This window comes from Musca domestica, unplaced genomic scaffold, assembly GCF_030504385.1.
Source record: "Musca domestica strain aabys unplaced genomic scaffold, Musca_domestica.polishedcontigs.V.1.1 176, whole genome shotgun sequence".
Taxonomy (NCBI): domain Eukaryota; kingdom Metazoa; phylum Arthropoda; class Insecta; order Diptera; family Muscidae; genus Musca; species Musca domestica.
In genome coordinates, this window is record NW_026712234.1 from 291,647 (window position 1) to 435,825 (window position 144,179).

The window sequence follows — 144,179 nt, forward strand, 5'->3', positions numbered from 1 at the left end:
CTTTACATAGTACACACTTCCAAAATCACCGCCATATCTCAACTTCAGATATTAAAAGAGACCTCTTCATCAAATTTAAGGATTACAACTCTAACCATACACCCAATACCAATTTTAGTATTTTTCGTACAAAAGTAGGACGCATTTCCAAACCACTGCCAAATCTCGACACACAAATACCATCCGTAGTCTAAATTTCAAATTTGAGAATTATGTCTCCACCCATGTACCCAATACTAAATGTAGTACCATTCAGTACTTTTTCGTACAAATATAGTACACATTTCCGAAACCACCTGCATATGGGTAGGCTTAACATGAACATGTTCAACAAATGCTAAATAGTACCAAATATAGTACAATTTAGTACTTTTCGTGCACTAGTAGTACACATTTCCAGAACCTTCACATTATCATGGACCTAATACCAACAGGGACCCCAAAACAACATTTCCAATTTTCAAATGTTTCACCCTAAACTAAACTTTTTTAAATTTAGTACCATTTAGTACAGTTCGCACACTTAGTACAGATTTCCAAAACCATCTTCATATATCAAACTTACTTTCCAACCTTGACTCGCAACCTAATTTGCAATTTTTTACCTCTATCCGTTCACATAACACCAAATGGTACCATTTTCGAAATTTATTATTATTTTGGAACTTTTCGTGACCTTCAAATTCGAAGTTCCAAAAACTTTTTGGTACCTCTATCCTGCGTTACAACTAAGACCGTAATATCAAATTTGAGGATTCCGAGCCATGTAGGTCCACGTCTTCGTATAGCACCCACATAACGATACCCCCGATATTGGGTATTTTAATGATTTTGATGTCATTATTTAACGGAATTGTTTCAAATTTCGCATTTGAAGTTCGTAATGAATACTACAGCTTATGACAGAAAATAATCTGTGCAGGTCCACGTCTTCGTATAGAAGCCATATAACGGGTGATGATTTTAGCGATATTATTCACCAGAATTTTTTTTTATAATTTGGTTTTTAAAGTTCTTAATGTATACCACAACCTATGCCAGAAAATTGTCTGTGCAGGTCCACGTTTTATAACCCACATGGTACCTCCTTATATTCGGTATTTTGATGATTTTAGCTACATTATATACAGATTTTTTTTTCAAGTTTCGCATTTGAATATTGTGATAACCTATGACAAAAATTGCCTATGCAGGTCCACGACGCCGTATAGACCCTAATATACGGCTACATTCGGAATTTTTAACGGATTTTATATTTTGAAAATTGCCAAATTTGTACAAAATGGTGGAGAGTATTCAAAGTTCGGCCCGTCCGAATTTACAGGTCGTTTTCTTGTCATATATAAAACTTATTTTCCAACATTGATTGTCATACCAAATTTATATTTTTAGTTCTGACCATTCACGTGATACGAAATGGTACCAAATATTGTACATTTTACACACCCACGGTAATCCCAACTCTAACTCTTTTGGTTCAGCCAAATCTAAATTTACCCAAATTTAGTACAATTTAGTACACATAAGTACGATTTTCCATAACTACTAACATCATACAATACAATAGAAATCTTATTTCCAAATTTCAGGATTCCAGCTCCATTGTTTCCCCCAAAACTTAAATTGTACCAAATTTAATACATTTTAGTACAAATTTTTAAAACTTTCTATCTTTCTTTAAAACTTCCAATCATACAATGTAATAGTAATCTAATTTCCAAATCCCTGTATTCCAACGCTATTGATTTACCCTAATTGAAATCACAATCCAACAATCCGCCAGTAATGTTAATTTCAAATTTGAGAATTCTAATGATATTGGTTATTTTAAAACATAAATTGTACGAAATTAAGTACCATTTAGTACACAGGAGTACCAATTTCCAAAACATCCTATGTACACCAATTCTAAAATGCAATATTATTTTTCTTTCCAAATTTCAGCGTTACATCTCTATTGGCTCACCCAAATCGAGATTCTACCAAATTTAGTACCATTTATTACTTTTCGCCCACACAAGTAAAAATTTCGAAAACAACATCCATTTCCCAATCCTATTCTCTGTCAGTAATTTTCGTTTCTAATTTCAGGATTCCAGCTACATCCATTTCTCCAAATTTGACTTGTCCCAAATTTAGTACCGTTAGGTACCTTTCGTATACATGTGTACACACTTCTAAAACTACCTCCTTACATTGACCCTACAGCTTCACCTTGATTCCATTCCAAATCTCAAGTTTTTAGCTCTAGCTGTTCACATGGTACGAATTGGTAACACATTTTAGTAGTTTTCGTACACTAATAGTTCAAATTTCCAAAAACCCTTTGGTACATCGATCATACACTCTGTCAGTCACCCACATTCCAAATTTAAGAGTTCTAGCTCTACCGCTTCCTCAACTACAAAGGGTACCATACTTTTCGTACCGCTCTAGTACGAATTTCTAAGCGTGGCACTGGATCTAAGCCTAGTCCTCAGCCGAAATTTTTTTTGTTACGATAAAGTAAATGTATTAACATCCCATTCCCCCACTGTGTCGCCTCGAGTTATTTCTACCTTTTATACAATTGTTGGAGTTTAAAAATGCTATGTTAAAAATAAAATTTAGTTTGAATGAAGAACGACTTACTGCAGATGCAGCATAATTTATTAAATGTACAAATTCGGTACTCAAACCCTCCAACATACACCCATACATGCATAGACTCCCATGTTTGTGCTCTGGTTCGCTTAAAATACAACCAAACGCCGCCAAAGGCTGTAGTTTTTAGTTTTAGGAAAGGTAATGCTGGCAGCAATGTTTCAGCAAAATATTCATTCATATATTCTAGCGGAACAGCAGGACCCCAAAAACGAAGAGAAGGTGGCAATATTTGCTAACTTTTATTTCTCTGAATATTTGGCTCAGGGCCAGGACCATAGGCTGGCTTACAAAACACTGCTGCTGATGATGATGACGAAGAACAACTGGAAGTCGTATGAATTTGTGATTATTTTTAGTTTGTGTGTGTACGTGTCTTTGTGTGAGAGTGTTTGTGTGTGTGTGAGTGTCATTTGCTGTGAATGATGACAAGAGAATGACAAAATTTGTCATACAACCGAAAATTGGAAATGCCAAAAAGAGAAAGTAAGGGAAATAGTTTCCCTCTTCCCACTCCCCTCTTCTGAACTTTTTAATCGATTTAAGAGTTCACAGAAGATTTTGTTGGCTATTTTCTTTTTATCTAATCAGATTTGGGGGAGAGATTTAGCTTTTTTTGCTTAAAGAGATTTAAATTCAAATTAGGAACACTTTTGGAATGACCTTGAAATGAATAGTCTTTTTGCTGTGGTTATTGCTTCTCTTTTAAAGGGAAATTGGGATATTCATTAGTGAACAATGATTAGCAGGATTAGTTTTTAATTACCATCAAAATAAGAAAGAGTGGAAAAATGCTCTTGAATTAAATTCTTTAATTAGTAAAGCTGAAAAGAAATTAAAGTCGAAGATTAGAAAAAATTATTGGTGGGAGCTTCCTATACATTATATGGAGTTTAGAGAAAGAATCTGGCTTCTGGCGGTCTAGGTCTTGGAGGCTTTCCTTTGGAAGAAATTCTTACTAAGGTCTTAAAAATTGGAAGATCTTCATTGGGACTCTTACAGATAGAAGACCTTCTACGATATCTAAAGATATAAAATCTGAAGAAAGTAAGCTAGAGAAAAGAGAACCATAGGTGTTCTTCTATGAATAGAAGTCCATAATGAGGTTTTCTAAAGACAAAAATCATTCTGTAGATATAGAGAGAATTTATTCGGACACTGTTCGCTGAGAGAATATCTTTTGGAAGTTTTAGGGAAGGTTTTATTTTATTTACTTCACATGAGGGGGATGTATCAGAAGAAGTAAATTGCACTTAATGAGATTTATAATAAATTCAAAATTTTAACCTTCTGGGGGAGGTTATGAACAGTATCTGGTTCCGTAAGCATGTTCGGTGCCCGAAAATACTCTCAATTACAATCATGGGGATTATGTCCGGTTTTTGTTGGTTATAACTCCCATAATAAAGTGGAAATATTTTCGGACATAATTTCCAAGAAGATAACTAGGCTTATGTTGGGTTAAGGGGCTATGACCTGTAATTTTTATCAGAAGTAGGTAAGGGCATTATGTATTTTCGTATTTGTTTGTAACATAAAGAAGAAAGCGAACATCATAAAATTTCTTTCTGAGTCGATTTATGCAAGTCAGTCTGTAAGTCCGTCTGTCCATGTATTTTTGTGAACATAATGCAGCTCGCAATTATTATCCAATTGAAATGAAATTTTCTAAACAATATTTATTTGGCCCAAGTACGAACTCTATTGAAATTGGTGACAATCAGTTCAAATTTAGATAAAACTCAAACTTATATCCTCAACCAAACTCGGGTTAATTGTCAGTCCAAATCGGTTCAGATATAGCTATAGCTGCCTTATATATGTTTTATTTGATTTGGGGGTTTTAATGCACTCCACAACGATAATCTTTGGTACCAGATATCAGATACAGTTCAGAAATAAGCTCCTATAATTTTTCAAGATTGCTTCAGATTCTGATATAGCTTTTATATATATCTTTATACCAATTTATGTTTGTTTTGCACCAAATGGCTAATATCAGCTCAATTCGGTCTGGAAGCAAGTGCATCAAATTTGGTGAAAATAGATTTAGATATAGCTATAGCATCCATATATATGTTTTTATGAGCTTCATCGATATTCAAAATTTTGACCCTTTGTAGGGGCGATACCAGAAGGAGTGGACCAATGTATCCCATCTTCACAGCAGATCTTGTGTTAGTAGAGATATTGTGATGTGTGTAATTTGAAGATAATCGACACTTACTTCACATTTTATAACAGTTAAAATTTTTCAAAATTTTGACCCTTTGTAAGGGATGTTCTTGATGGAGTAAACCTATATTGTGGGAAAGTTGCAACAAAATTGGATTATCCTTTCTCCTTCTGTGCTAGCCATATGGCTTAGGGTATAAAAATATAGAATCTGTACAGATACCCTACAACACCGCAATATGTTAGATGCCCCTTTATGTCAAATTCCATTTTGAAATTATGTAATAGCATTTTGAGCAGGGACATTTGCCCAATATTTACGCACTCCGTTGTGTTGTTAGAAGTTGTGGTCCATTTTACAGCTAAATACAACCCAGTGGTCATCAAAATGCTAGACTTCTTCCCTGTCTTTAACTCTCTTCCCAGGCGTGTCGATTGGCTTCAATTGTGTGATCAGGAAATTTTTTCTGTTTTTGGTTTATTTGAACCTCTAAACATTTCATGATCATCTCCAAAAGCAAGGGACCCTTCTGTGTCTCGAAATTTATACTCATCTATATGATTTGTTTGTCTACGATATTTGGCTATATTCGTCAACGAAAGCATAAAAAGCAGAACCTTGCCTTTTGTGTATTTCGGATATCGCCTGTGGTATTTTTTCATACAAAAGTGCTTGTCCATCCTACTCGCTCCCCTAAACTCTAACTTCATGCGAGTTTTCGTGTCCTTTGGTTTCTATTTGAGACAATTATAAAGGCTGCAAAATCAGGAACAATTTTAGTTGTTCGTTCATTTCAACCCCTAAATATATTGCGGACATCTTTGAAAGCAATAGTTCTAGCCCTTCTGAGCCTAACCTTACCCTTGTGAAAATTTTCGTGAGGTTCGGACGATAATTGCAATCTGTATAAAATAACCCCAACATGTGTTGTAAGGTGAAAAACTATTACAAAATATACACTTCAATATTTTAAGTCAAATTGAAATTGATGCGATCAAAAATATGAAAAAATAAAAATATGTCAAAAAATGCTACAAAATCTATATTAACAGCATTATTGGCATATTTTATTATTTTAGATTTTATACTTTAATGCCAAGAAGGCATTCTGAGTTGACAAATTTGTCAAAATCGGTCCAGCCGTTCTTGAAATATAAGCATTCTAGCTTACATCCCCTTTCTCTGTGTATATATATTGTAGATATTTCGCTTAATATATCCGATATATTTACTATCGCCATCTACGTAACGGTCAGATTTGACCTGTTCGTCTAAGAGCAATATGATTCTATTCTGGCTCTAGTCCCACCTCCATTCTAAATTTCGTGAAGATCGGGCCATAATTGCGACCTTTAGAGTGATTACAAATTAACATGGACAGACGGACATACATAGCTAGATCGACTCAACTCGGCGAGATAGGAAGACCCACAGGTACTTTCCTATGTGGGAAACCAATTTTTTTGAGGTGTTACATAATTATTGGCCCAATCAAACTTATAATGCCCCCATCACATAGTGTTGTAGGGTATAAATACCTTCAAGATGTTTTTTGTAGATAAAGGGCAATTAGGAAAGATTGAATGCAAAATCAAAGAAATTATAAATTAATATTGACGACAATTGGGTATCAGAAATTCGTGGAAGTAGCTGTGAAGAGAATCAAGATAGTCAATGTCTTGTCACGACATAGGAGCGTATGATTTGTATTTTGGGAACTGATATTATGCATACGCAACAGGGGTCCTTGTTTCAATGGTAATAGGTACAAATACGAGTGTGGTTTTCCGCAAAATGTTGCTCTTTTGTAAAAACAAGAAAATGCTGAAAAAAGTTAATTTCAAAAGAAATCAAGGTAAGTGATGGGCAATAAATGCAAATAAAAATAAAATTGATGCTAATATTAGCAGGGATGTACATATAACCTCTACCAGAAGATTATAATTAAAAAAGTTTAAGTTTAAATGATATATTTCGAATCTACGGTTAATAATTAGGGTTATTTAAACATGACGATATAACTCGAAAGTTTAAAAAATTGTTATTACAAAACTTAAAAATGTGAAATCAACTGTTACCACCAGCTTTTAAACTTTTTTTAATTTTCACGAATTTCTCCGACTTACGTTATGGAGTTAATATTATGGCTTTGGGGGCTAAAATAACAAATCAGATGAATATTACATTTTGGAATTATAGCTATATCTGAGCCAATTTTTACCAAATTTGCCATACTTACCAATATTATACATCGGTGCACAATAAAAGACAAATCGGATGAACATATATATGGGAACTATATCCAAATTTAATCCGATTATCTCAAATTTAACTAGAGTAAAACAAATGACTTGCGTAAAATTTTATCTAAATCGGATTATAAATGTGACCTGTATTTTTTTCTCAAAAATACATGGACGTCCGTCTGTCTATATGTTTTTGTGAATAAATCGTATTAGAATATGATTCTAAATAGATCATCAAAAATAACTATGGATCTATATCGCTTCCTTCTTCATGTTACAAACAAATACACACAGATATAATGTCCAGACCAGTGGTGCAGGATTTCAAAACCTCTATCTGTAAATAAAAGTTTTCTTTTAAGAGATCTTCTGTAAATAGTGACTTCAATACTAAATTTCAGGAAACCATCTCTATGCCAACATCCTACTGCACATTTTGTGACACTTTGCACTTTTCCTACGTTCATAGTACGTATTTCCAAAACCAACTCCATATCTTAACCACAGACATCAATAGTGATACCAAATTTAGTACTATTTAGTACTGTTCGTATAACTATAGTACGCATTTCCGAGCCGCCTCCTTATCTCAAGTCCGCACACAAACAGAATTTTAAAATTCGGGATTTCATTTCTACCCCTTCACCCAATATCGAATTTAGTACCACTTAGTACTTTTCAAACAATTATGGCACACATTTCCAATATCACCTCCTTCTCCTAAGTACAAACACCAAGTGTTACATCCATATAACATTTGAGGTTTTAGCTCTCTCCCTTCATCCAACACCAATTTAGTAACATTTAGTGGTATTCGTACAGTTAAAGTATACATTTCCAAAATCAGCTCCTTCTCTCAACCTCAGATACATACAGTGTTGCGAACTTCAAATTGTAGAGTTTTATTTTTCCCCTTCTGCCGAGACCAAATATAGTAATATCTAATATTTTCGGTACAATTAAAGTACATATTTCCAAAACAAGCTCTACAACATCTACAATGAATTTCAGGATTTTAGTCCTATTCCTTAACCCAATACCAAATTTACTACTTTTTATATAACTATAGCATGCATTTCCAAAACCACCTTCATATCTCAATCCCAAATATAAAGAGAGAGCTTCATACAAAATTTAAGAATACCAGCCCTATCACTTCACCCAAATTTAGTACAATTTCGTACTTTTCGAATAATTAAGGTGCACATTTCCGAAACCACCTTCATATCTCAATTTCAGATATTAACCGATACATCAATATCAAATGTGATGATTTCAATTCTATCCATACACCCAATAACAAATTTAGTACCATTTAGTACTTTTCGTTCAATTCTAGGACACATTTCCTAACCATCTGTCACCATTAACCAAATTGTTTCAATTTTAGTACCATTTAGTACAGTTATCATTTAGTTACATATTTTCGAAACCAGCGTCGTATATCAAACTTACTTTCTAAATATGATTCTCGTACCAAATGTTTAGCTATATCTGTTTACATAATACCCAATGGTCCTATTACCACTTTTCGTAACCTTAAATTTCATATCCTCCATATCTCAATCGTACTCTCCCCCAATAATGTTAATTAAAAAATTTCAGAATTCAAGCTTAATCCGTTGCTCTAATTTCGAATTGTACCAAAATTAGTACCGTTTTGTACTTTTCGTATACATGGGAATACACTACCAAAAACTACTTCCTTACATCGATTCTACTTCTCAATCTTGATTCGCATTCCAAATTTCAAGTTTTATGTTCTAACCGTTCAAATGATACGAAATGACACCAAATATAGTACATTTTAGTAATTTTCGTACACTTATAGTACGAATTTTTTCTAAAACTGTTTGGTACATCCATCAAATACTTTATCAGTGACCCTCATCCCAAATTTAAGAGTTCTAGTTGTCCTTATTCGTCCAATGCGAAGGAGCCATATTTAGAAACTTTTAGTAATTTTCGTGCCGTTCTAGTATGAAGTTCCTAAAACCCAGCCCTTTCCGACCCTTCGGACCAATTTCAATTATTTTATGTATATTATTCATATTCCTATTTAGCGGCCCTGGCTTTACGCTCCTTTCCCCATGTGAAATTGTTTTAATTACAGTGAAGTAATTGTAAGTCCCCCCTCCCCCTATCCCCATTCCGCACTATCTTGTAATCGCCTCAATTTAATTTTTATTTGATGCTTTGTCAAGATTACATTACAAAACTAAAATAATTCTCTTAAGTAGGAACGTTTACAGAATGGGGATAAATTTACAGAATTAAAAACGGTTGTAATGCTAATCTCTAGGGGAGCAAAAGGGGTGGGGTACTATTGTATTTGAACGCATTTTCTTCGAGAAAACACAGATTGTCAGGCTCTTTTCCTTTGACAATGTAAATAAATTAAATGACAACTATCGCCGCTTTTTGCATTTTTCTAAATGCAGCTAGCCTCTCTCTCTCTCTCTCTCTCTCAAAAAACGGAAAACAACAACAAAATGAGTCCCCCTTGCAATCTGTTGGGATTCCCAGGGAAAAAATTAAACTTAAAAGTGCACACACACACGCACACATACACAAGAAAAACAACACAGATGTTAATGTTCAGATGTTGCAATTTCTGCAATATTTGATGTACACAAGTTGTACTGGCTGCCACATAAAGGGAATGGGTGGCGAGAGAGAGGGGTCTCCTGTGCAACTGTGCGGCATGTTTATTTTGATTTATAACTTTTCCCTTTAGTTTTCTTAGTTTGATTTGAAAAGTGAAGCCTTTAACTTATTTACAGTGGCCTAGGCGAGGAGAGTAGGCAAAATGATGACGAAGTTGGGTGATGCTGCTGCCAGAGTTGATGACTTTGTTAATACATTTCCTCTCCCCCCATCACCTCCCTTTTTGCATTCCTCTACTTCTTAAAGGGTTTCTTCGAAACCAGTCAGTCAACTGGCAATGGACAAGTTTTCGTCTTTTTGACATATTGTCGCAGTTTGTTAAAGTAATTAAATCACTTTGTTTCACTGTGTGAGTGAGGGAGTCTATATGAGTGTGTGTGTGTGAGTGATTTTTCGTAGATTTATGAGTAACACTTTTTTTTCCCCGTATTTTTATGAAATCGTATGCTAGGTTGGCTTTGATGTAATTTTGGGAAGCCACGGCAAAATTGAGAGAGAGAGAGAGCAACGAAAACTGAATTACATGACTTTAACTAAACAAAAGTTAAATTAAACTTTGTCATATGTTTTTGGAAGGTAGGTATGAACGCCGATGCTGATGCTGGCGCATATTGCATACGGAGGCTGGTTATTGCAGCTGCCATGGATGCCATTGCTTTTCACTTTTCTTGTCTATGCAACGACATGACATTCACTAATACATGTCGACTGTGTGTATAGGCAGCTGCAGTGGTAATACATGTGACATTGTATGGATGTCGAAGTTGTATGAAATCGGCGACAGATGGAATGGCGCTATAGCATTGAGAAATGTATCAACTAGACCTTTTCCAAAAAATCTATTATTGTTAGGAAATTTTGAAGTAATTTCATAAGCTGTATTAAACCATATATTTTTCGGTTTATACCAAGTAGGCTTTGAATTTCGAATTAAAAAAAAAATCCTAAAATTTCTAACAAAATAGATATTGAAAATTTGAGATATTTGGGAAATCGATATATCCTAAGTCAAAATAATCCAACAAATCCTTGAAATTTATATCCTAATAAAGAATCATCGACGCTTTAATTTTGAACGATTCTACAAGAATTTTGAATTTAGACTGCAAACAAACGGATTTAACAATACAAATACGAAATAGAATTGTTGATATTTGAATGAAACCAGAGGCAACAAGAGGAATTATGGCAATCCCTTTAACAATCCCTTTTTGATTCAAATTTAGCAGCATATAATTTATGAATCACACATCACGGATTTATATGGTGAGTCGAAAATAATTCACATTATTTGTTTTATTAATTCTAGATAATACCACAAATATTAAGATTTCATACACCGATTTCGTATTAGATGAAAAAAGTTATATCGATAATTTTGACTTACCTTTGATAATGCATTTTTAGCGCTCGACCTAGCTCGGTGTGCGTCCATCTGTCAAGCTTGTTGACCAGTGCGTGCGAAAACTCTCGAGAGAGTTCGGTGTGCCTCCGACCGTCGGTCTGGTTGGCTGGTGCGCACGAAAACTCACAAAGGAGTTGTTAAATTTCATTTAAACTGGTCTACTGGCAAATATACTAGACAGGTTACGTTCGTAAATGGGCCATGTCGGTCCACGTTTTCGTATAACTCCTATATAACGCTACCTCTCGATATTCAGTATTTTGATAATATTGGTACCATTATTCAACGGAATTGTGTTAAATGTCGTATTGCAAGATCTTAATGGGTACTGCAACCGATGACAAAAAATTACTTGTGCAGGTAAACGTCCTAATATAGCCCGCATATAGCGTACCACCCAATACCCAACGGTATTTTTATACCCTCAGCCATATGGCTACAGAGGGTATATATCATTTGATACGGCCAAAACGTGCCTAGTCGAAATAACGGTTTTAAACCCTAGGTCTCTTTGGACCAAATCCGTTTCAGAGCATTTGGAATCGGTCTAGCTATGTCCGTCCGTCTGTCTGGCTGGTGCGCACAATAAGTCTCGAAGGGAGCATTCAATTCGATCGTAATATTTTTGTTAAACTTAGATCGAGTACGGAGATGGGCAATATCGGTCCAATCTTTTTAAATAATCGAACATTGGCTGAGGGTATACATCTGTCGGCAAAACCGACCGATACTTTTTACTTGTTTTTATGAAAGACACTATAGACCGGAATTGCTTCAAGTTTCGTATATAAAGACCCTAATGAGTAACACAATCTATGACAGAAAAATGTCTATGCAGGTCCATGTTTTTGTACAGCCAAATTATTACGGTACCTTTCTTTATTCGGCATTTTGATGATGTTAACGGAATTGTCTCAAATTTCGTATTTAATGGGTCCCATACAACGGTTTTCATGTAAGCGCTATTTTTCGACGGATTTTTCAAATATTAGAAAATATTCTGCTTCCGTTTCACCTGATTTTCAAACAATCAATATACCTAATGTTAGCTATTTTGATGATTTTCGTGGGGGATAGCGAAATGTGAACCAATGTCATACATTTTAAATAACAAAAGACCTATGTGTATTAAAGGGGTTATTCGTGAGATATAAATGTTTCCATGTTGTCTTTCCATACGACAATTAAAGCGGAATTGTCTGCACAGACCTTTAACATAGCATGACAAATAGTCTAAAGGTGTTAAATCGCACAATCGCGGCGGTCAATTGATAGGGCCTAGATGAGAAAAAATGTTCTTTAAACTCGCCTTTCAATAAGTCCATTGCTACGCTTGTTGAGTATCACAGCCTTGTTCAAACCACATGTCATGCAAGTCTTACATTGTGGGCAAAAAGGTTGGATACCATACTACGGTATATGATTTTCATACTTGCTCTAAAGCGTGACCAAAATCTGGGATCTGGGACAAATTTGAAGAAAATCGGAAAGTGATTTAACGGAATACGAGAGTTATTATTATACCCCCACCATTCTATGGAGGGTATCTTAACTTTGTAACTCCTCGAAATATTACAATTTTGTGTATTTCAGACAAAATACAAGAAATCAGCTGACGAGCCATTTTTCGGCCACTGTGACACGGCTTCGATCCAAACCAGTTCTGCTAATCTTGCTGTTTTTTTTTTTTTTCGTCGTGTTTACTTGCCAAAGAGGTCAGCTGAAAATGTGCACCTGATGATGGTGTGGGCCGCCATAACAGCCGTTGGCCGCTCTCCGCTCGTATAAATTGACCGTGACATCAGCATAAATGCCGAATGTTATAGCGAAAATATTGTAGAGGGTGCATTAAAGCCTTGGGCACACAAACATTTTGGCCGCAGACCTTGGACATTCCAACAGGACTCAGCACCATCGCACACAGCACGCGCCACCTAGGAATGGTTACAAAATGAGGTTCCTCGAGGTCCGTTCATATCCAGCCCACAATGGTCACCAAAATCTCCGGATACCAATCCGTTGGACTATTGTGTCGGGAGTATTTTGGAAAGCAAGGTTGGCACTAAAAATGCTAAAGTGTCGATCACCACAAGCAAGCGCTTTGCCGGGAATGGGCCAAAATATCACAGAGCAACATTGCGGCAGCCTGTGACGGTTTCATTAGCCAAAAGTGCCAAAGGTGACCAATTCAAACAAATCCAAACTTATTCTAAAATTTGATGCTATTTCCGACATTTTTTACTTTCATTCAAAAAAATTTAGAAAAAAAAATTAAAAAAAATATGGCGTTTGATTTTTTTGCAGTTTTTTTTTATCTCAGCATGTATACTTACAGAGTTATACAAAGCCAATTTTGGGGTGAAAACTTCAACTTCTTTAAGAGTTGTGCTCCAGCCAGATAATACCTTTAGTATTGCCTGAAATAACTCACTCTTGATTTGATTACAACTACTTCAATGTACTCGTTTGAGTGTTCCACTAGAAGTGTTAGAGGACAGCTTTAAAAGGTAATTACGGAATCTTCCTTAAATTAATACAAACTCGTTTTTAAGACGATATAATTATAAGGTGAATCTTGATTCGTTGCACACACCAAATTGTCAATAACGCCAACAGCTGATGTCAATGCCAACATACGTATGCACATACAGCACATGCCTTACATCGTTTCATTTAGAGATGCATTTCAGCTATGTGAATATTATGCGAGTGTGTGTGTCTGTATATGTAAATGTTCATGTTATAATTCTACGTTCAGTTAGAATATCCTAAAATTATGAGACATTCTTTAACAACAGCAGACAAGTTTCTCTCATATTCCATCCGTGCGCTGTCTAACAAACATGTTTATATGTATGTGTGTATGTAAAGATACGAAATGGCAGGGAGGTCATTTTAAGTTTTGGACAGGAAGTGAAATTTTATTTGGTGTTCTAGATTTTTAGGAAAAAATAATCCAAAGACACTAGGCTTCCGATAAATGTAATGACAATAAGGGAGATTCATTAAATGATTTTAAATCAGAATTTTGTTCCCGACTACAAAAATTATGTTAATCTCTGTCTAGCCCTTAAACGGAATAAAGGGGATAGTAAAAAATCTTTCTCTAAAATTTCCCATATTCCACTTATGTGGAGCCACCTGTATTTGCATTCACCTCTGCTCGCTATAGTTTCTCTCTAGTATTTGGATCACTAGGTTTGTATGCAAACTTTTGCTGACTCACTTCACATAGACCTGCATATGTATGTGTATATGCACGTTTGTCTGCAAGAATGTCCATCTGTGTCGCCAAGCATCCAAAGCAATTCCGAACATAGTTCTAAATTTTACATTCATTCCACTTCGTAGATGATTTTCGGATATTATACTCCATGGCATTCGAACACGTAAATCATTGTTGACTTTATGGAATATTCATATGCAAATATCTACAAAGGTATTAGTCGGGATCAACTAATGGTGCTGCCGGACAAGTATTACTGGGACTTAGTACGGGCCGTTACGAAAAATGAGAAGAAGAAGACAGAGATAAAGTTGGAGTGGGAGAAAAAAGTTGTTAATGATTTGTTGCAGTTGGGAGTATTAGAAGAGTTAAATGGTTAGATGTGGTTGCAGGTATTGTGGGTAATAATCTGTTACGGTAACGAAACTGAAACATTTGGGGTACTAAATATCAGAATAATTCTTCTTGAATCCGGGGATAATATATAAAAACAAGTAACAAAATCTGTAAAATCGGCCGGGCCGAACTTTGAATACCCCACACCACTTGGAACGAATTGGGTAATTCTAAAAAACAATAAAATCCCTTAAATATTTTGTTACAATCTTAGAAATACCGAATGTAGCTGTTATATTAGGGTCAATACTACGACATGGACCTGCATAGGTAACATTTGTCATAAGCCATTACAATATTCAAATGCGAAACTTAAAAAAAATCGTTGAATAATGTAGCTAATGTCATCAAAATACCGAATATCGGGAGGTACCGTTATACGGGGGCCATACGAAGACGTGGACCTGCGCAGACAATTTTCTGTCTTAGGCTGTAGTATCCATCACGAACTTCAAATACTAAATTCGAGACAATTCCGGTGAATAATGTCGCTAAAATCATCAAAATACCGAATATCGGGAGTGGGGGCTATACGAAGACTTGGACCTGCACAGATAATATCCTGTCATTGGCTGAAGCACCCCTCACGAACATCAAATAACAAATTTGAAGGAATTCTGATTAATAATGTCGCTAAAATCATCAAAATACCGAATATCGGGAGGTACCGTTATATTTGGGGCTATACCAAAACGTGGCCCATTTTCTGTCTTAGGCTGTAGTATCCATTACGAACTTCAAATTCCAAATTTAAAACAATTCCGGTGAATAATGTGGCTAAAATCATCAAAATACCGAATGTCGGGAGGTACCGTTGTATGGGGGCTATACGTAGACGTGGACTTGTACAGACAATTTTCTGTCTTAGGATGTAGTATCCATTTCGAACATCAAATACCAAATTTGAAACAATTCCGGTGAATAATAGGCCTACATGGCCCATTTTCAATATCAAAAGTTCTGCAAACATAGTACAAATTTGGGAAAAATTTTATCAATCTACTTCAATTCGCTCGGAAGTTAGAGTGATTTCCAAAGATGGATAGACGGATAGACGGGCGGACATTGCTAAATCGACATAGAATTTTATGCTGATCAAGAATATATATACTTTGTGGAATCTAAAATGTATATTTCGAGGTGTTACAAATGGAATGACAAATTTAATATACCCTCCATAATATGGTGGAGGGTATTAAAAAAATTAACAAATTCTGATCTGTAAAGTCCAGGACTAGTTTCAGTCATATTTCATCTCAAGTGGCCACTAACGTCCCTTTGTACCTGTTCGAACCTGTAAAGAAAATGAGCTAATGATATGTCCTTGGATAAATAATGGGTTAGTAGGTTGATTTGTAAGTAATTAGAACTGCCAAAATTTGTACCGATTTGAAAAATTTCTTGTGGATCGAGTTTCTATTCAATGAGAAAACAAATTGCTAAATTATACCCAATTCTGATGATAATCAAATAAGGCATTTGAGTTTATAATGTGTCCACCAAGGTCCCTTGGTCTCTTTAAAATGAGTTTTCTTTACCCCTACATTTAGTTCCACTCTGTCGCACTGTGTCATTTATCATTTCCAATGATTTCATATCAATATTAACACAAGTACCTACTAGAGTTTCATTAGTTGCAGTTATTCGAATACGTGTTATAATGTTACATCCAATAACGCATACGTTACTTATGTACACTCACACACACACATTTACATTATCTCATACAGCTGCATATGTATGTTAGCTAATAAACACAGAAGGTAATTAGAAATCTTGACTCGAGGCTAATTTATCCGAAAAATTCCAAGAACACGATTTAGAATATTTGCAACATTCGAGAGACGGACAGACAGATACTTGATGTATGTAAGAACGTGATTAAACTAATAAAATTTATTAACCAGAGAGAGAGAATGAGGGAGAGAATCTAATCCTATTGAACAAGCACAAACAGAAATTAGGATTTGCTATTGTTCAGTTAATGCCAAAGATTAGTTCCAATTTGTTTGCGGCAGTTAGGGTCAATTATAAACAATTAATGATTATTATGTTTTATATATTTTAATATTCAGAGGAGAAGGATTTATTCAGAGAGGATTATCTCTTTAATGTGTTTTCTTTTTTTTTTGAAAAAGTCTCTGGGTAACGTCCCTAGGCAAATTAATAGGTCTTTACTTCTCTTAACTACTTCTAACCCTTCGAAGCAGAATCTGTTGACAACACGCAGAACATCCCTACAACAAACTGACTTGCAGTATAGTGAATACATTCTAATTCAGAGCCCTTAACTAGAACTTTAACTGACTGACTGACTGAGAATCAATGCCCAGACGGAACGTCTGAAGCAGGACTTTTGAAGTTTGGTACGCGGGCCAGTCTTTGAGAGTAGGTCTGTGATAAGCCTGGGTTTTTGGATATTCGTACCACACGGATACGAAAAGTACTAAAGTTTACAAAAAATTTTATACTGGCTAGACGGAATAAGCAAAAAATTTGAATGGAATGAGGGACACAGATGGGGTTTCTGTAAATTCGAACTTTAGGGTTACGAAAAGTTCTAAAATGGTACTAAACTTCTAAAATGGTATTATTTGTAAATGAATAGTGCTAAAAAGGTACAAAAATTTACTAATTTTTACATTTGAAAGGAGAGTCTCAGCTGGAGCGCAGGATAGATGAACCAACGTTTTTTTTTTGGAAATTCGAACTTTAAGGTTGCGAAAAGTTCTGAAATGGCACTAAACTTCTAAAATGGTACCATTTGGTGTTATATGAATGGGTAGAGCTATAAACTTGGCATTTGTTATTAAAAATCAAGATTGGAAAGTGAGTTTGATGTTTGAAGGTGTTTGATGATGTATGAAGGTGGTTTTGGAAACGTGTACTAAGTATGCGAACTCTACCAAATGTTACTAAGTTTGGAACAGTTTGGTTTAGCGATGAAGCTGGAATTTTGAAATTTTTTGGATAAAGATAAGATTCGGAATTTTGACATTTAGATTTGGTGAGGTTTGGAAATGCGTCCTATATTTGTACTGAAGGTATTAAGTGGTACTAAGTTTGGTACATACAGGGCGAGATAAAAAAAACTGCAACAAAGTCGAACGCAAAATTGATATAGAATTTTATGCTGATCAAGAATATATATACCTTGTGGGGTCTAAAATGTAAATTTCGAAGTGTTACAAATGGAATGACAAACTTAATATACCCTCCATACTATGATGCAGGGTATAAAAAATCAACAAATTGTGATCTGTAAAGTCCAGGACTAGTTTCAGTCATATTTCATCTCAAGAGGCCACTAACGTCCCTTTGAACCTGTTCGTGGTACTAAGTTTGGTACATTCAGGGTGACATAAAAAAACTGCAACAAAGTCAAACGCCAAAATTTTTTTTAATTTTATTGAATGAAAGCAAAAAATGTCGGAAATAGCATCAAGTTTTAGAATAAGTTTAGATTTGTTCGAATTGGTCAACTTTGGCACGAATTATGGCCTTCAAACAGCCAATGCAACCGTCACACGCTGCCCGAATGTTGCTCTGCGGTATTTTAGCCCATTCCCGGGGAAGCGCTTGCTTGAGGTTATCGACACTTTGGTATTTTTTAGTGCCAACCTTGCTTTCCAAAATACTCCAGACACAATAGTCCAACGGATTGGTATCCGGAGATTTTGGTAGCCATTGTGGGCTGGAAATGAAGGGAGGAACCTCATTTTATAACCATTCTTGGGTGGCGCGTGTTGAGTGCGATGTTGCTGAGTCCTGTTGGAATGTCCAAGGCCTGCGGCCAAAATGTTTGCTTGCCCAAGGCTTTAATACACCCTCCGGAATATTTTTTGTTCCGATAATATTCGGCATTTATTCTGATGCCACGGTCAATTAATACGAGCGGAGAGAGGCAATCAGCTTTTATGGTGGCCCACACCATCACCATGGCCGGCGCTTGAGTTCTGGTGGTCAACCGAAGGTGCACATTTTCAGCTGACCTCTTTGGCAAGTAAACACGATCATTTTGTTTGTTTACAAACTGCTGGACAACGAATGTTTTCTCATCGGACAAAACCCGAATTCTGTAGTTCACCACATTCGACCAAGCGAAGCAACTCTTTAGCTCTTTTGAGTTTATTTTCTTTCTGTGGCGGTGTAAGTTCTTGCACTTTTAGGAATTTCAATGGCTTTACCCCGACCTCATTTTTCAATATTTGCCGAATGTAATATTGCGATATGTTCAGCTCACGAGCCATTTTTCGGCAACTGCGACGCGGATTTCGATCAAGTCGTTTCTTTACTTTTCGAACCATTTCTGCAGATGTTGCTGTTTTTTCCGTCCACTTCCTTGACGTCGGGCTACGCTACAAGTATCACGATAACGAGCGATGGTACCAGACACAAAAGATTTTTTCACATTTAAATGCTGGAGTGCTCTAGCGATAGCCACTTTTGGTTTTCCAGCCAAATATAAAGAATTCACACTATCACGCTTGAATTTCATCACGAATAACTTTTGTTCTGAAAAATTCTCACCAAAATGCTTTTGTACGCTTTTAAACAATATAATGAGCTGCCACTGGAATAATTTTAACAGCTGTCAGACGAGTGGCTTAGAAATGACAGCAGTCTGAAGTTGTTTGCAGTTTTTTCATCTCACCCTGTAGAGTAGGAACATTGCTAATTCAACGAAAATTCATTTAAAATCAAAAAAAAAAAAAATAGTTTAAATTACAATTGCAATAACAGTGCCCTACAAAATCGTTCATCCTAATTTCTATAAAAGGAGCAGTGATAATTAAATTATGGTTTTCGTTTCGGTAAATTTTACAAATCCCAAATGTGACAATTGGTATAGGTTATTCATGCAGTATTGCCACACTCACACAGATATGTATAATAATTACTAAGAAATATTTAAATTAAGCCTTTAAATAAAAATTCTCGTCCCAATTACGATTCACAAACACATAAGTGTACATCTATACAGATTTGGTAAATTGGTTGGCATAAACGTAAAACTGAAAATGGTTTCTAGCAATGGTCGTCTAAAAATTTTTATTGCCGTTGAAGATTGGCAATTGGATTCTAGTTTTATGGAATATGTAGTAAAACTATATTTAATTAATTTATTTAATTAAGGATATGTCGATTGGATTTTGTAGACAATCAGTTTTTGTCATACGTTTCATTGTAATCGAAGAATTTTTATATCTACGCACACATTCCCAAGTGTGTATATCGGTATATACACATACACCGTTGAAGTGATTATGAAATCCTAGTAAAGAAGAAAACAAAGCCTAAATCCGATTAAAAGCATTTGAACATTACACTGTGCGACAAATTTATATTTTTTCAATAATTATGAAAATCCAACAGATTATGAAAGTAGAGCTAAAAATCGCATATCGACGTTTTGAAAGTTTACATCAAAAAGTACCTTAAAAAAGGAGAAAGTTCAGATTAAGATTCCTCGGAATCTGTGCATTTTAGGATGTCTTCGACAATATTGCAGATAAAAATACGAGGATTGTCGACGTTTTCATATAGCGTCCATTTAACGGTATCTCCCAATATTTGGTATTTTGATGATTTTACCTATATTTTGTACCGAAATTGTTTCAATTTTCGTCTAGGTCTTCGTATAGGCCCCATATAACGACACCTCCTAATATTCGGTATTTTGATAATTTTAGCGGCATTATTCACCGGAATTGTTTCAAATTTCGTATTTGAATTTGAAGAACCTGGTCTTCGTATAACCTCATAGTGTTTAATTTGAGGGGTAGTTTCTACAGAATTTCGTTGAAATTTTTAATATTCCTTTCAAATGGTGAGGGTATTAAAAGTTCGGCCGTGCCTAGCATAGGTGTCTTTTTACCTTTTTTACCTCTACTTTCATAATCTGCTGGATTTTCCGCGTAGTGATTGCTAAAATTGAATTTTGTCGCACAGTAATATCGGACGTCTGCCTTTGGTACTCTTACTTTTCAACATTGAGACCTAAAGTAATGTAGATGCAAACATAGCAGTAGGTATATTCTTATATGTATCTGATTTTAGGCAAATGGAGTACCCGATGTATTTCTAAGTTCGTACTTTTTCGAATTTGAAACCAATCTCTACATTTCAACCTCAGGTACCAACAGCGACCCAATATCAAATTTCAAGATTTCAACTTTTTAATTTCCGCCATTACCAAATTCAATACCATTTAGTACAATATCCAAAATCAGCACCCGCGCTCAACCACAGATACGAAGAGTGACATCCATATCAACTATCGGAATTCCAGCACTATCCCTTCACTCAATACCAAATTTAGTACTATTTAGCACTTTTCGTATAAATATAGTACACATTTTCAGAACAGACTCCATATTTCAATTTCAGATACTAACAGAGATCTCAATATCAAATTTGAGGATTACAGCCCTATCCCTTCACCCAATACCCAGTTTAATACCATTTAGTACTTTTCGTACAAATATACGACACATTTCCAAACTACCACCAAATCTCAAACTATGATACCATCTGTACTCTAAATACCAATTTCAGAATTTTATCTATATTTCTTTACCCAATACAAAAAATACCATAGTACCAATTAACACTTTTCGTACAATTATGGTACTAATTTCCCAAAAATATGTCCCATATGTCCAGGCTGAACCTGAACAGCGATCCTAATACAAAATTTCAGATTTCAAGCACTACCAAATTGTACTAAATATAGTACTATTTAGTACTTTTCTAGCACTTGTAGTACACATTTCCAAAACTGCTACTTTATCACAAAAAAACCACCAATAGGGACACCCAATACAAAATATAGTACCATCAGTACTTTTCGTATAATGTCCAGGCTATACATAAACAACGTTCCTAACACCAAATTTCAGATTTCAAGCATTATCTGTTCACCCAAAAACAAATTGTACGAAAAATAGTACTACTTAGTACATTTCATGCACTTGTAGTACCCATTTCCAAAAACCACCACTTTATCAGAAACCAACATCCAACAATACAAATTTAGTACCATTTGGAACAGTTCGCACATTTAGTATATTTCAAAAACACCTCGATGGCTGGATTCTTATACCAAGTGCCTATTTTTTATCCGTTCACATATCAAATGGAACCATAAACTTGGAGTTCGAATGTCCAAAATCCCTTTGGCACATCTATCCTCCACTTTATTAGAGACTGTCATTCGAAATATCAGAAATCTAGCTCAAGTTTTTAGCTCTATCCGTTCGCAAATGGTACCATTTTAGACGTTTAGTAGCAATTTAGAATATTTCGTAAACTTTAAGTTCGAATTTCCAAAAACCCTTTGGTACATCTATCCTTCACTCCATGAGTGATTCTCATTCCGAATTTCCGAATTTTAGGTTATTACGATTGTCCAATACAAAGTATCCAAATTTTAGTACATATTAGTATTTTCGTACCTTTTTAGTATGAAATTCAAAAACCGAGCCTTATCATAGGCCAACTTACCAAGACTGGTCCCCACGCAAAATTTCAAGATTCCAAATTCAGCCTTTTTTGTATGGGTGTTGATTCTCAGTCAGTCAGTTATTGTACTACAATCATGAGGCAGAGAGTTGAGATTCCCTGGGACTCCCCAAAAACTTGCGATGCAAGAAAAAGTGATCTGATCAGATTTTGTAACCGAGTTATCGCCTTACTTGTGAACTCCCCAAGACGAGCACAAGCTAATATAGTAGAGAATGCACGACTTATATCCCATTGACCATTAACATAGGTGAAACCCATGGAATCCAGGTTCCTGTTTTCCTCATACAGAGGAGAAGTATAGAGCACATGTAGTCAGTGAGGAAGAGATATAGTCGACCGAAATATTTACATTTTCATACAATTATGGATTGTGAGTCGTGGGCAAAATTTCTGGTTGAGAGAAATATTTACATATAACAATTGTCAAGAAACGTTGGCTTGTTTCGTAAGTTATTGCAGATACAAGTATTGGAAATTATGAGCCTTTGCGGCGGAGGTCAAAAAAGGGAAGAAAGGGAAGAAAAAATAATTTTATGTGTGAGATATTAAGAGAGTTGGATGCTTATTTAGCTTTTTCGCTTTCGAGTTAGCTCGATTTTCGCATCTGAGTTAGCTCTGATGCAAATATTTGGATTTGCAAAATTGGAGCAAATTCTGGTTGTCCTTCCTCTTTCTGTGCAATAAAATTTTGTTTTGAAAATGTTGACCTTTAGTGGGCCCAGAAGGAGTGAACCGATATTGTCCATCTCTTAACTCGATCTAAGTTTAATAATAGTATATATTAAGTTTGGACCAAATCGGATATTCGCTTCGAGAGTTATCGTGCGCATCAACCAGACAGACTGACAGACGGACGGACATAGTAGATCTACTCCAAATGTCCTGAAACGGATTTGGTCCACAGAGACCTAGGGTCTAAAACCGTTATTTCGATGAGGCACGTTTTAGTCGTTTAGTCGTATTAAGCCATATGGTTGTGGGTATAACTATATTTACGTGTTTTCCATTAGCGAGTGTTTCAATTATCCAACTTACTTCTATTAACAAGTGTTCATATTTACCCCTAAGTTCACATGTCTAGGATGACCCATTTGATTTCGGCGCCTTTATTTCTAGATAAAGGTAGAGGTTCTATGGGAATCCATATTTACCCTTACCTCCAAGGTGCTATCATGGCCACTTTGGTGTAACTCCAAGTTACCTGTATGAATATTTTCATTTGGGCGCCATATATTCTTAAAAATATTTGTTAAATCTCCTCAAGTAGTGTATGACCAAAATATTTCCAAATTTCCAATTTAATTCCCCTACCATGGCATCCACGATTCCTACCAGTTACCTTTCACGTTATTCAATACAAAACATTTCAACACTCAATTTATTTAATATTGTTAACGAAAAAAAAGAAACAGGAACAGGAACAACAACGATATCAAACGAAGAACTCACAAACGATGGTAAGACAACCATTGAGAGCAATTGTTTGTAATTATAGATTTTTTAATTGAGTTCCGAAACGACTATCTTCCCGGCTTCTGCTTCGGCATCATGTGGCACAAAAAAATGAATGGACACTGAACGAAACATGAATGGCATGAATGCAATGCGTTTTTGTTCGTTCGATTTGTCATTGCAGTCGTTGACATTGCCGTCGTCGTTCTCGTTGTCAATATGTCTGACTAAGTGTGGAATGTTTGCATAGTTCTCGGCATGCGAATGCATTTGAGTGCCTTGCCTACCACAATGCCTTGTATGGCACAAGGCATTCCGAATGCCTGGCTGACGGGACTTTCCTTTGACTTTCATGGCAGAGATTCAAGTGCATGTCATCAAAGTACTTGTGTGGGTATGTGTGTGTGTGTGGAGAGCTGGGGCTTTGAAATTCTGTGCGTAGAGGAAACCAAGAGAAGGAAAAAAACACAGAAAACACAAAACTATTCAATAGAGTGCGAACAAGTTGAGAATGTTGTAGTTAAGATTGAATACAACTGGCAAAGCAAACAGAGAGAAAATTAAGGAAAATATAAATAACGAAGTGGGGAAACACTTAGACAATTGTTTAAATAAATCAATGAAATAAAAGGTTTTTATACCCTCAGCTATATGGCTCGAGAGGGGTGTATATTATTTGAATAAAAATCAGAAACATAAACGCCTATCATTTGATACGACCAATATGTGCCTCATTGAAATAACAGTTTTAGACCATAGGTTTCTTTTGACCAAATCCGGTTTAGGATATTTGGACACGATCTAGCGATGTCCGTCTATCTGGCTGCCTAGTATGCATGACGACTCTCGAAAGGAGTATCCGATTTGGTCCAAACTTGATACATCATAATATTAGTATCAAACATAGATCGAATTCGGAGCTTTGGTCCACTCCTTCTGGTACCTCCCCCACAAAGGGTCAAAATTTTGAATTACCAAAACTATTAAAAAATCCGAAATAGGCAACCGGTTCTCTTCATATTCCACACATCCCATTATTTCTACTAAAACAAGATATGCTGTAAAGATGGGACATATCGGTCCACTCCCTCTGGAACCTCACGCACAAAAGTCAAAAATTTGAATATCAACGAAGCTCATAAATTTAACATCCGATTCCATTCAGACTTGGCATATATCTATTTTTCTATCAAAACAAGATCTGTTATAATGATGGTAGAGATCGGACTGATCCTGTAGTAACTTTTCCACAAAATAGCAAATATTGGTCCACTCCTTCTAGTACCTCCCCACAAATGGCCAAAGAAAAGTAAAACGCGAAATTAACATCCGAATCCATTGAGACTTGTCAAATCTCAATATTTCCATCAACACAAAATCTCATAAAAAATGGTAGAGATCGGACCATTTCATCTGGTACCTTCCCACATAGGGTTCTAGATTTTGAAAAACAAAACACTCGAAGAAAGCGAACTAAGCATCCAAGTTACTTCAAATTTCACACAGACAAACATTTTTGCTAACACAAGATCTCTTGTATATCTGCGAGCTCTTCTGGTACCTCTCCCACAAATGTTCCCAATTCTCAGCAAACAGAGGCAGATTTTTTTCTATAGAGAAAAAAATCCTTATGATTTTTTTCTATAGAGAAAAAATCCTTATGACTTTTTCTATAGAGAAAAAAATCCTTATGATTTTTTTTCTATAGAGAAAAAAAATCCTCAGATAACTGAGGCTGATTTTTTTCTATAGAGAAAAAAATCCTCAGAGAACTGAGGCTGATTTTTTTCTATAGAGAAAAAAATCCTCAGAGAACTGAGGCTGATTTTTTTCCATAGAGAAAAAAATCCTCAGAGAACTGAGGCTGATTTTTTTTCCATAGAGAAAAAAATCCTCAGAGAACTGAGGCTGATTGTTTTCTATAGAGAAAAAAATCCTCAGAGAACTGAGTCTGATTGTTTTCTATAGAGAAAAAAACCCTCAGAGAACTGAGGCTGATTGTTTTCTATAGAGAAAAAAACTCTCAGAGAACTGAGGCTGATTGTTTTCTATAGAGAAAAAAATCCTCAGAGAACTGAGGCTGATTGTTTTCTATAGAGAAAAAAATCCTCAGAGAACTGAGGCTGATTGTTTTCTATAGAGAAAAAAATCCTCAGAGAACTGAGGCTGATTGTTTTCTATAGAGAAAAAAATCCTCAGAGAACTGAGGCTGATTGTTTTCTATAGAGAAAAAAATCCTCAGAGAACTGAGGCTGATTTTTTTCTATAGAGAAAAAAATCCTCAGAGAACTGAGGCTGATTTTTTTCTATAGAGAAAAAAATCCTCAGAGAACTGAGGCTGATTTTTTTCTATAGAGAAAAAAATCCTCAGAGAACTGGGGCTGATTTTTTTCTATAGAGAAAAAAATCCTCACAGAACTGAGGCTGATTTTTTTCTATAGTCTGGAGTAAAGTTGATATATATATCTGTGAACCCCTTCTGATACCTCACCCACAAAGGGTCACATTTTTCTATAGAGAAAAAAAACCTCAGAGAACTGAGACTGATTTTTTTCTATAGTCTGTAGTAAAGTTGATATATATATATATATATATCTGTGAACCCCTTCTGATGCCTCACCCACAAAGGGTCACATTTTTCAATACTTTTATCTGTCATAACTTGCGAAACAAGTAGGCGATTCTTTGGAACTTGCTATTTCTAAATATTTCTCACAACCAGAAACCTGGGATGAAATGAACAATATTGGCCTATTTCTTCGGAACCTACTCCATAGAGCTTCAACAATTTGAATAATCATAACAGAACTCAAAGTATATTTAATTAATCGAACATTGTGTGAGGATATACATCTGTTGATTGATACTTTTTAATTTTTTTTTTTTTTTAATTTATGAACAAAACTCCAAGAAGTTTTAGGTCTTTTTTCCCCTTGTTCCTACATTCACCAAACATTCTGCAAGAAATTTTCCCACCTGTCGTAGATACATTTCACACAAATATTAACGGTAATTATTCCTCCGATATCATCCGGTTGCCAGGCAACACGTTCTGCAATGTGTGTGTACATTTTGAAACCTGCTCCTACCATTTTGTGGTCCATCTTTAGAGTACCAACGGCAACACCAACAATTGAAACCAAGTTCCGAATATCAATTGAAATTGATAGAAGATAAGTCAATAAATTACACAGATGTATACTTGGCTCATACATGATGTACCATATTACACGCACGCTCCACACACATTCATTACAGATGCATTGCTCTCCACAACATAGAACACAGATACCAACACACACTCACTCACACACACAGATAAATTTACGACTTCGTAAGCCACATAAAAATTTGTAAAGGCCAATTGATAATTGGAAGGAAGAAGAACCATTCAAGTGCTTACTGTAACAAATCCTTTAACAAAGTGTTTAATTGTGTTTATGTGAGCGAACGTGCGAGTGAGAGAGTGTGTGTGTGTATGCGTGCGTGAGTGAGAAACAAACTGAGCGAAAGTGGATTAAAGCATGTCCAATTGATAAAGTGTTGTTGGGGGTAATTACCCCATGTACGCTGTGAACGTGTTTGGCAAAATAAATCTTTAAGTATTTTTTTCGGATTGGTTTATTGGTTTGTGTTGGCCAGTAGGTCAATTGAAGAAGTGAACTTCGTAATGGCCTGACTTTTTGTTTGTTTTTGAATTATTAGATTTTTGGGGGCAAACTGGCATCTTGTGGGAATACCTTAAGTAGTTTTATTGGGGAAAAGCTAAGTTTGTACTGGGAGAGATAAAACAAAAAAACTGCAACAAAGTCAAACGCCATAATTTTTACAATTTTTTTAGATTTAATTGATTGAAAGCAAAAATCGTCGGAAATAGCATCAAATTTTAGAATAAGTTTAGATTTGTTCGCATTGGCACGAATTATGGCCTTCAAACGGCCAATGAAACCGTCACACGCTGCCCAAATGTTGCTATTGGTCCATTCCCAGTAAAGCGCTTGCTTGAGGTGATCGACACTTTGGTATTTTTAGTGCCAACCTTGCTTTCCGAAATACTCCAGACACAATAGGCCAACAAATTGGTATCCGGAGATTTTGGTGGTCAATGTGCGCTGGAAATGGAACAACATTTTTTAACCATTCTTGGGTGCTGAGTGCTATTGGAATGTCCAAGGTCTGCGGCTAAAATGTTTGCGTGCCCAAGGCTTTAATACACCCTCCAGAATATTTTCGCGATAATATTCGACATTTATAATATTCGAATAATACCAGCGGAGAGCGACCATGTGCTGTTATGGCGGCCCACACCATCACCATGGTTCGCGCTTGAGTTCTGGTGGCAAACCGAAGGTGTACATTTTCAACTGACCTCCTTGGGAAGCAAACACGATCGTTTTGTTTGTTTACAAACTGCTGGACAACGAATGTTTTCTCATCGTAGAAAACCAAATTCGGCAGTTCACCACTTTCGGCCAAGCGAAGCAACTCTTTAGCTCCTTTGAGTCTATTTTCTTTCTGTTGCGGTGTAAGCTCTTGCACGTTTTGGAGTTTTAATGGCTTCATCCCTAGTTCATTTTTCAATATTTGCCGAATGGAAAATTGCGATATTTTCAGTTCAAGAGCCATTTTTCGGCCACTGCGACGGGTTTCAATCAAGTTTCGAACCATTTCTGCTGATATTGCTGTTTTCTTTCGTCCACTTCCTTGAAGTCGGGCTACGCTACCAGTATAACGGTAACAAGCGATATTACGAGACACAAAAGATTTATTCACATTTAAATGCTGGATTGCTTTAACGATAGCCACTTGTGGTTTTCCAACCAAATATAAAGAAATGACACTATTACGCTTGAATTCCATCGCGAATAACTTTTTTTCTGGAAAATTCTCACCAAAAGCTTTTGTGCGCTTGGAAACAATATAATGAGCTGTCACTGGAATAATTTTCACAGCTGTCGGACGAGTGGCTTAGAAATGACAACAGTCTGAAGTTGGTTGCAGTTTTTTTCATTTCACCCTCTAAGTGTACTTTTTGACAAATCATGTCAAAGACCGGTCCTTATTATACCCTCAGCCTCAAAGCTAGAAATGGTATGTATCCTTTTATACAGCCAAATTTTGACTCACTGAATTAACTGTGTAGCATTTAGAGTCGAGCTGCGGTATCTGCTAACATAGATCGAGTTCGGAGATGGACTCTATGGTTCCTTCCAAACAAAAGGTCAAAGAAAATAATTTACCGTATATATAGTGTCATACAATTTTGCGCCAACATAGGATATCCTAATAATTGTATCAGTGCAAGGTCATTATCGGCCCACTCCTTCTGGTATCTCCCCACAACGGGACAAACCAAACAAAGTGTTTAACACCTCGAAATATTATTCCTAGACTCATGATGTTATGTATCCATCTTTCAAGCTCGCAGAACTGAGTAGGTCCGTCTCTCCATGTTAATGGTACGATTCTCTCGAAATTTTGTATAGAGTTATGGTTAGAAGTCTATTGTTTTTGTTGAAGATGATATCAAAGTATTTATTAAGTGATTTTGTAGTCGCTCTATAGATCACAATTACATACCGATAGAAGTGCAATTTTACGTAGGGTTCGAGTTTAAAACAGGCAAAAGCCTGTTGTTTTGGATGGTCATCGGATACTTTTTAGAGGGTGAAATAGACCATAGTTATTTTGTGAAATCTTCCAAAAGTTTCCACTTAATCGCGAATATTTTTAATACTGGCCATTTTGAATACCGACAAGACCCTACCAAGTCTAAATGTAATCGGATATTTAAAATCTTGACCCTTTGTGGGGGTGGTACCGGGTACCACGTTAGGTTAATAGCAATATTGTGATGTGTTCAATATTACATCACATATTATAAGAGTTATAATTATTCAAAATTTTGACACTTTGTGGGGGAAGTACTTGATTGTGTATACCAATATTGTCGATTGTCACACCTGAGCTGGCACTGATGAAAATATTAGGAATTGCAAAGTTGGAGCAACATCGGATAAAGTTTTTTTTTTTGAAAATTTCGACCTTTTGTGGGGGATGTACCAGAAGGAGTGGAGCGATATTGTCCACCTCCGAACTCGATTTAAGTTTGATAATAATATAACAATGTACCAAGTTTGGACCAACGCGGATGCTCTCTTCGATAAATATCGTGCGCACTAACTAGCCAGCCAGACAGAGGGAAGGGCAACCCTAGGTCGATTCCAAATCTCCTGAAAGGGATTTGGTTTAATAAGACCTAGAGTCTCAGACCGTTACATCGATGAAGCACGTTTTGGCCTTATCAAATGGTATATACATTTTACCATATGTCGACGAAGGGTATAAAAACCCACCACTTCATATGCTTTACCTCGTATTTCTTTATAAGCCCTTGAAGAGTTATGTTTCTCGGCAGATCTTGCATCCCCGAGCTTCGTCAAGCCCTTGCAGAAAGCGTATCTCTGTGTGCCGTAGGAGAGGTGACATATTTCGACACACCTTTCAAGAGTCCATATCTATTGAGCCCCACGGACATATAGCCTTTAGGAACACAATTTACGGATCTGTTTTTCCTATGCCCTCTTGTTTTTCAAGCGCTTTTCCAAGCCCTTGGGTTTTCGTCAAGCCCTTGCAGAATCCGTATCTCTGTGTGCCGCAGGAGAGTAAACATATTACGACACACCTTTCAAGAGTCCATATATGTTGAGCGCCACGGATATATAAGCTTTAGGAACATAATTGACGGGTGTGTTGCTCCTATGCCCTCATCTCTTGTTTTTCAAGCGCTTTTTCAAGCCCTTGGGTTTTACGGTTAGTAACGACTTATGAACCTCCTTGAAACGTCTGTGGGTCTTAGATTACCGTGCTTTGTCAACCCCATGACATGTTTGTGCCTCCTGGACCTCTCACACTAATTCCATAGATCAAGATCTGCCGAGAAACATAATATCCACCAGTAACAGAGTCAGATACATGAGGCTTGACGAAGATAGAGCCTTTGAATTTTGGAATATCGCCCTGACTTCCGCGAGGTGACCCACCAGCAAGGCGATTTCTATTGAAATTAATCATAAAAATTAGTTTCAAGTGACCATATATGTTGAGTACCACGGATATATCGCCACTATTGACGGGTCTGTTTTTCCTATGCCCTCATTTCTTGTTTTTCAAGCCCGTTTCCAAGCCCTTGGATTATACGGCTAGTAACGCTTTATGAACCTCCCTGAAACCTCTGTATATCTTAGATTACCGTGCTTTGTCAATCTCATGAGATGTCTGTGCCTCCAGGACCTCTCACTCTAATTCCATAGATCAAGATGCAAGATCTGCCCAGAAAAATAATGTCGACCAGTAACAGAGTCAGATGCATGAGGCTTGAAAAAGATAGAGCATTTGACCTTTGGAATATCGTCCTGACTTCCGCCATGTGACCCACCAGCAAGGCGTTTTCTATTGAAAATCCTCATAATAATTAATTGCTCTGAGAACAATAAGTTTTCAAATACATCTTTATTGAACTATAGACTTGATACATTTTAATTTGTTCATTACTGAGAACGGTAAGTGTTCTCTAGAATTGAATTATTTCCAATTTAATTCATCCCAGCCAATTAACTTTGTGATGTCATTCCAGCCATGACTATCTACAATATTATCGACATCATTAAAATTTCAAAAAACAACCATTTGAAATTTACAAGTCTTCCTTTGCACAAAGAAGATCCGAAAACTTCCATTTCCCTGTAACAGGTTATTTATGCCATGTTCTGTAACATTTTCAAAGCCATTCTTTCAGCACAGCTAACGTGGGGAATAAATTCAATAGCAAATGTTGAATTTAATTTGTTTTTAAATATTCTGTCAAACTACGAAAGGATGCTCATATTTATTCATGTAAATGCAGGAGTTGTTGTTGTCGCTTTTTTGTTTGTTTGCAATGCATACTGGCAAGATCCGCAAGTACTGTGTGTACCAAAAAAATACACACAAGAAAAAAACAAAAAATAACATTCTCCTTGAACCCAATACCACCGCACAAATACATATACAAACACGTATTGTCTAACAATGTTATTCACCATAACCTATATCGTTTGTGTTTCTCTCCTCAACCCCCTCCCGGCACAGAAACAACGTCATGGCAAATACTGGAATAAGCATTCTTGCATCAGCTTGAAAAACGCAACGACAGTCGTTGCAACAGCATCATCATTCGTGTTGTCTGATATATTCAAGGATATTATAAAGTGTAAGGGGTGCCAGTTTGTGTATGTGTGTGTGTTGCTGTGCATGTGTGTCTGCGTCGATGACTTGTCGCTGTTGCCACTGGCGATGCTCCTTTGAGTGTGTGTTTTCGGGAACATCATGGAATAATTTGCGAGTGTACGTTTACTGATGATGGCATCCGTGAATAAAACCGGATGAGTATGAATGCCAAGCTTACATTGTTGCGTGAGACGAGGGGAGGGCGGATTTCAAAACACAGGCAAAAAAAAACAACGACTGAACGTATGTTTATTGAGGTGTCGTATGTTGTGTTCATCTGTTGCAAGTTAATATTCGTTTTAAGGATATCTATTGTTGTCACACATAAAGAAATTCGGTCTAGTGGGGGAGCTCTTCTCCCCTAGTTCAGGCCTCAGAGAAAAAATGTCGGGCCTCAGTACACCTGAGGAATTTTTTCGCATAGAAAAAAATCTCGGGCCTCAGTACTCCTGAGGCATTTTTTTCGCATAGAAAAAAATCTCGGGCCTCAGTACACCTGAGGCATTTTTTCGCATAGAAAAAAATCTCGGGCCTCAGTACACCTGAGGCATTTTTTTCGCATAGAAAAAAATCTCGGGCCTCAGTACACCTGAGGCATTTTTTTCGCATAGAAAAAAATCTCGGGCCTCAGTACACCTGAGGCATTTTTTTCGCATAGAAAAAAATCTCGGGCCTCAGTACACCTGAGGCATTTTTTTCGCATAGAAAAAAATCTCGGGCCTCAGTACCTGAGGCATTTTTTTCGCATAGAAAAAAATCTCGGGCCTCAGTACACCTGAGGCATTTTTTTCGCATAGAAAAAAATCATGGGCCTCAGTACACCTGAGGCTTTTTTTTCGCATAGAAAAAAATCTCGGGCCTCAGTACACCTGAGGCATTTTTTTCGTATTGAAAAAAATCTCGGGCCTCAGTACACCTGAGGCATTTTTTTCGTATAGAAAAAAATCTCGGGCCTCAGTACACCTGAGGCATTTTTTTCGTATAGAAAAAAATCTCGGGCCTCAGTACACCTGAGGCATTTTTTTCGTATAGAAAAAAATCTCGGGCCTCAGTACACCTGAGGCATTTTTTTCGTATAGAAAAAAATCTCGGGCCTCAGTACACCTGAGGCATTTTTTTTCGTATAGAAAAAAATCTCGGACCTCAGTACACCTAAGGCATTTTTTCGCATAGAAAAAAAATCTCGGGCCTCAGTACACCTGAGGCATTTTTTTCGCATAGAAAAAAAATCTCGGGCCTCAGTACACCTGAGGCATTTTTTTCGCATAGCAAAAAAATCTCGGGCATCAGTTCCGCTGAGGCATTTTTTTCGCATAGCATAAAAATTTCAGGCCTCAGTTCCGCTGAGGCATTTTTTCGCATAGCAAAAATATCTCGAGCCTCAATTCCGCTGAGGCATTTTTTTCGCATAGCAAAAAAATCTCGGGCCTCAGTTCCCCTGAGGCATTTTTCTCGCATAGAAAATAATCTCGGGCATCAGTTCCGCTGAGGCATTTTTTTCGCATAGAAAAAAATCTCGGGCCTCAGTTCCGCTGAGACATTTTTTTCACATAGAAAGAAATCTCGGGCCTCAGTTCCCCTGAGGCATTTTTTTTCACATAGAAAGAAATCTCGGGCCTCAGTTCCGCTGAGGCATTTTTTTCACATAGAAAGAAATCTCGGGCCTCAGTTCCGCTGAGGCATTTTTTTCACATAGAAAAAAATCTCGGGCCTCAGTTCCGCTGAGGCATTTTTTTCACATAGAAAAAAATCTCGGGCCTCAGTTCCGCTGAGGCATTTTTTTCACATAGAAAAAAATCTCGGGCCTCAGTTCCGCTGAGGCATTTTTTTCGCATAGAAAAAAATCTCGGGCCTCAGTTCCACTGAAGCATTTTTTTCGCATAGAAAAAAATCTCGGGCCTCAGTTCCGCTGAGGCATTTTTTTCGCATAGAAAAAAATCTCGGGCCTCAGTTCCGCTGAGGCATTTTTTTCGTATAGAAAAAAATCTCGGGCCTCAGTACCCCTGAGGCATTTTTTTCGTATACAAAAAAATCTCGGGCCTCAGTACCCCTGAGGCATTTTTTTCGTATAGAAAAAAATCTCGGGCCTCAGTACCCCTGAGGCATTTTTTTCGTATAGAAAAAAATCTCGGGCCTCAGTACCCCTGAGGCATTTTTTTCGTATAGAAAAAAATCTCGGGCCTCAGTACCCCTGAGGCATTTTTTTCGTATAGAAAAAAATCTCGGGCCTCAGTACCCCTGAGGCATTTTTTTCGTATAGAAAAAAATCTCGGGCCTCAGTACCCCTGAGGCATTTTTTTCGTATAGAAAAAAATCTCGGGCCTCAGTACCCCTGAGGCATTTTTTTCGTATAGAAAAAAATCTCGGGCCTCAGTACCCCTGAGGCATTTTTTTCGTATAGAAAAAAATCTCGGGCCTCAGTACCCCTGAGGCATTTTTTCGTATAGAAAAAAATTTCGGGCCTCAGTACCCCTGAGGCATTTTTTTCGTATAGAAAAAAATGTCGGTCCTCAGTACCACTGAGGCATTTTTTTTCGTATAGAAAAAAAATCTCGGGCCTGAGTACCCCTGAGGCATTTTTTTCGTATAGAAAAAAATATCGGGCCTCAGTCCCCCGGAGGCATTTTTTTCGTATAGAAAAAAATCTCGGGCCTCAGTCCCCCGGAGGCATTTTTTTCGTATAGAAAAAAATCTCGGGATTTAGTACCCCTTAGGCATTTTTTTTCGTATAGAAAAAAACCTCGGGATTCAGTACCCCTTAGGCAAATTTTTTTTTGTATAGAAAAAAACCTCGGGCCCCAGTTAAAGATTATCTGCCTCAGAGGCATTTTTCTATAAAAAAAAAAAACTGTGCTCTGTTCCTCTGTGTACTTCCCGTCATTCCCGACTTATATTTGCCATTTTTTGTTATTTTGTCAAATAGACACTGTCGAAACGTGTATTCCACTTCAGCGACTACAAACATGCTGGAGATCAATGCGATGGGAACAACAAAAGCCACGTTAATATCGTATTTTGGCAACGATGCTTCCAGGATTGATGTCACCACCGGCTGTAAAGAGCACCGGTATTTGTTATTCGCCAGTGGCAGAGCACAACGAAAAAAAGGTGTAAGAAAATGCAAAACAATGATAAAAAAGGAAATAGTCTGCCAGGCGAATTGAGGGTCATTATTACGGATTTTATGATTTATTCGGAAATTCGTATTAGTATTTTAAGATTTAAGAAACTTAACAAGGATGGAGAAAGTTTCCGATAGAGCAGGTATTGAATACGGCAAATACCAGCTGTTATACTCAGTATATTCGTATATCTAGGTACTTGAAAAAATTTAAAAAGAAGAAACAATCTTGGTAATGCCAATAAATTCTGGTTTCACTTCATAAAGAGGAACTTAACTCAAAGGCTTTAACAACTAAAACAAATAAAAAAGCCGTAAGTTCGACCGGGTCGAACTTTGAATACCCTCCACAAATTGGTACAAATTTAACAGTTTTCAAAAAAATAAAATCCGTTAAAAATTCTGTTAAAATCTTAAAAATACCGAGTGTAGTATTCATTACGAAATTCAAATGTGCAATTTGAAAAATTCCGGTAAATAATGTGGCTAAAATCATAAAAATACCGAATATTGGGGGAGGGTTACTGTTATATGGGGGATATACGAAGACATGGACCTGCACAGACAATTTTCTGTCATAGGCTGTAGTATCCAGTACGAACTTCAAATACTAAATTTGAAATAGTTGCGGTAAATAATGTCTCTAAATTCATCAAAATACCGAATATCGGGGGGTACCGTTATATGGGGGTTATACGAAGACGTGGACCTACATGGCTCATTCGCTGTCTTAGGATGTAGTATTTATTACGAACTTCAAATACCAAAATTGAAACTATTCCGGTAAAGAATGTCGCTAAAATCATCAAAACACCAAATATCGGAGGTACAGTTATATGGGGCCATGCGAAGACGTGGACCTACATGCCCATTTTCTGTTTTATTACGAATTTTAAATATTAATTTTGAAACAATTCCGGTAAATAATGTCGCTAAAATCATCGAAATATTTCATAATTTTGAACAAGCGGGCATCTATATCACCATTTATCGTTCATGTTTAAAAACAGGAAATTTTGAACTATTCTATATTTCATAAAAATGTACAGGTCTTTTTTCATTACACCCCATCGAATTACCACTGTAAGACTACCCTATCTTATTGCCACAAAAACTTTTCCCAGAATTATTTTCGATGCTCTTTATCCACATTTCATTCTTTTATTCTTTCTATCGCATTTTTCACATCTCATTTCGATTACCACACACACATTCACCATAGTTTTAAGTTCTTCTGTCGGTTTTTATGCAGAATTTCATATTTTGCATCAGCAACCAACCACTTTTCATCATCACTTTCAAACGGGTCGAGTATTTAAAAGTATTAAAAGGAGCACTGCAAAAATATCCAAACAAATTGGTATGGATTCTCTCTCACTGCTCTATCCTCTCACAGACAACAAATTTCACAACAAAAACTCAATTGGATAGCAGAGTATTTTATCCATTTTACCGCGTAAACAAAATACACAATAGATGGATTGAAGCAATATTCCATGTAAGCTTAGTGGCAAAAACAAAAAAAAAAAAAAAAGCTCTCTGTATGGTGCACAGTCAGATTGTAGAGATATCCTAGGTAGTTAGTGTTGTTCTCCAAAACAATACCAAGACTGAATTTACATAAAACAACCATAAATATATGTATGTTTTGATGAATTTTTGGAAAAACTCTAGGTAAAGTCAAGATAGGGTTGAAATATTCAAAATATTCTGAAGAAGAAGATCAATTAATCAGAGGTTCTCATTCCTGGGACCTAATAAGATTTTTACCAAGGAAATTGCAGTTGATTGAAGATAAACTTTATGATAACTACGAGGATCAGTGGAACTGAGGCAAGATTTTTTTGCTATACAAAAAAAAAAAAAAAAAAACATGTCTCTAAGGCCAGTTTTTTTTTTGCTATTCGAAAAAAATGCCTCAGTGAAACTGAGGCCAGCTTTTTTGCTATTTTTTCCATAAAACAAAAATCCTCAGTGGAACAGAGGTCAGATTTTTTTCTATAGGACAAAAAAATGCTTCAAGATAACTAAGGCCCTAGATTTTTTCTATACGAAAAGAAATGCCTCAGCGAAACAGGGATGATTATGTATTACGGTCACATCAGTATTTATAGGTCAAATCAATTGCTGATAAGTGCGGTCCACACTTTTCCACTTACATTTTCCTTTAATTCTTGCATTTTAAAAATCTGTATATTATAGAGAATCGACTACCAGACGAAACGGCTGAAGCTTGAAAATTTGCACGAGGGTCAGTCTTGGTGCGTGAGCGTGTGATAAGGCTGGGTTTTCTGAAAATTCGGACTATTAAAAGTGCAAAAAAATATACTAAAATTTTAAAAGTTTTTATTCAGCGAACTGAATGAGCTAGAATTAGGAATGAGAGTACCTGTTGGTGTTCAGAATAGATGTATCAAAGGGTATTTGGAAAGTCGAACAAGTAAAAAAGCTGTAAGTTCTGCCGGGCCGTACTTTGAATACATTTGGAACGAATTTGGCAATTCTCAAAAACAATAAAATCCGTTAAAAATCCTAATATCCGTTAAAAATCCTAATAAAATCATCAAAATACCTAATATCGGGAGGTGTTGTTATATGGGGGCTATACGAAGACGAGGACTTGCACAGACAATTTTCTATCTTAGGATGTACTTCCCATTACGATCTTCAAATACTAAATTTGAAACGATTACATGACCCATTTTCAATACAAAAAGTCTTGCAGACAGTATCCACTACGAACTTCAAATACCAAATTTTAAACAATGTCGCTAAAATAGTCAAAATACCGTTATATGGGGGTAATGAGAAGACGTGGACCTGCACAGGCAAGTTTCTGTCTTAGTCTGTAGTATCAACTTCAAATACAAATTTGAAACAATTCCTCTGAATAATGTCGCTAAAATCATCAAAATACCAAAAATAGGGAGGTACCGTTATATTCCAAAACGTAGGTCTACATTTTCAATATAAAAAGTCCTGCAGACATAACATAAATTTGAGTAAAATTGTATCAATCTACTTCAATTTGTTCGGAAGCTAGAGTGATTCCCACAGACGGACGGACATCGCTAAATCGACATAGAATTTTATGCTGATCAGGAATATATATACTTTGTAGGGTCTAAAATGTATATTTCGGAGGGTTACAAACGGAATGGCAAACTTAATATACCCTCCATAGTACCCTTACGTATTATGTGAACGGATAGAGCATAAAACTTGAAATTTGGTATGGGATCAAGGTTGGAAAGTAAGTTTCATATTTTAAAGGTGGAAATGTGTACTGAGTCAAAAACTGTACTAAATGGTACTAAAATTGGAATAGTTTCGTTTAGACTAAATGGATGAAGCTGGAGTTTTAAAATCTTGTATTGGGGGCTTGTTTGTGATAAAGAGGTGTGTACAAAATACTTTGTACATACTTTTGAGTGCGATTGAGGCGCTGGGAAAATGTAGCAATAAAAAATAAATGTTCTAAAATTAAATATTTCCCAGCCGCCGTAAAATATCACATGTGAAGAATTTGGTGATCTTGTGCGCTGACGCATACGATAATGTGAGAGATAATAAAGGTTATGACCCACACGCACATATATCGATGCGCTCAGTAGATGCACAAGACCACTTGAATGAGATGTGAAACAGCCCTGCAATGTTCTCCATTCAATATTAGAATAGATAAGAACAATTGTGTGGCTGCGTCTAGGTTAAGTTGGATTAGTTTCAGTAGTACGTAAGGAACATATTTTAGAAATAAAATCAGAATTGAATCAACAACCAAACCATTCGGTTGGTTTTCTTTTCTCACTTACAAGGTGGTTTTGGAAATGTTTACAACAACTGCACGAAAAGTACTAAAGAGTACGATATTCCGTTATATTCTGGTATTGGGTAAACAAATAGTGCTTGAAATCTGAAATTCGGTATTAGGGTCTCTGTTCAAATTTAGCCTGGATATAAGGAGGAGATTTTTAAAATGTGTACTATAATTCTGTGAAAAGTACTGAATAGTACAATATTTGGTATTGGGTGAAAGGATATAGATAAAAATGTAGAAACTTGATATTTAGATCACTGATGACATCTGTTCTTGAGATTCTGCGGTGGTTTGGAAATGCGAAAACTGTTAAATGTTCAGTTCATCTGAAACAGTAACATATTATATTGCGTGAATGTTGGGGTCTAGGATTGAGATGTGCAACTGTTTTTCAAGTGAGTACTAAAATTATATGAAAAGGTAGTAAATTTGGTATTAGGTGCGAGGATAGGACTGGAATACTCTAATTTTATGAGGTCTCTGTTGGTATTGAGATAAATTTGGTATTGGGTAAAGCCGGAATTCTGAAATTTGATATGTATGCCGTTCTTGGTGTCTGTGGTTGAAAAAGGACCTAGTTTTCGAATGACGTAGTATAATGACATAAATATGGAAATAATTTTGGTGATGGGGAAAATTAAAAAACTGAAATTTGATATTAATGTCTCTCTTGGAATCTGGAATTGAGATATGCCGGCCTTTCTTGGAAATGTGTTCTAAAATTATTTGAAAAGTACTAAATTTAAATTCAACTGGAAACATGTAATTTGTTATTTAGGTCACCGATGGTATCTGGTGGTGGTTTTACTAATTTTGTATTATTGTTTGTGCCTAGAATGTTACTAAATGTGGAATTGGGTGAAGGAATAGAGCTGAAATTCTGAAATATGATATATAGAGTTTATATATGGAAACGTTGAAATGTTTTGGACAGAAAACTTTAATGTGGATCTATTTTGCAATGGTCTTACTAATATCCTTCTGGGTAAAATTAAAAATGAGAGATTTTGAATATTTTTAGGTGTAGTCTCAATATAAGAGATCTCAATATCAAATTTGGGAATTACAGCTCTTTTCATTCACACGATACCAAATTTTGTATAATAGTTTAGCACGTTTCGAACACCTACAGTACGCATTTCCAAACCCACCTCCAAATCTCAACCTTTCTATTTTATCTCTACCCCTTCATCCAATACCATAGTACCATTCATTATTTTTCGTACAATTATAGAACATATTTCCGAAACCACCTCCATATGTTCAGGCTACAAATGGACGGCGACTCTAATACTAAATTTCAGATTTCTAGCACTATATGTTTACCCATTACCAAATTGTACAAAACCAGCACCATTTACTACTTTTCGTGTTCTTGTAGTACCGATTTCCAAAACCACCTCTTTGCCATTTAGAACAGTTCCCATACTTAGTACACATTTCCAGAACCACTTTCATGTTAAGACATTTTCGTATCCTTATATTTTGAATTTCCTTTGATACATCTATTCTTCACTCCACCAGTGACTCTCATTTCAAATTTCAGAATTCTGGCTCATCCTGTTTGTCCAGTATGAAGTATTAAATTTGTAGTACATTGTTTTGTTCCCTTTTAGTACGAATATCCATAATCCCAGCATTATTACACGCCTACTCACCAAAACTGACCCTCGTGAAAAATTTCAAGATTCTGCCTTCAGCCGTTTCTTCTGGGTGTTGATTCTCGGTCAGTCAGTCAGTTATTTAACTACTCTTTTATTTATGTCAAATAATTTTGTTGAATATTTTGACTTGCTACGATCCCGTTTCAAGAGAATGTTTAACCTTGTTTGAGAAAAGAATAAAAACGACCCCTTTGGTAAGTGTTCGACTAAACTAAACATAGTATTGTTATAATTAATACTGCCGCAGTCAATTTATACCTGAAATGTAAGGATATCAAACAATCTTAAACCGAAAATATCAAATAAATGTGTAAGAGGTTAGAATTGCCCCGCTGTTTAGTTTATTTTGTATACTTTCAAACCCCGAAAAAACCGTCTTTTATCACCAGCTTTACTAACATATTCTATTAAGGTTTCCTGGAATTATATCTTGGTATACCCTCAGCCATATGACCATGTCTCATTGAAATAAGGGTGTAAGACCCTAGGTTCCTTTGGACCAAATCCGTTTCAGGATAATTGAAGTCGATCTAGCGCTGTCTGTCTATCTGTGTGGCAGGCTGGTGGGATCGATAACTCTTGAAGGGGATATCCGATTTGGTCCAACCCTGGTATAGGTGTAGGTGCACTCCTTCTGATACCTCACCCACAAAAAGTAAAAATGTTTACAGAAAATCATTTCTCGTGTAAAACCAGAACGGATTATCCAATTTGTTAAATTTTTGCAAATCCCAATATTTGCATCGTGCTAGGTCAGCTGCGAAAATGGACAATATCAACCCATTCCGTCATAACCCTTATAAAATGTGATGTTAGAGTCCGATTGTCTTCAAATTACACACTTCACAATATTCTTATTAACCCAAAGTCTGGTGTGTAGATGTGATATATCAGTTCACTTCTTTTGGTACCTCCCCCGACAAAGGTTAAATTTTTGAATATCCGCGAAGCTCATAAATCGCAAAAGTAATATCCGATTCCATTCAGACTTGGCACATCTTAATATTTCTATCAAAGCTATATACGTTATAAATATGGTAGAGATCGGATCATTCGTTCCGGTAATACGATCATAAAATTCGAAATAAGCATATGGGTACCTTCCCCATAAATGGTCAAAGTGTTGAATAAGTAATACAATTATAAATTCCGAAATAAGCATCCGGTTCTCATCACATTTCACACATCCAATTATTTCTACTAACACAAGATCTGCCGTGAAGATGGGATATATCGGTTCACCTCTTCTGGCACATCCCCCATAAAGGGTGAAAAATTTGAATATCCATAAAGCTCATAAAATGTGAAAATAACATCCGATTCCATTCGGACTTGGTACATCTCAATATTTCCATAAAGATGGTATGTATCGGATCATTTGTTATGGTACCTCCACCACAAAGGGTTCAAAATTTTAAAAAACAAAACTCTCAAAGAGTGCGAAATTAGCATCCACCTCTCTTCAAATTTCCAACATACAAACAAGATCTGTTATGAAGATGATATATATCTGCGAACCCCTTCTGGTACCTCAGCTACAAAGGGTCAATACTTTTATCTGCCATAATTTTCAAAAGAAGTAGTTAATTCTTTACCAGAAACCCGAGATAGATTTTATGGTTTCGCAATAAAAATGGATATAAATGTTAGATATTATTGTAATTTCGCTTATACCAATATTTTTATGTGTATTAGATGAAGTATGAAATTGGAACACTTCGGTCGACTATATCTGGTATCTCACGCACATTTTAACATTTTCTAAAAATGATCACATATTTCATATAATCCAAATCCTAAAAAAGTATGACATAAATATTGCGACGTGCCAGTCAATATTTATGTCATACCTATTTAGGTCCGATACGAAATGGACAATATTGGCCCATTCCTTCGGAACCTACCACATAGAGGGTCAACAATTTGAATGTTTTTTAATTACTTTAATTCTCAACCCTTTTAAAAATGGAAGATGCCTATATTTTTATTTAAAGATTTATTTTTTATTATCTCTCAAAGCATAAAACAATATAAGAAATGTTTATGCCGTCCATTAAATTTCTGTCTGTTTTTCGCAGTTTTCTCCTCTTTCTTCATATTTTACAAACAAAAAAAAACCTTCTCTGCCAAGTTATTTCATTTAAGCCAACATACGAAAAGAAGCCCATAAATACTGGCCAAAATGCGAAACCCATACTAACTGACAGACTGATAATTATTTTCAATTACATAAAGATGCTTTTCTATTTGCCTTTGGATCCTCTGTGTGTATGTATGTGTGTGTGCGTAATTATGTGCCAGAAAAAAGAAACAACCGACCATGAATGTGGAGAGTCATTCATCCATGGACCATAGAGAGAACATTTGGACATAATGCCAACATTATCATGTCTGGTGGCTATTTATCATTAAATCTGTTTTATTTTTACGACGCATCAACAGAGGCAAAAAAACAATAGCAACAACGGCAGCAGCAGCAACAACAACGAGTTGCAAGTAAACCATAACCAGCTGTAATAACAATAACAGCAGGACGTTGATATTTGCTTTTATCATGTCCTGTTTGAACAAAAAACAAAAAAAGGAGATCCCCATGGGCAATTGGCTGATATGAGGTTGCTTGTAAAATATATTTGTTGTTGTTGTTGCTGTTGTATGTCTGTTGCTGTATTTTAGCGGTCACAGCCTAGTGTGAGATGACTTTGGCATTTCCGATTTTGCCATATCAGGCTAATTAATAAATAAATGCCCATAAGAAACTGTGGCAGAGGCTTATTTGAACAATCAGAATTACGGTCACTGCTGTGGCTGCGCTCCTGCCACTCCTGCTGTTGATGATGATGAGCGTTGCAGGAAGAGGCTGGTATTTGACCATAAATTTACCACTAACCCACAGATGCGTATGTGTGCGGGTGTAAATGAATGTTGATTAAAGTTGTTTATGGGGATAATGGGTAATTGTATTAAAGTGGTTTTGTAGGAAATGCAAGGATCTATTAAAGCAAGGGCTTGTAGATTTTCTGATGCTGCAAGAATTGGTTAATTAGGATGCTTTTTATACCCTCCACCGCAGAATGGGATTGTCATTCCGTTTGTTATACCTCGAAATATAGATTTTAGACCCTGAAAAGCATATATGTTCATGATCAGGAAAAAATTGTATGTCGATTTAACCATGTCGCTCCGTCTGTGGAAATCGCTCTAGCTTCCGTAGCTTGATACAATTTTACTCATATATGTTTTTGTCTTTTGTTACTGAAAATGGACTCTGTAAGTCCACGTAAATGAATCTGCGTATATTCTGTATTTTGATATTAGCGACATTGGAATTGTCTCAAGTTTCGTAATGAAAGTTCGTAATGGGTTCTACAGCATGTGACCGAAAATTGCATATGCAGGCCTATATTTTGGTATGCCCCCATATACCTGTACCTCCAGATATTTGGTATTTTTATGATTTTAGCGACTTTACTCTGTGGAATTATTTCAAATTTGGTATCTGAAGTTGCTAATGGGTACAGACGACAGAAAATTGTCTATTCAGGTCCAGTCCTTGGTATAGCCCTCAAACATCGGTACCTATATTCGGTATTTTGCTGATTTCAGCGACATTATTCACTGGATTTAAAGTTTCAAACTATTACATCCTGCGATAGAAAATTGCCTATGCAGGTCCACGTCTTCGTATAACCCCCATATAACGATACCTCCCTATATTCGATATTTTGACGACATTATTTAAAGGAAATGTTTCAAATTTCCTATTTGCGCTACATAATGGATACTACAGTCTATGACGGAAAATTGCGTAGACAGGTCAGGTTTTCGTTAGCCCCCATATGACTGTACCTCCAAATATTCGGTATTTAGCTGATTTCAGCGACATTATTCACAAGATTTGAAGTTTCTGACTATCCTGCGATAGAAAATTGCTTATGCAAGTCAAAGTCTTTGTATAGCCGCCATAAGCGGTTTCGTATTTGAATATTGTAATGGCCTATAGTATTCTTTATTCTTAAGATTTAGACGGTATTGTTAGCGGATTTTTTTTATGAAATATTAAAATATTTTTTTGGATATTCAAAGTTTGGCTAGGCCAAACTTACTGATTTTTTACTTGTTTTAAATATAAAGTTTGGGAATAATTCATCAATGGCTATTTTGCCAAAATTTTGACAACTTTATGGGAGTACCAGAAAAAATAGGGACGGACGATTTAATTTATTCAAAACGAGTAAGAAAATGCTATAGTCGTGCGGGGCCAACCATGTGATACCCTTCAACACTACAATATATTAAAAGCCCCTTTATGTCCAAATCCGTTTTGCGGGGCCGACCATGTGATACCCTACAACACTACAATATATTAAAAGGCCCTTTATGTCCAAATACATTTTGAAAGATTTCGCTTTTCGAATTATGTACCGGAGCACTGCCCAGATATTACCCTTAGCATTTTGAACAGGGACATTTTCCTTATATTTACGCACTCCGTCGTGCTGTTAGTTGTTGTGGTCCATTTTACAGCTAAATATAATCCAATGGTCATCCAAAGTGCTAGAATTCTTCCGTGTCCTTAAATCTCGTCTAAGGGGTGTCGATTGGCTTCAATTTTGAGATCAGGGCATTTTTTTTGTTTTTGGTCCATTTTAACCCTAAATATATTGCGGACAATAGGCCTAGCCCTTCTGAGCCTAACCCTACCCTTGTGAAAATTTTCGTGAGGATCGGATCTGTATATAATAAACCCGACCTGTGTTGTAAGGTGAAAAGATTTTACAAAATATACACTTCAATATTATAAGTCAAATTGAAAAAATCGCATGCGATAAAAAATATGAAAAAAATAAAAAAAAAAAATCACAAAATACTACAAAATCTATATTAACTTCATTATTGGCCTCTTTTTATGCGATTTTTTTAGATTTTATTACTTTATGCCAAGAGGTCGTTCTGAATTGACAAAATTTGTTAAAATCGGTCCAGCCATTCTTGAGATATAAGCATTCTAGCTAAAACCCCTTTTTGTATGTATACATTGTATATATTTCGCTACATATATCCTGTTCGTCTACTTGTGATTTCGCCGGAATTAAAAATATTAGCGGTTTAATGGAAAATTTAACTTTTATTTAACACAAACGTTGTGGCCTATTTCACCCACTAAATATTACCCGATGACCATCAAAATTGGAAGGCTTCTGTCAAGCCCTATGCTCTAGCCCCATGCTAAATTCCGCGTCGATTGGTCTATAATTGTAGAGCAACTGCAAAATCAGTTTTTGGTCCATTTCAACCCCTAAATATTATGCGATCATCTCCAAAAGCAATAGGCTTCTCTTCCGGCCCTAACCCCACCTTCATTCTAAATTTCGTGAAGATCGGGCCATAATTGCGACCTGTAGAGTGATTACAAATTAACATGGAAAGACGGACAGATGGACATACATAGCTAGATCGACTCAGCTCGGTGAGATAGGAAGATCCATATATACTTTCCCATATGGGAAACCAATATTTCGAGGGGTTACATAATTTGTGGCCCAATCAAACTCATAATACCCCCCAACACATAGTGTTGTAGGGTATAAAAAGTAAATAAAGAAGGCACTTGTATCGGCATTTTGAAAGTTTACATCACAAAGTAACCTAAATAGAGGGACAAATTTCCCCCTATGTCAAATTGTTTGAAATTATCTGAATCAAATTCCTAGGAATTCTTGTATTTTAACTGATTTTTTGTTGTTGTTTTGGAGTTGACTCCTGGGTTGGGGTATGAAAAATGTGACTAATGTAAAATAATGTAAAAAAAGAGGAGAACTTTGTTGAATGAGAAAAGTCCAAAATTTTGGCAAATTATATTCTTTATTCGACCATCGATTTCAGAAAATCCAACCGTTCACCAGATATTTGGATTACATTCACCACAGTTTTTATACCCTACAACACTATGTGTTGGGGGTATTATAAGTTTGATTGGGCTAAAAATTATGTAACACCTCGAAGTATTGGTTTTCCACATAGGAAAGTATGTATGGATCTTCCTATCTCGCCGAGCTGAGTCGATCTAACTATGTATGTCCGTCCGTCCGTCTGTCCATGTTAATTTGTAATCAAGCTACAGGTCGGAATTATGAACCGATCCTCACGAAATTGAAAATGAAGGTGGGGTTAGGGTCAGAATAGAACCCTATTGTTTTTGGAGATAATCGCACGAATTTAGGGGTTGAAATGGACCAAAAACAGAAAATTTTCCTGATTTTGCAGTTGCTCTATAGGCTACAATTATGAAACAATCGACGCGAAAATATACATGAAGTTAAAGTTCGGGACTGGGCAGAAACCTACCAATTTTAGCGGCCATCGGACAATAATTAGCGGGTAAAATAGACCCTAACATTTATGTTAGAAAATAGGAAAATTCCCACTAAACCGCGAATATTTGTAATCCCAGCCAAATTAAAAATACATTAAAAGATCACTTCTGACCATTAAAGTGATGTTAATAGCCAATAAATCTGATGTATAGAAAAATATGTACAATATATATGTAAAAAAAAATATCTCATTTATTCTGCTTATAAATCAAGAACCGCTGTGCCAATTTTTCACAACTCCCATCAATTCAGAATGGTCTCTTGCCAGAAAAGGATAAAATCTAAGAAAATCGCGGGATAATATACCAATAAAAAGTTATATCTTTTGTTTCATTTTTTTCCATTTTTGTCATATTTTTTTATCGCATGCGATTTTTGTAATTTGACTTACAATTTTGAATTTTAAATTTTCGAAATTTTTACACCTCCCAACACTACATTTTGAGGGTATTATATGTATGTCGCAATTATCGTCCGATCCTCACGAAATTTTGCATGGGGGTACGGTCGGAATTGAAGCCTATTTTTCTTAAGATGTGCATTCAGAGGTTTAAAAGGTTAAAAAAATTAATTTTTTCTAATTTTGTAGTCGTTCTGTAGGCCACAATTGAATACTAATCGACACGATATTTCGCATCAGAAGAGAGTTGAGGACAAGGAAGAGGTCTAGCATTTTGGATGACCATTGGATTATATTTAGCTGTAAAATGGACCACAACTTTCGTGTGCAATTGTTTTGAATACTTCACAACACTACGGAGTGCGTAAATGTTGGCCAAATTCTCCGGGTCAAAAACTAAGGGTAACCATCTGGGCAGGGCTCTTTGGCCTTATTTCAAAAACGAAATCTTCCAAAATGGGTTTGGATATAAGGGGACTTCGAACATATTGTTGTGTTGTAGGGTACCCCGCACGACTATAGCCTTAGCTTACTTGTTTTATTTGATTTTGTTCAAAGTTTGAAAATCCTAATATTTGTATCTGTGCTGGGTCAGGACAATACCTCCCTCACAAAGGTGCTAAAATTTTGAAAAATCTCCACGTTTATAAAATGTGAATAAGAGTCCCATTGTCTTGCAATTTCGCATATACCAATATTTCTACAAACGCAAAATCTAGAAAGAAGAACGAATAAAACGGGTAACTTTTCCTGGTGCGTCCCCTACTGGTCAAATTTTTGAATAACCATGGAGCTTATAAAATGCAAAATGATAAACCGATTCCTTTCAAACACGGCACATTCCAAAATTTCTATCTACACAAGATCTGGTATGAAGATGGGATATAACGGTCCTCTACTTCTGGTACCTCACCCACAAAGGGCCACAGTTTGCAAAATTTATATCTCTCAACTTGAGATATAAGTCACAGTTGGTATATCTAAATATTTCTCACAATCAGAGATCTGATGTGAATATAGAATTTATCATTCTACGCCTTGTCGTGCCTCCCTTACAAAAAGGTTAAATTTTTGATTAGCAATTCTCAAAAAAAAAAAAAAATTATTTCATTCTCTTCCTTTGAACATCCGAATATTTTTATTAGTATCAGGCGGAAAATAATACGCAAGACAAAATATATACACACCTATAGAGCAACCAATTCATATTCTTCACGAAGGGAACTATTAGTTTTCTTGGGAGGCCTTTCGGTAGGCACACATTGTGGACAGCCTATCAATCTTCCAATCTCAGACGATATGTTATTCTCTAAAAATCCACATTTATCATCCACATCAAGAACCTTCTAAGAGGCCCATTTATCTTCTATTACAAGTCCAATTTATAAAATTCCTATAAATTTCATTCACAAACATCAATATCGGTTGCAGCCATTTCTTATTTCTTCAACCCAGCCAACATTCTCTCTCTCTCTCTTCCTCTCACCCGCAGTGTTGAAAAATGACCTGTTAACAATCGTGACATTTATGGCCGTTTGACAATGTATGAGTGAGTGTGTGTGCATCTGTATCAGACAACAAAGTGAAATGTGACAAAATAAAGTTACAACACGTTTCCCATTTGAATATGACGTTGACGATGTTTGAAACCCGGTGAGAGAGAGAGACCTATCTACCTATCTACCATTTACTGAACTTTGGTGTGAAAAAAGTGCTATTGAGTAGTTGAACAGAACTCCAGACTCAAGCGAACCGAACAGAAGTGAGGTGAGGTGTAGAGTGAATTGGAACACCTTTGCTTGGCTTGTCATATCGTATTTTTGTTATCCTATGGATGCCAAGTTGTTTGTCCTGCTACCGCTGTTGTTGTTGCTGCTGTTGTTGTTCATGATAATGGTTATGGTGATGGCGAATATGAGTGTTACCAGTTTATCCTTTGTCGCTGTCATCGTTCACGTTTCAGAATTGTTGTCTCATCCACTTCGTTTTAAACAAAACAACAACAACAACTGAAGAAGAAGGAGGAGCCCTCAGGTTTTCATCGAACCTGCTGCTGCAAAAGCGTTATGGTGTCGTAAACTTAAGGTCTTTAAGTGTCAACGTGGCGTTAATAAAAAGGATAAAATGAAGGCGAACGAAAAGATTGAAAGACACCGCAGGACATCGTTTCATAGAAAAGTGTGTGCACTAAAAGCCATTCAAATAGGTCTACAATGGCAATAACAAAAGCCCAGTCCACGATAGGATGCCAGGTAGGTAGGTAGGTAGGAAGGTAGCTGTGGAGCCAAAGACACGACATGACACGACACGACAATAGAGAGCAATGCCAAATTTGATAAACTTAAGAAGGCCATAAAGAAAAGCCCCTTTTGAAAAGACTTTCGAGAAATATTGTTGACTGATGATATTTACAGGCAACGGAATTTATTAAACGCTCGACTAGATTAAGGAGCGGTGTGATGAATTAATGTCTCCCGCCCTGCGGTTGGCATGTGAAAGGGACATTCCAGCCAAAAGTTTATTAAAGTTTTACATTTTGATAATTTGGATTTGGATTCGAGAATTGGCCGGTCATTAGACGGTGGGAAAATGTAATTAAATTTACATAATTAGCCGTCATCATGACATTGGTGTGACCCAACCCTTTTGTGTACTATTGGTGAAATTTCAATGAAATATAGTTTATGTAAGCGGTATTCAATGGCGTGATTTATAGTTGGGGAAAATTCTAATAAAATGTTAATTTTCTAAAAGTCTCCACCATAAAAAAATTGTCAAAAGTCCTATCAAAGCTGATTTTGTCATTAGAAGTCCTCTAACGCTTTTTTATACCATCCACCTTAAAAAGGTGGGTATATTAATTTTGTCATTCCGTTTGTAACATCCATAAATATTCGTCACAGATAACATAAAGTTTATATATTCAGGATCAGGATAAAATTCATAAAATTCCGTCTGTCTGTCTGTCCGTCTGTCTGTCTGTTGAAATTACGATACAGCCCACATTATTTGACGTAGAGCTTCAAAACTTGACAGAATAATTTATATCATGTCTAGGATGGTTGACATCGAAAATGAGATATATCGGTCAAAGTTTTGGTATAGTCGCCATATAACGGTACCTCTCGATATTCGGTATTTCGATGACTTTAGAGACATTATTCACCGCAATTGTTTCAAATTTGGTATTTAAAGTTCGTAAAGGATACTACAGCCTTAGACATAAAATTGTCATTGGAGGTCCACGTCTTCATATAGCCCTCATATAACGGTACCTCCCGATATTCGGTATTTTGATGATTTAAGCGACATTATTCATCGGAATTGTTTTAAATTTGGTATTTGAAGTTCGCAATGGATACTACAACCTATGACAGAAAATTGTCTGTGCAGGTCCACGTCTTCGTATAGCCTCCATATAACGGTACCTCCCGATATTCGGTATTTTGATGATTTTAGGTACAATACCCACTGAAATTGTTTGAGATGTCGTGTTTGAAGTTCGTAATGGATGTTACAGTCTCTGACAGAAAATTGTCTAAGCTGGTCCAGGTCTTCGCACAGCTCCGATATAGCGGTACTTCCATATGTACGTAATTTTGGTGATTTTAGCTCCATTATTCACCGTTTATTTCAAGTTTCGAATTTGAATATGGTAAAGGCTTAAAAACAATGCCTCTGTAGGTCCACGTCGTATAGACCTCAATATAACAGCTATATTCTGGAATTTTAAAATTTTAAGATTTTTTTTTAGGATTTTATTTTTTGAAAAATAATTTTCAAATAATATTCAAGGTTCGGCCTGGCCGAACTTACATCTTTTTTACTTGTGTATCTATAAGAACAGATCATGTGTCTTATGTGGGACTTCTATATATAGAAGATATTTAGATGGTACGGTATGACGATCATGGCCTACCAAAATTGTATATACCAATATATTTTAAATACGAATAAAATAAATTCAAGAATTTCAACAAGTAAAAAGCAGTAAGATCGGCGGGGCCGAACTTAAAAAACGCGATACTGTTAAAAATCATAAAAATACTGAAATACTCCATTGCAGTTTCCATAAGGAACTTCAAATACAAAATTTGAATCAATTGCGGTTAATAATGTCACTAAAGTGATCGAAATACCGAATATAGCGAGGTACCGTTATATTGGGTCTATGCGAACACTTGGACCTGCGCAGTTTTCTGTCATAGGCTGTAGAACCCATTACAAACTTAATATACGAAATTTGAAACAATTCCGGTGAATAATGTCGCTAAAATCATAAAAATACCGATTACCGGGGGTAACCGTTATATTGGTAGATGTGGACCTCCACATTCAAATTTCTATTATAGCTTGCAGTACCCATTAGCTCTATAATAATCGAAATACCGAATATAGGAAGGTACCGAAAACCTGAACCTGCATAGACAATTTTCCGACACAGGCTTTAGTACCTTCATAACTTCATATACGAAATTTGAAACAATTCCGGTGAATAATGTCGCTAAAATCATAAAAAAATACTGAATTTAGGATGGAACCGTAATATGGAGGCTTTACGATGACGTGGACCTGCACAGCCAAATTTCTGCTATAGTTTTTTTTTTAACAAAAAAATTACATGGCCTACCAATGCGTGGACATGCCTGGTACAGATGACCATGTCAAATTCAGTACTTCTTTTGCTATTAGAGGGAATTGAACCTACATACATCCTGTGATAACGTATCCTCTTTTAAATTGTTGTGTGGTTTTATGACTGATACAAAATGACTAATATAATAATATACAAAATGACTAATATATACCCCCTACCATTTGATACGGCCAAAACGTGTCTCATCAAAATAATGGTTTTAGACCACAGGTCACTTCGGACCAAATCCGTTTCAGGACATTTGGAGTCGATCTAGCGATGTCCGTCCGTCCGTCCGTCCGTCTGTCTGGCTGGCCGGTGCTCACGATAACTCTCGAAGGTAGTATCCGATTTGGTCCAAACTTGGTGCATCGTAATATTATTAGAACGAGTTCAGAGATAGGCAATATCGGACCACTACTTCTGGTAACCCACAAAATATCAACAATTTCAAAAAAAAAAAAAAAAAAAAAAAAAATATTTACTGCGTAGAAAGAGAAAGGATAATCCGATTTTGTTCCAACTTTGCAAATCCCAATATTTGCATCAATGCTAGGTCAGGTGCGAAAATGGACAATATCGGCCCCTCCATCAAGTAAATCTCCCACAATGTATGAAAATTTCGAATAACTATAACTATTATAAAAAGTTATGTAAGTGTCCGATTGACTTCAATTTACACATATCAAAGTATTTTTAGTAACGCGAGGTCCGGTGTGAAGATAGAATATATCGGTCCACTCCTTCTGGTACCTCCCTCACATAGGGTCAAAAATTTTAATATTCACGAAGCTCATAAAACGCGAAATCAACATCCGATTTCATTAAGACTTGGCACATCTCAATATAACACAAGATTTTTTAATGATATGGAGATAGAGATCGCACTATTCCCTCTGTTACCTCCTAGGAAGGTCAAAGTTTCGAAAAACCATAATAATTATTATATCCAAAAAAGCAACCGGCTCTCTTCATATTTCGCACATCCTATTATTTTTACTAACACAATATCTGCTGTAAAGATGGGACATATCGGTCCACTCCTTCTGGTACCTCCTTCACATAGGGTAAAAATTTTTAATATTCTTGAAGCTCATAGAAATAGAAAACAACATCCTTTTTCATTCAGACTTGACACATCCCAATATTTCTTTTAACACAAGATTTTTTAAAAATATGGTAGAGATCGGACCATTCCCTCTGTTACTCTCCAAGAAGGTCAAAGTTTTGAGAAACCGTGATGATTATTATATCCGAAATAAGCATCCGGCTCTCTTTATATTGCCACATCCCATTATTTTTACTAACACAATATCTTCTGTGAAGATGAGACACATCGGTCCACTCCTTCTGGTACCTCCCCCACAAAGGATCAAAATTTTGAATATTCATGAAGCTAGTAAAACGCGAAATTAACATCCGATTCCATTCAGACTTGGTACATCTCAATAGTTCCATCAACACAAGTTCTATCATAAAGTCGTTAGAGATCGGGCCTATTCTTCTGGTATCTCCCCTACAGGGTTCAAGATTATGATGAACAAATCGCTCAAAGAAAGCGAAATATGCATCCAACTCTCTCCAAGTTTCACGCACACAACGATTTTTGCTAACACAAGACTGGGGTGAGGATATGTATCTGCGAACCCCCTCTGGTGCCTCACCCACAAAGGGTAATAATCTTCAATACATTTATCTGTCATAACATGCGAAACAAGTCAGTGATTTTGCTACATCTAAATATTTCTCTTAACCATAAACCTGAGATTAATATGGATTTTATGATTTCGCAAAAAATTGGATATAAATGTTCGATTTTCTTGTTATTTTGCCCATATAAATATTTTGATCTGTATTAGCTGAAGTATGAAAATGAAACACTTCGGTTGACTATATCTGGTATCTCACGCACATTTTAAAAATTTCGAAAACTTATCACATATCTCATATAAAGTGAAGGAAGTAACCAATATTGTCCAAGCCTGGCAAGTCGCAATATTTATATCACATTTATATAGGTCCTTCGAGATCTACACCATAGAGAGTAAATAATTTGAATAATCAGAACAGAAGTGAAAATGTATTTAAATAATCGAACACTGGCTGAGAGTATATACAGGGTGAGATAAAAAACTGCAAAAAATTCAAACGCAATAATTTTTACATTTTTTTTTTAAATTATATTAAATGAAAACAAAAAATGTTGGAAAATGCATCAAATTTTAGAATAAGTTTAGATTTGTTCGAATTGGTCACATTTGGCACGAATTATGGCCTTCAAACGGCCAATGAATCCGACACAAGCTACCCGGATATTGCTCTGCGGTATTTTGGCCCTTTCCCGGCGAAGCGCTTGCTTGAGGTAATCGCCACTTGGGTATTTTTTTTCCAACCTTGCTTTCGAAAATACTCCAGACACAATAGTCCAACGGTTTGGTATCCGGAGATTTTGGTAGCCATTGTGCACTGGAAATGAAGTGAAGAACCTCTTTTTGTAACAATTCTTGGTTGGCGCGTGCTTAGTGCGATGGTGCTGAGTCCTGTTGCAATGTCCAAGGTCTGCGGCCAAAATGTTAGCATGCCCAATGCTTTAATACAGCCTCCAGAATATTTTCGCGATAATATTCGTCATTTGTTCTGATGGCACGGTCCATTAATTCGAGCGGCCATCACCATGGCAGGCGCTTGAGTTCTGCTGGTCAACCGAAGGTGCACATTTTCAGCTGACCTCTTTGGCAAGTAAACCCGATCACTTTGTTTGTTTACAAACTGCTGGACAACGAATGTTTCAGAGAAAACCAAATTCGACAGTTCACCACTTTCAACCTAGCGAAGCAACTCCTTAGCTCTTTTGAGTCTATTTTCTTTCTGTTGCGGTGTAAGTTCTTGCACTTTTTCGAATTTCAACGGCTTTACCCCGAGCTCATTTTTAAATATTTGCCGAATGGAAATATGTTCAGCCCACGAGCCTGTTTTCGGACACTGCGAGGCGGGTTTCGATCAAGACGCTTCTTTACTTTTTACCAGCTGGACTTGAGGCTTGTTGTGGACCTAATTGCGGGACACTGCAACGTAAAGGCCATGGTTTTGAAAAGGGGTGAGGGCGGGAGAGACGATATTGCAGGCTTACTTACTCTGCCACTGCCCAACTCTTATAGGAGCGAGACAGAGCCAGCAGTTATTCTTCAGTTACCCAGACGACTAAAATGGCTAAAGAAGATACGTTAACACACCGTGGACACAAACCTACTAATTTCTCTATTCTTCTATCCTTTAACCTAACCTACTTTTTACCATTTTTACCATTTCACGCTACCAGTATCACGGTAATGATCGATGTTACGAGACACAAAAGATTTATTAACATTTAAATGCTGGAGTGCACTAACGATAGCCACTTGTGGTTTTCCAGCCAAGTACAAAGAAATCACACTATCCTGCTTTAATTCCATCACGAATAACTATTTTTCTGGAATATTCTCACCAAAATGCTTTTGTACACTTGTAAATAATATAATGAGCTGCCACTGGAATAATTTTAAGAGCTGTCGGACGAGTGGCTTAGAAGTGACAGCAGTCTGAAGTTGCTTGCCGTTTTTTTCATCTCACCCTGTATCTGTCGGCAAAACCGGTCGATACTTTTTCGTTTGCTTGATTAAAATTTCCTAAAACAAACCCATTTCCATATAAAACGACTCATATGTTAACCACAAGATGATTAACATTTTTGTTGTTTTTCGTCGTTTTTCTGAGATACTTTAGCGAAAGAACAAGAAAAAAATGCGAACGAGACACATGGAAACTGTGGGTTGATAATTACGGTTCATTTTTTATTTTTTCAATTTGAATACCATCATATTTTCTCAAACAATGTTTGCGAAGCCACTGACGCTGAGAGGTTGTTTTTCCCACCCATATTTTTCTTTTCTGTTTCGGGAGGAGAGAACAATGACAAATTGGGTAATTTAAAAGGCAATGAGATATCATCTTGATTAATTCAGTTCTGTGAATATTGAAGCGGCGGAGACTTAAAAATGAGTTAAAGCTACGAAAATGTTAATAAACAAAGGAAAATAATACGACGTTGTTTAAACATGTGATGGCCTTTCTGGCGAGAATGAGAATTGAAGAGAAACCGACATTGTTTTGAAGCAAAAAACAAGTAGACAAATTTTAAAGATTTTACAAAATCGATAGGTATTTAAGGTGAAAATGTGATTTCTGTATTCCAGCCACACATATTTATAAACATTATCCTTTAAAGCGTAATTTTATTTTTCATTTAACAGCAACAAAAAACAAAATCATTTCACCCGTACAATAATTCTAACAAAGTTTCATTTGTAACAACAGCCGGCGGCCGTAGTAGCCTCTATACCATATGTGGACAATGAAAATGCAGAAGGGTTTGTGCACCAGTTACGCACTTTTCGCCCTTATTGTGTGTGTGTGTGTGTTAACACGCTCGAGAGAAAAATACGAAATAGAAAAACATTTGAAGTGTACATTAAATCCCTTTAAGCTTGGCCTTAAGAGCTATTATAAAATTACAAACCATTACTTGTGTTGTCCTTAGAAACAAATGAAACTTGATTGAGGGAGAAAAAGGGTGGGGGTATGAAAAGTGAGGGCAAAAATTTGAAGGAAACAAACTTCTGAAATTCTGCGTGGCCTTTCAAATTCTTCAAATCAACCGAGAAACTCATTGTCCTTTAGATCCCTCTGGCTTCTTCACATTTATGGAGTCTCTCTAACACTAACGCTTGTCATTAGCAATTCACTGGCCGCCAACTGGCCACTACATGCCCGCTTCCCCAGCTCATCATTACTGACTCACTATCCAACAGATCGTGATTTAGAGCTATTCCATTTAGTCCGCATCTCGAGCTAATAGTCTCACAGGCTTCCAGTTCGCTTATATAGGCTCAAAAAGTCAGCTCATCTATAGATACTCCCAGGTTAATTGTCTTGAAGAGCGCCTATGAAGGTTTCTTTGGCCCCACCATTCCTATGGAGGTTTCCTGGCCTTCAGGTCACCTACAGAAGCTTCGCCCGTACACCTTCCCCGGATCTTAGAAAGAGCCTACACTCGCCTACAGATGCTCCATATCCCTCATCTTGTTTAGAAGTATCTCTGACCCGTAGCTAGTCTATAGGGGATCATATGGCCTCAGCTCCCTGGGTCTTTCTCTCGCCTATAGAGACAACCTGGCATCCACATCGTCCGTGGAAACTACCTGGTCTTTATCTTGCCTCTGGGGCATTAAGTTCTGTTATAAAGACCCTAGGTTTTCAGCTTTCCTACTAAGACTCACTGGGCATTCTGCTCGTCTATAAAGACTCTAGAATATTCAGTCGTCTATAAAGACTCCCTGAGCATTCAGCTCGTCTATAGAGACTAAGTGAGCCTTCAGCTAGTCTATAGAGACTCTCTGAGCAATCAGCTCGTCTATAAAGACTCCCTGAGCCATCAGCTCGTCTATAGAGACTCCCTGAGCCATCAGCTCGTCTATAGAGACTCCCTGAGCCATCAGCTCGTCTATAGAGACTCCCTGAGCCATCAGCTCGTCTATAGAGACTCCCTGAGCCATCAGCTCGTCTATAGCGACTCCCTGAGCCTTCAGCTCGTCTATAGCGACTCCCTCAGCCTTCAGCTCGTCTATAAAGACTCCCTCAGCCTTCAGCTCGTCTATAGAGACTCCCTGAGCCTACAGCTCGTATATAAAGACTCCCTCAGCCTTCAGCTCGTCTATAGAGACTCCCTGAGCCTTCAGCTCGTCTAAAAAGGCTCTCTCAGCCTTCAGCTCGTCTATAGAGACTCCCTCAGCCTTCAGCTAGTCTATAGAGACTACCTGAGCCTTCAGCTCGTCTATAAAGACTCCCTGATCCTTCAGCTCGTCTATAGAGACTACCTGAGCCTTCAGCTCGTCTATAAAGACTCCCTGAGCCTTCAGCTCATCTATAAAGACTCTCTGAGCCTTCAGCTCGTATATAAAGACTCCCTGAGCCTTCAGCTCGTCTATAAAGAATCCCTGAGCCTTCAGCACGTCTATAGAGACTCACTGAGCCTTCAGCTCATCTATAGAGACTCCCTGAGCCTTCAGCTCGTCTATAGAGACTCCCTGAGCCTTCAGCACGTCTACAGAGACTCCCTGAGCCTTCAGCTCATCTATAAAGACTCCCTGAGCCTTCAGCTCGTCTGTAAAGACTCCCTGAGCCTTCAGCTCGTCTATAAAGACTCCCTGAGCCTTTAGCTCATCTATAGAGACTCCCGAGCCTTCAGCTTGTCTATAGAGACTCCCTGAGCCTTCAGCTCGTCTATAAAGAATCCCTGAGCCTTCAGCACGTCTATAGAGACTCACTGAGCCTTCAGCTCATCTATAGAGACTCCCTGAGCCTTCAGCTCGTCTATAGAGACTCCCTGAGCCTTCAGCACGTCTACAGAGACTCCCTGAGCCTTCAGCTCGTCTATAAAGACTCCCTGAGCCTTCAGCTCGTCTATAAAGACTCCCTGAGCCTTCAGCTCGTCTATAAAGACTCCCTGAGCCTTCAGCTCATCTATAGAGACTCCCGAGCCTTCAGCTCGTCTATAGAGACTCCCTGAGCCTTCAGCACGTCTATAGAGACTCCCTGAGCCTTCAGCTCGTCTATAAAGACTCCCTGAGCCTTCAGCTCGTCTATAGAGACTCCCTCAGTCTTCAGCTCGTCTATAGAGACTCCCTCAGCCTTCAGCTCGTCTATAGAGACTCCCTCAGTATTCAGCTCGTCTATAGAGACTCCCTCAGCCTTGTCTTCAGATCGTCTTTAGAGACGCCCCAATAAAGTTTTCAAGTGTTCAGAGTTCAGTGCTGCGTACACATAGTATTGCCGAACACTGTTCTGTAGTTCATACGCCATGTAGAACTAAACTAATAACCTAATGCACAGTGATGATGCGAATTATTGAATGGCATACCAACCTCTTTTTCCTAGAGAATAAACCTTGCATGGAGATTTGTGTTCTCAAAACGCTCCAAACGTGAAGGCAGCAGTCACATGAAATATAGAAGTGGATAGGAAAATAGAAAAAAAAAATAACAACAAAGAGAGAGAGAGTAGGAGGAGAATTTTCATGTGCAGTGGATATAGCTGCGGGCTATTTTACAGCTAGTCAAGGAAAACCCGTTGGCAATGCATTTTTCCAACATAGCTTGGGCGAAAAAAAGAATTAGAATTAGCAGCGCAGACGATTGTAACATTGACGACATGGGCAAGCGGCAAGTAGAGAAAAAGTTGAGGAAAAAAGAACCGGCAGAAAATCCTATAACAAAAGGATTTTGAATGTAAAGCACTTGTACGCCACGACGATTGTAGGTTACGGAATGACAATAAAAGGAAATTAACCTTTGCAAGTGTTTTTAGCCTTTTAAACAATTCATATTCCTTGGTATCATGTTTGCCAGCCTGTGGCATCTTTTTGAATGCACCGAATGGAATCTAAAGTTAGTCGAGGAATTCGCTCTTGTCACTTCGGCACATTGTTTGGGGGGCATACAGCCCGCGGAATAAATTTCAATAACATGGGAAATCTTGGTAGTCGTGTTTGCTTCTTTTAGTTGTTTTGTTGCCAGGATGCAAAATATGTGCGAGGAAGGATGAAGGGGAAGTTCCGTAACTAAAAATATGCAAAACGCTGCCAGTAGTTGAACAATCTGCACTCTGCCTCCACGCCTACGCCACCACAAAATAGTCAATTGAATTCCATGTTTTGACCGGGGAAATATTCTTTTTTGTGCTCATGCCGGTATCCTTTGAAATCCTGTTGTAGAATTGTGTTGCATCGAAGGCAACATTCGTTCCACGAAAAATGCTATAAATGGCTGGAAGAACATATGCGAATTTATAGTTTTTAAGTTTATGAGAATGTGTATTTGCATGGATAGCGAGAGTATTATAATCGCCTAATGGGGTGCAAAAATATTTCAGTGTTCATGATGGAAGACTGCCTTTATTGCGATTTGAGGATGGCACACAATTAAACACCTGGCTGAATGTGTTGCAAGAAAATAAAGTTCTGAATTGAGATCAAAGACATGTACAATTTTGGTACTTTGAAAGATACTCAGTACAATAAACAGACTTTGGAAAATAAAAAAATAATCCTTACAGAAGGGCCAGGACGACTTCCTAAATGAGCTGAATGGCAAAAGGAGGCTCGATCTACGAGATAAAGGCCGCGAGACAGACGACATAAAAAGCAGAAAACCTTATAGACGACCTGCTGGCAAACAATGTTTTTATATACCAGCTGAAGACCAGAACGTCTTTATGGCAACATGAAGGTCTAAGACTCTCTATAAACGATCTCAAGACCCACTGAATTTCTATAGACGGGCTGAAGGTCCACTGAACCTCTATAAACGTGTTGAAGGAGTTGAAGGAGTTGGAGGACCAGGGTGTCTCTATAAAGATGCTGAAGGCCAGGGAGTCTCTATAGACGAGCTGATGGCTCAGGTAGTCTCTATAGACGAGCTGATGGCTCAGGGAGTCTCTATAGACGAGCTGATGGCTCAGGGAGTCTCTATAGACGAGCTGATGGCTCATGGAGTCTCTATAGACGAGCTGATGGCTCAGGGAGTCTCTATAGACGAGCTGATGGCTCAGGGAGTCTCTATAGACGAGCTGATGGCTCAGGGAGCCTCTATAGACGAGCTGATGGCTCAGGGAGCCTCTATAGACGAGCTGATGGCTCAGGGAGCCTCTATAGACGAGCTGATGGCTCAGGGAGCCTCTATAGACGAGCTGATGGCTCAGGGAGTCTCTATAGACGAGCTGATGGCTCAGGGAGTCTCTATAGACGAGCTGATGGCTCAGGGAGTCTCTATAGACGAGCTGATGGCTCAGGGAATCTCTATAGATGAGCTGAAGGCTCAGGGAATCTCTTTAGATGAGCTGAAGGCTCAGGGAGTCTCTATCGACGAGCTGAAGCCTGAGTTGAAGGCTTCAGCCTGAGCTGTTGCGTCGGGAAATCTCTATAGACGAGCTGTTGCGTCGGTGAATCTCTATAGACGAGCTGTTGCGTCGGTGAGTCTCTATAGACGAGCTGTTGCGTCGGTGAATCTCTATAGACGAGCTGTTGCGTCGGTGAGTCTCTATAGACGAGCTGTTGCGTCGGTGAGTCTCTATAGACAAGCTGTTGCGTCGGGAAGTCTCTATAGACGAGCTGAAGCGCTAGTGAGTCTCTTTAGACAACTCGAACCGCCAGTGAGTCTCAATGATGGGCTGAAGGCCAAGGAGTCGAGCCTAGGAGGCTATACAGGCTAGATAATGGCCAGGAAGTCTGTGTAGGCAAGCTGATGGACGCAGAGACTTTGTAGACGACCATGACTTTATAGATCAGCTGCTGGCTGTCTCTATAGACCAGTTGCAGACTGTCTCTATAGACCAGCTGCAGGCTGTCTCTATAGACCAGCTGCAGGCTGTCTCTATAGACCAGCTGCAGGCTGCCTTTACCAAACAGCTGAAGGCTGTCTTTACCAAACAGCTGAAGGCTGTCTCTATAGACCAATTGAAGGCTGTCTTTATAGACCAGCTGAAGGCTGCCTTTACCAAACAGCTGCAGGCTGCCTTTACCCAACAGCTGAAGGCTGTCTTTACCAAACAGCTGAAGGCTGTCTCTATAGACCAACTGAAGGCTGTCTTTATAGAGCAGTCAAAGGTTGTCTACTCCAAATCAATCAATTACTTCGCTGTATATCCTGTTTGAATGAAACGTTAAAAAAAAAAACCTGCCAAAGTGCTTTAAATTCCCATAACATTTCCATACATGACCTCCTATTAAAGCTATTTCCCAAATTCAAATTTTATTTTCCCCCTATGACTTTGCAACAAAATTTGTCCATTAAAACCGTATGGCAAAATGTTACCAAAATAACCTACTAAACTTTCTGTCTAAATATGTTAATGGTAAACGATTTTCCAAACTCCATTATGATCGGTGTTTGGTGACTCTACCCCCCTCAAAATAGCTAACAAACAAACAAACTTCAAACTCAATTTTGTTCTGGCATTTTAAGGTAATTTTATGAAACATATGTGTTTATCACTCCACTCGCATCCCTGTTTAGCACCGTTTGTCGTTATGTGTTGGTATTTAAGGCACGTTTAGCCTTGGGTTTGTGAGGGTGGGTTCATGCATATACGTGTGTGTGTGAGACGGTGTGGGACTTCATCTGTTGTATTGCAAGTTGTGCTTAGCTAGTTTACTTTAGCAATGTCAACAAAAAAAAAAAAAGAGAGAGAGAGAGAAAAAAAAACAACATGTTTGCATAGTTGTAATAGAGTTAGCAAACAACTATTTAGTGGCACAGTTAACAATGTTTGTATATCTTTCTCGACTAACCAACTGTCAGTCCATCCATCCGTCCGTCCGTCTGACCATGCCACAGATGAAACAGATGACTCTTTTATATAAGGTTAGAAATACGTGTTTACGTTTTTTTTTTTTTTGCTTTTTTCTATTAGACATTAAGTTTTTGTTTTGGTTAACAATAGAAAATTTGTACGTGATGACACTTGGCTGGTCATGCCTCCTGCTCAAACACACATTTGAATACGAAATTTTATATAACAATTTGCGTTGAAGAATTAGAGTGGAAAATTGCAGAAATAACAATTAGAAATTAGTTGTACGTGTAAGTGAAAACTAATGACAATTTTTTTTGAAAATTAAAGTACATTTCAACATTTAATATCCATTGAGGTTAAATAGGGGAATTAACGAAGAATCGAGAATTCAATCATACACGCTATGATTATAATTATAATTTAAAGTTCAAAGGACTAAATATGCCGAAGCATTTGTATCTTTTAAATTCGGACTTGTATTGCCTATACTATAATAATACTATAAATCGGATTAACTACGGACATACTAGCTTCTGGACTCATTTCGGTCGTAAGCGCTAAATTTCATCCCATTTGGGCAAATATTAGTCGTTTGGTGTACAATAAAAAGTAAATCGGACGAAGTTATATGGGAGATATATCCAAATCCGAACCGATCTCGATAAAATTTAGCAATGGTATTTCTGATCTGTATTTGATATATTTCCCCAAATATTGTTGTTGCAGGGTGCATATTACGGCTGCGGAGGACTAAAATAACAAATCGGATGAACAATGTATATTGGAGCTATAGCTATATCTGAACCCATTTCGATCAAATTTTGCATACTTATTGGCCTAATTTGGTTGTATGTGCAAAATTCCATACTATTCTGGTTGATATAACACGTTTGGTGGACAATAAAAAGCAAATCGTACGAAGATATATATGGGAGCTATATCTAAATTTTTACCGATTATCTCCAATTTCAATAGGGTTCGTCCTTGGGCCAAACAAATGATTTGTGCAAAATTTTATCTGGTACGGGTAATTAAGGCGAACTGTACTTTGTTCACAAAAATACATGGACATGGACATGCATAAATCGAATGTGATTCTATGCAGATCATCAAAAGGAACTATATGTCTATCTCGTTTCCTTTTGTCTGTTACAAACAAATGCACAAAGACATAATACCCTGACCACCTTGTGGTGTAGGGCATAACAAGTTACAAGGTATCAGTCGGTTTTGACAACAGATGTATACCCTCATCCAATGTTCGATTATTGAAATATATTTTTACTTCTGTTGTGAGTATTCAAATTGTTGACCCTCTGTGTAGTAGGTTTCGAAGGATTGGGTCAATATTGTCCATTTCGTATCGGACCTTAATTAATACCCTCTGTGGCCATATGTTTGAGGGTATAAAACTAGTGCTACATCTATTCTGAGTGTCATCAACGGCTTCAATTCCAAGCTTCAAAATTTTAGCCCTATCCTCACACCGACATTGAGCCACATGTACAATTTTATGAATTTAGCTTCATCCACTTCCTCATAATCGAATTCTATAAATATTTAAGATAAAGAAATGAACCTTTGGACAGAAAACTCGAAGCTAAATCAAAAGTATTTCCCAGCTCTATATAAGATATCTGGTACCAAATATCATTGTTGGCGAATGCATATTTCGAATGTGAGGGATTTAAACACCAAATAGGATGAAACATATATATGGGAGATATAGCTTTTTCCGAAGCAATTTTCTCCGAATTCGATGTACTTGCTTCTAGACTGAGTTCGGTCGGATGTACCATAATTTACGACTGTTGGGGTGATGTTAGCCATTTGGTGCACAATAAACATGATATCGGATAAAGATATATATGGTAGCTATGTCCTAATCTGAACCGATCTCGATAAAATTTGACAGTGGTATCTTCGAGCAGTATTTGATCTCCTATACCAAATATCATTTTTCTAGGGTGCATATTACGCATGTGAGTGACTTAAAATCCTAAATCGGATGAAACATATATATATGGGAGCTTTAGCTATATTTTTGAATCGATTTTCTCCAAATTTGATTTACTTGTTTCTAGACTGAAGCAAAAGACGGTGGGATGTACCAAAATACAGGTTACTTGGACATATATTAGCCATTTGGTGCACAATTAACCCGAAATCGTTTGAAGATATATGGGAGATATATCTAACTCTGGTCCGATTATCACCGATTTCAATAGGGTTCGTTATTGGGCCAAAAAAATATTTTTTTCAAAACCTCATTTCAATCGGATAATTAATGCGACCTGCATTTTGTTCACAAGAATTTATGTACGGATGGGCAGACGGACTGACATGCATTAATCGATTTAGAAAGTGATTCTATGAATATCCTCAAAAGTAACTATGGGTCCATCTCTCTTCCTTCTCCATGTTACAGACAAATGCACAAAGACATAATACCCTTTAAAAAATTCTTAAAAATCAAGGTCTCGAAAGCTCTTCAAAACATATTCTTTTAGAAATTCGCGTCTCTAAAGCTCTTCAAAAAATATTTTTTAAAAAAAATCCATATCTTGAAGGCTCTTCGAAAAATATACCTTAAAAATCAACGACACGAAGGCTCTTCAAAATATATTCTTTTAAAAATTCGCGTCTCTAAAGCTCTTCAAAAAATATTTGTTACAAAAAAATCCATATCCATATCAACGCAGCGTAGGCTCTTAAAAAATATTCTTTTTAACAAATTTTAAAAATATTCTTTTTAAAAATATTCTTTTTAAATCCACGTCTCTTTTTAAAATCCTCGTCTCGAAGGCTCTATAAAAATACACGACTTAAAGGCTCTTCAAAAAATATCCTTTGAAAAATCCACGTCTCAAAGGCTCTATAAAAAAACACGACTTAAAGGCTCTTCAAAAAATATTCTTTGAAAAATCCACGTCTCAAAGGCTCCTCACAAAGTATTCTTTGAAAAATCCCCGTCTCAAAGGCTCTTCAAAAAATATTCTTTGAAAAATCCACGTCTCGAAGGCTCTTTAAAAAATATTCTTTAAAAAATTCACGTCTCGAAGGCTCTTTAAAAAATATTCTTTCAAAAATCCACGTCTCGAAGGCTCTTTAAAAAATATTCTTTGAAAAATCCACGTCTCGAAGGCTCTTTAAAAAATATTATTTGAAAAATCCACGTCTCGAATGCTTTTTAAAAAAATATTCTTCAAATAATTCATGCCTCGAAGGCTCTTTTTTGAAAAATCCACGTTACGAAATCTCTTCAAAAAATATTCTTTAAATAGTCCAGGCCTCGAAGACTCTTTTTTTAAAAAAAATCCACGTCTCGAAGGCTCTTCCAAAAATATTCTTTAAAAATCCATGTCTCGAAGGCTCTTTAAAAAATATTCTTTCAAAAATCCACGTTTCGAAGGCTCTTTAAAAAATATTCTTTCAAAAATCCACGTTTCGAAGGCTCTTTAAAAAATATTCTTTGAAAAATCCACGTCTCGAAGGCTCTTTAAAAAATATTCTTTGAAAAATCTACGTCTCGAATGCTTTTTAAAAAAATATTCTTTAAATAATTCATGCCTCGAAGGCTCTTTTTTGAAAAATCCACGTTACGAAATCTCTTCAAAAAGTATTCTTTAAATAGTCCAGGCCTCGAAGACTCTTTTTTTTAAAAAAATCTACGTCTCGAAGGCTCTTCCAAAAATATTCTTTAAAAATCCATGTCTCGAAGGCTCTTTAAAAATCACATCTTGCAGGCTCTTAAGAAAATAATTTTTAAAAAATCCACGCCACGAAGGCTCTTCAAAAAATATTTTTTGAAAAATTCACGTCACGAATGCTCTTCAAAAAATATTCTTAAAAAAAAAACAAAGTCTCTTAAAAAAATATTCTTTAAAAACTCCACGTTATGAAGTCTCTTCAAAAGATATTCTCTAAAAAATCCACGTCTTGAAGAATTTTCAAAAAATATTCTTTAAAAAATGCACGTCTCGAAGGCTCTTTAAAAAATTCACGTCACGAAGTCTCTTCAAAAAATATTCTTTAAAAAATCCATGTCAGGAAGACACTTCAAAAAAATATTCTTTAAAAAATCCACGCCTCTAAGGATCTCCAAAAAATATTCTTTAAAAAATCCACGTTACGAACTCTCTTCAAAAGATATTCTTTAAAAAATCCATGTCTCAAAGACTCTTCAAAAGAATGTTCTTTAAAAAATCCAATAGTATTTAAAAAATTCAAGTCTCGAAGGCACTCCAAAAAATATTCTGTAAAAAATCCACGTTTCGAAGGCTATTCAAAAAATATTCTGTAAAAAATCTACGTATCGAAGACTCTTCAAAATGTATTTTTTAAAAAAATCACGTCTTGAAGGCTCTTAAAAAAAAATCTTTAAAAAATCCACCTCTCGAACTGCTTTATAATTACTATATTTTTGTTCTTAATTCTACAGCAGCCCTTTTAAAGCTTAAAACTTAAAAACAGCTTTAGTAATTAGTTTTTCCACTCATAAAAATTACAAAAATTTCATTTCGCATATAACCTTATGAATCTGCCATAAATTACTTTGCCAGTTTTATGGCCAATTGAAGGCCATCTGTTAAATATGTAAGCAAAATTTATAACATAATAAAGCGCATATTTTTCATTTCAATTCTCCGATAATTAGCTTTTCTACGAAATCAGGTCGGCCGTTCCAAGGACTTTTTCCTTTGAATCCTTTTTTACGAAAAATTAATGGGTTTATTTTGTTTGTGATAACTGTTACAGATTTGTAGTCAAAGATTGTTAAGCATCATTAGTTAAACATTTTTTAAAAATTACAAATCATTAGCCTTAAATCTATAATGTGAGAAAGGGCGAGATAGAGAGAGAAAGAGAGAGAGAGAGAATTGCGTGTGATGAACGTATTACCTAGGAAACCCAACTGACCATATGCTAATGTCTATTGTGCTGTAAGTATCCGGAACATTATATGGCCAATGAGCATTACCATACACCCAAGCCTACGCACGCACAAACACACACACTCATACGCTCACACAATCGATTCCAACGACCATGGCATGAAATGAAACGGAAAAGGAAACCACATACACGCCGGATATCAGCATAAACACATGGCCAACATCATAAATTAAACATTAACTGTATAAATTTACAAGGTCTAGTGTAGATGCTTTTGTCGATATGTAAATGTGTGTGGATGAATGTATGATACGCATGCATGCATTCAGATGACTGGCACAATTATATGATTAACGTATTTGGGTTAAATGTCTAGGCAACGCACCCACAATTACCAAACAATATGCAAAATATTCTAGAAATTTCAAAGTTAAGACAGATTTTACATCTTTCTGGTTTTGTTCAGCTGTCAGTCAGTCAGTCAGTTATAACGAAGAACAAGTTGAGAAAGTGGAAATGGAAATAACCGGTATTCACATTGAAAGGCATATTGATTGAGTGGATTTGATTAAATTAAACTTCGGCTCATTACTTATTGACCCTGGCCTCATCGAGAATGCAGCTATTTAATGAAAGGGTTTTGAATTTGATAAAAAAATTCTTAACCTTAAATAGTTGGAACTCAAACGAAACATAAAAAATTAAGCAAAGGCTATAGCCGTGCCGGGCGGACCAGGTGATACTCTACAACGCAACAATATGTTCGAAGTCTCCTTATATCCAAATCCATTTTGGAAGGTTTCGTTTTTGTGGCGGCTACAAATTAGAAAAATTTAAATTTTTTAGTCCATTTGAACTCCTATATGTACATCTTAAGAACAATAGGCTTTAATTCTGACCTTAACGCTACCCCATATAATTTCGTGAGGATCCGCCGATAATTGCGACATGTATATAATACCTCAAAGCGTAGTGTCGAGGTGTGTAAAAAATTAGAAAATTTTCAATTCATAAATGGAACAAAAGATAATCACTCATTTATTGGTATATTTTTCCGCGATTTTCTTAGATTTTATCCTGTTTTGGCCAGAGACCATTCAGAATTGAGGGGAATTGTGAAAATTGGCCCAGCGGTTCTTGACTTATAAGCAGAATAAATAAGATCTCTTTCTTTTACATATATATTGTTCCTGTTTTGCTATATATCCGATTTCTTGGCTATCAGCATCGCTTTAATGGCCAGGAATGACCTTTTAATGTATTTGTGATTTGGCTGCGGTTAAAAATGGAAGTTATGGTCTATTTTACCCTCTAAATATTGTCCGATGGCCGCCCAAATTGGTAGGCTTCTGCCTAGTCCTATCTTCTAACTACGTGTAAATTTCCTCGTCTTTTGGTTCATAATTGTGGCCTATAGAGCAACTGCAAAATCAGGAAATGTTTTTGGTCCATTTCAACCCCCTAAATATTTTGCAATTATCTCCAAAAACAATAGGGTTCTATTCTGACCCTAACCCCACCTCCATTTTCAATTTCGTGAGGATCGGGCCATAATTGCGTCCTGTAGCTTGATTACAAATTAACATGGACAGACAGACGGACGTACATACATAGATAGATCGATTCAGGTCGGCGAGATAGGAAGATCCATATATACTTTCCTACGTGGGAAACCAATACATAATTTTTGGCCAATGAAACTTATAATACCTCAATACATAGTGTTGTAGGGTATAATAAATAAATCAATGCTTATAACTTAGTCATAGACATAATAAAATCTTTTGGTGATCAAACTTTGAATTTTTGTTTGAAAAATATTGATCAGAACGGATATCGGCAAAATTTTCAAAATGTTCATGAACTACATTTCGAATTAAAAGTTCAAAATTATGGTCTAAACCATAAAACGCAAAAAATAACGTTTATGTTATTGAGTTTGAACCACTGGTTTAAAACAGATTCAGTGAGTGGACTGGACCACTCACCACTGGACTACTGATTTAAAATAGATTTAGTCGGCGGGATCTTTATGTTAAGTAAATGCTGTATTCGGCAGTATTGCAGACTAGCAAGTGACCGATACTACGTCAGCATAGAGTCTATCTTTAAATTTTTGATTCATTTCAACGGTTCTTTCCAGGCCTTTTATACCCTACACCACATAGTGGTAAGGGTATTATGTCTTTGTGCATGTGTTTGTAACAGGGAGAAGGAAGCAAGATAGACCCATGGTTACTACTGAGGATATTCATAGAATCACTTTCTGAGTCGATTTATGCATGTTGGTTACCTGTCCGTCCGTTCATGTATCCTTGTGAACAAAATGCAGGTCGCATTTAGTATCCGATTGAGATGTAATTTTGCAAACAATATTTGTTTGGCGACAGGACGAACCCTATTGAAATTGGTGATAATCGGATCAGATTTAGATATAGCTCCCATATATCTTCAACCGATTTCGGGTTAATTGTGCACCAAATGGCCAATATAAGTTCAAATGACCTGAATTTTGGAACATCTTACCAAATTCAGTATACAAGCAAGTACATTACATTTGGAGAAATCGGTTCAAATATCAGCTCTATAGCTCCCTTATATATGTTTCATCCGATTTGGGGTTTTAAGCCTCACACATGCGTAATATGCACTCCACAACAATGATATTTGGTACCAAATGTCAGATAAATCCCACAAATACCTCTACCGAATTTTATTAAAATCGGTTCAGTTTTGGATATAGCTCCCATATAAATCTTTAACCGATTTCGGGTTAAATGTGCACCAAATGGCCAATATATGTCCTAATGAGCTGAATTTTGGTACATCCAACCAAATTCAGTCTTGAAGTAAGTACGTCAAATCGGTTCTAATATAGCTATAGCTCCCATATATACGTTTCTTCCGATTTGGGGTTTTAAGTCCCTCACATGCGTAATATGCACTCCACAATAATGATATTTGGTACCAAGTGTCAGATACATCCCTGAAATATCTCTGCCAATTTTATCAAGATCGGTTCTTCAACCGATTTCGGGTTTATTGTGCACCAAATGGCCAATACCAGTCCTAACAAACTGAATTTTTGTACATCCGACCGAATTCAGTCTAGAAGCAAGTACATCAAATTTGGTTGGAAAATTGTTGGTTCAGATATGGCTATAGCTCCCATTTATATGTTTTATCCGATTTGGTGTTTAAGTCCCTCATATTAGTAATATGCATTCGGCAAAAGTGATATTTGGTACCAGATATCTTATAGAGCTCGGAAATACCTTTGCCAAATTTTATCAAGATTGGATCTGATTTGGATACAGTTGTCATATATATCTTCAATCGTTTTCGGGTTAATTGTGCGCCAAATGTCCAATATCAGTTCTAATGTCTAGAAGTAAGTACAACAAATTTGGTTGGAAAATCGGTTCAGATATAGCCATATCTACCACATATATATTTCATCCGATTTGCATTTAAGTACCTCATATTCGTAATATGCATTCGACAACAATGACATTTGGTACAAGATATCTTATAGAGCTCAGAAATACTTTTGCCAATTTTTATCGAGAATGCTTAAGATTTGGATATAGCTCCCCCATATATCCTTAATTCGATTTCAGGTTTATTGTTCAAATAATAGCTAATATCAGCCAAAATGGAGAGAATTTCGGGAAATACGTTTTCATTTTGTGGAACTCGTCTCCGGTGTATATTTTTTTAATATAATCCTTCTCGATGTGATATCATGCACTCTATAGAAATGTTATTTGGTATAATAGATTAAAATGTGTTCGTCAAATTTAGTTAAAATCGATTCAGAATTGGACATGCCTTCCATATATTAGTTCTCTTGAGAACAAATTATAACTGCTCTCAAGCCAAATATTGATAAGTGGTAGGATCTACTTCAAATAAATTCTTTTATTACGGGAGCTCTACTAAATATGCATAGTGGTGTAGGGTATTATAAAGTCGGCCCCGCCCGATCTTTGACTTTTCCTTACAGATTTTATTTCCAAATACCAGAATTCCAACTCTATCGGTTCACCCAGATCGAAATAGTATCAAATGTAATATCATTTAGTACTTTTCGTACAAGCTATTACACATTTTAAAAAGTACCTGTACAGGCGGAGATGAAAAAACTGCAACCAACTTCAGACTGCTGTCATTTCTAAACCACTCGTCCGACAACTGTTAAAATTATTTCAGTGACAGCTCATTATATTGTTTACAAGCGTACAAAAGCATTTTGGTGAGAATATTCCAGATAAAAAGTTATTCGTGATTGAATTCAAGCGTGATAGTACGATATCTTTATATTTTGCTGTAAAACCACAAGTGGCTATCGTTAGAGCACTCCAGCATTTAAATATGAATAAATCTTTTGTGTCTCGAACCATCGCTCGTTACCGTGATACTAGTAGCGTAGACCGGCGTCAAGGAAGTAGACGGAAGAAAACAGCAACATCAGCAGAAATGGTGGAAAATGAAAATGAAATGGATCTGAACATATCGCAATATTGCATTCGGCAAATATTGAAAAATGAGCTCGGGGTAAAGCCATTGAAATTCCAAAAAGTGCAAGAACTTACACTGTAACAGAAAGAAGATAGACTCAAAAAAGCTAAGGAGCTGCTTTGCTTGGCCGGAAGTTGTGAACTGCCGAAAATACATTCGTTTTCCAGCTGTTTGTACTTGCTAAAGAGGTCAGCTGAAAATGTGCACCTTCGGTTGGCCCCCAGAACTCAAGTGGCGGCCATGGTGATAGTGCCATAACAGCCGATGGTTCTTCTCCGCTCGAATATTATCGCGAAAATATTCTGGAGGGTGTATTAAAGGCTTGGGCACGAATGAATATTGTCCGCAGACCTTGGACATTCCAACAGGACTCAGCACCATCGCACTCAGCATGCGCCACCCAAGAATGGTTGCAAAATGAGGTTCCTTGCTTCATTTCCAGTGCACAATGGCCGGATATCAATCCGTTGGACTATTGAGTCTGGAGTATTTTGGAAAGTAAGTTGGGGACTAAAAAATACCAAAGTGTCGAGCACCCCAAGCAAGCGCTTCGCCGTGAAAGGGCCAAAATACCGCAGAGCAACATTCGGGCAGCGTGTGACGGTTTAATTGGCCGTTTGAAGGCCATAATTCTTGCCAAAGGTGACCAATTCGAACAAATCTAAATATATTCTAAAATTTGAGGATAAAAATTATGACGTTTGAAATTATTGCATTTTTTTTATCTCACCCTATATATTGGAAATATAGCTATATCTAAACCGATTTTCTCTAAATTTCAAGTACAGGGAAGGAGTTTGGTCAGATGTGTAACACATCCTATTTGGACGAATATTAAACATTTGGCCACAACAAAATTGAAATCGGAGCTATATTTGAATTTGGACCGATTATCCCCAATAGGGTTCGTCGTTTGGCAAGGTTCATTTTAAGCAGTAAATAAATGCAACCTGTACTTTGTTTACAAAAATACATAGATAGACGAAGAGAATGCATAAATCGACTCAGAGTATGATTCTATGGAGGTCATCAGGAGAAAGTATGGGTCTAGCTTCCTTCTCGATGTTACAAACAGATGTACAAAGACATAATACCCTGACCACAGTGTGGTGTGGGGTATAAAAAGCAAGGGAGAATTGGTGTTTGGTGATCTCGGTCACGCGCATTCTCAACGTCATACCTGTCACAGGAAAGCCCCCAAACAGTTTCCGACTTCTGTTCAAGGTCCCGAGGTTTAAGGTCAGTTCAGTTTATGTTACCACAACCAAGACCTAATAGAAACCCGGTAAAATCGAATTGATCCTCAACCATTTCATTTGTGTTTTTATATTACTCTGGTCGCTGATTTAATATATTTTCTATGACGTAGCCCTAGCCGCCGCGAGAAAACAGAGTCGTTACACTCAGCAGATAAACAAATAAATAATTCAATTAAGTGAGGAAGTGTGTTATTTTTATCATTACTCCCTCCCCATGAAAACACTATATTAACCGAATTGGGCATCATTTACCTTTTCCTACCTATGATAATATTTTTTAACTAATAATGATACTCCTGCATATTTAATACAAGCCATTTATAACATTACCTTCGAATATACGACACATGCCGTCATTTGCTGAGTTATTTATAATTAAGCGACAGCAATAACTATTTTAGCGACAATCATTTTAATATCCTCATTTAAAAGATGGCTATAAATGTTCCGAAATTCCTTTCTAACAAACTTGTGTTGTACAAGAACAATAAAAATTATCTCTAATAGTTGCTATTTGCCCTTCCTTCCCCACCTTGGCATTCGTTATTAATTTTAAAAAGAACGGTATATAAATTTCACCCTTTCGTCCTTGCCAACACAGGCGAGGGGTGCAGAGCTTGATGAAACGATGTTCATTTATCATATTACTACCCTGCACCCCATGACGAGAAATCGCGCATTAATTTCACCATGGATATTCTAAGTGTTGTTCTTCGGTTCGGTTCATTTGTTACTAACATCCGCCGTGGCGCATTCAGACACATGTGAACGTCATGCAAAGAAGAAGAGGGGGGAAATGAGCGAAAGTACAATAAAACAAATGGTTAAATTCCTTGTAATTGAGGGTATATAATTTATGGCATTTTTCCAGCACCCCCCAATCGTGGTAGGCTAAGGGGGGTTGGCTCCTAAACTAAACATGATAAATATTCAGCCATTTTCTAAAATTAAAAATTGTTTGCATAGGTGAAATCCCCCCATGACATTTTGTCATGTTCACATGAAGGCTTAAATGGAGTTAAGGATGGCGCTCCCATTCCGCATTTTTCGTAATAGAAAGGGACATGTGTAAATATTATAACATTAATTTAAAGGTAGTAGAGGAAATGAAAGAAGAGGTATATGTAGGTAGGTGTAGGTTGGCATGTGTATGCATGAGAAATGTCATTAAGTTTGAATACTTATTTTATTTGTTTCTCCGTCATGGGCCACGTGTAAGTTGGGAGCAATTATTTTTCAATTTCTCAAAACTTTAATGTTTGGATGGGTTGTTCATTCATGTGATTAATGTTGAACAAGAACTCACATTAATCCGATGATGTTGCAGGTCGCTAAAATTCATCATTTATTAAATAAATTGTTTGAAAGTCCACCTGCCAATTGGGCATGAGAATTTTCAAGTTAATATTATGGAACTTAATGTTTTTTTGACTTCCCAGAGGGTAAGGGTTTTCAAGCTAACGTTTCTTAAGACCATATGTATCTACATATTAATTGATTGATTCATCAAGGGCCAGACCAAAGGCATAAATTGAATCGCAGGGTTGCAAATATAGGGGGTTAGTTCTCTCTTTTCAAAATTTTTTTGGATTTTTTTTTCACTAGTCTTCTTCAATATCTATGAAAGAGGAAAATGTTTGTAAGTTTGGTTGGTTGTTTGTAATTTATAGACTTAAAAACCGCTAAACAGATTTTCCTGAAAATTTCTATAAATGCTATAGCATTTTTTAAATTCCACCTGGAACTGGAGATATTGCATCGGAATTGGAGGTACCTCTAAAAATTTATTGATCGGTTATAGAAATAGTCATCAAATTTGGAGTGTATAATTAGCATTTTTTAAATTCCACCTGGAACTGGAGATATTGCATCGGAATTGGAGGTACCTCAAAAAATTTATTGATCGGTTATAGAAATAGTCATCAAATTTGGAGTGTATAACGGAATTCGGCACAAAAATAAAACTGGTAAATTATATTAAAATCGGTTCAAATTTGGATATAGCTCCCATATATATTTTCGGCCGATTTAATGTATTTAATGCACCAGGCACGATATGTATCTCCAATTTCAATAAAATTTGGAATGTGTGACGGAATTTGGTCTAAAAGCTTATTTGTCCAATTATATTTAGATATTGCTCATATATATATTTTCGAACGTTTTCGTGTATTTGATGAATCAAAGACCCAATGTATATCCCATGTCAATGAAATTTGGAATGTGTGGCGAAATTTGGTGCCAAAATAAATTTGCCAAATTATATTGGTATTGGTTCAGTTTTTGATATAGCTCCCACGTTTATTTTCAGCCAATTTCACATATTTGATGCACCAAACACGATATGTATGTCCGATTCTAATTAAATTTGGAATGAGTGATGGAATTTGGTCCAACAATTATTAGTTATTAGTTTATTTTTGCTTTTATACTTATATTATTTATATTACTTGTATATTTTATATCATCCATTTTTATACCCTACAACACTATGTGTTGGGGGTATTATAAGTTTGATTGGGCCAAAAATTATGTAACACCTCGGAATATTGGTTTCCCACATAGGAAAGTATATATGGATCATCCTAGCTCGCCGAGCTGAGTCGAACTAGCTATGTATGTCCGTCCGTCCGTCTGTCCGTCTGTCCGTCTGTCCATGTTAATTTGTAATCACTCTACAGGTCGCAATTATGGCCCGATCTTCACGAAATTTGGAATGAAGGTCGGGGTTGGGCCAGAATAGAACCCTATTTCTTTTTGAGATGATTTTTAGGGGTTGAAATGGACCAAATACTGAAAAAATGTCGGATTTTGCAGTAGCTATACAGGTCGCAATTATAGACCAATCGACGTGGAATTTCGCATGTAGCTAGAGTTTAGGACGGGGAAGAAGCCTACCAATTTGGGTGGTCATCGGATAATATTTAGCGGGTAAAATAGACCATATATTTTGTGTTGAAAAAATTCAATATTTTTCATTAAACCGCGAATATTTTAAAACCCGGCGAAATCACAAAGCCATGACAAGGTTACTTCTGACCTTTACATTGATGTTAACATCCAACAAATCGGATATATAGCAAAATATGTGCGATATATATGTTTATCAAAGAATATATGCTTGAAAGATCTCTTATATGTCGAGAACGGCTGAACTGATTTCGACAGTTCTCATTAATTCAGAATGGCCTCTTGGCAGGAAACAAAAAACGTCTAAAAAAATCGCATAAAAATATCTCTCTAAAGATAAAAATATTGATTTTGTAAAATTTTCTCATATTTTTTCAATTTTGTCATATTTTTGGCATATTTTCATTTTGAATTAAACATTTGGTAATATTTCTACAGCTAACAAAACTAAGTAGTTATGACATCAGAATATCATATACAGATCGCATTTATGGCCTGATCCTTACGAAATTTTGCATGGGGATAAGATGAGGGTCAGAATAGAAGCATACTCTTTTTGGAGATGATCGCCATATATTTAGGGGTTGAAATGGACCAAAAAACTGCAAAATTGTCGGCAGGTCGTAATTATCGCCCGATCCTCACGCACATTTGAAAGGGGGTTACCGGACATTGCAAAAGCCAAGCAGTTTTGGAAAATATTCAATGTGTGAAATAGTTTGCCAACTTTTGTAGACAAAATACGAAAATGTCCATTCCAGAGACTTTTTCGAGAATTCACAAATACAGGAAAGACGCACTTCTGACTATTTCGTTAACGAATATAGTCAAATGTCTGTATCTCATATAGATGCGTTTCAGTCAAAAACCAATAATAAATATTAATTTATGTGTTTGTTTTCTCTTTCGAGACGAGCTTAATGATCTGAAATTTGCAGTGAAAAGGAAAGCCAGATAGACACTATCACACACTCACCACTATGCGACGCGTTTCGCCGTTTTTGTTGTGGACAAAAAATCCATCACTACAAAAACAAAACTTTGCTGTGAAAAAGATCTGCCAATAGAACTTGAGTCGAACCTGGAGAGTTTCTAGTGTATAATTCGCATATGCTAATTTGCAATAAGTTCGAAATATATACTACTTTCCAGAGAACGGCCCTTGTAAGCCATCATCCACACCAAATATGCCTGATGAGCCGCTTAACCAACGGCGAAACGCGTCGCATAGTGGTGAGTGTGTGATAGTGTCTATCTGGCTTTCCTTTTCACTGCAAATTTCAGATCATTAAGCTCGTCTCGAAAGAGAAAACAAACACATAAATCATAAAACATATGATCTTCGCCTTAACAAGGCAAAACTCAAAAATTCAGCCGAGCCTGGCTGTGGGATTTGAACCGCGGACCTCGGTGTGCAGCCAACTAGAAGTTGCCGTCTCTACGTTCAGAGCCATTAACCCGTCTTCCTAAAGCAGCACTAAAACAAGTGTATGCATTGGAAGCAATGTAGTTGTTGTGGACAAAAAATCCATCACTACAAAAACAAAACTTTGCTGTGAAAAAGATCTGCCAATAGAACTTGAGTCGAACCTGGAGAGTTTCTAGTGTATAATTTGCAATAAGTTCGAAATATATACTACTTTCCAGAGAACGGCCCTTGTAAAACATCATCCACACCAAATATGCCTGATGAGCCGCTTAACCAACGGCGAAACGCGTCGCATAGTGGTGAGTGTGTGATAGTGTCTATCTGGCTTTCCTTTTCACTGCAAATTTCAGATCATTAAGCTCGTCTCGAAAGAGAAAACAAACACATAAATCATAAAACATATGATCTTCGCCTTAACAAGGCAAAACTCAATAAATATTAATCTTTTGCCACTTCTAAGAAATTATAGGTCTTTGGGAAATATTGGTTCCAGATCTAGGAAGACCATTTACGTGCAACATCTACTAATAAATTGGAAATGAGCAAATTCGTTTAAGTTGCTATTATTCGAAAATCAGAGAACGAAACCTGATGGTTTTCTTTTATAATTTGTCACAATATCTTGTGGAATTCTTTCGAGTATCTTGCCTATATAAACTGTATCGTTTATTATAGTGTTGTAGGGTATTCAACGGTCGGCCCCGCTCGACTATAGCCTTTGCTTACTTGTTTTGGTTTAAAATAATTTCAAAATACACTCTCCTAATTGTGGCTTACAATATAGAACATATATTTTAGTATCAAATATCCACTTCAAATTCCAAACATTTTTCGATACGAGTACCATAATTAAGGCATAAATTACACACGCATACCAATGTCTTCTAATCTTTGTAAAATAAATGTAATAGCATCATTACAAATTTGAAGTGCGTACACAAATATTGGTATATAAATATACACATATACATGTGAACGCACTCGTACATGTGGAGCACATTTGTAAACATGTATCGCAATATTTGTTTTGTTTTTGTTTATCGAACACTGAACGCATGTAATTTGATATATTTGTTCAATTAGCAATTCAATTAATTTATTCTGTTCGACAAATGGCAATTTATTGAATTGAATAAAAATGACAACAAGCACTACAACGTCGGGAACGCCAAACAACGCCAAGGGGATGAAATGCGAAACGTGTAGGGCAGGAGGGGTGGTGGTATTTGTGGACAAATGCGTGGTTTTTAAGTGGCATTAAGTGTCAAATTAGCGGCCAAAATGTCAAACTGCTGTCAATCTGTAAATTGCAAAAAAAAACAACACAAACTTTTACAAGTGTTCAAATCTATGCTTGAATATAAAAACAGAATTGAATAATAAATTAATGTGCGTTGTTAACAAAAACAAAGTTGTTAAATTATAGATTTGATATTTGTATAGATTTTTTTATTATTCGTTTTTGTAGAATTTTTTGTTTTTTTTTCCTGATTTTAAGTGCGAGAACCATTAACATAAAACTAGTAACTCATTGGAAAAAATTATGGAGGTGGACACATATTTATACCCTACACCAAAAGGTGTCAGGGTATTATGTCTTTGTGCATTTATTTGTAACAGCCAAAAGGAAACGAGATAGGCCCATAGTTCCTGTTGATGATCTGCATAGAATCACATTCTGAGTCGATTTATGCATGTCCTTCCGTCCGTCCGTCTGTCCATGTATTTTTGTGAACAAAGTACAGTTCGCATTTATTGCCCGATCCAGATGAAATTTTGCACAAATCATTTGTTTGGCCCAAGGACGAACCCTATTGAAATTGGAGATAATCTATAACAATTTAGATATAGCTCCCATATATATCTTCGTCCGGTTTGCCCGAATATTATGGAATCGTGCACGTACGATCAGATTGGACCTGAAAATAAGTATGCCACATTTGATCGAAATCGGTTCAGATATAGGTATAGCTCCCATATATATTGTTCATCCGACTTATTTTAGTCCTCCGCAACCGTAATATGGACACTGTAATAACAATATTTGGTGAAATATAGCAAATACAGTTCAGAAATACATTTGCTAAATTTTATTGAAATCGTAAAAAAGCTGTAAGTTCGGCCGGGCCGAACTTTGAATACCCTCCACCATTTGGAACGAATTTGGCAATTCTCAAAAACAATAAAATCCGTTAAAAATTCTGTTAAAATCTTAAAGATACCGAATGTAGCTATTATATTAGGGTCAATACGACGACATGGACCTGCTTTGGTACCATTTGTTATAAGCCATTACGATATTCAAATGCGAAACTTAAAAAAATCGGTTATAATTTCGATAAAATCAAAATACCGAATAGCGGGAGGTACCGTTATATGGGGGATTTATGAAGACGTGAACCTGCAGAGACAATTTTCTGTCATAGGCTGTACTATCCATTACGAACTTCAAATACCAAATTTGAAACAATTCTGGTGAAAAAATGTTCATAAAATCATAAAAATACTGAATATCGGGAGGTATCGTTATAGGAGGGCTCTACGAAGACGTGGACCCGCAAAGATAATTTTCTGTCTTAGGCTGTAGTATCCATTATGAACTTCAAATACCAAATTTGAAACAATTCCGGTGAATAAATTCGCTAAAATCATCAAAATACCGAATATCGGGAGGTACCGTTAAATTGGGGCTATACCAAAACGTGGACCTACATGGCCCATTTTCAATACCAAAAGTCCTGCAGACATAATATATTTGAGCAAAATTTTTATCAATCTACTTCAATTCGTTCGGAAGCTAGAGTGATTTCCACAGTCGGACGGACATCGCCAAATCGACATAGAATTTCATGCTGATGAAGAATATATATATATATATATATATATATATATATATATATGTATATATATATATATATATATATATATATATATATATATATATATATATATATATATATATATATATATATATATATATATATATATATATATATATATATATATATATATATATATATATATATATATATACATATACATATATATATATATATATATATATATATATATATATATATATATATATATATATATATATATATATATATATATATATATATATATATATATATATATATGTTTATTTCGAGATGTTACAAACGGAATAACGAACTTAATATACCCTCCATACTGTGGTGGAGGGTATAAAATACACTCAAATGAGCTAAAGAGTTGCTTCGCTTGGCCGAAAGTGGTGAACTGTCGAATTTGGTTTTCTCCGATGAGAAAACATTCGTTGTCCAGTAATTTGTAAACAAACAAAATGAAAGTGTTTACTTGCCAAAGAGGTCAGCTGAAAGTGATGGTGTGGGCTTTCGTAACAACCGATGGCCGCTCTCGGCTCTCCGCTCGAATGCCGAATAGTACCGCGAAAATATTCTTGAGGGTGTATTAAAGCCTTGGGCACGCAAACATTTCGGCCGCAGACCTTGGACATTGCAACAGGACTCAGCACCATCGCAGAGGAACATTCGGGCAGCGTGTGACGATTTCATTAGCCGTTTGAAGGCCATAATTCGTGCCAAAGTTGTCAAATTCGAACAAATCTAAACGTATTCTAAAATTTGATGATATTTCCGACATTTTTTGTTTTATTTTATTAAATTTAAAAAAGAATTGTAAAAATTATGGGTTTGACTTTTTTGCAGTTTTTTTTTTTATCTTACCCTTTAGTCAATATTCATACCTAAATTAGAAAATTTTAAACTTTTGTGGGGGAGATACCAGAAGGAACGGACCGATATTGTCTGTCTCCGAACTTGATCTTAGTCTGATAATAGTGTTATGATGTACCAAGTTTGAATGAAATCGTGTACACCTTTCGGGAGTTATCGTAGGCATTAGGCAACCAGGCGGATGGATGTACGGACAGACGTGCAAGCCGACTCCAAATGTCCTGAAATGGATTTAATACAACGGGACCTAGGGTCTAAACCCGTTATTTTGATGAGGCACTTTTTGGCTGTATCAAATGATATTTACCCTCTGTAGCCATATGGCTGAGTGTGTAACAAGGCTTCAGAGTTCAGGGAGCATCTGAGAACGAATAATTAATCATGATACTATAAGAGAGTGAAAACTATGTGTAAAAAGAAAAAGAAATTGACACCTGTAGAAATATCAAGGCCCGAGGTACAGAGTTTCACATTTTCAATTTTGACCTACTTTAACCCGCTCTTGCTTGATGTAGTTGCGAACCTAAACACAAATTTAAATTACCTGTATTCACATCCGGAGATTACTCAAACTACTGTGATTCAACACGACACTTCTACACCAACTACATTTGCGTAACGTGTGAAAAGCTTTTGTTTGTCAGACACACACACACACAAACTCGCACACAATTCAAATACTTAATCTTGCAAAGCATTTAAAAGGATTTAAAACATTTTACCCGCATGTAATGCCCTGTGATGACGACAACACATCAACACCGCCAACCGCTCGCCTCTCCTTGCTCTCTCTCTCTCTCTCACTCTCTCTTCCGTGCGTTTTACTAAAACTCTAACTGGTGACAGAAAATTGTTGTTCGAGTATTTTTCTTGTTTAATGCCACATGATGCCAATTTCCAGTTTGAACAGATTCTCTCGCTCTTGTATTGGGATTTGCAGGGCTTAGTTCAACAGTTATTTAATTGTACTTTAAATTGTAGATGGGTAATTCTTTTTTTTCTCTCTTCTGGAAAATGGATGTGGGTACGAGTGTGTGTGTGTGGGTTGTGTTTTCCCATGTAACAGATTTTCCTAAACGAACCGAAAGAAACATTGTGTCAGTTTGAATGGTTTATCACTTGCAATATACAGAATAAAACTGCTTTACGATGAATGTATGTAACGACGCACACGTTCATACACATTTCCCAGAGAACGAACATCCTCACACACACACACACACACATCTGTAGATTAACAATTGAATGTATAGTTCGATGATTCAAAGGCAATCTAATTTCCATATCATGTGGATTTTTTATTGAGGCTTTTTACAAAATTCTATGATTTTGATATGGTTTATTTCGTTTTATATTCTTTTGATTTTACCAGTAAGGGTAGAGATGTATTGTGAGTGGTAGGTTTTGGTTTATGCTGAATATGAAGAAGATTTCTGTAACTATTAAAATGTAAATAAAATATTCAAATTTAATGTCGTGAGGGTATTCTAAGTTTGATATGGCCAACATATCTGTAATATCTCCAAATATTGGCCCTAGACACACTATGGTCCTAGTCCCACTATGCTATATCAATCTTCATATGGATCATGTAAATGAGAGAACGAATCTTGATATCCCCAATTTATTGATGGTTTTTATACCCTCCACTATAGTATGGAGGGTATATTAAGTTTGTTATTCCGTTTGTCATTCCTCGAAATATACATTTTAGATCCCACAAAGTATATATATTCTTGATCAGCATAAAATTCTATTTCTATTTAGCAATTTCTAATTTTTTCTATTTTTATACCCTACACCACATAGTGGTAAGGGTATTATGTCTTTGTGCATTTGTTTGTAACATGGAGAAGGAAACGAGATAGACCCATAGTTACTTTTGAGAACCTTCATAGAATGACTTTCTGAGTCGATTTATGCATGTCAGTCCGTCTGTCCGTCCGTCCGTCCGTCTGTTCATGTATTCTTGTGAACAAAATGCAGGTCGCATTTACTATCCGATTGAGATGAAATTTTCCAAACAATATTTGTTTGGCCCAAGGACGAACCCTATTGAATTTGATGAGAATCGGATCAAATTTAGATATAGCTCCCATATATATCTTCATCCGATTTCGGGTTAAATGTGCACCAAATGTCCACTATCAGTCCAAATTACCTGAATTTTGGCACACTCAACCGAGTTCGGCCTAGAAGCAAGTATATCAAATTTGGAGAAAATCGGTTCAGATATAGCTATAGCTCCCATATATATCTTTCATCCGATTTGATCTTGAAGTCCCTCACATGCCTACTATGCACTCCACAACCGTGATATTTGGTATCAGGTATTAGATGGAGCACAGAAATAGCTGTTTTAAATTTCATCGAAATCGGTTCAGATTTGGGTATAGCTCCCATATATATCTTCATCCGATTTCGGGTTAATTGACCACCAAATGGCCAATATCAGCCCAAATGGCCCGAATTTTGGCACATGTGACCGAGATTAGCCTTAAAGCAAATACAACAAATTTGGAGAAAATCGGTTCAGAAACCGCTATAGCTCCCATATATATGTTTTATCCGATTTGGTGTTTAAGCCTCTCACATTCGTAATATGCACTCCACAAGAATGATATTTGGTTACCTGAATTTTGGCACACCCAACCGAGTTCGGCCTAGAAGCAAGTATATCAAATTTGGAGAAAATCGGTTCAGATATAGCTATAGCTCCCATATATATCTTTCATCCGATTTGATCTTGAAGTCCCTCACATGCCTACTATGCACTCCACAACCGTGATATTTGGTATCAGGTATTAGATGGAGCACAGAAATAGCTGTTTTAAATTTCATCGAAATCGGTTCAGATTTGGGTATAGCTCCCATATATATCTTCATCCGATTTCGGGTTAATTGACCACCAAATGGCCAATATCAGCCCAAATGGCCCGAATTTTGGCACATGTGACCGAGATTAGCCTTAAAGCAAATACAACAAATTTGGAGAAAATCGGTTCAGCTCCCATATATATGTTTTATCCGATTTGGTGTTTAAGCCTCTCACATTCGTAATATGCACTCCACAAGAATGATATTTGGTACCAGATATAAGATACAGCCCAGAAATAGCTGTTTGTAATTTTATCGAAATCGGTTCAGATTTGGATAAAGCTCCCATATATATCTTCATCCGATTTCGGGTGTTTGACCACCAAATGGCCGTAATAGCATCAATTTTGGCAAATCCAACCGAAACCAGCTTAGAAGCAAGTTCACCAATTTTAGTAAAAATCGGTTTAGATATAGCTATAGCTCCCATATATATCTTTCATCCGATTTGGTCTTTAAGTCCCTCACATTCGTAATATGCACTCCACATGAATGATATTTGGTACCAGATATCAGATAAAGCCCAAAAATAGTCGATTTTAATTGTATCAAAATTTGTTCATATTTGGATATAGCACCCATATGTACCTTCATTCGATTTCGTGTTAATTGTGCAACAAATGGCCAATATCAACCGAAATGGCATGAATTTTGGCATATCTGGCCAAATTCAGCCCAGAAGCAAGGACACCAATTTTAGTAAAAGTCGTTTCAGAGATAGCTATAGTTCGTAAAATGCACGATAGAATTAGATAGATTTTGATTTTGTACCAAATATCTCATAGAGCTCTGAAATGCCCTGTATAAACCTTTTTTACGAGAGCTCTACTAAATATGCATAGTGGTGTAGGGTATCATATAGTCGGCCCCGCCCGACTTTTGAGCTTTCCTTACTGGTTTTCTAATTAGCAATGTCCGTCCGTCTGTGGAAATCACTCTAGCTTCCGAACGAAATGAAGTACAGGGTTGCCCATATTCGACGGACCCATATGGCAACGCCATAACTTTTGACAAGGTGCTTTTAAAACATTAAAAAATGTGAGAAGTGCGCCTTCTAAGAACACCATTAAGCGTTTATACGAAAAATTTTCGACTGGTAAGGCTCTTTCTAATCCGAAGAGGCCATATAAAAGTCGACCAAGGCGATCCGCTATTTGAGAGATATCATATTCAAAAATTGATGTAAACAAATCTACTTGGAACAAATTAAATGATTAACATTGCCAACCTCCAAATTTGTATTTTTTTCTTTGATTTAAAAAAAAAAAAAAAACATGGGTCCGTCGAATATGGGCAACCCTGTAGGTTGATAAAATTTTACTCAAATGTGTATTATGTCTGCAGGACTTTTGGCATTTAAAATGGGCCATTCAGGTGCACGTCTTCGTATAGCCCCCATAAAACAGTACCTCCCGATATGCGGCATTTTGATGATTTTAGCGACACTATTTTCCGGAACTATTTCAAATTTAGTATTTGAACTTCGTAATGGATGCTTCGTAATGGATGCCTATGGCAGAAAATTGTCTGTGCAGGTCCACGTCTTCGTATAGCCCCCATATAACGGTATCCCTGATATTCGGTATATTGATGATTTTAGCGACAATATTTCGCATTTAAAGTTCGTATTGGATGCTACAGCCTATGCCAGAAAATTGTCTCTGCAGGTCTACGTTTTATAACCCCCATAGTACCTCCATATATTCGGTATTTTGATGATGTTAGCTACATTATAAACAGATTTTTTTTAAGTTTCGCATTTAAATTTTGTAATAGCTTGCCTATGCAGGTCCACGTCGTCGTAAAGACTCTAATATACGGCTTTATTCGGTATTTGTAAGACTTTAACAGAAATTTTAACGGATTTTATTTTTTTGAAAATTGCCAAATTTGTACCAAATTGTGGAGGGTATTCAAAGTTCGGCTTGGCCGAACTTACTGCTTTTTTACTTGTTTTCATTGTAGTCAAAAGGATTGAAAGACGGTATAAATCATTTGATACGACCAAAACGTACCTTATCGAAAAAACTGTATTAGACCCTCTCTCTTTGGTCTCTTTGGACAAAATCCGTTTCAGTACATTTGATCTATGAATGTCTGTCCGTCTGTCGGGCTGGCTGGTGCGCACGATAACACTCGAAGGGAGTATACAAATTGAACCAATCTTGTATCATAATCGTAATATATCGACTCCCTCTGGTACTTCTGCCACAAAAGGTCAAATTTTTCGAGGAAAAACCTCATAAAAAGGGAAAGGATCATTCTATTTTGTGAAAACTTTGTAAATCCCAATATTTTTGTCCTTGAAAATTAACAATATTAACCCACTCCAGCAAGTACCACCTCCACAAAGGATCAAAATTTGGAATAATTATAACTCTTATAAAATCTGAAATAAGATTCCGATAGTCTTCGAATTTCCCACATCATAATAATTTTACCAGCACAAGATCTGGGATGAATATGGGCTATATCGGCTTACCATTTCTGGTACCTTTCCCCCCGACAGGTCAAAATTGTGATTTGCTATAAAGCTATATAAAAACGCGAAATTAGTATTGAATTCCTTTCGACCTCAGTACATCACAATATTTCTATCTAATTAAGATCTGTTGTGAAGATGGTAGATATCGGCCCTCTACTTTTTGTATCTCCCCCACAATAGGTAAACATTTTGAATAATTATGTCTCTCGCATAAAATCCTAAAGCATTCAATTCTCACACAATTTTACACATCTCAATATCTTTATTAACTCAAGATATCGTGTGTAGAATAAATAAATCGGCCCACTACCTCTGGTATCACCCCCACAAAGAATCAAAATTTTTGGATGATGAAAATGCGAAATAACCTTTTAATTTTCTTCTTTTACTATTAAATGATACAGATCGGTAAATCCCATTTTGTACCTCGATTGACTGTCAGTCAGTCTCTGAAATGTTTTTAACTAACAAGTACCCGCTACTTCATCCACCAAGTCCGCCATAAATTTATTGAGTCATTCCCTATTTGATTTTAGTACTCAAAACTCAAAATATGTTCATTATTTATTAGACGAAATTTCCAGAGAAACTTCAAACATCGTACTAACTTTTCAACTGCTCAAGTATGATATCAAAAAGGACAATAGAAAAATGATTGCACCAAATTTGTTCAATTGGCGACTACCATATCTAAATCCTAGAAGCCAACAGTGACTTAAATATAAAATCCCAGGATTCGAGCTCTATTTATTCACTCAACGGCATATTTAGTACAAATCCACCCCCTTCTCTCAATACAATATACCAACAGTGGCTTTCATATAAACAGTGACATCATAGACACCATGAGTGACATCCATATCAAATGTTATGTTTTCTTTTGTATCCCTTCAACCAAAACCAAAATATTAGTACGAATTTCCAAAACTGCCTCCATATCTCAATCATACATTCTCATAGAACTTTTATTTCTAATTTTTAGAATTCCTGCTCTATTGGTTCACTACAATCCCTATTTGTACCAAATTTAGTACACGTAAGTACAAATTTCTATAATAATCAGTATCATACAATCCAATAAAAATTGTATTTTCCAATTTTGGGATTTGGGATTGTATCAAATTAGGTACACAAAGACCAACCCGGTTATCGGTTCATCCAAATCCAAATTGTAACAAATACACAAAGCACAACCCAATTCAACACTACAACAGTAATCCCAATTCAAAGTATTTAGTTTGCCTTAACACGAATTGTACTAAATTTAGTACCATGTAGTACACATAAGTACGAATTTCCAAAACTTCCTACATATCCCAATCCCACAATCCGAGAGTAATTTTAATTCCAAATTTCAGTATTCGGTTCACCCAAATCTAAATTGTACCAAATTTAGTACTATTTAGTACCCTACGTGCATATAAGTACAAATTTTGAAAACTTCCTCCATATTCCAATCCTACGCATGATACGAAATGGTACCAGTTCGAATTTCCAAAAACCCTTTGATACATATATCATACTCTCCATCAGTGATCCCCATTCCAAATTTAAGAGTTCTGTAGTAGTAAATTTTAGTACTTTTGGTAAAATTATATGCATTTCCAAAAATCCTTTGGTACATCTATCATGCACTTCATCAGTGACCTTCATTGCGCATTTAAGAGTTATAGCTCTACTGCTTCATCAAGGGATACAACTTTTAAAACCTTTAATTACTTTTCGTACCAAATTAAAGGTTTTTTCGTACGAATTTCCAAAAACGCAGCCTTATCTGACCGCTTCAGAGCCTCAGCCAAAATTTCAAGATTCTAGCTTTAGCCGTTTTGGGCGTTGATGAATTTTTAAGTCAGTCAGTCAGTCACTAAAACACTTTACCCTTTTATTAATATGAATATGTGAAATTGCAATGTTTTAGATTTAGCCGTTTTATCTGGGCTCCGAATCAGTCAGTCACTGACTCACTAAAATATTTTTAATATACCTGAACCAATTGACATATCTCCCCTATCATATGGAGTTTGAAAATACAAAATCGGTTCACGCATTCCAAAGAACATCAATTACTAACACAATGCAACTTATTTTTATAGAAATATGGATTTTACAATCTTCTTCCATAAATAGAAAACTTAAAAAGTTAAGGCCACAAAAATCACGCCAACCATTGAGGCGTATACTCGCTTCAATATAGATGGTACGAATGTGGTAAATTTGCAGATTTATTCTTAATTTATTTAACGCAACATTAAACATTTTTATGATAGTCCTAAATACATATTCAGATAAGAGCTTTCCACAACTATTTATTCAATTTTATATCAGCCCCCTTGGTTTCCATTATCTTCATGGTGGAAATAACATAGAAGCAAATATCTGGGGAGTTGTTTTGCCCTCTCCTTCCACGCATTCCTCTATAGGTCGTTTGATTCCCACTTCCATTGCTCTGTCCCCTTGTGCAGCCAGTCGTCTAATTTAATAACATTTGGGAAAACAGGAAACTCATTGTATTAGTCCTAGGTCAAGTTCATATTACGGTTGTTTGGCCACCATCATCATCCTCATCATCGGATGATAAAAGGACACCAGTTGTTACCGAAATGCTCCGGGGAGATTGTTATTTGGTGTAATGTTAATTTATTAAAATAATACTCTCTCTCTTCCCCCCCAAAAAAAGTCCATTAACCATAACTAGCTGATGGGAAAAATAAAGAAAGAGAAAAAGAAAAATCGCACAAGTAAATAAATAAGTAGCCAGCTGCAAGGCAAAGGGCAAAAATTTGTTTAATAATAATTTTTAATTCAATAAACAAATTAATGAAGTAACGACAGTCAGTGCCAGCGGAACTTTTTCAATTTTGCATGGATGTAGTCAGCTGTAATACTTATTTTGTATGAGTTTTTCTTTTTAATAAATTCTAGTTAGTTGTTACTTCATTAAAGTACATTAGTAATAGATACAAAGAAAATATTGAATAACTTAGCATGCTGTATGTAATTGCCCTTCTTGGAGATTAGCTTTGTGTGTTGAAAAAAGTTTAAGTGGGCCAATAAATTGTATATATGTATTTTAATCAGCAAAGAAACTTGTTACACCCTCAGCCATATATCAATAAAGGATATATATCGTTTGATGCGGCCAATATGTGCACCATTGAAATAACGGTTTTAGAACCTAGGTCTCTTTGGACCAAATCCGTTTCAGGAAATTTGAAGTTGATCCTGTGTTGTCCCTCCATTCGTCAGCTGGCTGACTCTCAAAAGGAGTGTCGGATTTGGAATCTTGGTACTTAGATCGAGTTCGGAGATGGGTAATATCAGTTCACTGCTTCTGTTAACTCCCCCACAAAACGTCAACATTTTCATAGAAAATAATTTACCTCATGGAAGAAGAAGTGATCATCTTATGTAGTGTTTAAACTTTGCAAATCCTAAAATTTGTACGAGTCCTGGGTCGGGTGCGAAAATGGACAAATGGACATGGAAAATGGCGGTCCAGTACCTTCCCCAAAAAGGCCAAAATTTTCAATAAGTACAACTCTTTTAAACTGCGACATAAGACTCCGATTGTCTTAATATTTCGCACATCCCAATATCATACCAATTATCAGAACTATACTACTTTACCTCCTGAGAGAGAATTGTCTATATAGGTCCACGATTTCGTGTAGCCTTCCCGATATTCGGTATTATGATGATTTTAGCCACAATTTTTTAATGGCCTTGTCTGAAATTCTACACAAGGAGTTCCCTGTGAGTACTTTACCACCCAAAAGAGAATTGTCTATATAGGTTCATGATATCGTATAGCCTCCATAAGATGGTACCCCCCGATATCCGGTAGTATGATGATTCTGATTATTTCAATGGAATTGTCATAAAATCCACAAGAGGAGTTCGTTATGAGTACATTACTCACTGGAAGATAATTGTCTATATAGGTCTAGTTTTTAGTACAGCACCCATATAATGGTACCTCCGATATTCGGTATTTCCGTGATTTTAACGGCATTATTCGCAGGAATTGTTGTCGGAATTTCGGCAGTGAAAATTCCACTTTAGAATTTTAGATCTTCCCAACAGTTCGTGTTAGGCCTTTTTAGTACAGAAAATTCACAGTTTGTTAAGTTTGATAACATTTTTTGACCAAAACTTCATACATTGCTCTAAATTTTCAAACTTTCAAGGTTTTATTTTTTATTAAAAGTTTTTCTTTTTTGAAAAGAATACTGGGAAAATATATTACCTTTCCACGAGGAGGATATTAGTAAAACCATAGCACTATGGGGCCAGATCCAATTTTTCTCTCCAAAACTATCTCAACGTCTTCATATGTAAACCCTAGAATCCAAAAATGATTCCAATGACAAATTTCGGGATTTTAGCTGCGGCCCTTCATCCAATATCAAATTTAGTAATATTTGTCGCATATCCAGAACAATATAAATCTCTCTATCCTAGACAAGAACAGTGATTAAAAATTAGTACCATTTAGTACTTTTTGAACAATTATAGTACAAATTTGAAAGAAACCACTATGAGATTTCAACATCTCAATATACAATTTCGGGATACAAATACCAAATTTAGTACCATTTAGTATTTTTCGTAAATATAAAGGGCATATTTCCAAACCATCTCCATATCACAAACACAGATACCATCAGCAATATAAATATCAAATTTCAGAACTTTATCTCCATCCCTTCACCCAATACCACATTTAGTAGGGTTGAGTTATTTTCGTACAGTTGAAGTACACATTTTCAAAATAATCTCTATATCCCAGCCTCAGATACCAACAATGTCCTTAATATCAAATATCAGAATTTCAGCTTTGTAATTTCCTCGAATACAAAATTTAGTACCCCAGTGCGATTAAAGTACGCATATTCGAAACCAGCTCATTCTCTCAACTACAAACATCAACGGTGACATCAATATCAAATTTCAGGATTCCAGCCCTATCCCTTCTCCCAAAAACACCACCATATCTCAAATACTTACAGAGACCTCAATATCAAATTTCCAGCTCAATCCCTTCAATCAGTACCAAATTTAGTAATAATTAGTACTAGAGCAGTGTTGGCTTGTTTATTCGGGATACAGTAGTATTTTGTTGTTGCAAAATGGTCAGGCTTTATCCTTTTATTGTTGTTTTTATAAAAACAAAGTTTGTTTATTAGTGGAAACGATTAGTACTTTGCGTACAATTGTAGTACATATTACCAAAACCACCTTTATATCTCAATTGCAAATATCAGCAGGGCCTCAATATCAAATTTGAGGATTCCAGCCCTATCCCTTCACCCAATACCAAGTTTAATACCACATGGTACTTTTTTAGTACTTTAGTACAAATATAGGACGCATTTCCAATCCGCTCGGATATATAAATATCAAATTTCAAAATTTTACATATGTCCCTTTACCCAAAATCAAATATAGTACCATTCAGTACTTCAGTACAATTACAGTACACATTTTCGAAACCCCCTCCATATGTCAAGGCTACACATGAACAGCGACTTTAATACCAAAATTTCCGATTTCAATCGTTATTTATTTACCCAATACCAAACTGTACTAAATCTAGTGCTATTTAGTACTTTTAGTGCACTCGTAGTACACATTTCCAAAACCACCTCAATATCACAAAGCTACCACCAACAGGAATTCCAATATAAAATTCTCAAATTTCAGCTTCATCCGTTCACTCTTACAAATTTAGTGCAATTTAGTAAAGTTAGCACACTTCGTACACATTTCCAAAACAACCTTGATATATCAAATTTTATTTCCAATCTTGATTCTCTTACCGAATTTCAAGTTTTTGGCTTTATCCGTTCACATAATGTCAAATGGTACAATTTTACAAGTTTTCTAAATTTGAAGTTAAAATTTCCAATAACCCTTTGGTACATCTATTCTGCACTCCATCAGTGACTCTCATTCCAAATATCAGTATTCCAGCTCCATCGGTTCATCACAACTCCAATATGTACCAAATTTTGTATATTTTAGCACACAAAATTACAAATTTTCAAAACAGCTTACAGCCTGAGAGTAATCTTATTTCCAATTTTAAGGATACCAGCTCTATTAGTTTGCCAAATTCCATTTTGCAACAACAAAATCCAAATTGTAACAAATTAAGTACGATTTAGTACAATTAGGTACTAATTTTCATAACAATCTGCGTCGTACAGTTTAATAGAAATCTTATGTGCAAATTTCCGAACTCCAACTCTACCGGTTCATCCAAAATTTAAATTGTGCCAAATTTAATACCATTTTACACACATATGTCCGAATTTCGAAAACTACCTACATTCCTTAGACCTAGCATGCAACAGTAATCTTGTTTCTCCATCGATGCATTCATATCGAAATTGTACGAAATTTAGTACCACTTAGTACTTTCGTGCATAGGTACAAATTTAAAAAACTTCATCCATATCCCAATCCTACACTCCGCTAGTAATGTTAATATCAAATGTTAGGATTCCAGCTCCATCCGTTCCTCCAATTTCAAATTGTACTAAATTTAGTACCGTTTAGTACTTTTCATATACATGAGTACACACTTCCGAGTACTACCTCCTTATATCGACTCTGCTCCTCAACATTGATTCCCATTCCAAATTTCAAGTTTTTATGTCTAACCGTTTACATGATACTAAATGGTACCAAATTTAGTACTTTTCGTACATTTATAGTGCGAATTTCCCAAAACGCTTTGATTCATCTATCATACACTCCATCCGTGGCCCTTATTCCAAATTTAAGACTCCTAGCTCTACTGCTGCCTCAAATACAATGGGTACCTTTTAATACTTTTGAACCGTTTTTGTAAGAATTTCCAAAAAAATGTCCTTCTGAAGTTGTTGTCCTGTAATCTTAATTTTTATACGCTTGCCGTCACTTCCAAGTTAATTCAATAATTCTGCGGCTCAAAAAGACAATTTTCTTCAATGTCCTTATATCCTGATTATCACATACATGTTTAATGTTAAAATCCTTTATGACCCTTATCATGTCCTTTTTGCATTCTTTTTATACTGTCCAATTACACAACCATAAAAATAATTTTTAATGACAATCAAGTTGAAATTGTTAAAAAAGGTCAATTCTTTTTCTCTGCCTTTCTCTCTCTCTCTCACACACACTTTTCCGACAATTGTTTTATTTTCCTTCAATTCCTTGTTTTAACATTTCAAAAGCCAAATGATTTAATTGCAAAAGACAGATGTCAAAAATTACACATTAAAATAAATGGTTGGTCGGATTGTGTAAACACACAAACAAACATACAGGGAGACGCACACACACACACACACAAACATAAATGCACGCATATCCGCATAAGAGACATCAAACGGAGACGCATGAAGGCTAACACCACAGCCTGGCAGACCACCACAACCCATAACACGAAGATAAATAGCAGCTACCATAATTTATAATTCAAGCAACGACCACACAGCTGCAGCGTTCACAACCGCAGCATTGACGATGTTGTGAAAGTCAAAGGATACAAGTTCTTTTCAAGCTGTCCACGCCACCGACCAACCGGCTGAGTGTTCGTTTTTAAATTTGGATCGTTTTTAAATTTGCCTGCTTCCCTGCTTCCCATAGAATCCAGGCAGCACAAACCATTCCCTGAAAGCCACATCATACAACACAATGACACACGCACACACACAGACACTGAAATAGGAGAGGAAGTGAGAAGAGAGGGAGTGTGAGTGTGATGATGCAGCAAACGTCTGTTGCCAATACTTCTGCTTACAACAGCGAGCGAGCAGTGAATTGGTGGAAATGCTGAATTGTTATGGCAGTGAAATTAAATTTTACGAATACCAGAATAACACGCAGTTAATGCGACAACATGAAAGCCAACAACTGGTGGAAATGCACTTCTTTTTATCTAAGACTCGTCGTGCAGTAGCAACACATAACGCATCAGCCAACCAACCAACCGACCGACTATCCAACCCAGTGATGGCGCATTAATGATGCTGGCTGGCGAACTGCATCAACAGTTCCACCGCGCGAGCTATTGGTAATTCATGCCACAATAATAGCATCAACAAATCTGGCATTGCCACTCTACAATGAGTAGTACGACAACAACAACACCAACGCCACCAACATCGAGAAAACATGAAAAATCACAGCCATGTACTTTCACACAACAATGGAATTGGAATTGCTCACCATGGTGTTGCACAATTCCCGATTTGTCGGAGTCTCTAGTGGCAACGCAGGGAAAGACGCAAAAAATGATGATTAACCGATGAAGTGAACAATTTTGCCACGACGCTGCTGTGTGACAAGAACATAATTTGATGTAGCAAAAATTAACTAACATCGAGGTAGTATTATTGCGTGTAAATTCAATCGATAGATAGTGGAAAAATTGGGACTCAAAACTATTTTTCTGAATTTCAGAGATTTTCTGCTTTGAAGCATTTTTGAAACAGAAACAAGTAAGAAAGTTGTTGACGCTCTTCACCAGGAGGAAATTCCATTCCAATCTGCAAGAATGTAAACGTTTTTACTACGAACACCGATTTTCACTTTATGATATCGATACAAATGCAAAACTAGTAGATTCTTCTATACTCAAATTTGTCTTTTTTTAAGTTTGACCAAAAATTTTAATTAGAACTTCTTTTTATACGATCCACCATAGTATGGAGGGTATATAAAGTTTGTAATTCCGTTTGTAACACCTCGAAATACACATTTTAGACCCCATAAAACATATATGTTCTTCATCAGCATTAAATTCTATGTCGAACTAGCGATGTCTGTCCGTCTGTCCATCTGTGGAAATCTTTCTAGCTTCCGAACGAATTGAAGAAGATTGGTAAAATTTTACTGTATGTTATGTCTGCAGGTCTTTTAGTATTGAAATTGGACCATGTAGGTCCACGTTTTGGTATAGCCCCATATAACGGTACGTCCCGATATTCGGTATTTTGATGATTTTAGCGAATTTGTTCACCGGAATTGTTTCAAATTTGTCTGTGCAGGACCACGTCTTCGAAGAGGCCCCATATAACGGTACCGCCCGATATTCGGCATTTTAATGATTTTAGGGACACTTTTCACCAGAATTGTTTCAAATTTGGTATTTGAAGTTCGCAGTGGATACTACTGCCTATGACAGAAAATTGTATGTGCAGTTCCACGTCTTCGTATAGCCCCCATATAACGGTACCTCCTAATATTCAGTATTTTGATGATTTTATCGTCTGGATTAGTTTTAAATTACGTATTTAGAGTTTGTAATGGGAACTACAGTATGTGACAGAAAATTGTCTATGCAAGTCCAGGTCTTCGTATAGGCCCCATATATCAGTACCTCCATATATTCGGTATTCTGACGATTTTAGGTACAATACTCACCGAAATTGTTTAAGATGTCGTATTTGAAGTTCGTAATGAATGCTACAGCCTGTGACAGAACATTTCCTATGTCAGTCCAGGTCTTCATACAGTTCCGATATAACGGTACCACCCTATATACGCAATTTTGATGATTTTAGCTAAATTAATCACCGTTTATTTCAAGTTTCGCATTTGAATATAGCATAAGACAAACAATGCCTATGTGGGTCCACATCGTATAGACCTCAATATAACGGCTATATTCTGTATTCGAGGAGGGGCCCGACCTGGCCGAACTTACTGCTTTTAACCTTGTTTTCTTTTTCAGAAGGAATAATAGTGTTGGCATCCGTGCCGTAGTATTTTGTTATTGCAAGATAGTTATCCTTAGTCCCATTTATTTATTTATTAGTGGAGAAAGTTATGGTTCCTCTTCTATTGAGCTTACAATATCGTCGATTATGTAAACTAGGTTTTTTTGTCATAGCTGTTATTTTAGAAAAACTTCTGGGAGAATATCCCAGACAAAAAGAAAACTGATGAGGATTTGCGGCTATTTCCGAAACCTAGGTATTCCCTGCCTTACCCCCTGGCAAACATTACTATCCATCTCCACTAATTAATAAATGTTGTTTTTATAAAAATAACAATAATGGGATTAAGCCTATCTTCTTTGAAACAAAATAGTAGGATATGTTTATCTTTCACACCAAAATATTTTCAAAATTTTTAATTTTGAAGTGTACCGAGGAGGTAGATGGACCCAGATCCAAGTTCTTTGTCCAAAACTATTTCAACATCTCCATGTGTAAACGCTAAAATCAAACAATGACCTCAATATCAATTTTCAGATTTTTAGTTATATTCTTTCACTCAATACTAAATTTAGTAACATTTGATACTTTTAGTACAATTATACAGCTTTCCAAAAAAAAAATACCTACATATCTTAATTCCAGACACCAACAGAAACCTCAGTATCAGTTTAGAGGAATCCAGCCCTATCCCAAGTCTCAATATCACATTTGATGATTTCAGCTCTATCCATTCACCCAGTAACGAATTTAGTACAATTTAGTAGTTTTCGTAAAATTATTTTACTCATTTTCAAAACCATATCCCAATTTCAGATACCAACAGAGATCTCAATATCGAATCTGGGGATTTCAGCTATGTTCCTTTGTCCAATACAAAATTAAGTACTATTTAGTACTTTTCGTAAAATTATGGTATACATCTACAAATCACCGCCAAACTTTAAACACAGATACCATCAGTAATCTAAATGTCAAATTTCAGAATCTTATCTCTATATCTTCAACAAAAGCTAAATTTAATAACATTTGGTACGTTTCGTACAATTAAAGTACATATTTCCAAAACCATCTCCATATCTCAATTTCAGATACGAACAGAGACCTTAATGTCAATGTTGAGGACTGAAACTCTATCCTTTCACCCAGTACCAACTTTAGTACTCTTTAGAACTTTTCGCACAATTATAGTACACACTGATACCAAATTTATTACTTTTCGTAAACCAAATCTCCAACACAGGTACCATCAGTAATCTAAATATCAAATATCAGAATTGTATCTATATCCCTTCCCTCAATATCAAATTTAGCACTTTTCGTACAATTATATTATTCATTTCCAAAACCATTTTCATATCTCAATTCCAGATACCAACAGAGATCTCAATATAAAATTCCTTCGTCCAATACCAAATTAAGTACTATTAATACAATAAGTACAATTATAGTACACATTTCCAAATCTCAGCCAAATCCTAATAACAGATATCATCAGTAACCTAAATGTTAAATTTCCGAAGTTTATCTCTATCCCTTCAACCAAAACCAAATTTAGTACCACTTAGTACTTTTCGTACCACTGACATAAACAGTGAAATTTATATTAAATTTTAGTATTCCAGGTCTGTACCTTCACATAACGCCACTCCCTAAACCAAACTGTTATAAATTTAGCATCATTTACTACTTTTCGTATATATATGCCAGAAGAACCAAAAAATAATAATAAATAAATAAATAAAAAAGTTCTGGTAACTTTATTGTTCCTGCACCTAATACCAATTTTTCGTACCACTTGTTACTTTTCGTTCACGTAAGTATTCATATCCAAAACTACTTCATATCTCAGACCTACACACCAATATTGACCATAATTAAAATTTAAATTCCATTTAGTACCTACATCGTACCAAATCCATCTCAATATCTCAACACAACACATTAATTCGGACCCCACCACCAAATTTCAGACATCTAACTCTATCCGTACAGTCAATATTAAATTTGGTTCCATTTCCACCTTACCAAAAATAATCCCAATTTGTACCCAAATAATTTCTATTTAGAACACATGAATACGAATTTCCAAAACTTCCTACTTAATCCAATCCTATACTCCAACAGTAACCCTTATTCTAAATTTCAGGAATACAGCTCTATCGGCTCAACCAAATCCAATTTGTACCAAATTTAGTACACATAAGTACGAATTTCCAAAACTTGCTACACATTCCAATTCTACACTCTAAATTTCCAAAAAAAAAAAAAAAAAACATATAAACATGTTATCCCACAGAAATCTTAATTCCAAATTTAAGAATACCAGCTCTATCGGTTCACCCAAATCCAAATTTTATCATATTTAGTACACATAAGTACGAATTCCTATGGTCGTAAATGGACCATGTAGGTCCACGTTTTCATATAGCCCCCATATAACGGTACCTCCCGATGTTCGGTATTTTAATGATTTTATCGATATTATTAACCTGAATTGTTTAAAATTTGGTATTTGAAGTAAGTAATGGATACTACAGCTTATGACAGAAAATTGTCTGTGCAGGTCCACGTCTTCGTATAGCCGGTATATTTAAAATTTTAACAAATTTTTTTAAGGATTTTATTTGCTGAAAGTTTCCAAATTCGTTCCAAATAGTGGAGGGTATTCAGCCCGGCCGAACTTACTGGTTTTTAGCTTGTTACTGGTTGGATTTGTATTCTCAATGTTTCACCATTTAAATTTGAATACTAGACACGTCGCACTCTTAAGATTTCAACACTGCACTTAATACACTTTCCATCACGGCGAAGGGCACAAAAAACAAATCCTCGAGAATTGAGAATTTTTCTCGGAACAGAACCAACAGTTTAATTTTCAGAGTCAATACATCTTAGTAGTAATTCTATGAATTTAAATGTCTCTTTTCAACAGTAACAGATTTTCTCATACAATTTTAATTACAAATTCACAATACAAAACCATTTTCCTTTTTTCGTTACTTTGTTTTTGTTTGTTACTACATGCTACATAACTGCTCAAGGTCACGACGATGGTGTTTGTGTGTGTGTGTGACATGAAATCAATGAACATGTTTTGGAAATTTGAATAACAACATTTTCCTTCTTGTTTCGTTTCTGTTTTCACTTTTTTTTTATTTTTACTCCACTCAAATATTCTTCTTTGTTGTCCTTGTCAAATATTCTCTATCTATTGTATAGAGAGAAAAAAGAGAGGGAGACGATTCAATGCCAGCTCTTCCCTGGGTTTTCTGATGGCTTTGTTTGCCACTGTGTTGTGTCAGTGGCAAGGATACACGATAAAAGATATGCAAACAAAACTGAGTGATCCTTGTAATAAAACACTCTGTCCAATTTAAATTGTTTTATTTGTTGGAGACAACAACAATGTTGGGGTTTTCGTTGTTGGTGTTGTTGACATAGGATGGCATGGGAAGACTGGTGCTTTTATGTTAACAAATAAGATGGCAAACACTTTAAATACTAAAAATAAATTATGTTTGGGAGACCTCCACTCGGATTGTGAATGTAATATGGGTTAGGAGGGTTAACCTACAGCGTTGAGTTCAAGTGTTGATAAATCCAAATGTTTACGGAATTGATAATAATAATTAATATTAGATATATATTACCTGGACATGCGAATGTGTATGGAAGGATAAAAATAGGAAAGGAAATTAAAGTAAATAAATTTAAAGTAAATAACATCTTATAAGTTAGGCCAAAAATCGCTGTTATGTAACTAAAATTATGTCTATCTACTAAGAACCCGAAGCGTAAACCTTCCTTGACCCAAAAGTAAACTTATATGTACAGATTTTTTTTTAATTTTTTTTTAACAGGAATTTTTCTAGTGGTAGCTATCATGGCTTCGTAGGACATTTTCAAAGAAAAAAGTTTTCTATATTCGTATGCACAGTGGTTCCCAACAATGACAAAAATAAACAAGTAAGCAAAGGCTATATTCATGTGGGGCCGACCATGTGATACTCTATAACACTACAATATGTTTGAGGCCCACTTATATCCAAATCCATTTTGGTAGACTTCGAATTTGAAATGATGTCATAGAGCCCTTCCCAGATGTAACCCTTAGCTTTTTGACCGGGGGTATTTACCCAATATTTACGCTCTCTGTCGTGCTTATAGGTATTCAAAACAATTTCACACAAAAGTTGTGATGCATTTTATAGCTAAATATAATCCAATGGTCATCCAAAATGTTAGACTTTGTTCCTGTCCTTAACCCTCTACTCTTGCAAAATTCGGTGTCGTTTGGTTTTTAGTTGTGACCTGTAGAGCGACTGCAAATCAGAAAAATTTGGTTCATTTGAACCCCTAAATGTACATCTTCAAAAACAATGGGCTTTAAATCTGTCCCTAATCCTACCTTCATTCAAAATTTCGTGAGGATCGGACGATAATTGTGACCTGTATATAATATCCTCAAACACATAATGTTGCAAATTGAAAAATATCGCATGCAATAAAAATTAAAAAAATCCTCACTATTTTATTGACATAATTTTAGGCAATTTTCTTAGATCTTATCCTTTTCTGGCAAGAGACCATTCCGAATTGTTGAGAATTGTGAAAATCAGTCAAGCGGTTCTTGACTTATAAGCAGAATAACTAAGATCTATTTCTTTTACATATATATTTTACCTAATTTGCTATATATCCAATATCTTGGCTATCAGCATCGCTGTAATAGTCGGAAGTGACCTTTTAATGTATTTGTGATTGGGACGGGAAAAAGAATATCCGCGGTTTATTGGAAAATTTCGTATTTTTTTACTTAAACCATAAACCATAACTTGGTTTTATTTTAACCGCTTAATATTGCCTGATGACCGTCCAAATTGGTAGACTTCTGCCCAGCTCTAAACTCTAACTCCATGCGAAATGTCGATTGGTTTATAATTGTAGACTGTAAGGCAACAACAAACTTAGGAAATTTTTCTAATTTGATCCATTTCAACCCTTTTGCGATCATATTGTAAAAGGTTTCTATTCTAACCCACTTCCATTTTCAATTTCGTGAGGATCGGGCCAATATTGCGACAGGCGGACGGACGGACGGACATAGATAGGTAAATTGACTTATCTTGACAAGATAGGAAGATCCATATACACATTCCTATGTGCCGGATGAATATTTCGAGGTATTACATAATTAGCTCCAAAATCAAACTTATAGTGTTGTAGGGTATAAAAACCTGAATACTACAAATTGAATATGATTTTTAGATTAATTGTTATATAATGAAAAATTTTGGCACTTCAATTTTTTCGTATATCCGAAACAGAAATGTTAAATTTCAGGAAATCCATTGAAAATATATTATAAAAACCCTCCTAAGAAGTAGAATCGGGTGTGATTTTCTATGGGAGCTCTAGAAGGGCTTATGCTTAAATGTTGACCAATTTTTACAATTTTTTAATAAATTATTTTTTAATCATTACGAAACTGTACGAAACCCTCCACCATATGAAAGAAATTTGGAAATTAAAAAAAAAATGCTGTTTAAATTATAAAATTTAGAATATAGATTGTTACCATTATACTGGAGTCTAAACGAAGAACAAAACTCCAGTGAATAATATCGCAAAAAGGTCAAAATACCAAATATAGGCAGGCACCGTTTTGTGGGGGCTAAACAAAAAACCGTACCTATAATGAAATGCAAATATGAAATTTGAAATAATCCCAGTGAATAATGTCGCAAAAATCATCATAATACAGAATATATGGAGGTACAGGTATAGGGTTGTCCATATTCGACGGACCCATCTGGCAACGTCATAACTATTGACAGAGATGTCACATCGCTTAATGACATACCGCGTTTGAAGCGTCAGTCCAAGCAAATTTTTACCATGAACCAATACACGCCACGCGAGCGCTCTGAAATAGTTGTAAATTTCAACTATTTGATGTTTAAATCCCCCAATTTCGTTATATGCACTCTACAACAATGGTATTCGATGCCAGATATCTAATAAAGCTCAGAAATACCTTTGCCAAATTATATCGAAATCAGTTCAGATAATAATCCATAAATATCTTTAATCGATTTCATGTTTATTGTGCACCAAATGGTTAATATCAGCCCACTTTGAATGAATTTTGACATTTGCGACCGAATTCAGTACAGAAGTAAATAAATCAAATTTGGTGAAAATCGGTTCAGATACAGCTATACCTCGCATATATATTTCATTGGGTTTGGTCTTTAAGCCCCTCACATTCGTAAGATGCACTTCTCAATAATAATATTTGGTACCAGATATCTTATACTGGTCAGGAAAACATCTGTCAAATTTCATCGAGATCGGTTTAGATATATATGGAAGCTATATTACAAAGCTACCATATATATCTTCGCCCGATTTCAATTTTATTGTTATATTCGTCTAAATAGGATATTTTTTGGTACATCCGACCCAAATAAGCCTAGATGCAAATGTATCAAATTTGGTGAAAATCGGTTCACATATAGCTATAGCTCCCATATATATGTTTCATCCGATTGGTGAAATTCGATTCACAATTGGATACTCCTCCCATATATTAGTTTCCCCTGAAACCAAAATATAACTGTCCTTAAGCCATGATACGTGTTCTAATATTCAGGTAAATTCCCAATGTAGTCTTTTGTTGTGGAAGCTCTACTAAACATGCATAGTGGTGTGGGTATCACATACTCGGCCCCGCCCGACTTTTGAACTTTCCGTACTGGTTTCTTATTTACTTTGTCTTAAAGTCTAAAATTTTGGTCTTCTAAATTGTCCTCGATAATCCATCATAAAATTGTAGATCTTCAAACTCTCTCTATTCTTTTTTATAAACGGCACGATTCGTGCGACTTCGGTGTTAAAGAAGTCACGCTCTACATGCATGCACATATACATAAGAAGTAAATAAACAACAAATATTCATATCTTTATTATTTGAGTCACTTTACCCTTAGAAATGAAAACTCTTGGGAAACTGCCTATAGTGTATTGTAAGAAAAATATTTCTTTCAAAATTAAAAGTTCATATTAAATACCGACAAAATTATTAAGTTGCTTGAAAAATCATTTCATATTTATAAAAAAATATTGAAAAATGCGAGGCAAAAGTTTAAGTAGCCTGGGCTATAATTTAATTGAACTTTGTATTTTTTCTTTTTGGTTCATTACCACTGAAATAATGGCATTATTATCCATCTTGTTTGGCTTAAACATCAATACAAGTTGGTGCACCCAAAGGTAGCTTCTTCATTTGTTATTGAACTAAATACGTGCCAATTATTTTACAATTGCAACCTTGGTGGGAAAAAACCTCTAAGATACATCTTTTTTGTTCTTTGTCCATGCAGCTACTGAAAATAGTTTTGGCGTTCTACTTCTTTTGGGTGCTTTCACAAACTAAGTAGAAGAGAATATATCCATGTAGTTAAGAATTTAAGATTCTCTTATACTTTCACAGCGCAAACTCAATACAACTTCAATTTTATTCTCGAGAAAATTTGGGTCAGAAACATGTGTATCGAAGAGCATTGGTACAAAACCCGAAATGTTGCGAGCCTTTGGGTTTGATTCATTTTATGATGTACAGAATTTAAATTTATAGACTCTTTAAAGCAACAAGTGATGGCATTATTTTAATTATAAGGTTTCTTTTTTAATTGGATAAATACAATTAAAATATTAAATGAAAGTAAAATAAATACTTTGGCCGATAGGACAAAGCTTCTGATGGGCATCCTAACAAAAGTTGATTTTTCAGAAGAGATTTCGAATTTTGGTGGGATACCGTTGCTCTGACATAACCCATTACAAAAACTTTATTATACCTAAGGTTTCTAAGGATTTTTTCAAATAATTTAAAAAAACTAATGTAAATCTAACGGTTTCTATTTTGATATCACATGTCTAAACTCTCAATTTCAAATTAAGAGCTAGCGACCAACATAAACTATTTACATCGAAAATCTGTGCGAAATATCAACATTCAATGACTCAGAAAAATAGGTAAATTCCTCAGTGGCATGGAATTTCGTCCAACCGTGAAATTTGTCAAACTTGTTAGGGGTGTTGTATTAGAAATGGGGGTTCAAACTTGCAATAGGGTAAATGCTGCATATTCAGTGAGGGTGCACAATCCCTAAGAGTAATCTACAATGCCATTATTTTAAATATGTGTATGTATGTAAATGGTTATCGTAGGTGGATATTTTTACTGTTGTTATTTAAAATATGTAGGCAGCAGCAAATGATCAACATGGACCAAATTTCCGATTGGATAAGATATAAATTTCTGAATTAAAAAAAAAAATTATAAATAAATAAATTTTAATTCCATATAAGTGATATCATCAGTATCACATTGTGAGTCTATACCCACACATGATGGTCTTGTTTATATAAAGTATGGTGAAAATAACTTATTGGAACATACACAGTTTGACTGATTTTTGATTTGGACAATATAAGTATTTCATGACTTCATGGGCAAAAGATTGTGAACGGAAAAACGTTTCCATTGTTTGCTTTTTTGTTTTATATCTGATACTAGCTTGAGATCGTCGATATCCTAATTTTAGACTCTTGTTGTGGTCCTACCTTGGAAATATATAAATAAATTGCATAGATTGAAATTTTCAAAATATAAAATCCTTAAAAAATTCTGTTAAAATTTAAAAAATATCGAATATAGCCGTTATATAGGGGTCTATACGAAGTCATGGACCCGCAATTTTTATCATGGGTCGTTACAATATTCAAATACGAAACTTGAAACACTTCCGGTGAATAATGTCGCAAGAAACACCTGAATTCCAAAAAAGGAGGGAGGTACCGTTATATGGAGGCAATAAAAAGACCTGGACCTGCATAGGCAATTTTCTGTCACAGGCAGTAGTACTAATTAGGAACATAAAAAAACCGCTGAATAATGGAGCTAGAATCGTCAAAATACCGTATATAGGGGGTACCGTTATTTGGGGCTATATGAAGACCTGCATATCAAATTTGCATAGACTCTAGTACCTATAACAAACTTTAATAACGAAATTTTAAACAACTCCGGTAAAAAATGTCGCCAAAAGCATCAAAATACAATCTTATGGGGGCTACAACTAAACGTGAACCTACATAGCCCATTTTCTATACTAAACGTCTTGCAGACCAAACACATATGTGAATAACATTTTAACAAGGATACATACAGGATTGCCCATATTCGACGGACCCATGACTCTTTGGGCCCATTCCAATCGACGAGGCTTGTCCGCAGGCAACATTCTTTGCGTCAATTGAATTTTGTACGGGAACAAATACAAATCAATGCGAATAATCCGTTGTAAAGTGGACCGAATCATGCCCAACTGCTGAGAACGGCGTTTTTTGGATGTTCTTGGGGACCTCTCAACACTGGCTCGTACGGCAGCTATATTCTCGGCCGATCGCCTTGGTCGACCTTTATATGTACTCTTCGGATTAGAAAAAGCCTTACCAGTCGAAAATTATTCGTATAAACGCTTAATGGTGTTCTTAGAAGGCGCACTTCTCACATTCTTTAATGTTTTAAAAGCACGTTGAGTTTTCACAATTGACTTCTTCTGTTGAATGTAAATTCCAACTATTTCAGAGCGCTCGCGTGGCGTGTATTGGTTCATGGTAAAAATCTGCTTGGACTGACGCTTCAAACGCGGTATGTCATTAAGCGATGTGACATCTCTGTCAAAAGTTATGGTGTTGCCAGATGGGTCCGTCGAATATGGACAACCCTGTATATATTGTGGGGTATAAAATCGGACTTTGCTACTATATGGGGACCATGAAAAAAAACTTGGAAAATATTTTGCGGTAAGTGCTTAATGGGATTTAAAATAACAAATTAGAGTCACACATGCCAAAATATTTTAACAGGATCAATAAATTCATACAAATGGGCGCCTATGTCATCTCATGATGGAGGATTTAATCCAAAAAGAAAATACTTAGGAATATTGTTTTTTCTCGTCACCAATGGAGAACATTTGCAAAAAATATTTGTTTTTAATTTTTAAAAATAAAATTAATTTGTTTTTGTTTTTTGTGAAGTACACAACTTTAATTTAATGATTACTATGGCCCAGGACAGGAAATGCTATATGCAAGTCCACGTCTTCGTAGAGCCCCCATATAAAGGCATCTCTCGATATTCATCGTTTTCATTATTATATTCAAAATTTCGAATTCAAAACTTGTAATGGGTACTACAGCCTTTGAAAAAACGGTATACGGTATAACGGTATTCATTCAAGCAGTATTTTTCGGCCTTTTATTTTAAAATTTTAAAGCTCCCTCGAAATGGTGGAGGCTCTGCCGAACTTAGTTGCTTTATATTTGTTGTGAGTTTATCAGCATTTTTCAACGGATTTCTTACGCCCTCAGCCTTATGGCTACAGACGGTTATTTAATCTGTCCAAAACGTGCCTCATGGTTTTAGACCCTACGGATTTCTTACGCCCTCAGCCTTATGGCTACAGACGGTTATTTAATATGTCCAAAACGTGCCTCATAGTTTTAGACCCTAGGTCTCTTTGAGCAAAATCCGATTCAGGACATCTGTCCGTCCGTCCGTCCGTATGTCTATCTGTCAGATTCCAATTTTTTTCACACTTATTATCAAACTTAGATCGAGTTTTGAAGATGGGCAATATCGGGTCATTCCTTTTGGCACCTGCGCCACAAGAGGTAAACCATTTGAAAACGATTTTAAGCATCCGGTTCTCTTCATATTTCACTCATCTCATTATTTCTGCTAACACAAGATCTCCTGTGAATATAGCATATATATAAGTCCATTTCGTCCGATACCTCACCCTCAAAGGGCCAAAATTTTGAATTTCCCCGAAGCACATAAAATGCGAACTTAACATTCAATTCCAATCAGACTTGATACATCTCAATATTTCTATCAACGCAAGATCTATTATAAAAATGGTAGATATCATACCATTTCTTCCGGTATCTCCCCACATAGGGTTCAAGATTTTGAAATACAAAACGCTCATAGAAAGCGAATAAGCTCTCTCTCTCTCTCTTAAAATTTTACACAAACAAACCTTTTGCTAAGATCTGTTGTGAAGATAATATATATCTGCCAACCTTTTCTGATACCTTACCCACAAAGGGTCACAATTTTCAATTATTTTATCTGTCATAACTTGCGAAACAAGTTACAACTTGCTATATCTAAATATGTCTCTCAACAAGAAACCTGAAATGAATATGGAATTTATGATTTTGCATAAAACTGGATATAAATGTTCGATTTTCTTGTAAAATTGAGCCTACCAATATTTTTATCGATAAAGTATGAAAATGGAATACAGGGTTGCCTATATTCGACGGACCCATGACTCTTTGGGCCTATTCCAATCGACGAGGCTTGTCCGCAGGCAACATTCTTTGCGTCAATTGAATTATGTACGGGAACAAATACAAATCAATGCGAATAATCCTTTGTAAAGGGGACCGTGCCATGCCCAACTGCTGAGAACGGCGTTTTTGGGATGTTCTTGGGGACCTCTCAATACTGGCTAGTACGGCAGCGATATTCTCGGTCGATCACCTTGGTTTACTTTTATATGGCCTCTTCGGATTAGAAAGCGCCTTACCAGTCGAAAATTTTTCGTATGAACGCTTAATGGTGTTCTTAGAAGGCGCACTTCTCACATTTTTTTAAATTGTTTAAAAGCACGTTGAGTTTTCACAATTGACTTCTTCTGTTGAATGTAAATTTCAGAGCGCTCGCATGGCGTATATTGGTTCATGGTAAAAATCTGCTTGGACTGATGCTTCAAACGCGGTATGTCATTAAGCGATGTGACATCTCTGTCAAAAGTTATGGCGTTGCCAGATGGGTCCGTCGAATATGGACAACCATGTACTTCGGTCGACTATATCTACAATTTAACATTTTCTAAAATATATCTCCATAGAGGGTCAAAAATTTTAATAATCACAACAAAAGTAACAAGTAAAAAATGTTAAGTTCGGCCGGGCCGAACCAATTATGACCCACAAACACCAATTTTTAGACATATTCGTGGGAAAATGTGGCAAAAATCATCAAAATACCGAATATCGGGAGGTACCGCTATAAAGGGCTATACAAAAGCGTGGACTTATACATACAATATTTCGCTAATGGAGCTAGAACTCATTATGAATCCGTGATAAAATGTGACAAAAACCATCAAAATACCGAATAGGACCCATTATGACCTACAATTACCAAAAATGTGGTAAAAACCATCAATCATCACCAAAAACGTGGACCTATATATGTAAAGTTTCGCCACTGGAGCTAAAACCCATTATGACCAACAAATACAAATTTTTAGACAAATCGATGATAAAATGTGGCAAAAATCATCAAAATAACGAATATCGGGATGTACCGTTATATGGGGGCTATACCAAAGCGAGGACCTATACATACAATGTTTTGCCACACGAACTAGGACCCATTATGACCTACATATACCAATTCTCAGACAAGTCCGTAAAAAATGTGGCAAAAATCATTAAAATACCGAATATCGGGGGGTACCGCTATATGGGGGCTATGTCAAAAACTGGACTCATGTTTCACCATCGGAGCAAAAACCCATTATGACCAACAAATACCAATTTTTAGACAAATCCCTAAAAAAATGAGGCAAAAATCATCAAAATACCAAATATCGGGAGGTACCGTCATATAGGGGCTATACCAAAACGTGGACTTATAGATACAATGTTTCACCACCGGAGCTAGAATCCACTATGACGAACAAATTCCAGTTTTTAGACAAATCTATGAAAAATACTGCAAAAATCATCAAAATACTGAATATCGGGAGGCACCGTTATATGGGGCCATACCAAAACGTGGACTTATACATGCAATGTTTCGCCACCGGAGCTAGAACCCTTCTGACCAACAAATACCAATTTTTAGACAAATCCATAAAAAATGTGGCAAAAATCATCAAAATACCGAATATCGGGAGGTACCGTTATATAGGGGACTATACCAAAACGTGGACCGATATATGTCATTTTCAATACCAACCATCCTAGAAACAATACAAATTATTCTGCTAAATTTTGACGCTCTACGTCAAATAATGTGAGCTGTGCAGTGATTTCAACAGACAGACAGACGGACATCGTTAAATCGTCTTAGAATTTTATGCTGATTATGAATATACATACATTATGGGGTCTACGACGAATATTTAGGGATGTTACAAACGGAATGACAACGTTTATATACCCTCATTTCCAAGGTGCAGGGTATAAAAATATATTTAAATAATCAAATATTGCCTGAGGGTATACATCTATTGGTAAAACCGAATTTTTGGATTTTATCCTTTCTTGTCAAGACCATTCTAAAATGGTGTGAATAGTCAAAATCAGGCCAGCCATTTTTGAGTTATAAGCTTTGTAACTAACATAACCTATACAGAACCGTATAGTGGCTTATTATTCACTTGTACTTTCGTGTACCTAGACACCTCAAAATTCTCACATTTTTTTGTCGGATCCCAAGGATAACATTTTGTAGCATATATGTACTGAAGGAAGCATTGTTACAAATTTCATATCGTAACACAGTTATTCGTGAGGCATACAAAGTTCTTTTTTTCGAACTCCATTACATTATTAACTGTCAATTCATTTCATTACATTCAATCACACGCACACACACACATAATTTATGCAATTTACTTGCAAACACACTTGACTGGACGTAAGTAATTTTCATCAACATACTTAAAGTTCGTTCATTCGTTCGTTCGTTCGCCCATTCATTCATTGCTATGCAATTATTTTAAGAGAACGAGCGAAATGCTTAATTTTTTTTCTGCTTAATTAATTTAATGCAACACTGGTCGGAGAAGACTTTCGAGAGCGGCAGCAGCAGCAAAAAAAAAAAAACAGAAACTACAACTTACACTGCAGCTTAATTATCATAATTTTGGTGCAGTTCTTGTGGTTGCTCATCCAAGTCAGAAGTACCGTTAAAAACTACTCGAAAGAGGCGAGAAAAATAAAGGATAGCTCTTGAGATGACTCAATTAGCGAAAGTGTACGAGAAGAGCACAAGGAAATGTTCAAGGATCTGATGATAGCGAGACGCAACATCTGTCACATTCAAAATTTTGCAATTAACTCGTGTCAGTTTTTAATTAACTACAATTACAAGAACAACCGCAACAACAACAATGAATAGAATAGATAGTATGTAGGTGAGTGTGGTGGCGTAGTAAAGGCTGACGTTATGACCTCAATGATTAATTGTGGACGTTTTATAGGAGATTCGGGACCAACGAAATTTAAAGTCATTGAAAGAGACTGCGAGATTTGAATTGATAAGACTGTTTGACAAAAATACTTACAGGAAACACCCTGATGATTATGAAAGTTGATCTAAAAGACGATGACACTTGCATAGGCGTTTTGAAGGTTTACATGGCAAAGTATTCAAAATAAAGGGGACAACTTCCCCTCACTTTCACACTTTTTATACCCTCCACCATAGTATGGAGGGTATATTAAGTTTGTCATTCCGTTTATAACACCTCGAAATTCACATTTTAGACCCCACAAAGTGTATATATTCTTGATCAGCATAAAATTCTATGTCGATTAACCGATGTCCGTCCCTCTGTGGAAATCACTCTAGCTTCTGAACAAATTGAAGTAGATTGATAAAATTTTGCACAAATGTATGTTATGTCTGCAGGTCTTTTGGTATTGAAAATGGGCCATGTAGGTCCACGTTTTGGTCCATGTAGGTCCACGTTAGCCCCCATATAACGATACCTCTCGATATTCGGTATTTTGATGATTTTAGCGACACTATTCACCAGAATAGTTTCAAATTTGGTATTTGAAGTACGTAATGAATACTACAGCCTAAGAGAGAAAATAGTCTGTGAACGTCCACCTCTTCGTAAAGCCCTCATATAACGGTACCTCCCGATATTCTGTATTTTAATGTTTTTAAGGACATTTTTCACCAACATTGTTTCAAATTTGATATTTTAAGTTCGGAATGGATACTTCAGCTTAAGACAGAAAATTGTCTGTGGAGGTCCAGGTCTTCGTATAGCCCCCACATAACGGTTCCTCCCGATATTCGGTATTTTGATTTTATCGACATTAAAACCGATTTTTTTAAGTTTCGCATTTGAATATTGTAATGGCTTATGACAAATGTTACCTACGCAGGTTCATGTCGTTGTATATAGCCGGTATTTTTAAGATTTTAACAGAATTTTTAACGTATTTAATTGTTTTTGAGAATTGCCAAATACGTCCCAAATGGTGTAGGGTATCGAAAGTTCGTCCCGGACGAACTTACAGCTTTTTACTTGTTTAAATTTTAAATTAAAATGCCTTGGAATCCATGCATTTTAGGCATACAGTGTCTTCGGCTTTAACATTAGTGTTATTTTGGTCAAAATCTTTTAGCCTAAGTTAGTTTCCAAAAGGGCTCTTTTAGTCATTTTTTCCAAAACTGGCTCAAAATTCCTTTCTACGGGATGGCATCAAAAGTTTATATTAATTTTTTTGTTTAAAAATTCCACAGTAGGCCTCAGAATACATCGAATATTTGAATCTATATATAAAAGAGTAGTGAAATAACTGACTGATAGATCGGGATTCAATGCCCAAAAAAACGGCTGACACTGGAATCTTGAAATTTTGCGCGGGGTCAGTCTCGGTGCATTGACATGTAATTAAACTGGTTTTTTGGAAATTTGTAATAAAAGGGTTTTGGAAAACACAGGGTGAGATGAAAAAACTGCAACCATCTTAAGGCTGCTGTCATTTCTAAGCCACTTGTCCGACAACTGTTAAAATTATTCAGTGACTGCTTATTATATTGCTTCCAAGCATACAAAAGCATTTTGGTGAGAATTTTCCAGAAAAAAGTTATTCGTGATGGAATTCCAAGCATGATAGTGTGATTTCTTTAGATTTGGCTGGAAAACCGCAAGTGGCTATCGTTACAGCACTCCAGCATTTAAATGTGAATAAATATTTTGTGTCTCGTAACATCGCTCGTTACCGTGATACTGGTAGCGTAGCCCGACGTCAAGGAAGTGTGCGCAAGAAAACAGCAACAGTAGTAGAAATGGTTCGAAAAGTAAAGAAGCGACTTGATTGAAACTCGCGTCACAGTGGCCGAAACATTTATCGAAATATACCATTCGGCAAATATTGAAAAATGAGCTCGGGGTAAAGCCATTGATATGCCAAAAAGTGTAAGAACTTACACCGCAACAGAAAGAAAATAGACTCAAAAGAGCTTAAGAGTTGCTTCGCTTGGCCGAAAGTGGTGAACTGCCGAATTTGGCTTTCTCCGATGAGAAAACATTCGTTGTCCAGCAGTTTGTTAACAAACAAAATGAAATTTCTTTCCAAAGAGATCAGCTGAAAATGTGCACCGTCGGTTGGCCACCAGAAGTCAAGCGCCGGCCATGGTAATGGTGTGGGTCGCCATAACAGCCGATGGTCACTCTCCGCCCGTATTAATCGACCGTGGCATCAGAATAAATGCCGAATATTATCGCGAAAATATTCTGGAGGGTGTATTAAGGCCTTGGGCACGCAAATATTTTGGCCGTTGACATTGGACATTCTAACAGGACTCAGCACCATCGCACTCAGCATGCGCCACCCAAGAATGGTTACAAAATGAGGTTCCTCGCTTCATTTCCAGCGCACAATGGCCACCAAAATCTCCGGATACCAATCCGTTGGACTATTGTGTCTGGAGTATTTTGAAGGTTGATACTAAAAAAATACCAAATTGACGATCTCCTCAAGCAAGCGCTTCCCCGGGAATGGGCCAAAAAACCGCAGAGCAATATTCGGGCAGCGTGTGACGGTTTCATTTGCCTTTTGAAGGCCGAACAAATCTAATTTTATTATAAAATTTGACGCTATTTCCGACATTTTTTGCTTTCATTCAATAAAATTAAAAAAATGTAAAAATTATGGCGTTTGACTTTGTTGAAGTTTTTTATGTCAACCTGTATAGCTATATCAGAATCGATTTTCACCTAATTTGGAATACATTCTTTAGACTGAATTCGTTTGTATGTGCCAAAATTCAGATCATTTGGACTGATATTGGCCACCGAAATCGTTTGAGCCTTATCTAAATTTGAACCGATTTTCACTAATTTCAATAGGGTTCGCCCGTGGGCTAACCAAATATTGTTTGGAGAATATCATCTCAATCGACCTGCATTTTGTTTACATAAATACATGGACAGACGGACGGAGTGATACTATGAAGATCCTTAAAAGTAACTGTGGGTCTATCTCGCTTTCTTCCCCATGTTACAAACAAATGCATAAAGACATAATATCCTTACCAGTATGCGCAATATGCACTGCACAAGAGTGATATTTGGAACCACATAACCCTGCTAATTTGTATTGTGATCGGATCAAATTAGGATATAGCTCCCATACATATCTTAATCCGATTTCAAGTTTATTGTGCACATAGTGGTATTTCCGACAAAATTCATTCGAGAAACAAGTACTTCAGATTTGGTGAAAATCGGTTCAGATATAGCTATAGCTTCCATATATATGTTTCATCCGATTTGGGGTTTTAGGTCCCTCAAATGTGTAATTTGAACTCCAAAAAAATAATATTTGATATAAGATATCAGGTACAGCTCAGAAATATATGTTTGAAATTTTGTGAAAATGGTTTCAGATTTCGATATAGCTATCATATATGTCTTTATCTGATTTCAGGCTCTTTGTGTACCAAATGGCAAACATTAACCCAAATGGACTGAATTTTGGCACTTCCGACCGAGTTCATCCGAAAAGTAAGTGCTTCAAATATATAAATGTAGCTCCCATATAGTTGTTTAAACAGATTTGGTGTTAAAGTTCCTGGTATGCGTAATATGAACTGATACCGGACAACAGATACTACTCGAATATGCATCTGCCAAATTTTATCGGCTCAGATTTTTACGTAGCTTCGATATACATCTTCATTCAATTGTTCGGTTATCATCCACCATATTTGTAATATCAGCCCAAATTGGATAAATTTTTTCATATTCAACTGAATTTTAGCATTTGGTGAAACTTGGTCCGGTATATCTATTTTTTAATATAATCCTGATCGAAGTTATATCATGCAATATACAGCAATATTATTTGGTTCATAGTTGGTATGATCTACTTTACATAAGAAGATCGATAAATCGCATGTTGAGTCTAGGAATAATATTTCAAGGTCTTACAAACATGTTGGCCAAATCAGTGTAATAGTACCTTCAGCACTTAGTGATGCAGGGTATAGTTAATTGAAAAGTTTAGTTTAAATTGTAATTACTGAGCTTTCATGAATTAATTTGCTTTTTTTCCAATTAAATACCATTAATCATACGAAAGAAATTTCCTTACAATGCTTTAACGATAACAGTTAAATGCGGTTGAAGGGTAAACCTCAATTGTTGTGACATGTTGTGTGACCGCAGTATCACAACAACGCAAACGTAAGGCAACGTTGTTACTCATTACGGCTGAAAACCGCCCGCTAACAGTTAACTCTCAGTGAGATGTTGCAGTTTCGGTTACAAATGTCAGCTCAGTCGTTTTGTGGCTAGATGATATGATGGCGTATTTCGACGTCTCGTTGTTTACTCACTTTACGGTGTGAGCCACAAAATGATGTCATGTGCAAGTTGTCTGGTGTTTGTTAAGAGAGGGAGGTTAGAGGGAGATTAAGGGAGATTTCAGATGTAAACAAGTGAAAACGGTAGTTAATTCCAAAACTTGAAAATGTTTGTTAATCGGAAGGTACCACCATAATGTGTATCAGTGTTGGATAGTGGCTCGGTTTGAATATATTTTGTGTAATCGTCTAGAATTAATAAGCCACAATAATGCTGTCAATCTATATAAACTCTCAACATTTTCAATTCAATGTTATACCTCAGCCATATGGCTAGAGAGGGTATATATCATTTGATACGGCCAAAACGTGCCTCATCGGAATAACGATTTTAGAGCCTAGGACTCTTTAGATCAAATCCGTTTTATGACATTTGGAGTCGATCTACCAATGTCCGTCCGTCTGTTCGTCTGTCTGGCTGGTGGGTACGATAACTCTCGAAGGGAGTATTAGATTTGGTCCAGACTTGGTACATCGTAATATTATTGTCAGACTTAGATCGAGTTCTGAAAAATACATATAACTCGATAAAGTTGACACGATTTTGCTCCAACTTTGCAAATCCTAATATGTGCATCATGGCGAAGTCAGATGAGAAAAAGGACATTATCGATCCACTCCATCAATGAATAATTATATTTCATTGATGGAGTGGATCGATTGTTTTCAAATTACACACATCACATTTTTTATATCAACCCAAGTTCTGGTGCGAAATATGATATATATATATATATATATATATATATATATATATATATATATATATATATATATATATATGTACCAATTCTTCTGGTACCTTCCGCACAAAGGGTCAAAATTTTGAATATCCATGAAGCTTAAAGACACGAAATTAACATCAAATTCCAATCAGAATTATTACATATTAATATTTCCATCAATACAATATTCTTTATAAAAATGGTAGAGATCGGACCATTCCTTTCCGTGCCTCCCCCACAAAGGGTCGGAATAACCAAAACGATCATAAAATCCAAAATAAGCATCCGGTTCTCTCCATGTTTCACACATCCCATTTTTTCTACTAACACAAGATCTGGCTGGTACCTCAGGCACATTTTAATAATTTCGAAAAATCATCACATAGCTCATATAAAGTGAAGTAGGTAACTAATGTAGTAGAAACCTGGGACGTCGCATTATTTATATCATTGTACCCTACACCACATAATATTAAGGATATTATGTCTTTGTGCATTTGTTTGTAACATGGAGAAGCGAACAAGATAGACCCATAGTTCCTTTTGGTGGTCAGCATAGATTCAACCCTATTGAAATTGGTGAAAATCGGTCCACATTTAGATATAGCTCCCATATATATCTTCCTCCGATTTTAGGTTTCTTGTTCACCAAATGGCTAATATTAGTCCAAATTTTGTGAATTTTGCTACATCCGACCGATTTTAGCCTACAAGCATGTGCTTCGAATTTGGTAGAAATCGGTTCAGATATAGCTATAGCTCCCATATATATGTTTCATCCGATTTTGGTGTTAAAGTCCCTTACATTCGTTATATACACTCCACAAGACTGATATTTAGCACCAGATATCAGATATAGCCTAGCAATTCATAGATCAAATTTTATTAAGATCGGTTAAGATTTGGATATAGCTCCCATATATATCTTCTTTCGATTTTAGGTTTCTTGTGCACAAAATGGCTAATATCTGTCCCAATGGTGGGAATTATGGCACATCCGTCCGAATGTAGTAGAGAAATAACTACTTTCAATTTAAACTATAGCCCCCATACATATGTTTCATCCGATTTTGGTGTTTAAGTCCCTTGCATTCGTAATATACACCCTATAAAATGATATTTTGTACCAGATATTAGATTCAGCCTAGCAATATATGATTCAAATTTTATTAAGATCGAATCAGATTTGGATATAGTTTCCCTATATATCTCCGTCCGATTTTCAGTTTCTTGTTCCCCCAATTGCTAATTTCAGCCCAAAGTGAGTGAAAAGTTGCACTTCAAAGCGAATTCATTCAAGAAGTAAATACTTAAATTTTGGTGAAAATCGCTAACAAATATCATCCGATTTGGTGTTTAAATCTCCAACTTTCGGAATATGCACTCATAGAACCCAGAAATGTCCAATATAAACCTTTTTTTACGAGAGCTCTACTAAATATGCATAGTGGTGCAGGGTATCATATAGTAGGCCCCGCCCGACATTTGAGCTGTCCTTACTGGTTTTTATTTAGGTTCGATACGAAATGGTCAATTCTGGTCCATTGCTTCGGAACCTACTCTATAGAGGGTCAACAATTTGAATAATCATAACAGAAGTCAAAATATATTTTAATAATCGAACATTTTCTGAGGGTATACATATTTCGGCAAAACCGACTGATACTGTTTAACTTTTTTTTTTTGCAAGAAAACATTGATTATATTTATAAACCGGTGTTATTTATAAAAAACTATTTTTCCAATTATAGCTAAGAGATAACATTTTATGTGCTTTCCTTTAATCATTTTTATATTTTTTCTTAAACCTTTTTATCATCTTAATGGGGTTTACCTTGACCACATTATAATTTTTCCAGCATTTCCTTCTTCAGCAGAATTTTAATGTCAGTTTAGGGCTGTTACAGGAAATAAAACTTAACCACATACTCCTAGCTCCCATTCCATGAGAGATGATACAAAAAAACATTCGACTTTCCTTAAAACAACTGAAAAAAATATTTTTGCTGACAAATCCATAAATCACCAGGTCCATGTCTCTATTTGTAAAACACTCACCCAACCACGCACACACAAAGAGATTTTATTTGTTGTGCGTTTTAAGTTGCAATTATTTTTATACCCTTAGCGCAAAAATATAAAACAAAAAAGTATTTTGACGTGTATTGTCATAGTTTGATAAAAGTTTGTACAAACTGTTAAAAACATAAAATAAAAAATTTTCCGCAACTACTTTCCCATAAAATATGAGGTTCCGAAAGCCATTTCATTTAAGTAGTTATTAGGGTGTATCAAGACAAATATATGTTGATAGATAGAATGTATAAAGGATGAAGTAATTCAACTAAGATTATAAACAAGTAAACAAAGGCTACAGTCAGGAGGGGCCGACCATTTGAGGTAAAGTTTCTGAGGATCTGAAACAATTTTGTCTAGAATAAAGATTTCCATATCTACTACGTAATGAAATCTAATGTTGAACCCAAATGCTCTTCTTTTCGAATAATCATCTTAGACCTGGAATCAATATTTTCCAAAAACCTACGATCTCTTAAAAAATGTCGGTATTCACATTCACATTTCCATGCATATTGAACATTTTATTTTTATTTACAAATTATGTTACAGAGTTCTGCAAAAAACCCATTATAAACCCTAAATATTTTGTGAACATCATCGAGAACAATAGGCTTCTGTTCTGATCTTAACTTTACCCCAATGCAAAATTACGTAAATATCGGTCGATAATTGCGACCTGAATGTAATATCCCCAAAACATAGTGTTTTAGTGAGAAAATATTACAAAATGTACAATTCAATATTGTAGGTCTTATCAAAAACAAGTAAGCAAAGGCTATAGTCGCGCGGGGCCGACCATGTGATACTCTACAACACTACAATATGTTAGATGCCCCTCTATGTCCAAATCCATTTTGGAAGATTTCGCTTTTGAAATTTTACAGCTAAATATAATCCAATGGTCATACAAAAATGCCAGAATTCTTCCCTGTCTTTAACTCTTTTCTCAGGCGTATCGATTGGCTTCAATTGTGTGATCAGGATTTTTTTTTTCGTTTTTGGTCCATTTCCACCCCTAAATATCTTGCGGACATCTTTGAAAACAATAGGCCTAGTCATTCTGTGCCTAACCCTACCCTTTTTTGTGAGGATCGAACGATAATTGCAGACTGTATATAATAACCCCAACCTGTGTTGTAAGGTGAAAAAATATTACAAAATATACACATCAATACTAAGTCAAATTGAAAAAATCGCATGCGATAAAATAAATGAAAAATAACAAAATGTCACAAAATACTACAAAATCTATATTAACATCATTATTAGCATCTTTTTAGGCGATTTTTTAGATTTTATTCTTTTGTGCCAAGAGGCCATTCTGAATTGACAAAATTTGTCGAAATCTGTCCAGTCATTCTTGAGATATAAGCATCCTTGCTAACATCCCTTTCCTTTGTATACACACATTGTACATATTTCGCTATATATCTCCAATATATTTAATATCGGCGTCTGCGTAACGATCAGAATTGACTTGTTCGGGATTAAAAATATTAGCGGTTTAATGGAAAATTTGACTTTTATTTAACACAAATGTTATGGTATATTTCACCAACTAAATATTACCCGATGACCATCAAAGGAAGACCTCTGGAAGACTCCTGAGCTCTAGCCCCATGCTAACTTCTACGTCGATTGGTCCATAATTGCGACCTGTAGAGCTACTGTAAAATCAAGAAATTTTTCAGTTTTTGGTCCATTTCAACCCCAAAATATTATGCGACCATCTCCAAAAGAAATAAGTATTACAAAATTATTTTCACATTTTCATTAACATCTTTTTTCGCATCTTTTCTGACAAACGGCCCTTCCAAATTGATGAGAATGTTCAAAATTGGTCTAAATTTGTTTTTTTTTTTAAGTTATGGTCTATTTCATACGCTAAATACTATTCGATGATTATACAACTTGCAAAATTCCGAGTCGAATCAAAAAAAATCTGTTTTTGGTCCATTTCGACTCTTAAAATTGTGCGATATCTAAAAAAAATACAATACGATTCTTTTCTGATCTTTAAACCATAATCGCAACCTGTAGGGTGACTAAAAAATAAAATGGGCAGACGAACAGAGGACGAACATAAATAGCTAGATTGACTCAGATCGTCGAGATAGAAAGATTTATATATAACTTCCTATCTGCAGGACCAATATTTTTGGCCAATAAAATTTATAATACACCCAACATATAATGTTGTAGCGTATACAAATTCACTTCACTGATTAAAGAAGGGCTGAGCCGACTATGTGATGCCTACGCCTCTATGCATATTGAGCATAGCTACCTCTCAATTATTAATTATTATTATTATTTTCAAAATAGCGAATATGAGGAGGTGCTGTTTTATGGAGCCATATTTAAAAAAGACCTGTATAGCCCATTTTCAATACCAAATTTCCTGCAGACTTATATCACGTCTGAGTAAAATTGTATCAACCTGTTTCATTACGTTCGAAAGCTAGAGTGACTTCCACAGACGGACGGACATTGTTATCGGCGTAGGATTTTACGCTGATCAAATATATATGTACTCTGTGGGGTTTAAGATGTATATTTCGAGGCGTTACAAACGGGATGACATACTTAACATACCCTCCATACCATGGTAGAGGGTTTACAAACGAGAAATTTATGAAAGTGGAGTTTAAAATAGGAGACACGTCAAAAAAGGGGGTAATTTCCTCCCTCTTTCACATTTTTTGAAAATTTTGAATTACTGATAACCGTACGAGGATGATTTCAGCTAAACATTAACCACCAAGCAAGTTAATAAAAAGGTCTTCTTTTTTTATTTTTTTTTTTAATATGGTTAAAAACTCTCTATTTACAGGGTCACGGCAATTCAAAATATTTTACAAAATTATTTGTCATTTATTTCTCCTATGTGTCTCCGTATATATTTAAAGTCAAGATCTTGCATATAGCTCTTAAAATATTCCAAAATTATTCTTAACAAGTAAAAAAGCATCTAAGTTCGGCCGGGCCGAACTTTTTATACCCTCCAACATTTGGAAGAAACTTGAAAAATTTCCAAAAAAAATACCGCTCCAACGCAAAGCCTTATATGGGGACTATACGAAGACGTGGTCCTGCATAAGTAATCTGTAGTAACAGTTCCGAACTTTATATACGAAATTTGAAACAATTCCGCTGAATAACGTCGCTAAAATATTCAAAATACCGAATATCGGGAGAAACTGTTATGTAGGCGATATATGATATCGTGGACCTATATAGACAATTAAATAACAAATTTAAGTTTTTAAAGTAATTGAAAAAATCTCAAACCGCATGGTCTTATTAAAAATTCATCTTTATGATACACTCTATGTCATATTTGTGATTGAATATTTTAAATGAACTAAAAAAAAGTTCCCAAAAACATAAATATAAGCCAAACCGAAGAAACATAAAACAAAAAATTGCGCACAATACTGTTTTTTTTATTGATGTGTCAACAAATCTGTTGAACATGATTATTATGATGACGATGGTGGTAATGATGTTGGCTGTCGTTAAATTTTAAGTACAACCTCACCCACAACACCACCGAACTGTGTCAACTGATGTGTAGAATAATTCCATGGAGGGCGACCGACAAGCTGACAGCCAGCAATAACTTCAAAATAATTCATCATTTCAGGAGACCCATCCTCTCGCGTTATTTCTCAACGACTATACCTCGCACCCCTCACAAGATCAGATGTTTCTGTCATGATTTTTGGCAGAGTAGACAACATAATACGGTTTTTTATGATTTCGCCATGATTTATGATGTGAATTGTAATCGATTTTTTTCCAAAATCTTTAAATATTGTGTTCTCGTGAAAATATTAAAAAAATTAAATATTAATATGCTTGTTATTTTGTGCGGCAAATGTTTAACATTGATTGATAAGTGGAGCGGAATTAACTCATACTCGGAACTTATTGTGGAGTGGAATTAACTCACACTCCGTCGATTTAAATTTAATCACACACGTGAGTGCATATAAAAATGGTAAACAATAACTTTCTGCAAGTCAGAGACTTTTTCAAAATTTAGTACAATTCATTTGTAGTTGTAATATAACTTAAAACCAATAAGGAAAGGTCACGAATATATGATACCCTACACCACTATGCGTTTAGTAGAGCTCCCGTAATAAAAAAAGCTTTTAATGGGAATTTATGTGAAGTAGATCATACCAACTATGAACCTTATTTGAATGCGTACCATGGCTTTAGATTAGTCACAATTTGGAAACAAAATCCAACTCAGAATAGATTTTCAACAAATTTAATGGAGGATTTTGTATCCCTAGTACAAAAAACATGGCTGTATAGTGCATGATATGACTTCGATAAGGATTATATTCAAAAATATTTGTTGGAACAATAGATATGCCGGACTGAGTTCCACTAAATGGAAAAATTCGGTTGAATATAAAAAAATCTATCCAATTTGGGCTGATATTATTTATATCATGGACAATAAACGTAAAATCGGATGAAGATGTATATCGAAGTTATATAAAAATCTGAATCGATCTCGATAAAATTTGGCAGAATTGTTTTTTTTTTTTTTTGAGCCGTAACTGATGTCCGGTATCAAATATCATTGTCCGCAGATATATATCATCTTCAAAGCAGATCTTGTTTTAGCAAACATGTTTGTGTATGTGTGAAATTTGAGGACAGGTGGATGCTTATTTCTCTTTCTTTGAGTATTTTGTTTTTCAAAATTTTAAATTCTATGTGGGGGAGGTACCAAAAGAAATGGTCCGATATATTCCATCTTCAGGCCAAGGGATGGGTTAACAAAAATATTGTGATGTGTGTAATTAGAAGACAATCAGACTATTATATCATTATCACGAGAGTTATAATTACTCAAAATCTTGACCCTTTGTGGGGGAGGTATTTGATGGAGTGACCCGATACGATTTGCAAAGTTCGAGCAAAACCGGATTATCTTTTCTCTGTTCGTGCAGTAAGTTTTTGCAAATTTCGACTTTTGTGGGGAAGGTACCAGAAGGAGTGGATCGATATTGCCCATCACGTTCCAAATTTGGATGAATACCCCCTTCGAGAGTTATCGTCCGCACTAGCCAGCCAGACCCTTTGTATATGGCTCATATATTGCCTTCGAACTCAAACATTTTTTTGTTTCGATCATGGAATATTATCAGACCCACTTGAAAAATCCAGGTCGCATTTATTATGGAATTGAGATTTAATTTTCCAAAGAATATTTGTTTGGCCCAAGAACGAATCCTATTGAAATATAATATTCAAATATAGATATAGCTCCTATATATCTTCAACCTATTTCCGGTTAATTGTGCACCAAATGGCCAATATCAGTCCAAATGTCTTGCATTTGGGCACATCCGACCGAATTCATCCTAGAAGTAAGTACTTCAAATTTTGGTGAAAATTGGTTCAGATATAGCTATTGCTCCCATATATATGTTTCATCCTATTTGGAGTTCTAAGTCCCCCCACATTCATAATACGCACTCCACAGCTATGATATATGGTACCTGATATCATATATAGCTCAGAAATCCGTCTACCAAATTTTATCAAGATCGGTTCAGATTTGGATATAGCCCCCATATCTTCGACCGATTACGGGATAATTGTGCACAAAATTGCCAATATCAGTTCAAATGACCTGATTTTAGGTTTATCCGATCGAGTTCAGTCTTGAAGCAAGTATATCAGATTTGGAGAAAATCGGTTCAGATGCAGGTATAGCTTCTATACATATGTTCCATCCGATTTGCTGTTTAAGTTCCTCACATACGAAATGCACTCCACAAGAATGACATTTAGTACCAGATACCTTATAGATCTCGGTAATACCTTTGCAAAATTTTATCGAGATGGCAAAGATATGGATATAGCTCCCATATATATCCTTAATCCGATTTTAGGTTTTTCTGTGCAAATAGCAGCTAATATCAGCCCAAATGAAGTGCATCTCGGGACGAACGTTTCCATTTGGTGGACCTTGGCTCCGATATATATTTTTATTCCCTCCATAGTATGGAGGGAATATTAAGTTTGTCATTCCGTTTGTAACTAGAAATATTCTTTTTAGACACCACAAAGTATATATATTCTTGATCAGCATAAAATTCTATGTCGATTTAGCGATGTTCGTCCGCCTGCGGAAATCACTCTAGCTTCCGAACGATTTGAAGTAAATTGATAAAATTTTACTCAAATATATCTGCAGGACTTTTGGTATTGAAAATGGTAGATGTAGGTCCACGTTTTGGTATAGCCTCCGTATAACGTTACCTAAAGATATTCGGTATTTTGATGATTTTAGCGACATTATTCATTTCAAATATGGTATTTGAAGTTCGAAATAGATACTACAGCCTAATACAGAAAATTGTCTGTGCAGGTCCAAGTCTTCGTATAGCCTCCTCCGGTTCACGTCTACGTATAGCCCCCATATAATGGTACCTCCCGATATTCGGTATTTTGATGATTTTAGCGACATTATTCGCCGAAAATGTTTCAAATTTGGTGTTCCAAGTTCAAAATTGGTACTACAGCCTAAGGCAGAAACTTGTCTGGGCAGGTCCACGTCTTCGTGTAGCCCCTATATAATGGAACAACCCGATATTCGTTTTTTTTTTTTGATGATTTTAGCGACATCATTCACCGAAATTGTTTCAAATTTGGTATTTGAATTTCGTACAGCCTAAGACAGAAAATTGTCTGTGCAGGTCCACGTCTTCGTGTAGCCACCATATAACGGTACCTCCCGATATTCGCTATTTTGATAATTTTGGTTACATTATTTACCGATTTTCTTTTAAGTTTCGCATTTCAATATTGTAATGGCTTATGACAAAGTTACCATGCAGGCTCATTTCGTCGTTTAGACTCTAATATAACAGCGACATTCGGTATTTTTAAGACTTTAACAGAATTTTTAACGGATTTTATTGTTTTTGAAAATGTACAAATTCGTTCCAAATGGTGGAGGGTGTTCAAAGTTCCGCCCGTCCGAACTTACAGCTTTTTTAATTGTTTCCCTCTCGAAGTGATATCGTGAAACTCTATAACAATGTTATTTGTTATAAAAGGTAAATATAACTCCGCCAAATTGATTGGAAATAAATTCCGAATTGGATATGTCTTCAATATATTAGTTACCTCTGAAACCAAATTGCAACTGCTCTAAAGCGAAATGTTTATTGGTGGTATGATCTACTTCAAATAAATTCTTTTTTTACGGGAGCTCTACTAAATATGCATAGTGGTGTTAGGAATCATATAGTCGGCCCCGCCCGAATTTGAACTTTTTCTTACTGGTTTTGTTTTTAGATTTAAGAAAGTTCTTCAAAGGATACGTTATTTTTCTGGGTTAATTAAAATTTTGTTATTTTTGGCTGATAAAGGTATATAAATAAATACAAAAAGAAAAAGCATGAATGGGAGCAACGAAAACAACCTTCGAATTTATCTCTGATTATGTAGATCTAACCCCATTGGGCCCTGCGGAGACAACAATTATAGGGGGTTTTATATTGAAATTTTTTTAGTCTTTATCCACGGAGAAATAAAATAGCAAATGATATGTTTGTAAAAAACCCTCAAAATACTTAAAATTAGGAAGTAACATTATATAGGGCCTATATATAATTGTGGATCAATCTCCACAACATTTTTTGACATTTCCATTTAAAAAAGTATAAAGTTATTTTCACTATTTTTTCACTCCATGAAATTATAGTTTTTCAAAATGTATCCCCATTTTTATTTGGAATCTTAAAGGACAATATTTCAGTCTTGAGCAATACTGCCCTAAATATATTTCTTTCAAGGAAGAATTTGACCTTACAAATCTCTAGAAAACTACGACTTAAATTAACTTTAATTTTTTGGCATATATTGAGACCAATTGTAAAGTTGAACCGCTTGTGCTTTAAAATTGTTTGATAAAAATATTCTTTGCTTTGTTATCTTTCCCTTTCGCATTAAGTATTAAATAAATTTATTTCATTTCTTTGAATGATTAATGTTGGAATTTTATATTCCTACTAAACAAGGCGTGATAAAATTGTTGCATGTTGAAGTGAAATTTTAATTCGATTTTAATGTTCAAAGTTTTTGTTTTTATTACCATTTGCATTTTGAATAAGAAATTTCCCCAGGGTCGTTTGGGAGTAAAACGCAAAGACAAAAACAACTTTTGGGATGAAAACGAGAAAACGAAAATAACCTTGAGGACACTCCTATCAGACATCTGCAATGCGACATCTAACCTGTCCTGTCCTGTCTCTGACAATAATGCCTTTCACTGGAACGGCAGATGTGTTCACAACGGCACATAAGCCCACCGAGACGAATTCTTACAAAAGTTTGGCCGTCAACGTCGTTGTTGTGGTCGACGTTTTTATCATTTTCCCAATTTTCCATTTCAAGGTCGTTTGATAACATTGGAAAATTGTGCGTTATCAGGCGATGACTTAATTTGTCCCCCAGCTCTCCATTTAGTTTTCCATAAAAAAAAAACAAATTTTCTTAGACATTGTTTTGTTTTATTTTTGCGATTGATAACTGTTGAGAAAAATGAAATTTTGTCGTCTACATCTGGACATTGACACTTGGGGTGTTGAAAACTACTTTTGTAGTTTTTAGGAAAATTAAAAGAACAAGTGTTGGTGACACAAAAATATTTTTGGGGGGAGAAATAAATTAGGATGGAGAAAATAGGTTTTCTACAAAAAAATATATATATTCAAAAATATGCCAAACATTAAGGAATGATTTTGACTTTAAAACAGAAGTTTGAAATATTTTTAAAAATAAGTGTTGATATTTTTTCCACATTACAGAAAAACGTCCCTAAAAGATAACATTCCCATTTTTTTCCTTGATGTAACATTCGTCTGTGATATTTTTATACCCTCAGCCATATGACAAGGGTATATATTTTGATTCGGCCAAATCGTGCCTCATTGAAACGGCTTTAGACACTAGGTCCCTTTAGATCAAATCCGTTGTGGGACAGTTGGAATCGATCAAGCGCTGTCCGTCCGTCTATCTGCTGGTGGCACGATAACTCTAAAAGATCGACTTCGGAGGTGGGCAATACTGGTCCACCCCTTCTTGTACCTCCCCCATAAAAGGTCAATATTCCACTGAAAATAATTATACCCTCAGCCATATTGCACCGTATCATTTGATACGGTCAAAACGTGCCTTATTGAAATAGCGGTTTTAAACCCTAGGTCTCTTTGGACCCAATCCGTTTCAGGACATTTGAAGTCGATCTAGCGATGTCCGTCCATCCGTCTGTCTGTCTGGCTGGTGCGCACGATAACTCTCGAAGGAAGTACCCGATTTGGTCTAAACTTGAAACATCGTCATATTTTTGTCAAACTTAGATCGAGTTTGTAGATGGGCAATATTGGTTCACTCCCTCTGGTAACTCCCCCACAAAAGGTTGAAATATTCAGAAAAATATTTTACTGTCCAGAAAGAGAAAGGATCATCGGATTTTGCTCCAAATTTGCAAATCTTTATATTGGCGTCAGTGGTCCATCAAGTTCCTCCCCCACAAAAGGGTCAATAGCTTGAATAATTATAACTCTTGTAAAATGTGACGTAAGAGTCCGATTATCATTAAACTACACACATCACAATATTTTTGATAACCCAGGATCTGATGTGAAGACGGAATACATCGGTTCACTCCTTCTGATACCTCCTCCACAACGGCTAAAATTGTTGATTAACAAAAACGATTATAAAATTTTAAATAAGCATCCGGTTTTTTACATTTTTCACACATCCCATTATTTCTGTTAACACAAGATCTGTTATGAAGATGGTAGAGGTCGGACCATTCCTTTCGGTACCTTCCCAATAATGGGTCAATGTTTTGAATAACCAAAACGATCATATAATCCAAAAGAAGCATCCGATTCTCTTCATATTTCGCACATCCAAATACCTAATAATAACTTAACCTATCATAAAATCCTAAACAATATTCCGGATCTTAACATTTTTCACACATCCCACAAGATCGCATAATTTTTTTCTGGTGTCTCCCCCACAAAGGGTCAACATTTTTAATATCCATGAAGTTCATAATTACATCCGATTCCGTTGAGACTTGGCACATCCCTTTACTTCTAACAGCAAAAGGGGTCAAGGTTTTGAATAACCTAAACGACTATAAAATAGACAAAAATAAGCATTCGGTTCTTTACATGTTTAACACATTTCATTATTTCTACTGACACAAGATCTGCTATAAAGATGGTAAAGATCGGACTATTTCTTCTGGTACCTCCTCTACATTGGTTCAAGATTTTGAAAAATAAAACGCTCAAAGGTTGCGAAATAAGTATCAGATTTTCTCGTGGAGTAATATTACGAATTTAAGCGAATTTAACACCAAACCGGATGAAACATATATACAGGATGAGATGAAAAAACAGCAACCAACTTTAGACTGTTGTCGCTTCTAAGTCACCCGTCCGAAAGCTGTTAAAATTATTCCAGTGACAGTCTATTATATTGTTTACCAACGTACAAAAGCATTTTGGTGAGAATTTTCCAGAAAAAAGTTATTCGGGATAGAATTCAAGCGTGACAGTGTGATTTCTTAATATTTGGCTGGAAAACTACAAGTAGTTCCGTTAGAGCACTCCAGCATTTAAATGTGAACAACACTTTTGTGTCTCGTACCATCGCTCGTTACCGTGATACTGGTAGCGTAGCCCGACGTCACGGAAGTGGACGGAAGAAAACAGCAACATCAGCAGAAAATTTTCGAAAAGTAAAGAAGCGACTTGATCGAAACCCGTGTCGCAGAGTCCGAAAAATGGCTCATAAGATGAAAATATTACAATATTCCATTCGGTAAATATTGAAAAGTGAGCTCGGGGTAAAGCCATTGAAATTCTAAAAAGTGCAAAAACTTACACCGCAACGGAAAGAAAATAGACTCAAAAGAGCTAAAGAGTTGCTTCGCTTGGTCGAATTTGGTTTTCTCCGATGAGAAAACATTCGTTGTCCAGCAGTTTGTAAAACAAACAAAATGATCGTGTTTACTTGCCAAAGAAGTCAGCCGGCCATGGTGAGTGTGTCGGCCGCCATAACAGCCGATGGTCGCTCTCCGCTCGTATTAATCGACCGTGGCATCAGAATAAATGCCGAATATTATCGCGAAAATATTCTGAAGGGTATATTAATGCCTTGGGCACGCAAACATTTTGACCGCAGACCTTGGACATTCCGACAGGAATCAACACCATCGCACTCAGCACGCGCTGAAATGAGGTTCCCCGCTTCATTTCCAGCGCACAATGGCCACCAAAATCTCCGGATACCATTCCGTTGGAATATTGGGCAGCGTGTGACGGTTTCATTAGCCGTTTGAATGCCATAGTTCTTGCCAAAGGTGACCAATTCGAACAAATCTAAACTAATTCAAAAATTTGATGCTATTGCCGACATTTTTGCTTTCATTCAATCAAATTTAATAAAAAAAATTAAAAATTATGGCGTTTGACTTTGTTGCAATTTTTTTATCTCACCCTGTATGGGAGCTGTAGCTATATTTAAACCGATTTTCAACAAATCTGATTTTCTTGATTTTAGACTGAATTTCGTCGGATGTATCAAAACTCAGGTCATTTTGACTGATATTGGTCATTTGGTGCACAATTAACCCGAAATCGGTTAAAGATATATACGGAAGCTATATTTAAATTTGAACCTATTCCCACCAATTTCAATAGTGTTCGTCCGTGGGCCAAACAAATGTTATGTGGAATATTTCATCTCAATCGGGTAATAAATGTGACCTGCATTTTGTTAACGGACGGAGACGGACGGAAGGACTGATACGAAATGGACAATATTGGGCAATTCTTTCGGAACCTATTCCTTTAAGGGTCGAACATTTGAAATGCCATAAGAGAAGCCAAAATATATTTGAATAATCGAACATAGGCCGGGTGGCATGCAAACCGACCGATACGTTTTAACTACACATCGGCATCCCCAAAATAACAAAGCGTTTCACAAAAACAAAACCAACTTCATAACGCTCAATAATGCATTATTGTTTTGTTGTGTGTGTGTGTGGTTGTGTTATCTCAAATCACAATACAAAAATGTTACTTCTAAAATAACCCGTACAAAACGAATACTCATACATACGAGCCCAAGGCCAATATGGATTGACCAACAAAGGCAACATTACTTTTTTTTGCAACCCGTTGGCATTTCAATCCGAGAAAAATCACTCTTTGTTTTTCCACGCCATGGTTGGTGTGTTCAAACGCAAAAATGTTGCCTCCCTCTCTCTCTCTCTCTCTCTCTTAATAATACTTTGGCGGTTGCATTCATTCGTTCGTTGGTTGCGTCCAATGGCATCATTGTTGGCAATATTTGGAAAATCCAACTTTGTGTTCGTAAGTTTTTTTTTGTCCTATTCCTTTTGGGTTTGGTTTTTGTATATTTCTGTACCGCATAGATTTTTTGTGTAAGAGGTTTTTTGTCGAACTTCAACGGTCTGATGGTTTGTTGCCACCAATTGTTGCCTCAAACATTTTTTAATTGCATTTGAAGAAGAAATTTCCAATTGAAAAGCTATTTCGCAATTTTTTTAGAGCCTTTGAAATGGAATGCAAGTATGTCTTACTTTGTGAATAATTTGGCAAAATAAAGAGAATTCTGGAGGAAATTGAAAAAAAAATTGAAACACTAAAGATAAGGTTGCTACGTATAGTTAGATCAGACCGCACGACAACGATGAAAAATTATCCAACATTTAAATGTGAATTAATCTTTTGTGTCTCGTACCATCGCTCGTTACCGTGATACTGGTAGCCTAGCCCGACGTCAAGGAAGTGGACGGCATCATCAGCAGAAATGGTTCGAAAAGTAAAGAAGCGACTTGATCGAAATTCGCGTCGCAGTGGCCGAAAAATGGCTCGTGAGCTGAACATATCGCAATATTCCATTCGGCAAATATTGAAAAATGAGCTCGAGGTTAAGCCATGCAATTCCAAGAAATGCAAGAACTTACACCGCAACAGTAAGAAAATAGGCTCAAGAGAGCTAAAGAGTTGCTTCATTGGCCGAAAGTGGTGAACTGGCGAATTTGGTATTCCCCGATGAGAAAACATTCGTTGTCCAGCAGTTTGTAAACAAAGAAAATGATCATGTTTACTTGCCAAAGAGGTCAGCTGAAAATGTGCACCTTCAGTTGGCTACCCGAACTCCGGTCATGGTGATGGTGTGGGCCGCCTTATGGTCGCTCTCCGCTCGTATTAATCGATCGTGGCATCAGAATAAATGGCGAATATTATCTTGAAAATATTCTGGAGGGTGTATTAAAGCCTTGAGCACGCAAACATTTTGGCCGCAGTCTTGGACATTCCAATAGGTCTCAACACCATCGCACTCAGCAAGCTCCACCCAAGAATAGTAACAAAATGAGGTTCCTTGCTTCATTTACAATTCACAATGACCACCAAAATCTCTGGATACCAATCCGTTGGACTTTTGTGTCTGGAGTATTTTGGAAATCAAGGTTGGCACTAAAAAATACCAAAGTGTCGATCACCTCAAGCAAGCGCTTTGCCGGGAATGGGCCAAAACACCACAGAGCAACATTTGGGCAGCGTGTTACGGTTTCATTGGCCGTTTGACGGCCATAATTTGTACCTTTTTTGCATTCATTCAATAAAATTTAAAAAAATGTTAAAATTATGTCGCTTGATTTTGTTGCAGTTTTTTTTTATCTTACCCTGTATTAGGAACTGAAAATACGAAATTTGAAACAACTCCTGTGATTAATGTCCCTGAAATCATCAAAAAACCGAATATAGGGAGGTATTGATATATGAGGCCTATACGAAAACCTGGACCTGCATAGACAATTTTCTACCATAGACTGTAGTACCCATTGCGAATTCTAAATTCGAAACTTGCAACAACTCCGGTGATATAGGGAGGTACTGATATATGCGGCCTATACGAAAACCTGGACCTGCATAGACAATTTTCTACCATAGACTGTAGTACCCATTGCGAATTCTAAATTCGAAACTTGCAACCACTCCGGTGAATAATGCCGCTAAAATCATCATAATACCGAATATAGGGAGGTACTGATATATGGAGGCTATACGAAGACGTGAGCCTGCATTGGCAATTTTTTGTCATAGGCTGTAGCACCCATTACGAATTCGAAATGCGAAACTTGAAACAACTCAGGTTAATAATAACCCTAAAATCGTAAAAATATCGAATATTGGGGAGTACTGTTGTATGTGGGCTATACGATATCGTTGACCTCTATGGACATATCTGTTCCAGGGTGCTTAGAAAAAACTTCTAGAATAGATTTTTAGACAATTCCATTGAAAAAGGTAGCCAAAATCATCAAAGTAAATAATATAAGGTAATGGCGGGATATACAATATCGTGGACCCATATATACAATAATTATCCAGGGGGTAAAGTACTCAGAAGGAACTCCTTTTGTGGATTTTCATTGAAAAAATTGGTTACAACCATCAATATACCGAATATCGAGTGGTATCGTTACATGGGGGCTATACTATATCTTGAACCTATATAGCCAATCTTCGAACTTGACCCGTCTGCAGACAAAAGATTCAAAATGTTGGCTTCCTTTCTTAATTCATTTTGACACTAGGGTGACTATAACAGACGGACGGACGGGCAGGGCTAAATCGTCATAGAACTTTATGCTGATCGAGAATACATATATACTTTGTAAAATTATTATTTCGATGAGTTACAAACGGAATGACGAACTTAACATACGCTCCATACTATGTATGGTGGAGGGTATATAAATTGTGACCCTTTGTTGGGAGGGTACCAGAAGGAATGGGTTAATATCTATCATTTTCACACTAGATCCTGTATTAAAAGAAATATTGAGATGGGTCAAATTTGAAGAGATTCGGGTACTCATTTTGCATTTTATGAAAGTTTGGTTATTCAACATTTTTTGAGGGAGGTACCAGAAGGAGTGGAGAGCAACTGCAAACTCAGCAAATTTTTCTCTTTTGGGTCCTACATATTTTGCGATCATCTCCAAAAACAATAGGCTTCCATTTCGAATATAACCACACCTCCATGCAAAGGATTTGACCATAATTACGGCATGTAGCGTGATTAGAAGTTAACATGGGCAGACGGACGGACTGACATACAAAGCTAGATTGATTCAGCTCGGCGAGATATGAAGATACGAATATAACATCCAGTATTTCGAGGTTTATACAATTTTTGGCCCAATCAAACTTATAATACCCCCAAGGCATAAGAGCAGTATTGTAGAGCATAAAAATGTTTATTATTTTCTGTATTAAAATAATGTTTGAAATTATTCAAGCTACGATTAAAATTCTCCCTTTAAATTACGAAATTTACCTTAATACATCCCTCAAACAGACATTTATCTGCTCTTGTCAATTTATAGCCAAAAACATTACATTGAGAATAGCGACTAAAAGCGTATGTGCACATAATGAAGCTAATTTCGGGCAGCAAGGAACTGTGATGCAACTGTCAGCGTATCTGAAACCGGCAACACTTTTACAACGGTATGCACGTACTTCCGAAACAGACATATGTTTTAAAAAAAGAACGCACCGAAAAAAAAACTCAAAACATTTGAAAACTCGACGAAACGTGTAGATTCTACGCTTTGTATTGCCTTACCTCACGTGATTTTCTTCGTAGATGCGGGCAAACTTTCATTATCATTTCACAATGCACCCAAAACAGACGTTTGCTAATGTGTGGCAAGGAGATAAAGTGAATGTTTTTCTTGTATCGTTTTTCGCCGCGAAACTTTTTAACAGAAGAAGGGGAAGAACTTAAATTCAGGAAATGTGCAGAACAAATGTCTTGTGGGGGAAAGTGTATTTACCAAAAAATTTAAGGGCTTTAAGACAGAAAAAAATTAAATATTTATGATTTTAATAATTTCAAGGATATATGAAATCATATTGTCAGAATAGTGAACACAAAATCCTTGCACACAATATTGAATAGAAATACCATGCGATTAACAATTATACATGGTATGGAGGGTGTATTAAGTTTATCATTCCGTTTGTAGCTCATCGAAATAATAATTTCAGACCTAACAAAGTATATATATTTTTGATCAGCGTAAAATTCGAAGACGAATTCCACGGCACGCTAGAGCCTAAACGAATAAAGAAAGGAAGCTTAGAGTACTTTACCCCCTGGAAGAGAATTGTCTACATAGGTTCACGACATCGCATAGCCCCCTTACAACTGTACCTCCCGATAATCAATATTTGGATGATTTTAGTCACATTTTTCAATGGAATTATCTGAAAATCACAATGAGTTCTTTCTGAGTACTTTACCCCCTGGAAGAGAATTTTCTACATAGATTCACGATATCGCATAGCCCCCTTACAACTGTACCTCCCGATAATCAATATTTGGATGATTTTAGTCACATCTTTCAATGGAATTATCTGAAAATCCACACAATGAGTTCTTTCTGAGTACTTTAGGCCCTGAAAGATTATTTTCTATATAGGTCCACGATATCGTATAGCCCCCATATAACGGTACCAGCAGATATTCTGTTTTATGATGATTTTAGCCACATTTTACAACGGATGCCTCTGTAAATCCACACAAGGATTTCTTTCGGAGTTCTATATCCCCTGGAATGTTATTGCCTATATAAGTACACGATATCGTATATCCCCTATATAACGGTACCTCCCGATATTCCGTATTTTGATGATTTTAGCTACATTGTCCAATGTGATTGTCTAACATTCCATACTAGAAGTTTTTTCTAAGGACTTTACCCTCTGAAAGGGAAATGTCTATATAGGTCCACAATATCGTATGTCCCGTCATTCGATATTTTGACGATTTTAGGGATAATATTCACCGGAGTTGTTGCATATTTCGTATTTCGAATTCGTAATGGGAACTACAGCCTATGACAAAAAATTGCCCACCTCTTCGTATAGCCTCCATACACCCGTACCTCCTAATATTCGCTATTTTGATGATTTAAGCGACATTATTCACCGGATTTAGTTCAAATTTTGTATTTGAAGTTCCTAATAGGTACTACAGTCTGTGAAAGAAAATTTTCTATGCATGTCCAAGCCTTTGTATGGGTCCTAAATCTCAGTACCTCCCTATATTCGCTATTTTGTTGATTTTAGGTACAATATTCACCGAAATTGTTTGAAACTTGTTATTTGAAGTTGCTAATAGGTACAGCAGACTGTGACAGAAAGTAATCTATATAGGTCCAGGTCTTCGTATAGGTTCAATATAACAGCATCCCCCTATATTCGAAATTTGGACGATTTTAGGTACAATATTCAACGAGATTGTTGGAAATTTGTATTTGAAGTTTGAATAGGTACTACAGGCTGCGACAGAAAATTGTCTATGCAGGCCTAGGTCTCCCCTATTCGGTATTTTGATGATATTAGCTATTTTATTAACCGTTATTTTTTTAATTTTCGTATTTGAAGATTGTAAGGGCTTATGATAGAATTGCCTATGCAAGTCCATTTCTTCGTATAGATCGAAATATAACGGTTATATCCGGTATTTTTAAGATTTTAACAGAACGGATTTTATTTTATTTATTTTTTTTTTTTTTTTGAAAATTTTCAAATTCGTTCCAAATGTTGGATGGTATTCAAAGTTCGGCCGAACTTACTGCTTTTTTACTTGTAATTATTATTATTTATTTATTATTTTACCCCCAACCATAGTAGAGAGGGTATATGCAGTTTGTCATTCCATTTGTAACACCTCGAAATATACATTTTAGACCCCACAAAGTATATACATATTTATTCTTGATAAGCATAAAATTCTATGTCGACTTAGCGATGTCACTCAAGCTTCCGAACGAATTGAAGTAGATTGATAAAATTTTAGTCTAATGTATATTATGTCTGCATGGACTTTTGGTATTGAAAATGCACCATGGTATAGTCCCCATATACCGGTACCTCCCGATATTCAATATTTTCATGATTTTAGCGACATTATTTACCGGAATTATTTAAAATTTCGTATCTGAAGTTCGTAATGGATACTTCAGCCTATGACAGAAAATTGTAACGTCTTCGTATAGCCCCCATATAACGGTACCTCCCGACATTCGGTATTTTGATGATTTTTGCTACATTATTACCGATTTTTTTTAAGTTTCGCTTTGAATATTGTAATGGCGTATGACAAAATATTTTCTTTGCAGGTCCAAGTCTTCATATTGACCCCAATATAACGGCTATATTCGGAATTTTAAGATTTGAACATAACTTTCAATGGATTTTACTTATTTGGTGGGGGCTTTTCAAAGTTCGGCACGGCCGAACTTACTGCATGTTTTTACTTGTTTTTATAATTATTTTGAAACCCAGATAAGTCTGCCTTATTTTGAAATATGGAAAATAAATTTGAGAATATTTAACTTGAAGTATGGTTTTATTTTCAAATCAAATTATCGATTCATTTCAATATCCACAATTTTCCCAAAACTCAACTAGGCTATCCACAATCTCCTTCAATGTGTACCTTTTATACCCTACAACACTATGTGTTGGGGGTATTATAAGTTTGATTGGGCCAGAATTTATGTAACACCTCGAAATATTGGATTCCCATATAGGAAAGTATATATGGATCTTCCTAGCTCGCCGAGCTGAGTCGATCTAGCTATGTATGTCCGTCCGTCCGTCTGTCCGTCTGTCCACGTTAATTTGTAATCACGCTACAGGTCCCAATTATGGCCCGATCCTTACGAAATTTAGAATGTAGGTGGGGTTAAGGTCAGAATAGAACCCTATTTCTTTTGGAGATGGCCGCCATATATTTAGGGGTTGAAATGGACCAAAAAACTGCAAAATTGTCATCAGGTCGTAATTATCGCCCGATCCTCACGCGCATTTGAATGGAGGTTACCGGACATTGCTAAAGCCAAATAGTTTTGGATGGCCATCCAAAAATATTCAATGTGAGTAATAGTTTGCCAACTTTTGTAGACAAAATACGAAAATATCCATTCCAGTGTCTTTTTGGAGAATTCACAAATACAGGAAAGACGCACTTCTGACTATTTCGTTAAGGCTGATTTCTTTGAAGAATATATCTCATATAGATGCGTTTTAGTCAAAAACTAATAATAAATGTTAATCTTTTGCCACTTCTGAGAGATTATAGGTCTTTGGGAAATATTGGTTCCAGATCTAGGAAGACCATTTACGTGCAACATCTACCTATAAATTGGAAATGAGAAAATTAGTTCAAGTTTCTATTATTCGAAAATTAGAGAACGAAACCTGATGGTTTTCTTTTATTATTTGTCACAGTATCTTGGGGAATTCTTTCGAGTATCTTGCCTATATAAACTGTATCATTTATTATAGTGTTGTAGGGTATTCAACGGTCGGCCCCGCTCGACTGTAGCCTTTGCTTACTTGTTTAAATTTATTCTTCGTCCTCTCAATTTTAAATATTCAATTGCAATATAAAAGTTCTTAAATTACTATTGGCCTCGCCGGAAAGTATTACCACAACACTTTAACGGCACCACAAAATTCAATAAAAATTTGTGTGTGTGTGCATGTGTATTTGTGTTAGAAACAATTTAATTTCGTGGCAGTTGGTGCTGGTGACGGTGTTATAAAAGTGCAATCTATTTACGTACGAAATGAAATGCTCGTTCACACGGGGTCGTCGGTTCAGATCGGATGAGAATTTAATTGAACAAAAACGATTTGAAATTTAATGTGTCACACATAAAATGCAAATGTGCGCCGTTTGCCGGAATATTGCCCCGCACCACAGCATATCATAGTATAGGCAATAAAATTTGGCAAATATTAAAATCACACACACACATGCATAGATACACTGACGCACTAATACACACTTTTTTTTCTATTTGTTGACATCGAACGCATATGTGTTTGTGATTAAATTTGATTTTAAAATAATTTTCCTGAATTTGAATAAATTAGAGGATTTATTTTTTTTTCGCAAAATATTGTTAAGTATGTCAATGGAGCATTCTGCTACACAAATTCAAGGTTTAAAGGTCTATTAGCTTAAATTCACATGATAGGTATTTTTTCCAATTATTTCTAAGGCATATGCTCGTATGTGTATACGTGCGATTTGCTTATTTACAAACTTGGTAAGAAATCATCTATTTCATTGATGTTAAAGAGTAGAGGACAATTATCCGACCCACTGAATATATACTGGGTCTTTTATGTAAATGTTAGTATTTTTTGAAACATATTCAGCTAAGAAAATCTTCGACGGGAAAAAAATAAGTTTTATGTTGGATATGAAAAGTTAGATTGTGATTGGCGGTAGAACATTTCATTTGGGGATGAATGCCCTTGGAACGGAAGTTAAACCACGTACACAGAACTATCAACACAATTTACTGAAAATTGGTGTTTTAAGTTCAATGCGGGTATATTTTGGAGCACATTTTCTGAAGATCAAACGCCCAATTGACTTGAATGAAGAAATTTCTCAAGATACTGGTATACATAATAGGACCGATAAAAAGTTAGAAAGCTTCAGTCGGAATTCCGACTGATATATACCTTCAGCATACTAATGTAAACCTCTTTGGAGACCGTATCATAATTATGACACCTACGTATTTAATATCTTTCCAAGATTTAATGTTTGTAGAAATAATACACTAGGGACGTATCCAATTTAGAGCCCCCTGGGCCCCCATCCAAAGTAATTATTTATTTATTTATATATATATATATATATATATATTTTTTTTTTTGTTTTGAGAAATGTTTGGTATTTTTTACATCAAAAGATAATTTTTTTGCTAGTTGATCTACAACTCAAATGATTTCGAAGCAGAGGGCCCATATTTTTCATTTCGTATCTGACATTGATACAAATATTACAACGTGCTAGATTTGGACTTTATCGACTAATTCCGTCAAAGTTTATGAGATATGTGATCAATATTGTAAAATGTAGGAATATGAGCGGCCGATTTGAATACCTTCCACCATTTGGAACGAATCTGGCAATTTTCAAAAAAAAAAAATAAAAAATAAATAATAAAATATTAAAAATTCTGTTAAAATCTATACGCCGACTTGGAACTGCATAGGCAACTTTTACAATATTCAAATGTGAAACTGTAAATAAAAATTCGGTGAATAATGTAGCTAAAATCATCAAAATACCGAATATAGGGAGGTACCGTGGCTGTCATAGGCTGTAGTATACATTACGGACTTTAAATACCAAATATGGAACAATTCAGGTTAATAATATCGCTAAAATCATCAAAATAACGAATATCGGGAGGTATAGTTATATGGGGGCTATACGAAGACCTGGACCCACAACAATTCCGGTGAATAATGTCCCTAAAATCATCACAATGCCGAATATGAGGAGGTACCGTTATATGGCGGCTATACGAAGATCTGGACCTGCCTAGGCAATTCTCTATCAAAGGCTGCCAATTTTCTGTCGTCGTAATTCCCATTAGGAACTTCAAATACCAAATATGAAATAATTCCGATGAATAATATCGCTAAAATCATCAAAATACCGAATATCGGGAGGTACTGTTATATGGGGGCTATACGAAGACGTGGGCCAGCACAGACAATTTTCTGTCATAGGCTGTAGTATCCATCATTAACTTTAAGTACCAAATATGTAGCAATTCCGGTGAATAATGTCGCAAAAATCATCAAAATACCGAATATCGGGAGGTACCGTTATATGGGGGCTATAAGAAGACCTGCACAGACAATTCTCTGTCATAGGCTGTAGTATCCATTACGAACTTTAAATACCAAATTTGAAACAATTCCGTTGAATAATATCGCTAAAATTATCAAAATACCGAATATCGGGAGGTACCGTTATATGGGGGCTATATGAAGGTATGAACCTGCACAGACAATTTTCTGTCATAGGCTGTAGTATCCATTACGAATTTCAAATACCAAATATGAAACGATTCCGGTGAATAATGTCCCTAAAATCATTAAAATGTCGAATATGAAGAAGTACCGTTACATGGCGTATATACGATGACTTGAACCTGCACAGACAATTTTCTTTCATAGGCTGTCCTACATATTACGAACTTTGAATATCAAATTTTAAACAATTTCGGTAAATAATATCGCTAAAATCATCAAAATACCGAATATCGGGAGGTACCGTTATATGGGAGCTATACGAAGACGTAGACCTGCACCGATTTTCTGTCTTAGGTTACAGTATATATTGCGAACTTTAAATACCAAATTTAAAACAATTCCGGTGAATAATGTCATCAAAATACCGAATATCGGGAGGTACCGCTATATAAGGCTATACACAAACTAGGACCTATACATACAATGTTTCGCCAACGGAGCTAGAACTCATTATGATCAACAAATACCAGTTTTTAGACAAATCCATGAAAAAATGTGGCAAAAATCATCAAAATACCGAATATCGTGAGATACTGTTATATGGGGAAATACCAAAGCGTGGACCTATACATGCAATGTTTCGCCACCGGAGCTATAGCCCGCTATGATCAACAAATACCAGTTTTTAGACAAATCTATGATAAAATGTAGCAAAAATCATCAACATACCGAATCTTGGGAGATGCTGTTATATGGGGGCTATACCAAAGTGTGGACCCATACATACAATACTTCGCCACACAAACTATGACCTACAAATACCAATTTTCAGACAAATCCCAAAATACCGAATATCGGGAAGTACCGTTATATGGGGATTATACCAAAACGTGAACCGATATATTTCATTTTCAATACCAACCATCCTAGACACAATACAAGTTATTCTGCTAAATTTTGACGCTCTACATCAGATAGTGTGGCCTGTATCGTGATTCCAACAGACAGACGGACATACAGACAGACAGACGGACATTGTTAAATCGGCTTAGAATTTTATGCTGATTATGAATATATATATATATTTAGGGATGTTACAAACGGAATGACAAAGTTAATATACCCTCCTTTCCAAGGTGGAGGGTATTAAACTAAAGGAAAATTTTCCGACCCACTGAATATATACTGGGCCTTTTATGTAAATGTAAGAATTTTTTGAAACATATTCAGCTAATAAAAACTTTGATGGAAAACAAATAAGTTTTGGCCAACTGATATATATCATGGCCAAACTAATGTCAATCTCTTTGGAGACCGTATCATAAATATGACACATACGTATTTCATCTTTTTACAAGATCTAATTTTTAATGTTTTAATGGAAATAATGCACTGGGGACGTATACAGGGTAGGGCCCCTGTGACCCCATCCGAAATGGTTACTTAATAATTTTATGTTGAGAAATTTTATTGTATTTTTTTACAACAAAATATATATTTTTGGCTAATTGAGCCCACAGCTCAAATGGTTTCGAAGCAAGGGACCATATTGTTCATTTTGTATCTGACTCTGATACAATTATTACAACGTGCTACATTTGGACTTACCGACTACTTCCGTCACATTTTATGAGATATGTGATCAATATTGTAAAATGTTGAAATATGTGCGGGTAACACATATTGTGATCAGAACTATTCCACTTCATCTAATATTGGAATAAGTAAAAAAGCTGTAAGTTCGGCCGGGCCGAACTTTGAATACCCTCCATCATTTGGAACGAATTTAGGAATCTTCAAAAAAAAAAGTTAAAAATTCGGTTAGAATCTTAAAACTACCTAATGTGGCCTTTATATTAGGGTCTATACGAAGACGTGGACCTGCATAGGCAACTTTTGCCATAAGCCATTACAATATTCAAATGCAAAACTTAAAAAAATGGTGAATAATGTAGCTAAAATCATCAAAATATCGAATTTATGGAGGTACCGTGGCTTTACCAAAATGTGGACCTGCACAGACAACTTTCTGTCTTAGGCTGTAGCATCCATTACCAACTTCAAATAAAAAATTTGAAACAATTCCGGTAAATAATGTCGCTAAAACCATCAAAATACCGAATATAGGGAGGTACCGTTATATGGGGGCCATGCGAAGACGTTGATCTGCACAGACAACTTTCTGTCATAGGCTGTCTTTTATATTACGAACTTTGTATACCAAATTTTAAACAATTCCGGTAAATAATGTCGCTAAAATCATCAAATTACCGAATATCCGGAGATACCGTTATATGGGGGCTATACGAAGAAGTAGACCTGCACCGACAATTTTCTGTCTTAGGTTACAGTATCTATTGCGAACTTTAAATACCAAATTTAAAACAATTCCGGTGAATAATGTTATCAAAATACCGAATATCGGGAAGTACCGTTATATGGGGGCTATATGAAGACATGGGCCTGCACAGACAATTTTCTGTCATAGGCTGTAGTATCCATTACGAACTTTAAATACCAAATTTGAAACAATTCCGGTGAATAATATCGCTAAAATCATCAAAATACCGAATATCGGGAGGTACCGTTATATGGGAGCTATACAAAGACGAAGACCTGCACAGACAATTTTCTGTCTTAGGTTACAGTATCTATTGCGAACTTTGAATACCAAATTTGAAACAATTCCGGTGGATAATGTCCCTAAAATCATCAAAATGCCGAATATGAGGAGGTATACGAAGATGTGGACCTGCCTAGGCAATTCTCTATCAAAGGCTGCCAATTTTCTGTCGTCGTAATGCCTATTAGGAACTTCAAATACAAATATGAAACAATTCCGATGAATAATGTCGCTAAAATCATCAAAATACCGAATATCGGGAGGTACTGTTATATAGGTGCTGTAGTAAGCATGTCGTCGTAGTTCCCATTAGGAACTTCAAATACGAAATTTGAAACAATTCCGGTCAATAAAAAATCATCAAAATACCGAATATAGGGAGGTACAGTTATATGGGGGCTATAACTAAACATGGACCTGTATAGCCCATTTTCAATACTGAAAACGAAACACACATTTGAGTAAAAGTTTATCAACCTCCTTCAATTCGATCGGAAGATAGAGTGATTTCCACAGACATTGTAATTAAATTATATTTTTTATTTACCGAAACAGCCAGTTCACCGAGTATAAATATTTACGGAATTATTACTGGGTAATACATTTCCCTCGATTACTTCTCAAAATGATCCTATTTATTTCTATAACATCAAACACAATCCGTAAGAAATGATTCAATTGTTACCTAAATAGTCCTTTATTTATGACATTGGTATTTTCGCGGAATAACAGCCAAACTGAACATTCCACGATAAAGTATTTATCCTCATTCCTTCGTTTCCCCCACAAACATTTTCCGCAATTTTTCACGTTCTAATAGTTTCAGCTTTGCTCCATTCGTGCTTATGATTAATTGTTGCAAATAATTTATCGCATCTTTGAACATTCTATGCGGCTATTCGTGGACGCCATTGTGGTGACATTAATAAGAGAGGTGGTTAGGAATGAATTTTGGTCACAAGTGTTTGGGCGGTGGGTTTCACTTAAGAGTCAATATTATGTCCTGTCAATACAACTGTCAATTCAAATAATATTTCTGTGCATGGATATTTATTACAACTTTACCAAGATGCGAACGAATTTAGGTAAGCGATAGGTTGACCATAAATGCCATAATTTATATTAAAATACCAGGTTGTCAGCTAGGGTGGTGGGTTGGGAAGTAGGATGAAATATTTGGTAAAAGTTTGTTTATTTAATAAGTTGGGATGTCTGATGGCTGAGGTGGACAGGAAATAAATATTGCAAATTAATATTATTCGGGCTGTTTGATGTTGGCTAAAAGTAACAGAGAAATGGCAGGAATACTCAGCACCTTAATAAGGAGAGAGTATTACAAGCTTGATTTGAATTCACGAGTATTGACGGGAATCCGTATTTAATAATTTCTTAATATTTTATGGAATATGGTAGAGATACAATGTATAGTGGATTTGAGCTATTAGTAATATTTCGAACTTTACAAATTCTAGAAGGTAAAGTGTTGGCAAGTGCCTCAAGAGTTTTAAGTCCGATTTTGATGAAAACTTTTGTTTTCAAGGAATAAAAAAATGCACATGGCATATTAATATCAAGTATGCTTGAAAGAAGGATTTCTTTGTCCACCTCCTACAATTTTAGAGAATTTCCTAAACCTAGAATTCTTCTAGCAAAAGTGTTTTTATGTAACCAAACAGGTTGATCCTTTGTGACAATGGAGAAATTTATACCGTGCAACACAAAAAATTAATAGTAAGGAAAGGTGTAAAGTCGGGAGCGGC

At 36.0% G+C, this 144,179-nt stretch overlaps 1 long non-coding RNA gene across 1 annotated transcript; it reads left to right on the forward strand.

Moving 5' to 3' along the window:
• Positions 1-10,664: 10,664 nt before the first annotated feature.
• On the forward strand, positions 10,665-97,965 carry LOC131801806 (uncharacterized). The gene is made up of 3 exons (XR_009341925.1): positions 10,665-10,998; positions 87,507-87,560; positions 97,054-97,965. It is a non-coding gene; the product is annotated as an uncharacterized LOC131801806 (long non-coding RNA).
• Positions 97,966-144,179: the final 46,214 nt, after the last annotated feature.